At 39.9% G+C, this 109,611-nt stretch overlaps 1 protein-coding gene across 4 annotated transcripts; it reads left to right on the top strand.

Moving 5' to 3' along the window:
• Positions 1-17,311: 17,311 nt before the first annotated feature.
• On the top strand, positions 17,312-104,575 carry ASXL2 (ASXL transcriptional regulator 2). 4 transcript variants are annotated; one of them, XM_059660366.1, is made up of 12 exons: positions 17,313-17,694; positions 36,927-37,009; positions 53,085-53,193; positions 56,155-56,302; positions 73,819-73,931; positions 76,211-76,337; positions 78,128-78,271; positions 85,214-85,377; positions 87,105-87,201; positions 88,584-88,689; positions 90,577-91,291; positions 93,970-104,575. In XM_059660366.1, exons 1-12 carry the CDS (start codon positions 17,374-17,376, stop codon positions 96,433-96,435), a joined length of 4,593 nt encoding a protein of 1,530 aa, XP_059516349.1. In that variant the 5' UTR covers positions 17,313-17,373; the 3' UTR covers positions 96,436-104,575. The 4 variants fall into 4 exon arrangements, with proteins under 4 accessions (XP_059516351.1, XP_059516349.1, XP_059516350.1 ...); XM_059660367.1 differs by having other exon boundaries at positions 78,131-78,271; XM_059660368.1 differs by lacking the exon at positions 78,128-78,271 and having other exon boundaries at positions 17,312-17,694.
• The last annotated feature ends 5,036 nt before the right edge of the window (positions 104,576-109,611 follow it).

Consider the following 109,611-nt stretch of genomic DNA (forward strand, 5'->3'; position numbering starts at 1 on the left):
ATTCTGTTTGAAACAGGAACCCTCCCCGATTTGATATTCCTCTCTGTGTGCTGAAGCATACTTAGAAAAGCACAAGAGGAGGAAGAAAGGATGTGAACTGCCCCTACTCCAGGGGCTTACCAATCATATAGTCAGGGAGAACTTCCTTCTGAATGCTGCACGTGAAAACCCAGCCTGCTTGTCTCCTACTGCTCACTGTGCACACGCCTGGCTTTCAGACACGTGCGTCCTCACATAGCCAGGCATTTGGTCTCCACAGAAGAGAAGATAGACAGTTTCCAGAGTCCCACATCCCACATATTCACGCAAAGAGACATTTTCTTTTCTTTCTTTTTTTTATTGATGGATTTTAGAGAGAGAGGAAGGGAGAGGGAGAGAGAGAGAGAAAGGGAGAGAGAAACATGGATTTGTTGTTCCACTTATCCCTGCATTCATCGGTTGAATCTTTTTTAAGTTTTTTAGTCTTGTATGTACTCTGACTGAAGATCGAACCTGCCACCTTAGTATCAGGACAACACTCTAACCAGCTGAGCTACCCAGCCAGGGCTCAGACAGTCACTTTTCAAAAACTGTATCAAATGGTCATATTTGAGGTCTAGTCTGTGACCTCCCCTTTCCTGAGCTTGTGCCAACGCTGGAATATAGCTGATTAAAGAACATCTTTATTTAAAAATAGGTATAAAGTCTGATGAAGCAATTAAGCTGTTCTCCCAGGGGAAACTCAAGTGCATGTTCCCTTCCTTCCTTCCTTCCTTCTTTGCTCCCTACTGTTAGGGTCGCCAAAGGAGCAATGCACTAGGCCAAAAGGGGTAAAGAATTATGAATTCTGGCCAGCACCTAGGGAGGGGGAGTTAGAGATTTTAAAGACTCTAGGTGGGGTTTTTTTCTGGGTGGAGAATTCTCTGGGCAGGTCCTGAAGGGAAATATAATGGTCTTAGCAAGTGCTAAGCAAAAGGGAATGTCTGTTGTGAAGTGATCTAAAGGTCAGTTACCAGGGGAGGGGGTGTCAATTCAATAATTTGATATCTCTGTCTCTGTCTCTGTCTCTCTCTCTCTCTCTCTTTCTTCCAGGGGCCAGAGGCCCACATGATGGGAAATTGTGATAAACACACACACACACACACACACACACACACACACACACACACACACACACACTCTTTTATTTTTGAGTAGTATGTTAATATATTTTACTTCTCTGCATTTTACATTAAGAACATAAGACTGAAGAACATAAAATAATACTTAAACATACAAATGACCGACTTCAGTTCTGCAGTTGGGCTGGCTTTGTATTTGGTTGGTTAAAATACATATGAGAGAGAGAGAGGAAATGGGTTTGCAGAAAAGTGATAAGGAGGTGAGAGAGCTATCGGGGATGTCATCTGGAAAACACAGTCACACTCAGAAAGGACAATACGCAAACAGCACCGCGTGGTGGGGGCTGGAAGGAGCTCAGCAGGAAGCGCTTTGTGCTCCAGCGGGGCTCCGGCCCTCCTGGGTCCTGGGAGCTACAGGAAGTGAAAGCTGACCTTGGAATCCTCTCGACTGGTGCAAGAATTCCACTGTCACCTCTGCAAAGAAAACGGGTTTTCTGCTTTTATGGCTGTGTGTGCAACTTTTGAAACCTAATGTTAAAACTATGGAGAACCAGAGAATTCTAGAGGCTTGGCGAGCATTTGAGGAGGGACGTGTGTTCCAGACATTCTCTTCCATTAGTTAACAAGCGGGTCAGTGGCCCAGTATGGCAGCTCCCTTTGATCTGCAAAAGTGGCTTGACTCATCTTTGTTCTTGCAGAGATCAGGGCTGCCGTATGTCACAGGACTGACAACGCAGTGTTTGTGGCCCTTTCCCCTTGTCAAATTAAATCCATATTTTGATTGCCTTTTGTCCTACTAGGATAGGATGCAATGCAAAGGATAATGAAACAGTTTGGTGAAAATGACAGAAAGGAACACATTGATTTTTTGCCCTCAGTGCAGTAGGGAAAAATCATTCCTCCCTCCCAGCCTCTCCCAGCAACCAGAGCCCCTGAGACCAACCTACTCCTTACCTCCCAGGGAAATAGCTCACCCCCACTCAATTTGCTTTGGAAGTGGAAAAGAATTCTATCTGAAAAAGGGGGAGGATGGCAAATAAAATATTTTAAAAAGAGAGCTAGAATTTGAAAAATCAGACAGAGGGCGAAAGCCAGGACTACAGGCTTTAGTAGAGGAGAAGGACCTGCCGGGCTGTCTCGCAAGGGGAGGACAGCAGCTCATGCAGGATGGGCGCGCCTTTTGGGGGGCGGAATGGGAAGGAATGGGGGCTTAGTGTACTCGGCGCACGCTGATTGGTGGCTTAATGTATGGTCCATATAGGACAAGGGCTTAGGGTATTTGGCAGGTGTGGATTGGTGGTTCAATGTATAGTCCATATAAGGTGCCTGGTTAGGTACTCAGGTATTTCCAGGCTGCAGGTTACGTCATACTCCACCCACCAGTTGGGGGAAGGGAGGATCTATCAGAATTCAGCTGGCAAAAACCCCTGTTACCAACTACAAAATGAAACTCGGCTTGGGAATGATCACTGGCAGTATTCTTCATCGCATCAGTGGAGTGAGGGTTATAATCCTGGCACTTCAGAAAGGAAGGGAGCTTTATTCATTCATTTATTTAATGCCTATTTGCTGAAGACCTACAAGGAGCAAGGCGTTATGCTAATATTACCCCACCAACAAGTCCTCACTTCTGCATAGCTTACTATTATCACCATTTTCACGGCTGCATCCCCTCCCCCACCAAATCTGGCCCAGGCAGCTGCAAGAACCTAACTGGCCTCTCAAAGTCTACCTTTTCTTTCACCTCCCCTCCTGCACCTCATGGTACATTCTCCACACCATAGCCAAAGAGATATTTCATAGCAAAGAAGTTATATTTAAAATGTGTTAAAATAAGATCACATGAGTCCCCTGCTTAAAACCCTCCCATGGCTTTACAGTGGCCTTTAGAAGCTGGACTTTTTTTTTAATGGCCTACAGGGTCCTACATAATCTGATTCCTATCTGTTTCTATGACAATTGTGTGTCACTCTTTCCCCTTCACGGTACTCCAGCTACACGGCACTTTTTATTTTGTTCCTTAATATGCTGTGCTTCTTCCCTGCTCGGGCCCTTTGCACTTGCTAAGTCCTTTTTTTTGGAATGCCCTTCCGCCAGGCTTGTAGATGACTGGCTCCTTTTTATCACGCAGGTCTCAAATCAAATGTCACCTTCCCAGATAGGCTTCCCCAGGCTCACCAGGTAACTTCTACTCCATCACCCTTTTTCTATTTTCTAAACGCATAGCACTTGCCATTATCTGAAGGTATTTGATTTGTTTGATTGTTGCTATGAGAAGCTCTCAGTGTGATGCTGAAATGGGACAACCAATGGGTCCAGGCTGCTTGTCACTGCCTGAGCCAATTAAACAAGACTGGGTTGAATCATGTATGAGCCTTTCTTCCAATACTGCCGGCAGGATGGGAGAGCAGCAGGTCATCCACAAAAATCTGCTCAGCACCCTCCTTCCTACCCGCCCCCCCACACACACACACACACTCAGGGCGCTTGCCTTAGGCAACCAATCGATGTGTCTCTCTCACATACGTGTTTCTCTGTGCCTCTCCCCCGCTCTTCCACTCTCTATAAAAAAAAATCAATGGAAAAATATCCTCGAGTGAGGATTAACAACAACAACAAAGGAGCTGACATTTCTTATGGTTGTGCACAGGTTTATTTCCAGGGCATTGTGCTGAAAGCCAACCTGAACGATGAGAATACTTGCTAAGGGCTCTGCTGAAGCGCCAGCTCCTGGCCTCACAGAGGAGCAGAAGGCCAGCCTCCTCAGGGCCTGCCTTTATTCTTTACAAGAAGGAAGCTTGGGCCTCAGGCGGGCAGGCAGGACCCTGGGGAATCTGTACACGCTGCAGCTAGGACACAGTTCCCAAGCGAGGGAAGGCTCCTCAGGGAACTTCAGTGAAGCCTCACAGGAGCTCCCTACCCCTGACTCTTGGGCCTATGATGTACCATAACCACGGCTTCTCTCCAAAAGAAGTCTCCATGGAAAATGGAAATACTAGTACTCAAGCAAGGGCTGAACTATTTTTTTAAAAAAATGTTTTTATAGATTTTAGAGAGATATGAAAAGAGCGGGAGAGAGAGAAACATGGATCAACTGCCTTCTGCAAACCCCCTACTCGTTAGTGATCAAGCCCGCCATCCAGGCATGTTTGCTGACCGGGAATTGAACCAGGACCCTTTGATGTGCGGGACTACACTCCAGCCAACTGAGCCACACCAGCCAGGACAACAAAACATTTTGATTTGCCTTATCTCATCCAATTCTCATGAGGGACCACTATGCTAGCAGGTAATATTCTTTTCATTTCCCCCCAGATCTCATAGCTACAGGTGCTTGAATTCAAACTTTTTAACTCCCAGAAGAAAGCTCTTCCCTGAAAGTTTCAGGGAATAAGAAAGGAAACACCAAAAAGAGGAAGCCTGGCAGAGGAGTTAGTGAGCACAGGGCTCAGTCCCACCGGCGCGTTTCCGAGCTGTCCCCAGAGAAGCAAAGAGGCTGGGTATGTATACACTAACGGCTTTCAGGCCCTGCTTGCGAGCTGCATGCATTAACACTCTGGCAGTCACAGTTGGCCCCAAGTGTGGGCCAAATAGGCACCTCGGGCCAGAGAAAGCCAGCAGGCACAGGGTTGCAGGTATTGGCAGGAAAAAGCCATCAGAGTGAGGGGAGAGAGGTCTATGCCAAGGGGATAGGCGCAGGGTGCCAATGCACTTGGTTGCACTCCGATCTACTTGTATCCCGCATGAAGTCCATTTTGGTGCTGACTCGTCAAGGTGGTAGCCTGTGGCAATAACGAACAAGTTAATAGTAGAACCAGCCTCAATCCTGTTACTGACTAATCTTCCCCTACTTAGCATCTCCCTCTTCTACCACTCATTCTGGATCCTCCTCATCCTCGGCCAACCTTTTTTCTGGTCTCGGTTGCTCACCTCCATCTTTGAGGAATATCACACCTGCACCCTCGAGGTTACTGAGCCCTCAGGTGAGAACCAAGTGGTCCAATCCAGTGGATCCTCCAGTAGGGAGCCATGCTGGAGTTTTGAGTCACTTGGTATCACTGTCAACTCAGAGATCTAAAAAAAATATGGGTAGTCCCTTTCCCCCAGTGTTCAGTTATTCCAGGAAATGCCATAAATCCTTTTGTGGCAGGATCAAGAGAGTCACTACTGTATTTACTTATTGCAGCATTTTAGGGTCATTCCTCATTAGTCAGCATCTGCATCAACTGATGGGCTCTGGATGTGAGAACTGGCTCGGGTCTGGAAACAGGGTGAGGGACTGTGATTTTCCATCACAGTGGCCGACCTCAGCTTCCTACTCACTTGTATTAGTTGTATATTGCTGCATAACAAATTGCCACAAACTGAGGAGCTTAAAACAAAATGTGTTTTATTATCTTACATTTTTCATGGGTCCGAAGTTCAGGCATATCTTAGCTGGATCTTCCACTTGAGGTTTCACAAGGTTGTGATCAAGGTGTCAGGTGGACTATGTTTCTTTCTGGAGCGCCTTTCTGGAGTTTGGAGTACTCTTCCAAGTTGACATGGTTACTGATCAAATTCAGTTCCTTGCAGTTGTAGGACAAAGGGACACGATCTTCTCTCTTATGGGCAGTTTACTTTTAGCACTTTGCTTCTTCAAGGCCAGCAGGGGGATCTTTCAGTTCAATTGACTAAGATGGAGGGGTTTTATTTGTTTTGTTGTTTTTTAAATATGTTTTTTATTGATTTTTTTATTTTTAGTGAAAACAGTTGTATTACAGAAAAGCTTCCTGCTGCAGGGAGGGGATCCAAGCCCTGTTTTTATTGATTTTTATTTATTTATTTTAAAATATGTTTTTATTGATTTCAGAGAAGAAGGGAGGGAGAGAGGGGGAGAGAGAGAGAGAGAGAGAGAGAGAGAGAGAGAGAGAGAGAGAGAAACATAAATGATGAGAAGGAATTATTGATCAGCTGCCTCCTGTGCACCTCTCACTGGGGATGGAGCCCACAACCCAGGCATGTGCCCTTGACTGGAATTGAACCTGGGACCCTTCAGTCTGTAGGCCAACATTCTATCCACTGAGTGAAACCGGCTAGGGCTGTTTTTACTGATTTTTAGAGAGACAGAAAGGGAGAAGGATAGAGAGATAAAAACATTGATGAAAGAGAAACACATCGATCGGCTGTCTCCTGCATACTTCCCACTTTGGATCAACCAGGGCATGTGCCCTGGCCAGGAATCAAACAGGCAACCTCTTGGTTCCTGGGTTGGCACTCAACCGCTGAGCCACACTGGCTAGGCAAGATGGAGTTTTTTTTTAAATGACATAACCTAATTAAGGAAGTGACTATCCCGTCACCTTTGCCATAATCTACAGGCAAGAATCAAGGCGTGGGTTTTCAAGGAGAATCATATATGAGTGTGACTCAAGGAGGAAGGGGGCTCACTCTAGAGTGTGTCTGTGTCTACCAAGAGTGTGTCTTTGTGTCTGTCACATTCATGCTTGATCTTGTTTTGAGTATATAATTTAAGCAAATTACACTGTCTACCTGTCTATCTTGTTCATAAGAGCACCATGGTCTATAGCCATTGCCCCTTGAATTGGGATGACCTCGTGACTTGCTTTGACCAATGAGAATGGAAAAAGTGATATTGTGCCAGCCTCAAAGTCTAGGCCTTGAGACTCCTTGCAGCTTCTGCCTTTGGCCTCTTGATGTGCTGATATCTCCACTGGGAAGGAAGCTGGTCTAGTCCAGTAAATGAAAGAAGGCCAATGTGGAAGAATACCAGTGTCCCAAGCCAGCAGTCAAGGTCAACTGCAAGACACGTAAGTCATGCCAACTTGAAGCGTTCAGTCCAGCTAACTCTGCAGTGAATACAGCTATGTGAGTGAGCACAGAAGAGGAACCACCCAGTCTACCCACAGAATCATGAGAAATAGCACGTCACTGTTGTCTTAAGCCACTGGTTTGGGGGTAGTTTGTTACACAGCAATAAGTAACTGAAATATGTATTTCTACACCAACTCCAGTCAATCATTGTTTGACGGTCGTTCCTGCGGGCAGTAAGACCCTGGTTTTTTTTGGTCTGCCCTGCGCATGAGTCAAGCCGGCTCCAGTGATCAGGGAAAACTCTCTGGCAGAGAGTCCCAGATGCCTGCAGGAAGGAGCTGTCAGCATATACAGGAACACTGAGTGCTGAGCGGATGTGTCGGAAACCAGCCACATTTGCTACAACCTCAGAACCTCTTTTTCTCCAACTTGTAAACATACCATATGTGGAATGGGGGTGGGAGGTGGATAAGAGGAGGTTTCTTTGCGGAACCAAGGACATTGGAGTGGACGGTGCCTCTGGGAGGCACCACCACCTGGGAAAAATTTGCAGAACATAGAGCTGGACTCTCAAAGACTGAGATTGGGGGCCTACTTCATCATTTTCATCTTCTCTGACTGTATAGAAGCTGGAGTCCTCACAGCCTGCTGCCAGACTGCATTCATAGAATCTTACATTGTTTTCTGCCTCCTGGCAGGTGAGCTCACTTACTCTTCCTGCTGGATTTCTCTTTAGTCTCCTATCAAATCTATTGTCATTCTCACCTCTCAGCATCTACCTGTCTCCCAGCCACTGCCCCTGAGGTCCTCACCAACTCCAGATCCTGTCCTGTTCAAATTTAGTTCATTTAGCGTTTCTGCTATATCCCATATCAGTTATCAGTGTTTTTCCCATATCAGGCCTTTTCAACCTTAAGAAGTCTGAAAAAAAGGATTTGTGAAAAAAGATCTCATCGGATCTTGGCAGGGTAGCTCAGTTGAATAGAGTGTTGTCCCCATACGCCAAGGTTGTGTGTTTGATCCCAGGTCAGGGCACATACAAGAATCAACCAATGAATGCACAAATAAGTGGAACAACAAATCAATATTTCTCTCAAGTCAATAAGTAAAAATAAAATAAAAGGGATGGAACCATAAAAAAGAATCTCATTGGTCAGATGAAATTGCAGGAAATCTCAGGTGTGATTATCTCCATTCCAGCATTGTAGGGAGATTATATTTAAAGTTGCAATAGATGTGATATCCTAGGCTGCAGAGTTGCTCCCAGGTAACAAATGTTGGTAATTAACATTTCAAAATAGGGAAATCTTTCTTTTGTCTGAACACTCAAATAGATAAAGTGAAGCAAACTTTGTGTGTACACCAAGATGAGCTGTGTTCCTGTATTTGGAATATAAGGAAGTGGTTCTACAAGGGACTGACCAAAGAAATTTACTTCCAGTTTATTAAGACCACAAGAGCGCCCTAGCAGGGTTGGCTCAGTGGATAAAGCATTGGCCTGCGGACTGAAGGAAGGAGCTGTCAGCATATACAGGAACACTGAAGGGTCCCGGGTTCGATTCTGGTCAAGGGTACATGCCCAGGTTGTGGGCTTGATTCCCAGTAGGAGGCGTGCAGTAGGCAGCCAATCAATGATTCTCTCTCATCATTGATGTTTCTCTCTCTCTCTCCCTCTTCCTTCCTCTCTGAGATTAAAAAAAAAAAAAAATTTTTTTTCTTTTAAAAAAGACCACAAGAGTAAATATCACAGCATTTTGTATTACGCATGCAAAAACATCCAGGTTTAAAATATCCAGATGCAAATGAAAAACTAAGTTTAGAAGAAAACCTTAGTCCTAAACCAAAGATCAAAATATATGGTGTATTATTTACTTCTTCTATGAATGACAAGTGGTGGCAACAATAAATGAGTTTTTTTTCTACTTCTGACGACAGTTATTTAACTTTGTCTGCCATGTATCAAAAACTGCCATTCATTTGATCTAATCCTCAGAACAACATCCACTAAGCCAACTACTTCTAGTTTAAATTCATGACCACGCATTTCAAAAGGAGTCTCTCAACGCTGCCAAGCAACCTACTGCACTTCCTTAGTATGTCCTCTCCCCATTTTCCACAACAATTATTTCACACATCCTCTGCTCTCCTCAAATCTCCCACATCCTCCCCAACTTCCTCAGCCCTACCCACCTCTTCCTGGATCCCTCTCCACCCCACTCCATTCTAGATCTTCTTTATATGTCACGAACATACCAAACTCTTTCCTCAACTTCAGGGCCTCTGAAATTCCCCTTCCCTCTAATTGGAATGCTCCACACCCTGATCTTCTCCAGGCTAGTTCCTTCTTGCTTTCCTTCTGTTTTCTGTTTCAGCTCAAATTCTCAGAGAGGCTTTCCTTGTAATCTAAAGATGCTCCCAACTCAGTCATTCTCTTGCACAACTACTTGTTTTATTGTCTTTCGAGCATTTATCAATATCTCATGTTGTCTATTTATTTCTCTCCTATATCCACTTGAATAAAGCTCCATGACAGCATGACCTTACCTACTTTACCTATCGGGTTTACTTCTGTATTCTCAGCACCCAAATCTGAGCCTTGGGTGTTGAGAATAGGTTTACAAGGCGGTATGAGGGCAAAATGGCTGTTAAGGATTGTATCGCCCTCTAGTCCTAACAAGCCTGTCCCAAGATAGGCTCAAAATGAATTTTCATTGAGTACATAGTCCCAATTTTTGGCAGACGGGGAAACTAAAGATTAGACCATCTAAATAAATTGTTTCCGTTTATCCAAGTAGTAAGTAACAAAGTTGGGAGTTGAACCTAAATCCTTTTATATCCCGGCTGTGCCCCCATCTATGTAAAATATCTCTTGCCAGGATGAACATTTGACAATGTGTTTGGCTTCTGAGGACTATTGTGAATGCGGACAGCATTGAAGACAACTTCAGAATGAATAGTCAAATTCCTCAGGCAGAAAACCAAGGAGATGCTGAGGACATCTGGCTGGACAAAGCCAGTGGTAACTAAGGCGCAGCATAGCCTCGCTATTCCCAGCTTGCTCCTGGCTGGCCTCCAATCCCTCCGCCTTCCTTCCTGCTTCCTACATCTCTGAGTCTCTGACCACCTGCAGTCCAGGCCAGTTTAAGTCGGCTCCGGTTTTCCCTACGTGACCATGAAGTGAGCTACTTCATGCCTGTCAATAGCATCCAGATTCATGCTTTAGAGAACCCGGAATAGGATAGTTTCCAAGGGGTCTATCAATTCTAAATCCGTGTTTATTCATCAGCCTTAATTCTCAGGAAGTTGCCTTTTTATTTCTCTGCAGAAAATGAGAACCTTGGTTGACATTTCATTGATTCTCATAAGGAAAAGGAGAGAAAAGGGGGGTCTCTTTGGCTGTTGCCTTAAATAGATTTAGGAAAATCTTCACAAATAGGCAAGAGCCTCAAGAGATGCTGAATTTAAGAGATCATTTGTTGGATTTTCTTCAGAAACCAAGATCTAAACAGGTTATAATATTATCATTTATTGAATGTTTGCTGTATACCTGTCATTATTCTAAGCTCTTTATTTGTATTTATTTTATCTTTATAAGAAAGTGATGAAATAGATACTATCAATATCACACCCATTTTCCACATGAGAAAACTGAGGCCAAGAAAGATTTTTAAAAAATTTGTCTGAAGTCACATGCTTATGTGGTGAAACCAGGATTTCATCTTCACCACCTGTTTTGTGTTTGCTTGTTGGTTTGTTTTTGCTATGAATTCCTTTGACAGTTTGTTGAAGCCTATTGACCCCTTTTCAGAATCTCTTTCAATGTGTAAATAAAATACATAAGATTACAAAGACATTTATATTGACATACAGTGATCAGCTTATTAGAAAAACAAATCTGTGATATGGCAATATATGTGCTTCATTTAAAAAATATGTTTTTATTGATTTTTAGAGAGAGAGGAATGGAGAGAAAGATGGAAGCATCTCTGAGAGAGAAACATCAACTGGCTGTCTCCTGCTCACCCCCTACTGGGGATCAAGACTATAATTGGGCATGTGCCCTGACTGGGAGTCAAACCAGCGACCTCTTGGTTCATAGATTGATGCTCAACCACTGAGCCACACTGGCTGGGTATGCTTCATTTTCAATGCATTACATGACAAAATCTAGTGGCAGGTCTAAAATATTGAAATTGTGATAACTGTAATACAATATAAAGATATCTGTGATTTCTGTTAGTGACAAAGTCATAGGTGACAAATCAGTTTAAAAGTAGTGAAAATAAAAACATAATTGTGTCTAAGCTAACGTCCAAGTACATTCCCCTGCACTCCAGGTTGGGAACCCTGATATAGAACTTGAGGACATAATACTCCCTGCAGTGCTGCAAAGCCCTCCTAACTGGTCTCCCTCCTTCTAATGTCACTTATGCTCCCTGCCCCACCACTCTCTTCACTGGCTGTCATCATAAACCGTAATCTAGAAGCTCCTCCTTGTAGCCTTGCTGGACACTCTCTCCAGCCCTAATCTCCATAGGGTTTATTACCTTTCCTCTATGTCACTTTAGGATCTTGCATACATATTTATGGTTACATAGTATTTAATTTGTTTATAGGTCTTTCTTACTTTAATATGAGCTATTGGGGCCCTGGCCAGGTAGCTCAGTTGGTTCGAGTGTCATCTGGATACACTAAGGTTGTGGGTTCCATACCTGGTCAGGGCACATACAAGAAGCAACCAATGAATGCATGAATAAGTAGAACAACAAATCGATGTCTCTCTCCTTTCTAAAAAAATAAGTAAATAAGGAGCTAATTTGGAGTAGGGACTGTGTCTTGCTTATTCATTCATTCATCTATCTATTTATTCATTCAACAAAAATGTACCAAGCACTTTCTCTTACAAGGTGTTATCCTGGGCACTGCACGTATAATAATGAACATGACAGATATAGTCCCTGTCCTCATTGCTTTGTAGTCTTGCATTCCTTTCTGGTCCTCAGTATTTGGTTCATGTCTGAAAGCTAAAAACTAATTTATTTAATTAAACTAATTTATTTAATTTAATTAAGTTAATGGCAATGAATTCTTATTACCACATGCATTATTTACCTAGTCTAGGCCCAGACTAAAACATAACACAGAAATATAAAGAGTACTTGAATATCTTTTTAACATATGGACAGAAGTGCCTTAAAAAAATTTTTTTCTTTCTCCAATCAAAAGATATAGAGTAGCTGAATAGATTAAAAAAAAAACACATATGCTATCGATAAGAGACTCACTTCAGCTTTAAGGGCACACATAGACTGAAAGTGAAGGGATGGAAAAAGATATGCCATGCAAATAGAAGCCAAAAGAAAGCAGGTATCGCTATACTTATATCACACAAAATAGACTTTAAGCCAAAGACTGCAACAAGAGACAAAGAAAGTCATTCTATTATGATAAAGGGACCGATTCATTGAGAATATAACATTTGTAAATATGTATGCACTCAACATAGGAGCACCTAAATATAAGAAGCAAATATAGTAGCTGTAAAGGGAGAAATAGACGGCAACACACAGTAGGGGGCTTCAATATCCTACTTTCAGCAATGGGTAGGTCACCCAGGCAGAAACTCAATAAAGAAACATTGGGCTTAAATGACATGTGAGACCAGATGGACTTAACAGACATTCACAGAACATTGCATCCAACAGCATCAGAACACACATCCTTCTCAGGCACACATGGAGCATTCTCCAGGACATATCGTATGTTAGGCCACAAAACAAGTTTTAATAAATTTAAGAATTTTGCAATACTGTCAAGCATCTTTTTTTAAAGTTAAATCTTTATTTGTTGAAAGTATTACATATGTTCCCCTTTCCCCCCATTGACCCCTTATCTATCAAGCATCTTTTTTAGTGACAATGATATGAAAGTAGAAATTGATTATAAGAAGAAAACTGGATAATTTACAAATATGCAGAGATTAAACAACATGCTCTGAACAACCAATGGGTCAAAGAAATCCATGAGAAAGCAAAATATATCTTGAGACAAATGAGAATGGAAATACAACATACCAAGACTTGTGGGATAAAGCAAGCAGTTCTAAGAGAGAAGCTTATAGAGATAAAATCCTACCTTAAGAAAAAAAAACAAAAAACTCTCTCAAATAGACAACCCAACTTTATACCACAAGGAACTAGAAAAGGAAGCACAAACTGAGTTCACAGTTGGTAGAAGGAAGAAAATAACAAAGATCAGAGTGGATGCTTTTTTTTTTTTAATTTTGTTTTATTGCTTAAAGTATTATATAGAGTTTTACATATGTCTCCTTTTAATTTTCCCCTTTGACATTCCCCTGGCCTCCCCTACCCCTCAGTGTCTTGTGTCCACCGGTTATGCTTATATGCATGCATGCAAGTCCTTCCGTTGATCTCTTACCCCCCCTCCCGCCCCCAACCCTCTCCAGCCTTCCCGCTGTAGTTTGACAGTCTGTTCAATGCTGCTCTGCCTCTGTATCTATTTTTGTTCATCAGTTTATAATGGTCTTTATTATCCATAAATGAGCAGAGTGGATGCTTTAAAAGTATACGTTTTTCATTGATTTTTAGAGAGAGGAAAGGAGAGGGAGAGACAGAGAGAGAAACTGAGAGTGAAACATACATAGAAATTGAACTGGCAACCCTTCGGTGCATGGGACAATGCCCAACCAACTGAACCACACTGGCCAGTTGCTATTTTTAAGAGTACAATTCAGTGGCATTAAGTACATTCATACTGGAACTTTTTTATTATCCCAAACTGAAACCCTGTACCCATCCTATATAATAAAAGGCTAATACGCAAATCGACCAAACAGGGGAACAACTGGTCACTATGTTGCGCACTGACCACCAGGGGGCATATGCTCAACGCAGGAGCTGCCTCCTGATGGTCAGTGCACTTCCACAGGGGGAGCGCTGCTCAGCCAGAAGCCCTGAGCTGGGCTCACAGCTGGTGAGCAGAGCGGCGGTGGCGGGAGTCTCTCCTGCCTCCGCATCAGTCAGACATACCCCAAGGGCTCCTGGACTGTGCGAGGGTGCAGGCCAGGCTGAAGGACCCCCTCTGAGTGCACAAATTTTGTGCACTGGGTCTCTAGTTAAATAATAACTCCCCATCCTCCCCTACCCCAGCCTCTGATAGAACTTGTTAATTTTCATACAAGTATGTTTAATCAGGATTCTTAAATAAGTTCTTTTATTAGTTAATTATATTTTAACTTAGATTTCACTGATACTCATGAAGTAGATATTGTTTTTCAGTGTTTATTACCTAATGAATTTCCTCTTTTGTAAACTGTCCATATTTGTCCATCTTACTTCTGGGGTATAGTGTGATGTTTTAGCAGGGGTACTATAGTGTGTTTTTCCCCATGGGTTAAAAACACTTTAATCAAATTAATTTTAGATAGCTTCCATGCAGCAGCACAGAAAACCTAGGAAGAAAAGGAGGATTATACTCTTCCCTTCTTTTAAAAAAAAAAGTATTAGTTAACTATCACTAATAATCATAATAGTTCTTATTAAAAAAGAAACAAAATCTTCTTTACATAATCTCCAACCACCAGTCCCACTACTCTCAGATAATTACTTTTAGTAAGTTCTTGTGTATCCTTCCAGAAATATAAAAGTATGGTATAATAAAAATAAAATAAAAACCAAAAAAGTATCTACATATATAAAAGCCTAAGTGACCGTTATGACCAAACAACTGGAATGACAGGTTAACCAGATGCTATGATGTGCAATGACTACCAGGGGTCAGATGCTCAACACAGGAGCTGCCCCCTGGTGGTCAGTGCACTCCCACAGCCAACCTCCCACGGCCAGCCAACCTCCCCCAGTCCCTCCCCGTGGCTGGCAAACCTCCCGTGGTCCTTGCCCCCATCCGGCAGGCTTGTCCAGCAGGCCCCATCTGGCAGGCCCTGATTGGGACTGGGTGAGACGTCCAGCCTGGCCCCGATTGGGACTGATGAGATGGCCCCAATAGGCCCTGATCACCAGCCAGGCCTAGGGACCCTCCCACCCATGCATGAATTTCGTGCACCGGGCCTCTAGTAGTATAATAAATACATAAACCAGTAACAGTCATTTAATATCAAGTATTACCTACTGTACATAATTGTATGTGGTACACTTTTAAAAAATACATTTTTATTGATTTCAGAGAGGAAGGGAGAGGGAGAGAGAAAGAGAAACATCAATGATGAGAGAGAATCATTGATTGGCTGCCTCCTGCATGCTTCCCACTGGGGATTGAGCTCGCAACCTGGGCACGTGCCCTGACCAGGAATCAAACCTCGACCTCCTGGTTCATAGATCAATGGTCAACCACTGAGCCATACTTGCCAGGCTGTGTTATCCTGTACAATAAAAGGTTAATATGCAAATCAACTGAGTGAGGGATGACTGGTTGCTATGACATGCACTGACCACTAGGGGGCAGACGCTTAACACAGGAGCTGCCCCTGATGGTCAGTGCGCTCCCATAGGGGGAGCACCGCTCAGCCAGAAGCCAGGCTCATGGCTGGCGAGTGCAGCAGCAGTGGCAGGAGCCTCTCCTGCCTCTGGCAGTGCTAAGGATGTCCAACTCGGACATCCCCCAAGGGCTCCCAGATTGCGAGAGGGTGCAGGCCAGGCTGAGGGGAACCCTGCCCCCCCAAAGTGCACAAATTTCGTGCACCGGGCTTCTAGTATGTTCATAAGACTGGCAGTTCAGTAGGTTTGCTTACACCAGCATCACCACAAACACTGAGTAATGCATTGTGCTACATTACAAAAGCTACTATGTCACTAGGTAATAATCTTTCAGCTCTGCTATAATCTTAGGGGACCACTATCATATATATAGTCAGGCATTGACTGAAATATCCGTGTATGGTGTATGCCTGTAAAGACAGTGGGAGTAACTGGCCTACCAGGATCTGAAAACAAGATGAGGGAGGCTGCCTAGTGAACAGGGCTGCATGACAAGCCCCAGTCAACAGCTGGGGATGGACAGGTGTTTCTTGAACTGACTATAGACCTAGGCTTTACAGAAAGAGGGTACATACCTTCGTGTTATGGATAGTGCTATGAGTTACTAAAGGAGTTTGTGAAAATATATCCTTATCAAAGGCTGTTGATCAAATGACTTAAAGAGAAATATGAGTATCTAGACCAGCCGTGGGCAAACTACGCCCGTTTGAAATGAATAAAACTAAAAAAAAAAAAAAAAAAAGACCGTACCCTTTAATATAATGATGTTTACTTTGAATTTATATTAGTTCACACAAACACTCCATCCTTGCTTTTGTTCCGGCCCTCCAGTTTAAGAACCCATTGTGGCCCTCGAGTCAAAAAGTTTGCCCACCCCTGCTCTAGATGCCCTCTCAAACTCCCTATGGAGACTTTTCTTTAGTGTAATAGACCCCTTTTGGAAATTGGAAGAAAAGTTTTGAATCCTCTTCTCAAAAAATGAACAATTAGCACATACGAGATATTGTCCATCATTTTAGGGAGTCCATGAACTTCTGAAACCTGCCATGGACTCCAAGTCTTGCTCTCACCTGTCTTACCTCCCAAGAAGCAGCCCAGTACTCAGGTCTATTTTAGAACACGGTAACTTTAGTAAACTGGAAGCTGCTTCTGGAAGCAGGTGGATTTAGGAGATCAGTAGGCGTCATTACACATTCCTTTTACTTTGCAAAGAATTAAGATGTGGATAATGCGACCGAAGATGTCGCATTCCTGATCTTTTAGGAGGCTGGTATGGACAACTGCAAATAATGGTTTCTGACCTCAGACACAGCTGAATCATTCAGCAAATATTTACTGGGCGCCTGATATACACAGGCATTGTGCCGGAGCCGAGCTCCCCAAGTTTGACAGGCATTCAGGGGAGATGGAAAGGGCTCTGGGTTGGCAATCTGATTTTTGTTTTCTCTACATCCTAGACTTGTGAGCTTGGTAAATCACTCAATTTCAAATTGCTTCGTGCATTAAAGTGGAGGAGAACTGTCCCAAGTCTTCAAAAAGGTAACTTTTGTAAAGATACACATGGACTTATGAAAAAAAACTTAAGTACGAGGTTTACTGAACATGAGAGTTGGGAGGGTCGCCTCTTGAGGAAGGAACTGCCTACTCCAGGTCTCCACACTCCAGCCAAGGCGGCGCCCAGCACAGGGTCGCAGTCCGTTTCAATGAGCCTTCCGGGGCGGATCAACTTCCGCTTCCGCAGGGATGGGCGTGGGAGCCTGACGCCACGCGCAGGCTGGCGATGGACTGTCCTCACGCGCATGCTCCGGGGCAGAGGGGGCGTGGCGAGGCGCGGCCACCGCCGGCTCGCTCTCCCGGCTGCCGCCCGCGGTGGGTGGGGGCGCGCGCGCGCGCTCGCTCGCGCTGCCGGCTGCGTACAGTAGTGACGGCCGCGCGGGAGCGGTCACATGACCGTAGCGGCTGCCTGTACAGTAAGGACCCAATATGGCAGCGGCGGTAGCAGTGGCAACGGCAGCAAGACCGGCCGCCCCTTAGAGCCCCCCCTCCGCGCACCACCCCCGCCGCTTCCTCTGCTCGGGTGCTCCTCCGGCCTGACTTCCCCTTTCTCCAACCTTTCCCGACACCGCGGGAAAAGCAGCGCAGGGCAGAGCAGGCAGGGAGGGCGGCCGGAGCCCGGACACGGGAGCCTCCCAGTCAGTTCAAGACCCGACATGAGGGAAAAGGGCCGTAGGAAGAAGGGCAGGACCTGGGCGGAGGCCGCCAAGACGGTAAGGGGGAGGGAGCGAAGGGGAAGGTCGGGAGGATTTGGTCCCCTCGCCGACCTCCGGAGGCAGGGGAAGGGAGGTCATTGGCCCAGCGACCCGGCGGAGGGGGGCACAAAACCGCGCCGGGAGGCGGCGGCGGTTCGTGTCGGGCTGTGATCCCCGTGGGCATGGAGGCGCCCCGCGGAAGAGGGTCGCCGCGGCGCGGTGCTGCGCCCCGCGACTGCGACGAGTCCTCGGCGTGTTGGGAAGCTTGCCCCTCGGGGTCGCGTCGCTCTCTGCCCCGACCTGCGGTCGCCCCCGCCCCGGCGCGGGGGAGTCTGTTGTGCTTGCACAGCAGCGGGTTCCCCTCCCCGGTGCGGCTGAGGATCCCCCATTGGATGCGGACGGGAGGAGGCTCGTGCGTGCACCCAGCCCCGGGGAGAAGCGGGGAGCACCGGCGCTGGGTCGAGTTCCCCCGCAGGAGCGGACAGGGCGCCGCACCTCGGGCTCCCTGCTCCTCGGGGCGCCCAGACCCAACGCGGGGTCACGGGGCGCCCGGTTTTGTTTGCTGTGGGAGCTGAAAGTGCAGGAGGTGTTTAGACACCAAGTAACAGGTGGGACTTGTAGAATTTTTTTTTTTTTTTTCTGTTTCCGTAGAGACCTACTCTGAACAAGGCAGCAATGCATGGCGGGACGTGTAGTTTGCCCGGCCTTGACTTTTCCGTAGTTAAAGTGATGGTGGTGGCCTCACGAAGTTGTACTTAGGGGGTAAAACCATCCCCCCCCCCCTTTCTAAATTTGCTATAACGAGATTTAGAGGTAGGTTTTTGTTGTTGTTGTTGTTTTAAATAGGACTGTTTAGGATTAGTGAGAACTTTTACGTTTTATGAAAAAAATTTAAAGTGTGTGTATACGTGTGGAAGTGAGGATGTAGCAGGAAAGTAACAGGACCTGAAACAGCCTGTTAGCGCTGGGAAGTGAGAAGGTGTGGGGGCATTATCTCTAATGGTGGATCCTGTCGGTAATACGGTAATACTGGAACTACCTGGGGAACCCTTCTCAGTGAGCCTTTATTATGTGATTGGTTTCTTTTTGAATGAGATGTTTCGGGATAGAAAAGTAATAAATGTTCACTCTGGGAAATTTGTTAAGATTATAGAAACCTACAAAGAAGGAAATTTTAAAAAATCACCTATTTCACCCCTCGGCTATATCTGTTAACATTTTGGTATATATTAGGGGGTTGATGAGTCTTACACTGTTTCAGCTGGACATGTGAAAAAGTAAATAAAAGCCCATTTTATTTATTGAGTGTTTTTACATACAGTTTGCCTTCATAATTGTGACTGCTGGTAGTTAACCTCTAAAAGATTTAAAACATTCTATAGAAATGATTTTCTTGGTGGTCTGGAAATTGCCCCTTCGCAGAAGACTGTTATACTTTTTTCTACTTGATGAATACTTCAAGACTGCTTCCTTTTATTAAAAGGAGGACAGTAAATTTTAATGGTAAACTTTAACTATTAGATAAGCAGGCCCTCACCCTAGTTATGTTAATTAATTTTGTCTCTAGAATCTTAGTATTTATGAAGTATTATTTCTTTGGATGAAATAGTCTAATCATTGGGAGATTTGTGACAAATAGGGAAAATTTGTTTACATCTGTTTATATTTACCTGTAATGAATTAGTATGTTTATTTATAACTAGAGGCCTGGTGCACGAAATTCGTGCACTTGGAGGAGGGGTTCCTCAGTCCGGGAGCCTTTGGGGGGATGTCCGACTGCCGGCTTAGGCCCACTCCCTGTGGTGAGCGGGCCTAAGTTGGCAGTTGGACAGCCTTAGCGCTGCTATGGAGGTGGGAGAGGCTCCTGTCACCGCCGCTGTGCTCACCAGCTGTGAGCCGAGCCCAGGGCTTCTGGCTGAGTGGTGCTCCCTCTGTGGGAGCACACTGACCACCAGGGGGCAGCTCCTGTGTTGAGCGTCTGCCCCCTGGTGGTCAGTGTGCATCATAGCAATCAGTCGTTCCACTGTTCGGTCAGTTTGCATATTAGCTTTTTATTATATAGGATAAACATTTCATGCTCTAGCTAGCTGTGTGAAAAATAGTATTTTAAAGATGAAAAGACTAGTTTTTGTTTCTTAAAATGTTTTTATTGATTTTGGAGAGAGAGGAAAGGAGAGGGAGGGAGAGAGAGAGAGAGAGAAACATCAATGAGAGATCATCTGCTTCGAGTACACCTCCCACTGGGGATCCAGCCCACAACTGGGTCATATGCTCTGACCGGAATCCAACCACAGGACAACTCCTAGTCCACTGAGCCACAAGGGCTGGGCAAGACTAGTAATTAATAGAGTTCTAAGTGAGTTCTTGAAGGGATCAGTGTATTAGTGGTTTGGTGTCTTTATTTTATTCTGGTAAATGTATAAGGCTTCAGTCTAAGTAAAAATTAATTTTAGAAAGAGAATAGCACTAATACTTTCCTTCTAGTAGCCAAAATCTAGAAAATAACATACCCTTTTTGGTTTATTTTATCATCTATAAAGTGAGGAATTAAAGTAAACCTCAGTGCTCAAAAGGTTTCTGCTTGTATGAAGTTTAGAAGTAAATGTAAGAGGAATAAACAAAAGTAGATCTTTAATATTTTAGACTGTAGAATAAGATCAGAGAATTGGTGATTTAACAAATGGGAGTAACTTTGACCTAAATTAAGAAATAGTGCCCTGGCAGAGTAGCTCAGTTGGTTAGAGCATCCTCCTGATATGCCAAGGTTTTGGGTTCATTCTTGTTAGGGAACATACAAGAAGCAACCAATGAATGGATAAATAAGTGGAACAATAAATTGATGTTTCTCTCTCCCTCCTCCCTCCCTCCTTTTCTCTCTAAGATCACTAAAAAAAAAAAAAAAAAAAAAAAGGGTGCATCTATAATAATACAAACATAATATGCTAATTAGGCTGGACGTCCTACCAGATGACCTTCCAGATGAAGCCGGGGCTGTGAGGGAAGCCTGGGTCCTGAGTGCCAAAGGGAAGCCAGTGCCAGCAGCCAGGAGAAGGAAGGCCTACTCTTGCACGAATTTCGTGCATCGGGCCTCTAGTATTTTATAAGATCAAGAAAACTAGGAAAAGTAAATTTTTTTTAAAATCCTCATTTGAAGACATGCTTAGAGAAAGAGAAGCATCCATGTAAGAGAGAAACATCAATGATTGCCTTCTGTACATTCCCTGACCAGGGATGGACCAGCCCCCGTCCCCTTCCCCCTCAAAACCCGTATGTGCCCTGACCAGGAATCAAACCAGGCAACCTTTCGGTGCAAAGGATGATGCTTAACCAACTGAGTTACTCTGGCCAGGCAGGAGAAGTCAGTTTTAAACTTATTTTATATCATTATGGTCAAATATTCTAGGAACAGAGTTTCAGCAAGAATGTAATAAAATTATTTATGAATACAGGCAGTGTCTGCTTCTTATCTTATTGTGTTCTTGGTACCTATATTGTAGAGCTGTCCTGTTTTAGGGAGCACTATTAAAATAGGGTTGTATTCCTAACCAATAATGAAGCAACAGATAAAATTATTCAATCATTTATGTACGTACATGATATGGGTGTGTATGTGGATATATGAGAGCTACATGGGTTGATGTAAGGTTGCTATGAACAATCTAAAGAAAATAGCCCGGCTGGTGTAACTCAGTGGTTGAGCATCGACCTATGAACCACACCTGGAGGTTACGGTTTGATTTCCGTTCAGGGCACATGCCTAGGTTGTGGGCTCCATTCCCAGTGTGGGGCATGCAGGAGGCATCCAATCGATGATTCTGCCTCATCATTGATGTGTCTGTCTCTCTCCTCCCTTCCTCTTTGAAATCAATAAAAAAATAATAATAATAGGTTTCATAACTATTATATAGTAGTAAAATCATGCCATTTTGCCAAAAGGCTAAGTGTATAGACAGGTTCCAGTAACTAAGGACACTAGATAGAGGGAGTCTTCCTGCTGATCTTATTTCTATTTGTATTATAAAAATACACTATTATAAAATGCATTATTCAGGTGAGAGATCTGTAGAATAGTGTTTGCTGCAATTTAAATAGAAAAATTTATAGTAAGACAGATATTGAGAACCATTGCACTTGACTCTAATGTTCATTTATGCTTATTTAAAAAAAGACACGGTATCATCTAAATATTTGATGACATCCCTGAGGAATTTAGCTGTTTTTGCAAAGCAGAGCTTTCAAAATAGTATATTGTTAAACTTGTTTCTTTTCTTTTCTTTTTTTACTTTTTTCTTGTCACCCACCACAACTAGGAAAGCATTAAAAGAGAAAACCACCTAAGAGGACAGATTTGTTGTGATTATAGGTGGAAGGGACAGAGGCACAGACCTTAGACATGTACACTAGAGGTATCTTTTGGGAGTAAAGTAGTCCAAGTATGATAAGTGAAGTATGGGTGTTAGAGTTGAGGAGCACAGCAGTCTGTAGTGTAGATTTGTAGCACATGGTTTGTAGACTGAAGAAAAAGTGGTGTGGTTTTTTTTTGGATGGCATTTATATAGACTTCATTTACATGTTAATATTATTTTGAATGTACATAGATTTTTTTTCTTTATTTTTTTTTAATTGCTTTCAGAGAGAAAGGGAGAGGGAGAGAGAGATAGAAACATCAGTGATGAGAGAGGATCATTGGTCGGCTGCCTCCTGCACACCACCTACTGGGGATCAAGCCCAAAACCCCAGCATGTGCCTTTGACCAGAATTGAACCTGGGACTCTTCAGTCCACAGGCCAACGCTCTATCCACTGAGCCAAACCTGTTAGGGCCATAGATTTTTATTTTTGTCATTTACCTAAAGTTATTTAATGTTGAGGAATAAGATGGAAGATAAAAAATTTCTGTTGAAGGAGTAAGACTTTTATGTAGGAAGTATAGAAAATGGAAAATAAAATTGATTTTAGAGAGAGGAAGGGGGAGAGAGAGAGAAACATCCATCTGTTGCCTTCCAAATGGGGATTACAATCTGGGTATGTGCCCTTGACCGGAATTGAACCTGGGACCTTTCAGTCTGCAGGCTGACTCTATCCACTGAGTCAAACCAGCTAAGTCTAAAAAAATGTTTTTTAAAAAATTAAAAAAGATTGAGAAACTGCTCTTATCCATGATTTTTATTTTTTATTAAAAATATATATATTTATTAATTTCAGAGAAGAAGAGAGAGGGAGAGAACAATAGAAACATAAATGATGAGAGAGAATCATTGATCTGCTGCCTTCTGCACGCCCCCTACTGGGGATTGAGTCATAACCTGGGCATGTGTCCTAACCGGGGATAGAACTGTGACCTCCTGGTTCCTAGGTCGACGCTCAACCACTGAGCAACACTGGCCGGGCTGATCCATGATTTTTAAAACAATAACTGCATGTTTTATTTCAACTCTATTGAGGTATAACTGACATAAAATTATAAGATATTTCAACATTTATGAACTTGCTACCTGCAAGTCTGTCTGTGCTAGATGATTTGATGTAACACTTTCTTTAGTGATCTTACATCTTGCCATAAAAATGAAGTAAAGTTTCCTTGTGTTTTGCTTCTTGAATTTTATATTATTTTTAGTTCATCCCTCCTTCTGTCCTGTTTTTGTGTTCAACAATGCTCCTAACTCATTGAAGAAAAAAATCAAAATCTTATTTTGAACACAAGTTAAACCTCTTTGTGAAAGATGCTGCTGCTCCATCTCCTAGAATTCTGACAGAAGCTGAGAAAATAAGGTCAGATTTGCAGAAGTCCTTGCTGTTTCATCATCCACAGAATCTATCCACCCTTAAAAGTCTGTGCAATTTTGCTGTCGGTGAAAGGGCATTATGTTTTCATTACAAACACTGTCTGGAAAGTGGCCAGTATGTGGAAGATACAATTATAGGGAATTGACCAGTAGGGTTTTCTAAAACCTGCTATTTGTGTCCTTTTTACAGAATAAACTCTGAAACCCCTTTGGTTCTGTATTTTTTCTTTTCATGTCTCATAGAGGCCATCCTCATAGTTTTTAGTATTGTGAAATTCAGTATTTTTAGTGCAGTTTGATTTATCGTGTTTTTAGTGTGTGTGTGTTTTTAATCCTCACCTGAGAATATAGGATATTTTTTTATTGATTTGTAGAGAGAGAGAGGGAGAGAGAGAGATATCAATCTATTTACCATGAGTAACTTTTTGACCAAGAATCAAACCTGCAACCTTTTGGTGTATGGAATGATGCTCCAACCAACTGAGCTACCTGGCCAGGGCTGTTTTTAGTGTTTTAATTTTTTTTTTTTACATTATTATTATTTTGTTACTCTTTACCCAAGGATATTTTTCCATTGATATTTAGGGAGAGTGGAAGAGAGAGGGAAAAACAGAGAGAAACATCGATGTGAGAGAAACACATTGATTTACTTGCCTCCTGCACGAGCCTCGACCGAGGTCTGGGCTGGGGAGGAACCTGCAACCACCAAGGTACGTGCCCTTGACTGGAATCGAACCCGGGACCCTTTGGTCCGCAGACCAATGCTCTATCTACTGAGCCAGACTGGTTAGGGCTATTTTTAGTGTTTTAAAAGGTAATTGAATGTACTAAGTTTTTGAACTTTTTATTTTTGTAAAGGAAAAAATTATTTAGAAAGTTTAGAATTAAAAATACAAAGATGAACATAGGTGCAGTTTTGAACTCTTCAAATATGACTTAAATACAATAGTATTACTTGCTTTAACATTGAGTTTCTATTAAAGTTATATAAACTCATTATTATTATTTTTAAAAAATATATTTTTATTGACTTCAGAGAGAAAGGGAGAAGGAGAAAGAGATAGAAACATCAATGATGAGAATCATTGATTAGCTGTTTCCTGAGCACCCCGTACTGGGAATTGAGCCTGCAACCTGGGTATGTGCCCTGGCCAGGAATTGAACTGGTGGCCTTTCGGAGCAGAGGGCACACTCAACCAATTTAGCTACACTGGCCAGGGCTTAATCTTTTTTAATTGGAGGTAAAAGAAGACATTGTTCTTACTTTCAAGAGAATATAATTTGAGTAAAGTTAGTCAACTATATTAAGTGTTGTTTGCCAGGAAAACAGGTTGAGTATCTCTGTCTTGTTTATGAAATAAAATTATTTCAAGTCCCACCTGGGTATTTGCCTCCGAAGACCCTTTATTTTACTTTTGATCTTGCTTGACAAAACTAGAACTGGTTAAATGGTGAATGCACATGTTCGGTCCTGGGCTTCAGGGGACACTGTAAACCTTATTAATTATAGTGTCTTCTGAGTAATTCGATCCATCTTTTAGTAAAAATTATGTTGTAAAAGACTTTTCATTGGAAAATTCTTTGGTTTACTGACATTTAGTAGTTGATACTACGTTTAGAATGGACTTTCATTGGAGTTCACAGCTTGGGATGGCCTAAATCATTCTGAATCTTTAACCCACTGATATCTGAATTATTTAATAGCTGGTTTAGCATATTCAGTTTCAAAGTGCTTAATGTTGTTAGTGACTTATTTCTAAATAATAATGTAAAATTTAAATATATTGCTGTTGATTTATAGTGGTTAGTTTTCTATATGATTTGAGTGGTTCTGACAAATTTTGTAAGCTTATGCAGATGGTACCATGAAATATATTAATATGTAGGAAATATTTTCTTTTATTTTGTGTGTGGTGTGTGTGTGTGTGTGTGCGCGCACATGCATCTAGATGTAAAATAAATGGAATACAAGAAAAAATATAATGGAAAGAAGTTTTATAAATATTAATTACCCATGAAAGACATAATGGGGAATAAAAAAACAATTTTTCATAGCGACTTGGGAATAACCTTAACAATCTGGATTTGAAGTTGGTTTTGACATTATTATGCCATCTTGGAAGATTCTTTAAACCAGTGCACAAACATTAATGTGTATTAGAATCATCTGGAGAGCTTGCTATAATGTAGATTTTTATTCAATAGGTCTGCAGTGTAGCCAGAAAGTATGCATTTCTTTTTTTTTTAGTGTTTTTTTAAAATTGAGTTTTAGAGAAGAAGGGAGAGGGATAGAGAGATAGAAACGATGAGAAACATTAATCAGCTACCTCTAGCACGCCCCCTACTGGGGATCCAGCCTGCAACCTGGGCATGTACCCTGATAGGGAATTGAACCAGTGACCTCTTGGTTCATGGGTTGACGCCCAACCATTGAGCCACACCGGCCGGGCCAGAAATTCTGCATTTCTAACATGTTCCCAGGTAATGCTGGTGCTTTGGTCTAAGGATCATTTTTGGAGTTGTAGAGATTTATACTGAGTTTTCTGTTTCCCCAACTTTAAAATAGAGATATTAGTAGAACTTAGCATTTGGAATGTTAGATGAGAATGTATGAAAAGTTCTTTTTATAATGACTAGTATGTTGTGAACACGGTTAATATTGTTGAAAAATTAATAAATATGGATTATTTTATATTTCTGAATGATAAAACTATATACTGTAAAGATGTTATTTCTTAGCAAAGAGTCACAGAGGTTTGAGACTACTAATGAAAAGCCTTGTAACTTCAGGGATACCATTTGCTACTTGTTTCTGAAGGTCAATGTGTAACCACACGGGCTTAAACTAGCTGTAAGCAAGTTTGGGAACCCATCTATTTCCTGCTTTAGGAGATTCTGCACCAAACCCCACTCTCTTGACTTACACTTTGGGAACTGCCTCTGAGAACACCTTGTGGCAAGGAATGGCAGGCAGCCTCTAAGAGCTGAGTGACTCCTGGCCAAGAGCCAGCAAAACAGAAAGGAACTGAAACCTGCCAACAAATAAGCTTGGTAGTGAGCGTGGAAAAGAACCCCAAACCTCAGATGATTTCACAGTCTGAGCTGACAGTTTAATTTCAGCCTCGTGAGACCCTAAACAGAAAACCCAGGTAACTACCCCATGTCCAGAATCCTTCCACACAGAAACTGAGATAAATTTGAGTTGTTTTCACCTAAGTTTTGTAATAAAACATAATCATAAAGTAAATTTGTGTTGGGGCTGTATAATAGCAAAATAGTAATAATCCTGAAATTGGGTGGAGGAGCGGGGGGCTCTTTCAGGGTTGGTCTTGGAGGTTTGACCTGGGTAGTCAAGGATGATGGATAAAACATTTAGAGGTGAGTATGGCTAAAGGCATTCCAGGCAGAGGGAAGACTGAAAAATGTTTGATGCATAGCTAATTTACCGTGGAGCATTGTGAAGCGTAGTGAAAAACAAGACCAGGAAAGGCAGGTTTGGGCCAAAATGTGGAGAGTCATAGAAGTCGGGCTGACAAGTATTTTTATTCTAGGAGTCAGAGAGAGTTTTTATGCAGGTGATAACATCTGTGTTTCAATCTAATTGGGCCATTCGTGGGATTTATTGTAGAGGACTGAAGAGTAGTTGTAGAGAGCTTTTGAGGGTTAGAGTAGGACTCTTTGAATTAAAAAGATGGGCCCTGGCTGGTTCTAGGTTAGGATTGGTGTGTTATTTTTTGCTCTACTGATGTTGAATTTAAAATAAATTTAGTTATAGTAATTTGTAACATAGGTTTCCTATTTCACAAAAAATCCATGAATTATTTAAATTATAGAAATTAAATTAATTTGGAAAAGTAGAGAAAAAACTCACTATCATCTGACATAATATAGCTTAACATTTTGGGACTTACAGTCTTTGATACAGTTTTCTATGTAGTTGTAATCACTCTCTTTCTGTTTCTAATCTGCTTTTTTATGTATTAAGAAGTATCTTATGTGTCATTTTCTGAATCATTGATGCAATCGTTTGCTTTTAATTTTTAGACTACTAATATGGTAGATAACATTAGTTTCCAAATTTTGAATTGGACTTATGTTCCTGGGGATGGGGGAGTGGCATCTCACGTGGTTGTGGTATAATATGCTTTTTATATATTGCTGTATTTGCTAATATTTTGTTGAGGACATTCACAGTTATGTTCATGAGGGATATTAATCGTAGTTTTCTTGGACTATGTCTGGGTTTCGGTATCAGGATAATGCTGCCTCATTTAAAAAGCTGGGAATTCTTCCTCCCAATTTTATTTCCTGAAAGAGATTAGAGTTGATCCTCATTATTTGTGGGTTCAGTATTTGTGAATTCACCTACTTGCTAAAATTGATTCTTAACCCCAAATCAATGCGCATGACACTTTTTGTGGTCATTCATGGACATGTGCAGAGTGGCAAAAAATTTGAGTCACCTGATGCCAACATTTCCAGCTGAGGTCCCTGCTAAAGTCAAGCAAGGTGATGCTCTGCCTTCTTGTTTTAGTTCTCATAGTGAAAACATGTTTTGTGTGTGTGTGTGTGTTTTAAATGTTTTTATTGATTTTTTAGAGAAAGAGGAAGGGAGAGAAATACCCTGTATATTATGTTAGTGGCAAGTGCTATGGGGAAAAATAAAGCAGGATAGCTAGGAAATGCTGTGCTGGGTGTTTGCAATTTTTAAAATATATATATATTGACTTCAGAGAGGAAGAGAGAGGGAGAAAGAGAGAGATAGAAACTTCAATGATGAGAGAGAGAGTCACTGATTGGCTGCCTCCTGCAGGCCCCACACTGGGTTTGAGCCTGCAACTGGGCATATGCTCTGACCGGGAATTGAACCATGACCTCCTGGTTCATAGGTCAACGCTCAGTCACTAAGCCACACCGGCTGGGCTACCATCTTAATCATTTTATTACACTTAATACTACTGAACTGTACACTAAATCTCTAGAACTTTTTCCATCTTGTAGAACTGAAATACTGTAGACATTAATTATTCATTTCCCCTCTCCCCTCATAGTCCCAGGCAACCACCATTCTACTTTCCATTTCTATGAGTTTGAACTACTCTAGATATCTCATGTAAGTGAAATCATACAATATTTGTCATTTCATGATTCACTTATTTTACTTAGCATAATGTCATCAGGGTTCCACCATGTCATAGCATGTGTCAGAATTTCCTTTTTTTTTTTAAATCCTCACCTGAGTATATTTTCCTTTGATTTCTTTTAGAGAGCGTGGAAGGGAGGGGGCGAGACAAAGAGAGAGAAACATCGATGTGAGAGAGACACTTTATTGGTTGCCTCTCGCATGCACCTCAGGAAGCAGCCAGAGATCGAGCCTGCAATCCAGTTTATGTGCCCTTCACTGGAATCAAGCCTGGGACCCTTCAGTCCTTGGGCTGTTGCTCCAACCACTGAGCAATACTGGCCAGGGCAGAATTTCTTTTGTAAGTGTGTATATGTTGTGTGTGTGTGTATATCACATTTTGTTTATTTATTCATTGGTCAGTGGACACTTAGTTGGAATTCAGGCCATTTTCAGTTACAAAAATAGCTTCAGTAAATATTGTTGTGCATATATATTTGTGCCTTTGTGAGAATATCCTATATAATAAAAGGCTAATATGCAAATAGACCAAACGGCTGAATGACCAGTTGCTATGACACGCAGTGACCACCAGGGGGCAGATGCTCAACGCAGCCTCTTCTGTCTCTGCGGCAGCACTAAGGATGTCTGGCTGATGGCGGGCCTAAGCCACCAGTCGGACATCCCCCGAGAGCTCCTGGACTGTGAGAGGGCGCAGGCCAGGCTGAGGGACCCCCCCCCCCCAAGTGCACGAATTTCATGCACTGGGCCTGTAGAAGTCATATAATTTTTATATTGGAACTAGAGGCCCAGTGCATGAAATTCGTGCATGGGTAGGGTTCCTAGGCTTGGCCAGTGATCAGGGCCGATGTGTGAGGCGACTGGCGGGGTGATCAGGGGGTCCCACTGGCACCCACCTTGGCTGGCCTGGGACCTGCAGGCTGGGATCAGCTCCTGCGTTGAGCGTCTGCCCCCTGGTGGTCAGTTTGCATCATAGTGACCGGTTGTTCTGCCGGTCGTTCTGCCCTTTGGTCAATTTGCGTATTAGGCTTTTATTAAATAGGATTGTTAAGTCAAAGATATATCCATCTAAGCCAAATTGTGCTTCAAAAAGGGTTGTATCATTTTACAGCAGTGAATAACAGTATTTGCTCCCCACATCCTAGACTTTTAGTCATTTTCACCTTTGTCAATTCAGTGGGTTAAAAAAAAGCTGGTTTGATTTTGATTCTATATTTGTGATTATATGACTATTGTTGAATATCATTTTAGATGTTTACTGACCACTTGTATTTCTGTTTCTCTTTATATCCTTCATTAGTTCTTAATTTTGAATTGTTGGTGTTTTTCTCATTGATTTATAACAACTTACTCTGTGTGTGATGTTTTCCATTTTTTTCCTAGTTTTTCTTTAGCTTTTGTTCATGGGTGTGCATGTGCATATATGTAGTACCAAGTTTTACATTTGGAAAAATATATTTTACTAGTGGCCTGGTGCATGAAATTTGTGCACATTAAAAGGGAATTAATTAGAGGAAATATTTTAATATTGCTATTTGCCCTTTCTCTATAATAGAAATGTCAGAGATGAAAGAAAATTAGTAAAACGTATATGAAAATCTCCCTCCTTTCAGAGTCTGGGGCGCACCGCGGGATCCAGAGTCAAGTCCCTGACCACCCATGTGAGGCTCAAAATTGCATGAGACCCAGCCCTGCAGGGCACCGGGATAGGGGGTGCGGCCTTAAAGCCCCCAGCCCAGCCTCAGGTCCCCTGGCCCTGGCGCAGGGGTTGGGGGCGTGGCTTCAGGACCCCATCCCATCAACCATTGCTGGGCGGGGATGCAGCCTCAGGTCCCCTGTCAAGCCCCGCTGTGGTGGGGGCACGGCCTCAGGTCCCCCGGCCCCCACGTGAGAGCACGAGGGCGTGATGACCATTTGCATATTAGCTGTTACATAGGATTCATTTCAGAGAGGAAGAGAGAGGGAAAGAGAGAGAGAAACAATGATGAGAGAGAATTGTTGATCCGCTGCATCCTGCACATCCCACCATGCCAGCCTGCAACCCGGGCATGTTCCCTGTCTGGGAACCAAACCGTGACCTCCTGGTTCATAGGTCGATGCTTAACCAATGAGCCATGCCAGGCGGGCTGATTAAAGATATCTTTAATGACAACATAATGTATCACTGTTTTCAATTTAGAAATAATTTATTGAGTTCCTCCTGTCTTTCAGGCATTGTCTAATTGGATTACCATAAAGATAAAGAGACCTGTGGTTTCTGCTTTGCTATTGAATTAGAGATCTCTTTGGGAGGGAGAGTTAAATTGATTTATTATCTTAATATTGGGAATTTTGATTGTTTATTTTTTAATTTTTATTTTTTTAAAATACATTTTATTGATTTTTTACAGAGAGGAAGGGAGAGAGAGAGTTAGAACATCGATGAGAGAGAAACATCGATCAGCTGCCTCCTGCACACTCCCTACTGGGTATGTGCCCGCAACCAAGGTACATGCCCTTGACCGGAATCGAACCTGGGACCTTTCAGTCCGCAGGCCGATGCTCTATCCACCGAGCCAAACTGGCTAGGGCTGATTGTTTATTTTTATAACTGTTACAAATAATAACTTCAGTGAACACCTTTGTGCCTAGATCTTGTATGTATTTCTGTTATTTTGCTTTTATAGATTGCTGGGAGAAAAGTTATTGGGTAAGAGGATGTCAATCTTTGAAAGGCCCTTAAAGTTACATGTTACCAAATTGTTTTCTGAAAGGTGTATCACTTCACTGTCCCAGCTGTGCAATGTGTGTGGGCCTGTTTTACTGAACCCTTGAAGGATTGAATATTTCCACTTTTGAAAATTTTTGCTATTTTGTTAGGTGACAGATAGACTTTCAGGTATGAAGTGGAAAAGTTAAGTCAGATACAGAGAATGGCATGAGCAAAGGTAGGATGTTGGCAGTGTGTGTTGCAGGATATTGACACTCCCTTACAGTTTATTACTTACACAGCTAGGGTTCCATATTAAGCCCACTCTTGTTACCATGCCTGGCTACGTGTCATACAGTTCTCAGCTTAAATGTTGGGTAGTCATTGAGGCCTGACTGCTTAGAATTATCTCTTTTCTCATTTACTATAAACCTTATCACCCTGTTTTATTTTGTTTATTGCACTTAAACCACTATTTAAAAAATATTTTTTTGCTTACATATTGTGTGTTTCTACCATTAGAATTACTAACTTTCTATCTTTTCAGAAAGTTCTTCCATTTCCTTTGTGGATTTTTTCTTTTAGAAGTTTTTATTTTATTTATTTGTTGTTTGACTAAACATCTGGTTCCCCACCAGCTTAGGAGAATTAAATCTATCTTATTCACTGTTGTATTTCAGCATATGGCACAGTGCTGACCGTAATATTTGCTCAATAAATATTTGTTGCAAGTTGACAAAAAGCACTATGTGTGTATCACTCCTGTTCTTTACCTTTGTTTCTGTATTCTTTATGCCTTTTGTAGTATTTCTTCTCATATTATAGTTGTCTATCTCTCCCTTTCCCATCTTCTCTCTACCCTAGTTGTGAACAACAGGACTTATTTCTTATTTATCTTAGTATCCCCAATTTTTGACATGTAAGGAGTACTTAGTAAATGTCCATTAAAATAAGAGTTAATTTTAGGAGTAGTGTGGATGTATAACTGATGAAGAGGGAGTATATGTAGCATAAGGCTTAGGAGCAAAGAATTTCGTTCTCCATCACGTATTAGCTGATGTGACCTTGGTCAAGTGACTTATTTTCTCTGTGCCTCAGTTTTCGTATCTAAAAATATGTCATAATAGTACCTACCTCATAGGTTTGTTGTAAAGATTAAATGAGCTAATATATGTAAAGCACTTAGGATAGTACCTGACACTTAAATGCTAGAAAAACATTAAGTGTTATTATTAATTCTTCAGAATTTTGAGAAAATCAGGTTTTGAGAACTTCTTTGTTGCTTAAACTAGGGAGTGCACATAACATCTGGACTTCTTGGATAATTAGATAAAAACAATCTAAGCTGGGAATGAACTATATCAGAATGACTTGATTAGAGCTGTTCAGAATTGAGGTAAGACTACCCCTGGACTTACGAAGCCAGCCTATGTAATCTCTGGTTTTCCTAAGCTGCCTCTCTGTAAAGATTTGTATTTAAATATTCTCAGCCACTTCTTATATTCAAGTTTCTACCCCTGAATCTACAAACTTACTTGCAATTGCACTTACCTTTCATCTTTCTTGTTTAAAAAATATGTAGAGAGAAGCAATTTTACTATTGTCTAAAGCCTGTGTTCCTACTTCCTCAGTCAACCATCACAGGTTTTAGACCTCCCATAGATAGGCACTGGGGATCCTGAAGAATAAGACAGGTGGTCCCAGCCCTCCTGAGCTTGTGTACCAGTGGGCAGGACAGATGATTTAAAGTGCAATTATAATAAATACAGTGTGGTAAGTACTACGGGGGGGGGGGGGGGGGTTATAGAGTGCTGCTGCAGGAGCATAAATACTTTTGAAACATGGGAGGATGAAGTGCCCAAGGGCAGTAGAAATTGAGACAAGAGAATCCTGAGGAAAATCAACATTAAAAGATTGTGGAGAATGAAAAGTTGCTGGTGAAGGAGGTAGAAGGGAAACAAGGAGAGTCTGGTGTCACAGAAGCTGAACAGAGAAGTGCATCTCAGGACATAGGTAGTGATCAAGAGATACTGCTAAGCAGCCAGGTAAGGTCCTTTTCCTTCTTTCCTTTTCTAATATTTGGCTCTATAAATTATTTCTTCTGTCTAAATTCCATGTATTCCTTGTTATTTTTGGTTCAGTTCCTGAACTCACACCATGAGTGTTTGTATAGTGAGTTTGGTAGGTGTGGGATACTGCATCCTCTGAATTAATTTTGTTTCTGAGTGTCAAATTAGCACAAGTTCGGGTAATTAAGGGATTTGTCTCATTTGTGTCTGCATCTATTTGCCTCTCGTGTTGGGATGGGGAAAGTTGAGGTAGCTAAGGATACTTCAGTCTCCTTTTATTCTTGTCCAGTGAAACTTGTTCAAATCCATTTAACAAAATTCATCGAATTCAGATTTCCTTCACTTCTCTAGGAGTTGTTTTAACTCCCTGTTGTCAACTTTGGACTTCCCATGCAGTGCTAAACCCCCTCAAATTTGATTTCTTCCCTCCTGATGAAATGGAATCTAAACTTGTAAAGCTAGTTAAAAGGCTTCTTATTGGTACGTAAGTCCAGTGAATTTTTAAGTTGTTATCTCAACTTCTAGGCAGTTTTTGACATTGTTGACCACTTCATCCTTCTTAGAATGTGTTGTCTTTTGTGAGGCACCACATTCTTTGGTTTTCTTCCAGTTTCTCTGGCCATTCCTTAGTTTATTTCCTAGTTTTCCTTCTCTGACTCGTAAACATTGGTATATTGGCTCTGTAGCCTAGGCTCTAATCCAGGGGTAGGCAAACTTTTTGACTCGAGGGCCACAATGGGTTCTTAAACTGGACCGGAGGGCCGGAACAAAAGCAAGGATGGAGTGTTTGTGTGAACTAATATAAATTCAAAGTAAACATCATTACATAAAAGGGTACGGTCTTTTTTTTTTTAGTTTTATTCATTTCAAGCGGGCAGTAGTTTGCCCACGGCTGCTCTAATCAGTCATTCTGCGTATTTCCTGGGTGACTTCATTCATTACTGTGGCATTGATTAACGTAATTCAAGGTTTTGGACAGCAAGTAAGCCATAAAACACTGAAGTAAATCTATAAAGATTCATTTTTTTTTATCTGTACATTTTATTTTTTAATATATTTTTATTGATTTCAGAGAGGAAGAGAGAGATAAAAACATCAGTCATGATAGAGAATCACTGATTGGCTGCTTCCTGCACACCCCACACTGGGGGCTGAGCACATAATCTGGACATGTGCCCTGACCTGAATCGAACCGTGACCTCCTGGTTCATAGGTCGAGGCTCAATCACTGAGCCATGCCAGCTGGGCCGTGCAGTTATTCAGATTATCAAAGTAGTTTCTAAAAATTGTGTTACGTGGTTCCATAAACAGTTCCAATGGAATATTTTGTTTGATAAACACTGCCCTCCTGTGGTTAAATTAAGCTAAATGTTTTTATAAAACTAGTATTTTCATTTATATTAAACCTGTGGTAAAAAAAAAAAGTAATATTATTGCAATACACTGATAATATTGTAATAGTAATGTAATGGAATACTGTATTTTTGCTCAGAAATATATGTAGCCATGTTGTTTTCTCTTCAATTTTTCCTCTTTGGTTTCTCTAGTGTGTGTCTACATTTTTCTCATTCTCTGTCTTTGCACATTTTCCTATTAAAAATAAGTAAATTAAAAGAGTCAAGTGAAAATGAAAAATATTAAGCTATTGAAGGGAGGAAAGTATACTTAAATGTAGATATGTTAAAACCAAAAGAGCCCTGGCTGGTGTGGCTCAGTTGGTTGCGTGTTGTCCTGTGCACCAGGAGGTTGCCTGTTTGATTCCTAGTCACGGGCACATGCCTGGGTTGCTGGGTCCATCCCTGGTAGAGGGTGTGCAGGACGTAGCCGCCCGATGTTGTGCTCTCATGTAGATATTTCTCTCTCTTTGTAAAAATCACTATTATTATTTTTTAATTAAAAAATATGTTTTTATTGATTTCAGAGAAGAAGGGAGAGGAAGAGCGAGATAGAAACATCAGTGATGAGAATCATTGATCAGCTGCCTCCTTCATGCCCCACACCAGTGATTGAGCCCGCAACCCGGGCAAGTACTCTGACCAGGAATTGAACTGTGACCTCTTGGTGCATGCATCGATGCTTAACCACTGAGTCATGCCAGCTGGGAAATAAATTATTCTTTAAAGAAAAAAGACCAATCAGTTATAATACATGAAATTAATAGAAATCTCCGTAGAAAAACAACAGAAATGAAAATATGGAAAATAGACTGTAAAAGTATTTGCAGTAAATGTGACAGTATAAGTTTTAACAAATTTAGTATGAAAATGGAACTCGTATTGACAAAGGAGGCAAAAGCATACAATAAAGTTGAACAGTCTCTTCAGTAAATGGTGTTGGAAAAATTGGACAGATACATACTGTTTGGGTCTGTTCTGCATATGCGCCTCCTAGTGGCTAATTTGAGAACCAGATAAGTAGTATGTTGAGCGTCGGAGCCCCATATGCACAGTTTGGGGTGACCTCAGGAGTTTTTATAGAACTTTATGCTATCTCTTTCTTCAGCTCCTTTTTTTTTTTTTTTTTTTCCATTTTCTGGCTTCTAGAGACCCTTCTCCCTTGTCCTGTCACTGGATAACTGGAGTTGTCATTTCTGTTTTGCTACACACTTCCACAATCACATCTGCCTTCCATGCCAAGCAGCAAGATGGTAAAGAACGAATATAAGCCATGAGGATTCCCTTCACACTCATGGGACCTTTCTTGGAGGTTTAGGTCCCTCTCTATCCATTGCTGTTATCATCACTGCCACAACTGCTGCCTTTAGATTGCCTGGGGACAGGGGCCAAGAGAAAGGGAAAACAAAACAAAATCCCAGAGGGTCCTCCCTCTGCTCTTCAGACCAAAAAGGAAAAGTCCTCTCTTGAAATCATTTCTGCCGGCACTGAGAGTGCAGTTTTGAGTTTGGACTGCCATTGAGTCCAGGCTAAGTCCCATGGTACTTCTAGTTGTGGCTTCCTCCCTCATGCCAACTGCTGCCATTTCAGAGTCCTCAGATAGCTGCTCCATGTATTCTGTTTAGGTTTTTAGTTGTATATATTCAGTGGGAGAGACAGGATAAACTGTGCTTATTCTGTTTTTATCAGAATCAGAACACAGATACCATTTTAATTTCATTATAACTGTTATTAATTTGTTTTGGTTATGCAATTTTGAGCATCCATGCTGTATTATTAGGCTTTGCTGGAAATGTGAAGATGGATAATCTTTAAGGTGCTTATAGTAAATACACAGGCCTGTGATGTAGGGGTAGAGACAGAAAGTAAACATTATTTCATATTATGCACTAATAATAATTGAGTTATTAATCAGACCCTTTTTATCTATTTCTGCTTCAGGTTTGACTTGTTTGTGACTAAAGGAGAGAAGATCCTATTTATATTTCATTAACTTTCCAATTTTCTTATCATCCCAAATATAAGGGATGAAAAATCTCTGGATATGTATGTGCTAGATGAAATTAATACATACTTTTAATAAGAATAAGGAATATACTTAAATATATAATTAAAAGAATAAGAACTTACAATAAGAAAAATAATTTATTATTATATACTTGTTTCTCAGGTCTTAGAAAAATACCCCAATACACCCATGAGTCATAAAGAAATTCTTCAAGTTATCCAGAGAGAAGGACTAAAAGAAATCAGGTGAGTTATTTAAATATTATTAGTATAGTCCAAATTAATATTATAATTATAGTCCATGATTAGTATTTTATAGTATATATCAGTGTATTTCAATCCTGAAGATTATTTAGTGATAACTGCATTGTTAATTTTTTATTCAGTTGTCAAATCTTTGGCATTTTCAATCATAGCATAGTTATAAAACCAAAAGTAAGTTTTAATAAATTCTTAGAAGGTAACTATCTATACACCCATGCACTTTAATTCTTATGCGGCTTAGAGCCATCTTCAAGCCTTCATCTATCAATTCAGGCTTTTGATTTAATAAGTTTGGTCATTAGCAGATAAAAAGTACTGTAGTGCCAGGAGAGTGCTAGAGGTGGGCAGTCTAGGAAGAAATAACTTTGGCCACAAAGAATACAATGGAAAAGATACATAAGGAGTATATATTTCAGATATTAGTCTTATTATATTCAAATAAAGCAGCCTGGGGTAAATTAACACATTTCATACCGCTCAGGAGTTTTCTCGTGTTTCGCGCGCCATCTGTTAAGGACCGCTCATGAGTGTTCTCGTTTTTCACGCCCATGGAAAAAGGAACGAATCTAGATACTTATGTAAATTTTGTTTGGTCCCTCTTCATAGAGGAAAATGTTTTACGCAGTACCATACGTTAAAAAAGTACTAGGAACTTTAATTGTTTAATTGTTTTTGTAAATAAAAATGTTATAATTATTGAAAAACAACACCTAAAGTGCATTATGATGATTTAAATAACGTGCAGTTTGCCCAAAAACGTGCGGTCCCTGGCGTATGTCTTAGAGATTTCTATGCAGTACACAATGTGTTAATATAGGATTGAAGGTAAACATACTTTAATGTCTAAGAGCCTTAATTATATTACAACTAGAGGCCTGTGCACAAAATTTGTGCACGGGTAGAGTCCCTCTGTCTGTCCGGCAATTGGGGCCGATCAGGGCCATCTTGCCCAGTCCCAATTGGGGCCAATCAGGGCCAGTGGCTGGGGAGGGACCGTGGGAGGGTTCCAGGGTATGTCCAGCCCCATCTCACCCAGACCCGATCAGCCGGACCCCAGCAGCAAGCTAACCTACCGGTTGGAGCATCTGCCCCCTGGTGGTCAGTGCACATCATAGCAACCGGTTGGTCCACTGCTTGGTCAGACACTTAGCATATTAGGCTTTCATATATATAGATTGTAACTCACAATGCGGAATGCTCAGCACGCACTTTCCCTCCAGCCCCTGGTCTTGGAGACCTCATGTCCTTCCTAGGCTCTGCTCACCCTCTTCAGTTGCCACACAAAGTAAATTGCATTGCATCGTGTGCGTGGAAACCCTTTGCAGGCTCCATGGGTGTGTCTTTACTTCGCTGCAGTTCTGATTACCCCAACATAAGGAGAGACACCCTCATTATCAGGTAACACCATCGTGGTAAGACCCCTGCTCAGCCTACTGCAGCAGTTTTAAATAGGCCATCGATCACCCTAGATGGTTTGGTTCAGTGGATAGAGCCCCGGCCTGCTGACTGAAGGGTCCTGGTTTTGATTCTGGTCACGGGCACATTCCTGGGTTGTGGGCTCAATCCCCAGTAGGCGACATGTAGGAGGCAGCAGATCGATTCTCATCATTGATGTTTCTGTCTCCCGCTCTCTCTGCTTTCCTCTCTGGAATCAATAAAAATATATTAACAAAAATAAAAATAAATAGGCCATGAATTAAACGTCGCTGCTCTCCATCCATCCAGTCCCCTCACACCCTCTTCTGTCTTCGCCACCCCCCCTCCCCCCCCACACACACTGCTGGGTCTGTAAAATGGGGTCAGGATTTCTCCTTCAACCAAGGGCGATGTTTCTGCACGGCCCTCCTTCCCTGCCCATCTCTGTCCCCAGGCCTGTGGGGTCTCTCCCTCCCTCCCCTCCATCTAACTTGGTGGGCCCTGCTCTGCCCCCCCTTCCTATGACCTTTTATCTGCAGCCTCCCCCTTTCTCCTCCGGGGGCGGAGCTCCCCAAAGGCTCTGTGGGGTGGGGTGGGGGTGAGGCTGTGCAGGGCAGGGCTGTATGGGACAGGGTGGGGTTGTGCAGGGCAGGGCTGTGTGGGGCGGGGTGGGGTTGTGCAGGGCAGGGCTGTGTGGGGCGGGGTGGGGTTGTGCAGGGCAGGGCTGTGTGGGGCGGGCTGGGGTTATGCAGGGCAGGGCTGTGTGGGGTGGGGTGGGGTTGTGCAGGGCAGGGCTGTGTGGGGTGGGCTGGGGTTGTGTAGGGCAGGGCTGTGTGGGGCGGGGTGGGGTTGTGCAGGGCAGGGCTGTGTGGGGCGGGCTGGGGTTATGCAGGGCGAGCCCAGGTGGGGCCTTGGAGGAGAGCTGAGGTGACGGGTCATGGGGGGTTAAGGGGGGAGAGGGAGGGACGTGGAGCCTGTCCCCTGGGAGAGGCATCGGGCTCCTCGGCTGCCCCCACCCAGCAGCTTTTCTAGGCACCTGCGCAGCTGTCACCCTCTGCCCCTTACTGCTTCCTGCTTCCTTTCAAATTTTTGACTTGGTTTCTCCGACTCAGCCCTGCCACCCACACTGCTGCGTCCCTGGGATTCCGAGGCCAAGGCGCGTCTGGCCCGTCCCCCGGTAATGGTGCTATCCACTCTCCTGGAGTAGCTAGTGAAACTTAACAAATAAAAAGAAGCATCTCAGAAGATTATAAGTTGTTCACTGAGAACACCACAGGCTGCTAATGACCATGCCAGCCTCCCGCGCCACTGGGACCCTCCTGGCTCCTGCCCCCGCCCTTCTCGCCCGAGGCTTGGGCCAAACCCTGGGAGCTTCCTGACAGCTCTCACCTCACACCTCACTTTCCAGTCCAGCGCATTAGCACCTGCAGCAAGCTAACCTGTCAGTTGGAACACCTGCCCCCTGGTGGTCAGTGTGCGTCATAGCGACTGGTCGAGCGGTTGAACTTCCAGCGGAACTCTGGTCAAGGGGACAATTTGCATATTAGACTTTTATTATATACTAGAAGCCCAGTGCGCGAAATTGCGCGGCTCTGCCCACTCGCACGCATCACCATGCTGGCAGCCCCGCGCACCCTCGTGCACCCCACCCATGCCCTCGCAGCCCCGCCCACCCGCACACGCCTTGCCGCCAGCCTTGCTGCGATCGCCGGAGCCTGTGGGCTGTGCTGTGTGAACCATGAGCCCCACCCCACCACCGCAAGCAACTCACGGGCGAGGGAGGAAGGGACCAAGAGGTGCTCCATGCACATCCTGGTGACCAGTCATTGGGCGTTATGGCGTTATGGCCATGGGCTTTTTTCTAATATAGATAGGATAGCATATAATAGTCACTGTCCATAATTAAGACCCCTTGTCATAAAAAAATGTTAATATTATGTTCAACATAATTTGTAGGTTAAGGCAGAAATCTGGGAGTCTGCATTAGAGATATTTTCATTGAGATAGAAAAGCTCGTGCTTTAAAACTGCTACTAGTTGTTCTCGATGGGAGGCCGTATTATTTAACACCCTTAGGGAACGTGTTCAGAATTTTGGGGAGCTCTTTTTTTGGGGGGAGGGGAGCTGTTTTTGATTGCCACAATGACTAGAAAGTAACAGGGATGCTAAATGTCTTCCATTGAAAAATTGTTCACCTCAAATGCCAGTAGTATTCCTATTGAGAAATAGTGAGTTATGCTGATACACTTGTAAATAAACAACAAAATATTGTAGATTTTCATTCTCATTTTCTTTTTTTTACCATGAAATTCAATTTGAGATTTTTTTTATTACCTTTCTTTGCTAATGAAGTTAAAAACTTTTGACTTGTGGCCAGATGTCAGTAGGTTGGGAGTAAAATAAGTTTTCTTTATTAATATAAAACAATGAAGTATAAATTAGTATAACTTGCTTTATATTATGTATGCCCCTGAAAAATTGTGTGAACATTTGTAAATTAAAACATTAAAATGTATTTGAAATATGTTAGCTCTTAAACGTATTTTTTGTAAATTATTTTAAAATGTATCAATGATATAATGATATAATTTTAAGTTGTTATTTGAATTAGGCATATTAGATTAAAGTTAAAGCACCATACCCATTTAATCACACATCAATTTGTATAAGGCTATAGGAGAAGAGGATAAGTGATTATTGTGACTAAGGAATGAATTAAGTTAAGGTATTCTAATATCCGTTTTTAACACTATTGGGTCTTATAGAATGGGATGAGCTAGTGATTTCATTTCTTTTCATAAAATTAGACTTGATGATGCACACTGGGGAAATCGGTCAGGAAATCTGGTATGTAAAGATCAGACTTCACCAGCCCTTTAGGTCAAAATGCCAATTGCAGGTTCATCCAGCTCTAACATAGTAAGGCTCTGTGACTTTAAACTTGTCATTATCATTTCCAGGGAGTAGGCAAGAACAGTAAATAAGTAAAGAAAGTAAATAAAAAAAAGAACAGAAGGAAGAACTTATATGGTGGTGCAGTTACGTGACCACAACACAGTTCTTTTTAAGTCATCAGTGACTTATATTTTGCCAACTCCTTGGGACTTTTAGTTCTCACCTCTCTTGTCGGCATTATTTATCACAGCTGACTACTGCTTCCTTCTTGAAACTGTTTTGTTGCCTGAAGTGACCACAAACATTCCTGCTTTCCTTCCTCTCTAAGTTTTTCTTCTCTCTTTTTCTCATTACCTTCTCTCCAACTTAACGTGTACTTTTGTCCATTCTCATAGCTTTAAATGCCGGTTTTGGCTTGTCAGTTCCCAAATATGTAGGCAATTTGCTGCCCACTGCAGCCTTGATACCTGCTGATGCTTTAGCGAGGAATGTGCTTTCCCTCACTTAACTTTAACTTATTTATTTTTCAGGTGTCAGTTTGAATGTCTTTTTCAGAAAACTTTGACTTTCTGGTCTAGATTACATTTTCCTTTTTTAGTTTATTATAGTGTTCTGTGTTATTTCTTCATGGCACTTAAGGTTTAAAATTACATATTTTTGTGATATTATGTAGCTTCTGTATAGTTTAAGCTAGCTCCATTAGGGCAGTGACACTGTTTGCTTTTCCTGCCCCGCCCTGCCTCTCCCCTCCCCCATAGTCCTTGGCATATAACTGATATTGAAAACCTACTTATTAACATACGAAATATAAGTTGGAAGATCACATTCAAATGTAGTTATAACTTATTCTCTTGTTGCTGTGATATGTCAAATGGTAATCTTATAATCTTCAAAGTTTTTAGACAGGTTATAGAATGAAATGGATACTGTGCTTATTGAAGATGTGCTATTTTTTTACAGTTTTATTTTTATTTCCCAGTCCTTAATACATGGATTTCAACTCTTTTTCCCTTTGTAGTTTTATTTTTTTAATATATTGTATTGATTTTTTACAGAGAGGAAGGGAGAGGGATAGAGTTAGAAACATCGATGGGAGAGAAACATCAATCAGCTGCCTTCTGCACACCTCCTACTGGGGATGTGACCGCAACCAAGGTACATGCCCTTGACCGGAATTGAACCTGGGACTTTTCAGTCCGCAGGCCGACGATCCATCCACTGAGCCAGACCAGTCAGGGCTCCCTTTGTAGTTTTTGTCTGCTTTCGCATTTTGAAGAATCTTGCTTAATTTGTTTTGGATGTTGATGAGTAAATAGTTCCTAGTGTGTTACAGAATTTAAATATCCTTTTTCTTTTGTGATAAGATACTTTGACTTATGTTACAGCCTAAGTTTATAAGTCAGGTACGGAAAACAGTTTTTTAAATATAAATGTTTACTTTTGGAAAATTCCAGACTAAAAAGTGTGCATTGTCCAGTATAAATTATAAATAGTTCTTCCAACATTCCAGTATGTATCTAATAGTTAAGAACTCAAGAAACTATTTGTGTGCAATTTGGATATTTTGGATTATTATCAGAAAAGAGCAACTAAATATAGACATTAAGCATACATAATATTGATTAAACATATACATAGAATAGTACATAGATCAAAGTGCCTATTTATACTTTGGGACTGTTCCTGCTCACCATTTACTGGTCTCAACAGCTCATTACTACTTCTCCTCTTAGACTGTTGTACAGCAGGTTTCTTCCCTCCATCAGCTGTGGCTGCCATTAATGTTTATACATGTGTTTTTACAGCATTAAGTGTGTACACTTGCAGGCCTTCCTTCTAAAGTAGCCATTGCTTTTAATGCTTCTCCCACTGGAGTCTTAACTTGCTTTGCTCGTCCTATTAGCTATATAATCTTGATCCTTATTATTAACAGCTAACAGAGAGTTTTGAGGAAAGAAGCGAAAGAAGAGTATTCATTTCCCGAGATCCTATTCTCTTATTAAAGTGTTTCTTATCTTTCATGAGTAGAAGAGGAAAATGCAATTAGGAAGATTCTAGTGTTCATGAATTCATCATCTGCAGATTGAGTATTTTCTGAATTAGACCATTCATGAGTGGTCCCCGGGTTCATGACACATAATAATTAGTAATTTTGGTGAGTCATGAATTTGAATATTTTACACCATAAGATTGGTGAGGAACAATAAGTTAGAATGTAGTTAATGAGTGTAGCCAACTGCCTAGCTTTTACTTAATTTTAATTTTTTTGTTAATCCTCACCCAAAGAAAATTTTTTTCTCATTGATCTTTAGAGAGAGTGGGAGGGAAAGAGGAAAGAAGGGGCAGAGAAAGAGAGGGAGTGAGAGAAAAACATCAATTGGCTGCCTTCTGCATGCGCCCCTACAAGGACTGGGGATCAACCTGCAACCCAGGTACATGCCCTTGACTGGGAATCGAACTGTGGTGCTCTAACCACTGGAACACTGGCCAGGGCTAACGGCTTAGCTTTTAAATTAGGTGATCATCACTTGTTACCTCTGAAAGAAGTTGAGAACTATTTAAAAGCATTGGTTCTTTATGGAAAAAGACCTGGAAAGGAAGAAATAAGTGCTATTTATATAGTAGTACTGACAGATTTGGGAATAAGCAGATGACTTGGCCATGCATTCCTTGTAAATGAAGTTTAGTTACAGTACAGTATGATGCCCCTGATTAACACTATTCCCCAAGTGGGTAATCTCTGTTACATTCCTCTTCCTTTCCTCCTTCTGCAACCCCTTTTTCAAACCACATAATTTAGTCATGAAATTTTATAGCTGGAAAAGATAATTGGGATATTATGGTTATGTCTCATTTTATTATTGAAGAATTAAGGCCCATAGAGATTGAGACCTGGCTAGGGTTGTACAGCTAGGTCAGTGAAACTAGACACGGAGGCTTACTGCTTCTGGTTTTGCTCTTTTCAGTATATCATACCACCTCTATATCCATAGTTCCCTCTACCATTGTGATTAGCATATGTGCTCTATTATTTTTCAAATCAATTCTATATTATGTGCTGACATATAACAGTATTAGGTTAGTTGCTTTCTAATTGTAAATTACTTTCTGGAATAATTTGAAATTTAAACTACAGCCATTTTACTAACAACTTAGCTTCTGAAACAGGCAGTACATTTAAGAACTTACCCTAACAGCTTTTATTTTTATTATTTTTTAAAATACATTTTTATTGATATCAGGGAAGAAGGGAGAGGGAGAGAGAGACAGAAACATCAGTGATGAGAGAGAATCACTGATCGGCTGCCTCCTGCACGCTCCATACTGGGGATCAAGCCCACAACTTGGGCATGTGCCCTGACCAGGAATCGAACTGTGACCTTCTGTTTCATAGGTCTTCACTCAACCACTGAGCCATGTGGCTGGACTCCTTAACAGCTTTTAAATAAATCTTTATATTGTTGTCATGCAGAGCTCAAAATTGTTACCTAACAAGGAATTCTTCTTATGTGTTTCAGTCTTGTATCCCAAACAAGTTGGAATTGTAAAGAACTCTGGGAACCATCTAGCAAAGATCATACTCAATAAACATTTGCCAGATTGAAATTTACTTTTTTGGAGGAGTCCCCATTGCACATTGTATTACTATTAATACATTTACTTGTGAACAAAATAATCTCTCTCACATGGTATTTAAGTATGTATTAGCCCAACTTACACCAATAACTAATCCCATCACCTAACTTTCCCCCACCTCTTCTTATGTAAAATTATACAGCAAGGACAATAAAGTCAACATTCTCAAATGATCTGCTTTGGGGGAAATTATTATTCCCCCAAAGCAGATAATTTGACTATTTGCCAAGCTAAATTGCCTTGAGGTGATTTCATTAGAAAGAGCTCAGTTTAAGAATGAAGAACATTATGAAATTGGTACCATATTTATGTAAGGTTGGCTTAGATACCTTTGAGTTTAGCTTGCATTTTCTTTACCTGCTAGTTGCAATCTGCTTTCAAGCCCACAGACCTTGTAAGGGTGTCGAAAGGATTAATAAGCAACATCAAAAAAACCAAAATGCTGGGGTATTGGCAGAAAATATTCCTATTCATTGTTTTTGAGCTTCACAGTGAGTTCCATTATGCATCAAAGGGAAGGTACTAAACCTTAGGGTCCATAGCTGATGGCTTTATGATGGCTCCTTGGAAATTGAAATGCATGGGAAGAATATTAAAGAATGGGGAATATTCATTATACCCACATTTAAGTGTAAATTATTGTAATAGTTTTATTCTGCCACATAAATAAAGTACTGCAACTGTTATCTGAAGTGGTGTAGGCTATATAGCTGAATTTAATTGTATATTGTTAGACACAGTGATATTTTGGTCTAAGGTAAATTCTGAAAAAGAAATTAATGTTTTATGTAGCGGAGCTGGGGGAGGATGCTAATTTGAAAAATTGTGGACAATGCTGGGAGGGGAAGGGAGAGTTTATATTTTGGCTTTATTGTTGCTTTATAAAGAGAAATTAAAAGCTCTTTTTTTCCCTCCTTTCATTTTCTTGGGGTGCATTCCAACTCCAGAAGGTAAGAAGTATTATTTTATTCTAAAGAATTATTATATAACTATAAAGCACTCTTTTACAAGTTTAATTGAACTTACCTTTGGATGCATGATTTTTACTTTATAAATTGATATAATTAGTCTAGAAATTTAGAGTGATATTACAATGTAAATGTTTTATTATATGTACTTTTTTGTTCTTGCAGTTTATAGGCATTATTTGTCATAATTTTAGCAACTCAATTTATATTTAATTTTATTAAAATTATCATTTGACTTACTAGCATTGGAATATCTAGTATCCTGCAGATTAATGAAAATACTTATGATATTGGAAATGTGTGAGATAACATTTGCTTTTGTTCAGCACTTATAAATGTTACGCCACTTCCTTATGGTCTCTGTGGTTTCAGATGAGAAATTTGCCGTCATTTGAATTAGTGTTTCCCTGTAGGCAATGTGTTTTTTTCTTTCTACTTTTAAGATTTAAAAAAATTTTTATTTAGTGTTTAGAAGTGTAATTATGATGTGTCTTGGTGTGTGGACTTTATTGAGTTTATCCTATTTAGATTCCCTGAGTTTCTTGAATATGTAGGTTTCTTTTTCACTAAATAAAAGAAGTTTTCAGCCATTAATTCTTTAAATCTTTTTTCTCCTTTCCTTCTCGGACTCTGATGATATAAACTTTGAATCATCTATTATTATCCAACAACTCCCTGAGTTTCTGTTCATTTTTTTCAGTGTTACTTTCTCTCAGTTGTTCACACTGGTAAATTTTATGGATCTGTCCTCAAGGTCATTGATTCTATTTTGTTATCTCCATTCTACTATTGAGCCCATCTCGCCAGTTTTGTGTGTGTTTTTTTCATCTAGCAAGTTTTTACATTTCTTATACTTTTCAGTTCCATAATTCTGTTTGTTTATAGCTTCTATTTCTTTGCTTATATTTGCTGTTTCAAGAGAATGTATAAGTGTTTATGGAAACATTTTTATGACAGCTGTTTTAAAATTCTTATCTTATAATCTCAACATCTGTCTCACTGTTGGCATCAGTTGATTATCTTTTCTCATTTAGGCTGTGATTTTTCCTGGTTCTTAGTATGATGGGTGACCATTATTTTTATTGAATCTTGGATATTTTAGCTATTGTGTTATGAGATGTTGGGTCCTATTAAGTATAAATCTTTTATTTAAGCAGGAGTTCACACTGCTCAGGTTTACCCTGTCAGTCCTGGACTCTTAAGGTAGACTGTGGTCTTGTTTTATTTGGTGACACAGAGGCTCCCAATGATCTTTGCAGTTGCTTTCTGAGGGGGGCGGAGTTGGCTGCCTTATGCCTCTAGATGTGGGGAAAAGGGAGTCTCCAGCCTATGGGGACAGAGAGGCTTCCTGAGTCAGGTGCTTGTGACAGGACCCCTGCTGTGCACGGGGTTGCTTAGCATTTTGGGGGCTGGTAGTCCCAGGTCCACAAGGACAGAGGAGGCTTCCTGGGCTGGGCTGCTTCTTGTGATCAGATCCCACTTGCTGGTGTTACCTTGCTTCTCCTATTTTTGTCTTTATTTTTACTGCTTGAGGTAAGATAATTCCCTCAATCAAAGCCATTTAATTATATAAGCTTTACTGTAACTCTTAAGTTACTTCTATGAGTTGGAAAATGCCAGAAATTGGTAAAATTAAAGGATCAATTGACTCCTTAAAAGCTCTGAATATTGACGTAAGTGGCTATGTCAAGACTGACAGCTATTATTCAGACATAGAACATAATTGGAATAAATAGCTTTGCTGTTAGATGTATAAACTATTGCTAAATGAACAAGAAATACCAAATAGGGCAACGATATAAGATCTCAACAAAGTCTTAATTTTTGATGTATTTAAATCTGTTAAATTCTATTCTCTCTCCAGCTCTTTATTTCAGAACTATGTACATAGCTTATATTGACACATTTTATTTTTGTTTTCCACACCAATACTTCTTTCAGCCCAAATAGTGTGTCCTCATATACAACCGTCTACACCTCTTTAGTTCAGAGACATGTGGTTTTTAGGAACTTGACCCATCCAGTTAAGAAATGTTAGCATCTTGATCAGTTGGAATACAGGCAGTTAATATTTCTTTATATGCAGTAGTTACAAGGTGACCTTTTAGGAGCATTATATTTCTCTTAAAGTCTATTTTTTCTTTTTATGTCTTATTCGTATAAGTTTCTTATAAAGATTGTAATGCAAGATGCTTTTAGTGAACTAATCATGGAAATGGTTATGGACTGGGGCAGGATTCAGGTACTTTATGCATATGATCTATTTAACTTAAAGAAACCATCTGAAGTCTTTATTTCATAGATAAAGACATTGAAGCAGTGAGGAATTGCATAACCAATAGAGATAAAACTTGAACCCTCATCTGTCTGACTCAGAAACATAAGTGCTGCTTCTCTTGCCTCACTTTTGAGTAGGATCAGGACATTGGGTAAGGTTCTTTTTTTTTTTTTTTTTAATATATTTTATTGATTTTTTACAGAGAGGAAAGGAGAGAGAGATAGAGAGTTAGAAACATCGATGGGAGAGAAACATCGATCAGCCGCCTCCTGCACATCTCCCACTGGGGATGTGCCCGCAACCCAGGTACATGCCCTTGACCGGAATCGAACCTGGGACCCTTTAGTCCGCAGGCCGACGCTCTATCCGCTGAGCCAAACCGGTTTCGGCAGGTTCTTGAACTGCTTTGTATTTCACTTTAGGTGAAAAGTTATGGTGTTCTCTAAACTCTCTAAAACTAGAGTTTGTGATTATCTAAAAATTGAACCTTATTGTTCCATATATTTCCTTTAAAATAAAACATAATCACTGGACTCTTTATTTCTTCCAAACAGTTTTTCTCACATCTTACTGGTAGTAGGCAAACTATGCTTTTTAAAAAATAACAGTGGAAAAAAAGACAATAATGGGAGAATGAGTGAAGATTTACAGTGAAGTATTAAGAGGACAGAGAGAGTATACAAGCAATTTTCCAAAGAACGTTTTTTCGGTTTCTTTTTATGACTTCCCTCTCCAGGCTATTTCTAGATTGCTCTCTTATTTGTTGTGTTTCACTGGTCTATTAGTACAGACCTCTCATTGTGGGGTCCCAATTGGGCTTTTCCAAAAATGCCTGTTGAAAATTTCCCTTCATACCCTTTTCTCTCTCTCCAATGGTTTCACTATCATTTGTTTCATGGTATGTTTATGGACGAAAACAGTTTGAAGAAACTAATTCTTTAAAGTGTGGGTGAGTCAGATGCTACTTTTTGAATTTAAAATCTATATTAATGTTACTTTTTTATTTTTTTTAAAATATATTTTAGTGATTTTTTACAGAGAGGAAGGGAGAGGGATAGAGAGTTAGAAACAGCGGTGAGAGAGAAACATCGATCAGCTGCCTCCTGCACACTTCCCACTGGGGATGTGCCCGCAACCAAGGTACATGCCCTTGACCGGAATCAAACCCGGGACGCTTGAGTCCACAGGCCGATGCTCTATCCACTGAGCCAAACCGGTTAGGGCAGTTTGTTAGTTTTTTTAAAAAGTAGATTAGTTGTTAACCAAGTGGACTTCTTAGAAGAATTGCAGGTGGTAAGTTCAATGAAAAGCTAGGAAAAGGTTTTAATGAAAGAGTTTATAATAATACAAAGATTTCTAGTGAATCAAAAACCTATTAAGTCTATTTATTAATTTAGTGATCCTTAAACTCACTATTTTCCAACATAAAGGTGTATTGAGTTCAGTTTTGTTCTGTGTGCTGTCAGGTAAGCATGCCATAAAAATCAGTTCTAGCTTTTAAAGCTATCTGTGTTGAATTTTTAGTTTGTATGTGGATAATGATAATGGGTGTGTGTGTATAGGTATATGTGTAAGTGTATCATGTGAGTGAAAGAGACTTATAAGTTTATTATCTTTTTACATTTAAAGTTGACCTGAAAGAATGCATTCAAGCATCTGTAAGGGGAACTAGATGACTCCACTTTTCTTTTAATCTTGAAAGTCTGAGTCTTTAACCCTATTGAAATTCAAGGTGTTGAGCTTTGAAGGATATAGAGTGCATAGCAGTTCAGTCAGAGATAGGGAAGCTAATGAAGGCCTAGTTTTGACAAAGCTATTATATTGGAGGGAGTACAGAAAAAAAAGAACAAGAGATTGGGATTAAAGTAGAGATTAGGCAAGGTAATCTATTGCAGGAGAAAATATCTCTAGGATTAAATAAGTTAGACCAATGAAGTTCTTTATCAAAGGCTTGAAATGGGGGTTATAAATATTAGAAGACACTGGTGAATTATGAGGGTGGACTATAAAAGTTCATTATATTAATTTCTTTAGATTGGTTGCAGGAAGGAATGCCAGTGATGAGAAACCCAAATTTTGAAAAGTAGTAGACTTCAGGGTTTTATGAAGAGTCTTAAAGTGTTTGAAGGGGGCTGTCAGATGGATCTTCTATTTCTTTTTTAATGTCCGATCCTGTAGTTTTCTAAGAACAGGTCTTTTACCTCCTTGGTTAAGTTTATTCCTAGGTATCTTTTTGTTGTTGTAATGGTAAATGGGATTTTTGTTTCTTTGTTTGTTTTTAGTTTCTATTTCTGAGAGTTCATTATTAGTGTATAAAAATGCCATCAATTTCTGGATGTTAATTTTGCACCCTGCTACTTTTCTGAGTTCATTTATTAAATCTAGAAGTTTTTTGGTGGAGTCTTTCGGATTTTCTATGTATAGTACCATGTTATCTGCAAATAATGACAGTTTTATTTCCTCCTTTCCAATTTGGATGTCTTTTAGTTTTTTTCTTCTTATACTGCACACAAGAATAAACTCAAAATGGATTAAAGACTTAAATGTTAGGCTCAAAATCATAAAAATCCTAAAAGAAAACATAGTAAAATCTGGGACATTTCTCGTAGCAATATTTTTTCTGATATATTTCTTGAGGCAAGGGAAACAAAAGAAAAAATAAACACATGGACTTTAGCCGGTTTGGTTCAGTGGACAGAGCATCAGCCTGTGGACCTAAGGGCCTCGGGTTCGATTTTTGTCAAGGGGTACGTGGCCTGGTTGCAGGCTCCTTCCCAGCCCTGGTCAGGGCTCATGCAGGAGGCAACCAATTGATGTGTTTCTCTCACATCAATATTTCTCTGTCTTTCCCTCTCTCTCCCACTCTCTCTAAAAAAGCAATGGAAAAATATCTTGGGGTGAGGATTAAAAAACGAAAAAATAAACAGATGGGACTATATCAAACTAAAGAGTTTTTAGCACAGCAAAGGAAACCATCAACAAAATGAAAAGACAACCCACTGAATGGGAGAACATATTCACCAATGATACATCTGAGAAGGGGTTAATATCCAAAATTTATAAAGGACTTATAAAACTCAACACCAAAAACAACAATAAGCAACTCAATTAAAAAATGGGCAAAAGACCTGACTAGACAGTTCTCCAAAGAGGACATACTGATGGCCAATAGACATATGAAAAGATGCTCAACGTCAGTAATCATCAGAGAAACGCAAATTAAAACCACAATCAGCTATCACCTCACACCTGTCAGAATGGATATCATTAATAAGTCAACATACAACAAGTGTTGGTGAGGATGTGGAGAAAAGGGAATCCTCGTGCACTGTTGGTGGGAATGCAGATTGGTGCAGCCACTGTGGAGAACAGTATGGAGTTACCTTAAAAAATTAAAAATGGGCCCGGCCAGGTGTGGCTCAGTGGTTGAGCGGCAACCTATGAACCACAGGAGGTTACAGTTCAATTCCTGGTGAGGACACATGCCCAGATTGCCAGCTCCAACCTCATCGTGTGTGTGTGTGTGTGTGGAGGGGGGAGAGGAGGTGCAGGAGGTAGCCAATCAATTATTCTCACTCATCATTGATATTTCTGTCTCTCCCTCTTCCTTCTCTGAAGTCAATAAAAATATATTTAAAGGAATGAATGAATGAATGAATGAATGAATGAATGAATGGAACTGCCTTAAGACCCAGCGATGCCACTTGAGGGAATTTATCCAAAGAAACCCCAAACACTTAATTCGAAAGAATATATGTACCCCTATTTTCATTGAAGTGTTATTTACAATAGCCAAGATTTGGAAACAGTCCAAGTATCCATTAATAGATAAGTGGATGACAAAGCTGGGTACATTTACACAATGGAATACTACTCTGTTGAAAAAAGAAAAAAAATTTACCCTTTGACAGCATGGATGGACCCGGAGAACATTATGCTAAGTGAAATAAGCCAGTCAGAGAAAGACAAGTATCATATGATTTCACTCATATATAGAATTTAATTAACAAACTGAACTACCAAGCAAAATAGAAACCGACTCATAGAGAGCAAGCAGACAACTCTGGTGGTGGTGGAGGGACAGCAAAATAGAAAAAGAGATCTCATGGTAAAGGGCGGGGGTATAGGTGGAAATGGAAGGGAGCATAGAGAGGATAAATGGTGATAGAAAAATAAAATAAATAAAAATAAATTTCAAAAAGAAAAAAGAAATAAACATTTCTCAAACATACCTATAAAAAAAAAAAAAGAAGAGAAATATTCCAAAGCCTACTTTTAAGTGATCTCATAATAGGTCCAAATACAAGAGATCAGCACAATATATACATATATGGAATCATGTACAGCTGAAACTATGTGTCAATTATATTGGGAAAAAATACAGGAGACCATGGAAATGTGTTTGTTTCACAACTCAGATTTAGTCTGGTGCAGCAGTTGGCAAGGAGATTAATATTTTTCATTTGAATCTGTGTGTGTTCTTTTCCCCTCTATTTTACTTTTGGACAGTTATGGTGAAGTTTGTGCTAAATGAAATAGTGTCTTTTAGAAAGAATTCAGCTTTAGTGAGTTATAATTGACTCTTTACACATTATTTGTGATACTTTCATGAGATAAGTTTTTCTTGGCTTATATGTTAGATACTGATGAGGATTAAGAAACTTAAGGAATTATTTTTTGTTTAGATAATATGAGAATGAGCCTCACATCCATTTTCTCTGTTCTAGCCTCTCAGAGATTGATGGACTTTTTATAGTTTTATAAAATGTGTTAATGTTAAATTTGTGTTGACCAGGTAATTTTATCTTAATTCTGTGTTACATTGGATATTCAGAGATAGACTAATCATTGTGTGTTTTCTGCAGTGGGACTTCCCCTCTTGCATGCCTGAACGCAATGCTGCACACAAACTCCCGAGGTGAAGAGGGCATCTTCTATAAGGTTCCAGGCAGAATGGGAGTATATACTTTGAAGGTAAATATTTTTGGAGTCATTTAAAAAGTAAATCATGAAGTGACTACATATAAAATTTGCGTCATAGAGACAGAATTCTGTTTTTGAAGAGGTAATATTTTTGGCCCTGTATTCAAAATATTTTCTTTAACCATCTAGGTAGATCAGAGAAGAGAAATCAGTTTATTTTTTATTGTTTATGATAATATTATCTTGGAAGGATGAAATGAAAATGTCTTTCAGAAACTTTTTCAAGGGCATCACATTTGCATAATGAGTGATTCAGCCTTGATGCTTTGTAGTACTTTCTCATTTAATTCTCCATTACAATTTAGAGTTATGGTTATTATTATAATGGAGAAAGCCAAAGTTCAAAAGATGGGATTTTCTTGTTGGCCAAATACCATCAGAATCAGAACCCAGATCTGACTGAGTTTCCAAGCCCATGTTCTTTTTACTATAGCGGGCTTAGTAATTTTTAATTCTTACACTTGAGAAGGGACCTTGACCTATCAGTGTCCTTTTCTGAATGAGTTTGAGTAAAACAGAATTTATTAGTTTAGATAACTGAAAATTCTAGGGAAACTCAACCTTGATTCAGGAGCTCAAATGATATCAGGGATTGGTAACAAAGATAACAGGGATGTTAACAGGTCTTTCCACTTTATTTTGGCTTCGCTCTCTGGCAGGCACTTTGCTCTTTGTACATGACTCCACTCTGCAGGCTGTAAGTCTGCAGAGGAAGGAGTCTCAGGAACTAAAGCAGGAGACTTCAGTTAGTTTTGATTTGGCTTATTTAATTAGTTTGGCTTGGCTCATGTGTGTATACCTCTTACCTCTTAAACTTTATGCTATAATCATAGTATGTTCAGTGGTTGTACATCGCCCATTAACATTAAAAAGATCTAATTGATCTATAATACCTCCTTTTTATGCACTTTGTTAACTTCCTGGGATTACAGGGCTATAGTACCATATGGAGTTGTTTGCATTTCTTTTAGGTTTTAGCGTTCTAGACTTTCCGTATTGTTAATAACGTACTCCATGCTGGACATTGTAGAGACAATAAAGAAGGATAAATGGTGATCCCTGAGCTCTTGATGTTCACATAGTTATTGAAATAATTGTACATTGAAAAAATTTAACTGTGACATAAAGTATACTATACTATAAAGTATTGTGATGATATAGAGAAAGATTAATTTTGAATAAAGGAATCTAGAAAGTTTTTGTGTGTTGGTTTGTTTAGTTTTTTAAACTTATAAGATTTGAGTTGAACTTTGGCAGATAAGTAATGTAAAGAGGGCCTTCCAGGACAAGGGAATAGCTTAAGCAAAGGCACAGCTAGAAGGATTCAGAATGGATTTGAAAGTAGAGTAAATTGGAGTGGTTAGGCCATAATCTGTGTGTGGACTAGTGATAGGAGTCAGGGGTGGGGTAAATGTGAGGTAATGATCAGACTTTGGAGGCTCTTGAAAACCTGAGAGGGATGGGGAAGAGGTGAGTATGTGTGTTAAGAAGATGGCAGAGTTTTTTTCAGGACAATAGCATGATCAAATCCATATTTAGGAAGATAATTAGGTAGGGTATGTTTAAGGGTAAAGCAGGAAAATGTGTAAAAAATATGTTATTGTTGTTTGAAAGAAACAATTGGCCTGAAATACAAGCGTAGTGAAAGAGATGGAGGCAAAGAAGTTAGTTATATTTGTATTCAAAATACTTGCTGAACCTGTAGGTCAAAAAGTTTGACTGACAATTGTAAAATTTGTCCTGCATTTTGAAGGAAAGAATAGAAAAATACGGGGTGTGTATTCTAACGAAGTGTAAAACCTGAGAAATGGCACTAGGATATAAACATAAGTGGAAAAGAGCAGTTCTTTACTAGATCAGAGTTTTCGAGTGTCAATTGTAGGTAGGTGGGTTACATGTCAGAATTATTTTTATCTGATTAGAAAAATAAATTATATGGGAAAATAAAAAATATATTGAGAGGAAAAAGAACCATCTGTATGTAATTTTATAACTTAGAAATAACATTAGTTATTTATATGTCTATATTTCTATGTACCACATAAATTCATAAAAGCTGATATTTACTGAGCTCTTATCATATGCCAGGTACAATTTTTCATTTATTAACTCATTTAATTTCAGAGTGATCTTTTAAGGAAGGTACTGTTATTCCTATCTTATAGACAGGGAAACTGAAGCATGAGAGGTTAAGATTTTGATGAAGGGATACACAGTTCGGAGAAGATAAAGCCAGAATTCAAACCCAGAAAGTCTTAAGTTCCTAGTTGTTGATCTTACAACTGTCCCATTTTATCTCTCACATACTGTGCTGACACAGGTATCCTTTCTGACTAACATTCCACAATCCAGTGTAGAAACCAAAGATTCATGTGATTTAAAAATAAAGATTTCTTTTGTATTTGAGTCTTGACGGTTACTAACCAATATTTGGGAAACAATTAGGTTCAAATAATGGACTATCTTTTGCTACCCAGACTCTTGATTGAATTCACAATACATAATGATACTAATATATACACAAATATATATATATACATACATACATGTATTATATATTACATGGATAATGCATGCACACATGCTTTATAAAATTTTTATTATATAGGTTTTTTTTTAATCCTCAACTTATATTTATCTGGTATACACACACACACACACACACACACACATACACGAAATTCTTGTTGAATTTAAGTCTCTGTGTTGTGCCTACATATGATTGGCATGTAAAATTTTTACCTTTGGATATAGATTGAAACATTTAGCTACTTTGATCCAAAAAGAGATGACCGGGATTCAGAAAATATTATTGGTTCTGCTGTTGAATCCTTTAATACAAAAAAATTAATCCACCCAGTTGAGTTGCAACAGTGGGTATCAAAGACTTAATTTAATTTCTTCTTGCTGAATTGGTAATGATTAATCCTAATTGGATGCTTACATTTTCAGAAAGATGTGCCCGATGGGGTGAAAGAGCTCTCAGAAGGTTCAGAAGAAAGCAGTGATGGCCAGTCAGATTCCCAGAGTTCTGAGAACAGCAGCAGCAGCAGTGATGGCAGCAACAAGGAGGGGAAAAAGAACAGGTGGAAAAGGAAAGGTAAATGCACCTGATGCATTAATAAAGTACTGTCGGATAAATGCCTTGTTAGTAGTTCCTATTTTTTTCTTTTTTCTTTTTAATTAAATCTTTATTGTTCAGATTATTACATTAGTTACTCTTTTTTCCCACCATAACTCCCTTCCACCCAGTTCCCACCCCACCCTCCGCCCTCACTCCCCACCCACTGTCCTCATCCATAGGTGCATGATTATTGTCCAATCTCTTCCCTAACCCCCACACCCCTTCCCCCCCCCCCCCCCCCAAGAATAGTCAGTCCATTCCCTTTCTATGTCCCTGATTCTATTACAATCACCAGTTCATACTGTTCATCAGATTATTTATTCACTTGATTTTTAGATTCACTTGTTGATGTGTATTTGTTGTTCATAATTTGTATCTTTACCTTTTTCTTCTTCCTCCTCTTCTTAAAGGATACCTTTCAGCATATCTGTGAAGCTCTTTATCTGGCCTTCACTTCTGAATGATAGCTTTGCTGGATAAAGTAGTCTTGGTTTTAGGTTCTTGGTATTCATCACTTTGAATATTTCTTGCCACTCCCTTCTGGCCTGCAAAGTTTTCTGTTGAGAAATCAGCTGACAGTCATATGGGTACTCCCTTGTAGGTAACTAATTTTCTTTCTCTTGCTGCTTTTAGCATTCTCTCTTTGTCTTTTGCTCTTGGCATTTTAATTATGATGTGTCTTGGTGTGGTCCTCTTTGGATTCCTTTTGTTTGGAGTTCTCTGTGCTTCCTGGACTTGGAAGTCTATTTTTTTCACCAGGTAGGGGAAGTTTTCTGTCATTATTTCTCCTAATAGGTTTTCAATATCTTGCTCTCTCTCTTCTCCTGGCACCCCTATAATTCAGTTGTTGGTACGCTTGAAGCTGTCCCAGAGGCTCCTTACACTATCTTCGTATTTTTGGATTCTTTTTTCGTTTTGCTTTTCTGGTTGGGTGTTTTTTGCTTCTTCGTATTTCAAATCATTGACTTGATTCTTGCGACCCTCTGGTCTGCTGTTGAGAGTCTGTATAATATTCTTTATTTCAGTCAGTGTATGCTTAATTTCTAGTTGGTTCTTTATCACAACATCGAGGGTTTCGCCAGTCTTCTTGAGGATCTCACTACATTTATCGGCGGTCTCACCAGTCTTCTTGAAGATCTCACTACATTTATTGGCAGTCTTTTCGAGGGCCTTATTAAATTTATCGGCAGCTTCTAGACCAGGGGTGGGCAAACTTTTTGACTCGAGGGCCACAATGGGTTCTTAAACTGGACCAGAGGGCTGGAACAAAAGCATGGATGGAGTGTTTGTGTGAACTAATATAAATTCAAAGTAAACATCATTACATAAAAGGGTACGGTCTTTTGTTTGTTTGTGTGTTTTATTCATTTCAAACTGGCCGGATCCGGCCCGTGGGCCGTAGTTTGCCCACAGCTGTTCTAGACAGTTCTTTAAAGACCTTAAAAGTGTGGTTTTGAACTCTATATCCAGCAGTTTGCTTTCCTCCCATTCTGTCGTTTGTGTCCTGTTTCTTTGTCTCAGCATTTTTTATGCTTCGCTGTGTCGATAGAGTGCCTTTCTGTGCTAAGTGTCCCAATTACCTGAGGTAGACACTCTTGGTGCACCCCCTTGTGGGCTTTGTGCACAGTCTTGTTGTAATTAAGCCTTGATTGTTGTAGTTATCACTGTGAGGAATTGACCTCCAGGCCATTTGGCTGTGTGAATCAGCTGTGTCTGCAGTGGGAGAACTTCTGTGCTGGAGACACCCCTCTGGGGCTAGACTTGCTTCGATGGGGCTTTGGTGCTCACTGAGTCTGCCCCCTGAGTGTGTCTTTTATGGTTCCACGGAGCTGCAAACTGGATGATCCCACTCTGACCTCTGGGCTTCCTGGCTCCTGGATCTCTAAGGAGGTGCTGATGGAGCCTTTTCCTGAGGCTATCCAGCAAAAGTCTCCCTGCAGGGCTTGGGCGGGGCAGGTCCCACAGGATCAACAGAGCGGGGTTAGCAATTATGGCTGCTCTCCATCTTGCCTTCAGAGGCTCTGCTTCTCAGTGTCCCAGTAATCGCTGCAAGCCCCACGGAGAGAAAGCTGCCCCAGGGTTCTGAGCGATGCCGGACAGTCCCGCTTCTCCCGTATGAGTCTGGGTCCCTAGAGACTCGCCCGGAACTGGAGCTCAGAGCCTGAGACTCCCTCCCGATTGAAAACGACAACCACGCCCTCAGCCACCAGCCCGCTCCGCACCTTAGTACTTTACTTCAGCACTGCGCCTCCTCTGAGTCTCGGTATGCTTTTCTCTTTCCTCCTAGTTGTAGAACTTCCACTCAGCCAGCCTTCCTGTGGTTCTGGATGATGTCCATTCCGTCTTTTAGTTGTATTTTTGAAGTGGTTGTGCGAGGCAGCAAACTCCGGTGTTTACCTATGCTGCCATCTTGGTTTTCCGTTCCTCTTTTTTTCAGACCCTCAATCTGTTAGTCTCCTTCCCTTACCCTTTAGATCAGTACTGTCCAATAGAATTTCCTTCTGTAATGGAAGTGTTCTGTATCTATGCTGTCCAACACAACAAAATAGCCACTAGCTACATTTGTCTATTGAGCACTTGAAATATGGCAAGTGTGACCAAGGAACTGAATTTTCAATTTTATTTTAACTTAAATTTCAATAGCCACTTATGGCTAGTGGCTACCACATTGGACACTACGGCTCTAGCTTTTACCTGGGTTTATTTTCAGCTCTTGGCCATCTATAGCCTGTTTTCGGATACTCTGATTTTATTTACCCCATTAATCTTCTCTTCTAAAATTTGAACACTTATTACTCTAACAACTCTCTCCTTACTAGGAAAAGAATGCTTTTCATTTCTGTTAGCAAAGACTAAATTTAGTGTGCTAGCCTATGCTCTCATCCCCTGCTTTCTGTCTGCTTCATAGTTTACCCAAAAATTTTCTTTAAGGAAGTGTCTTGTGCTACAGCTTCCCTGACATGAATTTTCCATTTAAGGATACATATTATTACCTATTCTTGCTAATTATTTGTAACTTCTTGTCAGAGTCTTGAAGAGGGTAAATTGTTTTTGTACCAAAATATTAATAAATTTAGCTATACATGGTAAGGCAGATTTTAAACAAACCATGGTGATTCCTTTTTAAGGACTGATACAGGGCTTTTTTTACTCTGGATTGATTTTACATAGCAAAATAGACATCTAATAATTTTCCTCTTAGGTTTAAGTTTTAGGTGAGCTGTTTTTGGATCTAGAAACTAAAAGTTTGTTTTTTGGAATACTTGACTCATTAATTTTAAGTTCCTTTAGAAGTATTGATGTAGAACTGTATCAGAAAAAGTCTTATTTATCCTCATCTCTGTTAATGTGTATGCTACTCCTGGAGAGAATTGAGATAATTGGTGGAATCATGTGAGTTCTCTGGTATGGTTACGACACATGCAATTGGGGAAAATTTGGGATTGTGAGGATTTTAGCTTTTAAGATCACAACCACTTGAACAACAACCCAGACCTCAAATTGTGGGAATGAGTGGAATAAAGGCGAGACAAAGCCAGGACCTGCTACTAATATTGTGATACATATTTTTAAAGCAATCCCTGTCAATAGTGAAAGGAGGTATAGTCCAGGCCTATATTCCTTATGCACTAAGGACCTTTTTTGGAAGGGTAGAGCTGAATGTATTAAAAGTTCTGTCCCTCCTCTGTGCCTCCCCAGTTTCAACTTTTTAAGTTTAGAAATTGTTGATATAAGATTAGGAAACAAGCAAAGTCATCAGACTAGAGCAGTGGTCGGCAAACTCATTAGTCAACAGAGCCAAATATCAACAGTACAACGATTGAAATTTCTTTTGAGAGCCAAATTTTTTAAACTTAAACTATATAGGTAGGTACATTCAACTTTTAAATTCATGGTTTTGGTCTTCCATTTTTCTTTGCTTCTTCTTTGTAGCCATCTCAAACAGGGCACCTAAAAAAATGTTTCATTTTATTATAATAAAGCCACCAACACAAAAGAATTACAATTCTTAAATTGATGACAAAAATACCTGTAGGATTTGCAGCTGGTTGGAAAAATACAGGTAACTTTATGCTTCAAGTAGGTACTTTTGTCACCCTCGTGCGATTTGCGTACCCGACTAGCACTAACCACTGCACAATGAGACTGCTGACTGACTGGCTCACTCAACTCTGCATGAATCGCACATGCCTCCCCAGCTGCATATCCCGCAGCCCGCCTGCGCTGCGTCTTCTGTTGCCCGACCGACCGATACCCCCCACTTCTTCTAACGCCATTTCTTCAAAATAGACTCGCCCAGGCCGAAAACCGACTTCTGCGCATGGGCCACGAAGTTTCAATCTCACTGTACGTGCACTCACATGGTATTTTTGTGGAAGAGCCACACTAAGGGGCCAAAGAGCCGCATGTGGCTCGCGAGCTGCGGTTTGCCAATCACTGGGCTAGAGAAACAGTTAGCAAGATTCATAATGTCTAGATGTGGCTGGAAACAGGAAAAGCAGTATTAAAGAAGGCCAGACTGCCCTGACTGGTTTGGCTCAGTGGATAGAGCATCGGCCTGCAGACTGAAGGGTCCCAGGTTCGATTCCGGTCAAGGGCATGTACCTTGGTTGCAGGCACATCCCCAGTGGGAGGTGTGCAGGAGGCAGCTAATCGATGTTTCTCTCTCATCGATGTTTCTAACTCTCTATCCCTCTCCCTTCCTCTGTAAAAAATCAATAAAATATATTAAAGAAAAAAAAGGTCAGACTAATAAACTGGAAACAATATCATGGTCTTGGAAGTCTTGACTTTTCATTAGCCACATATGCTACAGGCGCTGTTTTAAGTAGTGGCTGTACAATGTTGTTAAAAGTTGTCTCTGGGAATTTAAGGTAAATGTATTATGATATAGGAAGATCTAAGAAATAACAATAGAACCCCATTGTCAGTAGCTTATGATGTAGATTAAAATAGCATAACCTTGCCCAGTACTCAGCATCTATAATAATAAAAGTGTAACATGTTAATTAGACTGGACGTCCTTCTGGACGACCTTCCGGACGAAGGCTGGGCTGTGAGGGAAGCCCGGGTCCCAGGTGCCAGAGGGAAGCTGATGCCGGTAGCCAGAGGAAGGAAGGCCTACTCTTGCACGAATTTCGTGCGTTGGGCCTCTAGTAATAATAGAAGATACTAACAGCAAGGTAATAGCAAAATAAAAATTGTGGTTCAGATAAATTGTTTTGAACTGCCTTTGATTCATTCCTTTTCTAGAACTTACCACAATATTGAATATTTGTCCTTGGTTTACACTACAATGAAATGTTCCATCAAGATCTTTTCTGATTGTAGGTAGTGTGTTAAAATGAGAGTAGAATGGGCTGTATGTGGTGTTTGGAAGGTGGAGATGAGAGGTACATATGATGTCATATAGAATTCATGTTTACTCTAGCAGCTCTGATATTCTTAAGAAATGGATAAATACTGGACTACCAATAGTGAAGAATGATTTAATCTTTCATTAATGGGTCATGCATGGTATAGATATGGACATTTTAGGTATATGTTATATATTTATGAATGTTCTTGTAGTCCAGTGAAATTAAAGTGGAAAATCTGTAGTTAGCAGTGATAGGAGCAGCATGCAGCAGAGCAGCTCCAAATCAGTTGCAGTTATTAATAAAGGTAAAGCAAACTAATTGTGCCTATTCCTTTTTCTTATTTAGGGCTTTTCCTCTCAATCTGACATCACTTTATTTCAAATGCATTGTAAGACAGGAAGAACATTGAGATAGTATCAAAACCCACTTCCTTTTATGTACAAAAATAAAGAGCTCTGACAGCAAAACTGATACTTCTAGTTGAAAATTGATAGAAACTCTCTTGATATAGTTGTACTTTTCAGCCAAATAGGAATAGAGAACAGAACTTTGAAATTCAGCCCAATATTAAAACTAGTTTATTAATTTCCATGTAAAAGTGGAAGAACTTAGAAGCTTGTAGTATTTAGTTCTTAGTTTTCAGACAGGAAACAATGTTCAGAGAAGAGCTTTATGAAATTCCAAGCTAAGGTAAGGTCGAATGACTCCAGAAAAATGATTAAAATCAACTTTTTCTGTTGCTTTTTTGGTAGGATCATAGCTAAGTAAGTCTATGCCTTTTCCCCAAAATAAAATATAAATACTGCAGCATGAAGCAACTGCAGAAATATTTTTTATCTTCTAAAAGAAACAAGTTTTTCAGATTTTAGTCTGCTTTTAAAGTATCTTACGAAAAACATTAAATGTGAAATGTATCTTTTCACCTACAAGAAATTACTAGTTCTTTCCAGGAGCATGACCTAATGTTAATTTTACTGCTTGTCCAGAACTATTTTAAATCAGGAATTTGCTATATATTGTGTTTTCAGTTGAAATACCATAGTCCTTCCTGTCCTCTAACATTTATATATATATGTTAAGTTGCTGAATGGGGATGATATGTATAGAAATATCTCCTTTAAAAAAGGATACTAGGGAGAAAAACTCCTTTGGGCAAAGTTAACTTATGTGGGGAGAGACCTTTGGGAGAGATGTTCTCTTTCTCTTCTGGAGTGGTTGGTGGCTGAGTTGGGAGGTTTTAGCTCTGTCATGTATTAAAGATGGCTACACTATTAGGACTCGGATAATTAGGGTACCCAGAAGCAAGGGAAGGTATTCAGGTATGGCCTCTCCATGTTTGATTATGGGACTGTTTGAATATCACGAGGAGCTAGTCTGCCCAGTTTGGAGTAGACTACACTTGCTGTGGGAAGAAGGGCCTTAGAATGGTAACAGTCTTCTCCTGGAAATGAAATTCCCCTAAAAAAGACTGTCCTGTAAATAAGAACTTTCCCTCTAGAGAAGGATTAGTGTTTTTGAAGATTAAAACAATTTTGGAAACTTCACTTGCTATAATTGTTTTAACCATTAATCCTTCATCTATATAAAGCTAAGTTTTAATTTTTATATTACTGCTTCATTATTTCTGATACCATCTAATATTTCAGAGGGGCCCATTGAATGTTTTTAGGAGAAAATAAAATGTCAGTGATTATTTACTAAAGCTTTAAATTCAAATGTATCTAGAATGAATAGTTCATATCCTGTTGATGTTACTCAATATAATAACCATCCATTGAAATGGGAAATTCTCAGTGCTATAATATATCTGAAAAGCAGTGTCTTCTGCACATATATTCAGTGAGTGGTACATAAATATTCAACAACCTGAAACTACTTTAGTAAATTATGCAAAACTGGCTTCAATGAGCATCAAGTTTTAAATGTTTTTCTGAAACCACTTTAGTTTTCTCCACAAGGTTGCTCTTTGATTTTTTGGGTAACATTTTTTGTTTTGTTTTTAAATCAAATAAGTAATGGCTGATCTTTTGACTAGAATTTGTTTATCTGTTGTTGTGTCTATATGTTTATATGAAACATTGTTGTTTCTAACCAGATTCTAAATGTTTTTAAATGAGTGGTTTTAATATGTTGAGCAGTTCACATTGCAGAACCAGTAGATTGGAATATAATCTTGAGAAGTATTGTTTAGGCCATTCCTTATTTACAAAGCTAAAGAAACGTCTCTATTTAAACTATTTGCTACATTTAATCTTTTTCCATTATGTACTATTTGCCAGGTATTTGGGAATTTGGGAGAACAATTCGAATAAGGTGTGGGTTCCACCCATATCTAGAGGTATAGAAATAAGCAGATAATTAGCAAATACTTAATAAGTAGCAAGTGTTTATGTTTATCATATTGGGACAGAATTAGAAAAGAGAGTAGCTTTACCATGGTTAGTATTATATGAGACATAGAAAGATTTAATATATTCTTCCCTTGAGAGTATAACTTCTCTTGAAGACTAGACATATGGAAAGAAAGTATATGTAAAGGCAAGAAGGTGGAAGTGTGTATACAGTGTTTTCAAGAAACCATAGGAATAAAAGTTTGGCTGGAAGAGGGGATTTGTGGGGAAAAAGAAGAGGAAGGAAGTTGGGATCAGACTGTTAATCTTTATTGCTAGTCTCCATTATTTATAGTTTGTAGGTGTACATAAAGTAATTTCTTAGGAAAATTAAGATATGTAGTATGGATCCGAGAATGGCAACACTGCTGACTCAAATTTTCATAGCCACATACCAAGAGGAACACGATTTTTGTTTATAATGCCTGCCCAGCATGGCTCAGTGGTTGAGCGTCGACCTATGCATCAGGAGGTCATGGTTCTATTGCTGGTCATGGCACATGCCTGGGTTGCGGGCTTGATTCCTAGTTTGCGGCATGCAGGAGGCAGCTGATCAATGATTCTCTCTCATCATTGATATTTCTATCTTTCTCTCCCTCTCTCTTTCTCTCTGAAATCAATAAAAGTGTATTTTTTTAAAAAAGATATTTGTTTATAGGCCTTTTTCTGTTGGTTTTATCCTCTTGTCTTTTCTGTTGGCTTTATTCACTTGTCCAGTTACTATCTGAGTTAATATACTAGCTTTGATTTATTTTTCTACCTAATAGAGTTTATATTAGTTCAGTTTATTTCTAACCATTGGTATATAGGGCAAAAGAATTCTTTTCCATTCTATTCTCTCATACCTCATTTTATTGCGCTTCACTTTATTGCGCTTCACAGATGCTGCGTTTTTTTACAAAGTGAACGTTTGTGACAACCCTGAGTTGAGCATGTCTGTTAATGCCATTTTTCCAACAGCATTTGCTTCCTGTGTCACATTTTGGTAATTCTCACAATATTTCAGACTTTTTCATTATTACTATATTTGTTATGGTAATCTGTAATGTTACTATTGTAATTGTTTTGGGGCACCACGAACTGTGTCCATGTAAGATGGTGAACTTCACCAATAAATGAATGGCTCCACCAACTGGCCATTTCTCATTTCTATTTCTCTCCTTTGGCCTCCCTATTCCCTGAGATACAATAATATTGTAATTAGGCCACTTAATAACCCTATAGTGGTCTTTAAGTGTTCAAGTGAAGGGTCTCACACCTCTTACTTTAAGTAAAAAACTAAAAATGTTAAACTTAGTAAGGAAGCTACGTCCAAAGCTGAGATAGGCAAAAGCTTGGCCTCTTGCATCAAACACTTAGGCAGATTTTGAATGAAAAGTGCTACTGTAGGCCTGGCTAGTGGGCTCAATAGTTAGGGCATCATTTAGTGCAGTGCAGGGTCATGGGTTTGATTCCTGGTCAAGGGCACGTAACTGAGTTGCAGGTTCGATCCGTGGCTCCAGTTGGGGTTCATGTGTGAGGCAACCAATTGATGTGTCTCTCTCACATTGATGTATACTTGAGTTGGCTTCACTGGTGGGTCCTGGAATCTTTATGCTTTAGTTCAGTTGGCTTTGAGATATGTTTGTGGTTTTGTTTGTTAGAAAGGGCTTTGAGGCAGGTGAGGAAATGAATAGTCTCAGATATATACAAATCATTAAAAACAGCCGAAACCGGTTTGGCTCAGTGGATAGAGCGTCGGCCTGCGGACTGAAAGGTCCCAGGTTCGATTCCGGTCAAGGGCATGTACCTGGGTTGCGGGCACATCCCCAGTGGGGGATGTGCAGGAGGCAGCTGATCGATGTTTCTCTCTCATCGATATTTCTAACTCTCTATCTCTCTCCCTTCCTCTCTGTAAAAAATCAATAAAATATAAAAAAAAAATCATTAAAAACAAAATAAATGTAGTTAAATATTAATACTTTTAAACTTTATTTTCATTATGTCCCTTTAAAAAAATTGGTCAAATCAAAAAGACAGTAACAAGTGTTGGCAAGGATATGGAGAAATTAAAAGAAATTCTACATTTCTGGCAGAACTGTTAAAATGGTGTGTCCATTTTGGTGAACAATTTGGCAGTTTCTCAAAAAGTTAAAAATAAAGCTACAATTTATATATGAACCCAGAAGAATTCAAAACATATGTCCAACACAAAATCCCAGTAATGAATGTTCTTTTTTTTTTTAATCCTCACCTGAGGATATTTTTCCATTGATTTTTAGAGAGAGTAGAAGAGAGGGGGAGAGACAGAAAAAGAGAAACATCCATGTGAGAAAAACACATTGATTTGGTTGCCTCCCCCACACACCCTGACCAGGGCGGGGGACGTCTAAGCATGCAACTGAGGCACATACCCTTGACCGGAATCGAACCCGGACCCTTCGGTCCATAGGCCGACGCTCTATCCACTGAGCAACTGGCTAGGGCGCAAATATTCTGTATATAATTGTTCAGAATGCCCCCAAAGTGGAAATAACCCAAATGACCATCAGCTAATGAATAAAAAAATGGGGCATATGCGTAAATTGGAATAGTGTCAAGAGATAAAAAGGAATGAAGTATTGATTGATACATGCTCTGACCTGGATGAACCTTCAAAACATGCTAGTGAAAAAAGCCAGTCACTAAAAAGCACATACTGTATGATTTCATTTATTTGAAATGTCCAGAATAGACAAATACATAGAGACAGAAAGTAGATTAGTTATTGCTTAATAATAGAGACATTGATTAGGGAAAAAGGAGTGACAGCTAACTCATACAGGATTTTTTAGTGGGTAATGAAAATTGATTGTGGTGATGGTTGCACAGCTTTGAAGATATATGAATTGTATGGTATATAAGTTACATCTCCGTAAAGATGTTGTATAAATGCACTGAGGTTATGGTTTTTTTCTTGTTGCTCAGTCATCTCAAGAATTATCCAACTTTATTTTTGTGTGATATATTACAATGATTTTTTTTAAATGTCACACTTACTGTATGCAGTTTTTTTCCAATATATAAACTGTATCAGCAGTCGTCTACCAGTGGTCTGCAGACCACTGGTGGTCCGTGAGAAAATTTTGGTGGTCTGTAGAAAAGTTTGGACATTATTTGCATTTTTATGTTTTATTAATCCTAATAAATAATAATAAACAAAATATTCTAAGAAATTCTTATATTGTGACTGAATGACAGTTTTCGCCTTTACAGTGCACTAAATTCACGTAATGTACTAGAGCAGGGGTGGGCAGACTTTTTGACTCGAGGGCCACAATGGGTTCTTAAACTGGACTGGAGGGCCGGAACAAAAGCATGGATGGAGTGTTTGTGTGAACTAATATAAATTCAAAGTAAACATCATTACATGAAAGGGTACAGTCTTTTTTTTTTTTTAAGTTTTATTCATTTCAAACAGGCCGGATCCAGCCCGCGGGCCGTAGTTTGCCCACGGCTGTGGAGTCTAGTACAGTGATGGCGAACCTATGACATGCGTGTCATAATTTTTTTGGTTGATTTTTCTTTGTTAAATGGCATTTAAATATATAAAATAAATATCAAAAATATAAATCTTTGTTTTACTATGGTTGCAAATATCAAAAAATTTCTATATGTGACACAGCACCAGAGTTAAGTTAGGGTTTTTCAAAATGCTGACACGCTGAGCTCAAAAGGTTCGCCATCACTGCTCTAGTACATTTAGTGAATTCCCCTTTCTAGTAACTAGAGAGGGGGAAATGAGAGGTGCAAGCGGCTTCAGTATTGTTTCAACCATTACAGCAGTCACCCACTCCGCGATTAACCGATTCTCATCCAGTTGTTTTATTTTATTTATGTATTGTATGTAACTGTGTATTTTCTTTAACTGTTACATTTAATGGCATCAAATAGTTTGCTTTTAATAACTATCATTTCCTGTTTGGTTTTAGATTCGAATGAAATAATCCCATAATGAGGGGAAAAAAGCAAAGCATTTCTTTAGTAAAACAAAAGATAATGTATCCAATGATAATAGTAACAATAGTAATATGTGTACTTCACTTAACTGTGAGCTGATCAATGAATCAGTCTCCACAGTCCTCGTCAGGCACCATTAGGAAGAACATTCGAACTGGTGACGGAGAGAAGAAAAAACTCCAAGTATCAAGAAAATATGATTCGAACTACTTGAAATTTGGATTTGTTTAAGAACCTGGTAGTGAGTTGGATGCATGGCCACTTTGTGTTGTGTGTTCTGAGAGTTTATCCAATGATGCCATGAAACCTTCAAAACTCGAAAGACATTTGCAATCAAAACACCCGGATTTAGCTATAAAACCACTTGAATATTTTTCAAAGAATGCGTGAAAATATGCAAAAGCAAGTAATTGCTCTAACAAAAATGACTATTGGAGATAAATCCTTATTAAAGGCTTCTTTTTTTAAAAAATATATTTTATTGATTTTTTACAGAGAGGAAGGGAGAGGGATAGAGAGTTAGAAACATTGATGAGAGAGAAACATCGATCAGCTGCCTCCTGCACACCCCCTACTGGGGATATGCCCGCAACCCAGGTACATGCCCTTGGCCAGAATCGAACCCGGGACCCTTCAGTCCGCAGGCCGAAGCTCTATCCACTGAGCCAAACCGGTTGGGCAAGGCTTCTTATCTGATAGCATTTTAGATCACAAAAAATAAAAAGCCGTTTATGATTGGAGAACAATTAATTAAGCCTTGCATGTTACAAGCCTGTGAAGAGGTTTTGGGAAAGCAGGCTGTCCAGAAATTGAAAGCAATTATTATGTCCGCTAACACTGTCAAACGCAGAATTGAAGACATGGCTGAAGGCATTGAAAATCAAGTTATAAAAATGGTGAAAAAATCACCATTTTATTCAATTCAATTTGACAAATCAACAGACGTAAGTAATAAGGCACTTCTCCTTTGTTTTGTGAGGGTTGAGTGTGAAGGAGAGTTACAGGAAGAACTACTTTGTTTGCTCAACTTGCTGGGTGCAGCAACTACCTCTGAGATTTTTGAAGCACTTAATAGTTATTTCCTCGAACACGGAATTGAATGGGAAAAATGTATTGGAATACGTACAGACGGTGCCGTAAACATGACTGGGCATCTTTCAGGAATTTTTGCAAAGGTGCAAAATGTTGGTCACCCAGACATTTTGTCTACACACTTTACTATACATTGTAAGCAACTTGCGGTGAAAAAAATGTCCCCAGAACTACATGAGGTATTATCAGATGTTATTAAAATTATAAATGAAATTCGACACAAAGCGCTCAATTCTCGAATATTTGAGGCACTTTGCGAAGAAATGGGTTCCCAGTATACTCACCTTCACGCTGAGGTGAGATGGCTGTCAAGGGGCAAGATACTAACCCAACTGTTAGCCCTACACGAAGAAGTCAAAATATTTTTTCCAGCGGCAAAATAATCTGAAATTACAAGAACTCTTCTCTGATGATAAGTGGGTAGCCAAGCTTGCATACCTGGCAGATATTTTTTCACTATTAAATGAACTAAATGAACTTGCAAGGACAACTTAAGGATGTGTTCACACTGCGAGGTAAAATGAATGCTTTTTTTTTTTTTAATTAAATCTTTATTGTTCAGATTATTACATTTGTTCCTTTTTTTTTCCCCCCCATAACTCCCCTCCTCCCAGTTCCCGCCCCACCCTCCGCCCTCACTCCCCACCCACTGTCCTCATCCATAGGTGCACGATTTTTGTCCAGTCTCTTCCCACATCTCCCACACCCCTTTCCCCCCCAAGAATAGTCAGTCCATTCCCTTTCTATGTCCCTGATTCTATTATAATCAACAGTTTATTCTGTTCATCAGATTATTTATTCACTTGATTCTTAGATTCACTTGTTGATAGATGCATATTTGTTGTTCATAATTTGTATCTTTACCTTTTTCTTCCTCTTCCTCTTCTTAAAGGATACCTTTCAGCATTTCATATAATACTGGTTTGGTGGTGATGAACTCCTTTAGCTTTTCCTTATCTGTGAAGCTCTTTATCTGACCTTCAATTCTGAATGATAGCTTTGCTGGATAAAGTAATCTTGGTTGTAGGTCTTGGTATTCATCACTTTGAATATTTCTTGCCACTCCCTTCTGGCCTGCAAAGTTTCTGTTGAGAAATCAGCTGACAGTCGTATGGGTATTCCCTTGTAGGTAACTGAGTTTCTTTCTCTTGCTGTTTTTAAGATTCTCTCTTTATCTTTTGCTCTTGGCATTTTAATGATGATGTGTCTTGGTGTGGTCCTCTTTGGATTCCTTTTGTTTGGGGTTCTCCGCACTTCTTGGACCTGTAAGTCCATTTCTTTCACCAGGTGGGGGAAGTTTTCTGTCATTATTTCTTCAAATAGGTTTTCAATATCTTGCTCTCTCTCATCTTCTGGCACCCCTATAATTCTGATGTTGGTACGCTTGAAGCTGTCCCAGAGGCTCCTTACACTATCCTCGCATTTTTGGATTCTTTTTTCATTTTGCTTTTCCGGTTGGATGTTTTTTGCTTCCTCGCATTTCAAATCATTGACTTGATTCTTGCGCTCCTCTGGTCTGCTGTCGGGCGTCTGTATAATATTCGTTATTTCAGTCTGTGTGTGCTTAATTTCTAGTTGGTTCCCCAATATAAGATCGAGGGTCTTATTAGTTTTCGTGTAGATCTCATTAAGTTTATCGGCAGCTTCTAAACAGTTCTTGAGAGACCTTAAAAGTGTGGTTCTGAACTCTATTTCTTCCATTGACAATTTTGTCCTGTTTCTTTGTCTCCGCATTTTGTTATGCTTCCTTGGTGCACCCCCTAGTGGTCTTTGTTCGCAGTCTTATAGATAAATCTTGATTGTTGTAGCTAATTCCAGGGAGGGTTTGACCTCCAGGCCAAGTGGCTATGAGAATCAGCTGTGTCAGCAGTGAGAGAACTTCTGTCCTCTAGGGAGGTGCTAATCTAGCCTTTGCCTGAGGCTATCCGGCAAATGCCTCTGTGCAGGGCTTGGGCGGGGCGGGTCGCACAGGATCAACAGGGTGGGCCGGAGAGAGCAGTTATGGCGGCTCTCAGTCCTGTCCCCAGGGGCTCTGCCTCTCTGAGTCCCAGCACCCGCTGCAAAGCTCGGAGAGAAAGCTGCACTCGCTCTGACCGAAGCCAGACAGTCCCGCTTCTCCCGTTTGAGTCTGGGTCCCTAAAGACTCGCCTGTATCTGGAGCTCAGAGTCTGCGACTCCCTCCCGATTGAAAACGCCAACCGCGCCCTCCGCCGCCAGCCCGCTCTGCGCACTCCGCACCTCAGAATTTGACTTCAGCACTGCGCCTCCTCTGAGTGTCCGTGTGCGTTTCTCTTTCCTCCTAGTTGTAGGACTTCCACTCAGCCAGCGTTCCTGTGGTTCTGGGTGATGTCCCTTCCGTTTTTTGGTTTCACTTTTGAAGTAGTTGTTCAAAGCAGCAAACTCCGGCGTTAACCTATGCCGCCATCTTGGTTCCTCCTCTGGGTTTCTTGATTCAAAATGAATGCTTTTCAAAAGAAAATATTACTGTGGCAATCATGATTGGCTGAAAAAGATCTGCAAATGTTTTCAAACTTTGATGACTATATGAGAGAGGAGGATATCAACCGGCAGGTGGTAACCATTGTTCAACAGCACTTACAGTCATGCACAGAATCTTTGGTCATTATTACCCAAAGAAAGAAGATCCCAGACATGGCAATATGTGGATAATAGATCCATCTGCAGCAAACATTGAAGACAGCAATTTAAGTATGAATGAAAAAAAAAGCCTCATCGGTCTATCATCTGACTATAGTTCAAAGCTAAATTCCAGTCATCCTTATCAAGACCCCATTTTTTATCTCCATTAAAAGTGAATACCCCTTGGGGAGTGAAAAGTAATGAAAATTTTGATTCAGTTTTCAACAACATATTTGTGCGAAAAAACATTTTCATCTGTCACAGCAATTAAAACTCGGTACCGGTCTTGGCTTGAAATAAATACGGCTCTCCATCTTGCAGTAATGGCATTGGAGCCAAAAATCTATAAACTTATTTCAAGCAAACAGGAGTAAATATCACACTCTAAAATTGTGTAATCCTGTATAATGAAGCCTAATATGCAAATCGACCGAATGGTGGAACAACCCATCACTATGACGCGCACTGACCAACAGGGGGCAGACGCTCAACGCAGGCGCTGCCCCCCAGTCCACAGGCCCCAAGGCAGGTGCCAGCGGGGGATCCCCCGATTACCCATTTGTCACCCCACAGATCGGCCCTGATCACTGGCCAGGCCTAGGGACCCTACTCATGCATGAATTTCGTGCATTGGGCCTCTAGTACTTAAATAAGCTTCAATTATTTCGTAAAAATTAAACTTACTTTAATAAATTTGTTACAATTAAACAACCTTTGAAGATTTTGTTATGATTAAATAAGTATTTAAAATGTTATATTAAATAGGTGCATTTCATATTAATAAAATGGAAGTGCTCTGATCATTATTTTACAAATGTATTTATCTTTTTAAAAAAACGTTAGTGGTCCCTGGGATTTAAAATTATGAATTTAGTGGGCCGTGAGCTCCGAAAGGTTGACGACCGCTGAACTGTGTCATAAAGGTTGAGATATAAAGCTAAAGCTACGTAGGTAACTCAATTTAATATTGTTTGCTCTTGTCCTCTTTAAAGTGTTATTTACTGTGTATTCTTTTCTTAAGATATCTAAGAGACAATTGAAATGCTCTATTTCAAAACTTTTGTATTCCAGTGAACAATGCTTCTGCATTTTCATGTTAGGTAGCTACCTACCAACATACTTGATGTGGTACCTTAAAGCTCTTTAGCCCACACTATGGGATTCCATTTTGCTATTAAGCCTTTTCATTCCAACTACTATGAAAGGAGAAGGTATTAGTAAACAGGTACTCTTCAAAGTCATCACTGACAGTAGTGATTGTTTTATTTTTATTGTTAAGGGGTCTGAATCAACAATTTATCTCACATAGATAATGCACTGTTAAACTCTATAAAACATAAAGATCAAATGTGCTTCATTATAAGAGGTATAGGCTCTTGGAGGGGAAGACCAAGGTTGGGCTAAGAGCTCTGGGGTATAAAACAGCTAGTAATGAAGAAGAGAGTGGTTTGTTTTGTTAACCTACATTGCTTCCATTAGAGAAATCCTCAAGTGCCCTCTCACCCTAGTAGCCCTAAAACTGCTGTTTTAAGAGATGTGGAAATATCAGTATTAAAGCTGTAGTAGAGTTTTTGAGGTGGAATGGCCTTATTGCCTTTATTTTAAAGATAGGGAAAACTGGGACCTATTCTATCAATCCAGGTTTCTTTCACTATATCATGTTGTTAGATTTACCTTAAGAACATACATACTGTCCAACAGGCTCTAGAATCTTTTCTAAGTTTATCTAATTTGGTGACTAATGGTTTATATTCTGCTTCCTGTTTCTTCAATCAGTTCTTTTGAAAAATTAAAGAATGAAAAGGTATGAATACTAACGCCCACCCCTCCCCATCCTATCATCCTTCACTAGAGCTTTCTGAGGAAATAAACTGAAAAGGGAGGCTGTTTGCCGTAGAACTCCAAAAAGAAGATCCTTCCCAAAAGTGTTTGGTCACAGTTCTTAATACAGGTAGCAGAATATGATTGGGGAAGGCATGGTGCTTGATATCAACTCTGATAACAAATTTATCATTGTCATTTTCCTCCTTAGTATCAAGACTATCACAGCCATCCTCTCCGCAGTCAGGTTGCCCATCACCCACAGTTCCAGCAGGTAAAGTCCTATCTCCATCACAGAAGCACAGCAAGAAGGCGCTAAAGCAGGTAATTATGCTAGTCTCTGTTTATCAGAAGCATAATCTCCTACATTAACAATGCACGACTCTGGCAACCATTAAAAATTTCTTGAAAGGATATTAGGTTCTTTTAAGGAGAAGTTTCATGCAGTTTCCCAATTAGGATTTAATAATGTATGTATCTCTGTGTCATTGGTTTGTGGTATATACTCTTTTTATCACATTTTATGTGTTCCTAATTTGCTAACAGGTTTTTCTTTGTGTATGTGTTCATTTTGAAAATTACGAATAGTTGTTGAATTTTTCAGGTTTTCTTCAGCATTTATCGAGATAATCAGGTAGCCTTTTTCTTTAAATCTAGTATCATACAAAATTCCACGACTAGACTTATTTTTTATTGATTTCAGAGAGGAAGGGAGGAGAGAGAGATAGAAACATCAATGATGAGAATCATTGATCAGCTGTCTCCTGCACACCCCCTACTGGGGGTCAAGCCTGCAACCCTGTCACGTGCCCTTATGGGAATCCAACTGTGACCTCCTGGTTCATAGGTCGATGTTCAACAACTGAGCAACACCAGCCAAGCTAGGTTTTTTAATGCTAATCCATACTTAGCTCTCTAAAATAAACTGTATGTTTGTTACATATTTTTAAATATGTTATGGAATTTTCTTTTTTAAGATAATAGCTTGGGGAAAAAAGATTTTAGCTTGGATTTTGTTGGGAGTTTTTTTTTCTTTGTGCTATCCAGAAACAATTTTGGAATCAAGATTCTTCTAACATCCTAAACTAAATTGTGTAGTCCCCCCAAAATGTATACACACTTCAACAGCTGATAGCTCCATTGATGTTTCTTTCTTTTCAGATTTAACTTATTGGAATTAATAATTATTCAAAGTGTGTATACATTTTTTGGAACACCCTGTATTTTTCTAGGTTTCTGGGGAAATTTTGAGTAATTTATCTTTTTATTGAAAATTCTGTAAATCTCACTTTTTAAAATTGTTTTCCTAGCATTTCAGTTTTAATTTATTTTCTTTTACTAGTCTCTTGGTTTTCTGCTTGTGGAGCTAAATTTGGAAATTTATTTTTCTTAGAAAGTGATCCATTTCACCTGATTTTTTTCAAATATTGGTATAAAGTTGTACATAGTATTCTTATATGTCTCTTTTTTGTTCTTCAGTGTTGTTCATTTATAATGTACTAGAGACCTGGGGCATGACATTCGTGCACTGGGGGGAGGGGGGCGGGCAAGAATTGTCCCTCAACCTGGCCTGCGCTGTCTCACAGTCCAGAACCTCTTGGGGGATGTCTGCCAAGGCGTCCTTAGTGCTGCTGCGGAGGCAGGAGAGGCTCCCAAAACCACTGCTGCACTCGCCAGCCGTGAGCCTGGCTTCTGGCTGAGCGATGCTCCCCCTGTGGGAACACACTGACCACTAGGGGAAGCTTCTGCATTGAGCATCTGCCCCCGGTGGTCAGTGCATGTCTTAGTGACTGGTCATACCACTGTTCGGTCGATTTGCATTTTAGGGTTTTTTTATATAGGATTTTTTTCGCCCCCTGAATGCTGCTAGCCAATGGTTTGTCTATTTTATTGGGCTTTTCTAAGAACTAGCTTTTGATTTTTTGAAATGCAAATGGTCAGTAAATAGAAACTCACTAGTAGTTAAGAAAACATAAAAATAGTGGACTACATTAATTCTCAGATCAGTATAAAAATCTTAATTATATCAAGCATTGGCAAGTGTGTGGGAAAATGGCTACTGTAGTTTGTCAGTAGAATATAAATTATTGTAGTTACTTAGGAGACAGATTTTGTAACATTTATTAAAACTTAATTTTTTATTTATTTTATTTTTTAAATATGTTTTTATTGATTTTAGAGAGTAAGGGAGAGGAAGAGAAAGAGAAAGAGAGAGATTCATGGATGAGACAGAGAAACATTGATCAGCTACCTCCTGCATACCCCTACCAGGGATCATGCCCGCAACCTGGGAATATGCCCTGATCTGGATTTGAACTGGCAATCCCTCAGTGCATAGGAAGATGCTCAACCAACTGAGCCACACCAGCCAGGGTGTATTGATTAAAATTTTAAGTGTATACCCCATAACTAAACAGTTGAACATTTTAGAACTAATATTAAGAAAAATACGTACACACACACATATATATATATATACACATAAACACACAGAATAATGTTTGCATTAAAGTTGCATGCTCTTTTCCACTTAATAAGTCATTTACTTTTTCTTATTACTGAAACGATTGTCTTGTTTCTCACAGTCAGTGTTCTCTTTCTAGGCTCTGAAGCAGCAGCAGCAGCGGAAGCAGCAGCAGCAATGCCGGCCAAGTATGGCCCTCTCCTCCAGTCAGCATCTCTCTCTGAAGGCTGTCAAAGCTGCCAGTGACTCTGTGACTGCCAAATCTGGTAGGTAGATGGGAGTGTCTTTGCAATGGAAGTTTCTTTATTTTTATTATTTTATTTTATTTCTTAATTGAATTTATTGGGTTGACATTGGTTAATAAAATTATATGGGTTTCAGGGGAACAGTTCTATAATACATCATCTGTATATTGTATTGTGTGTTCACAACCACAAGTAAAGTCTCCTCCCACACCATTTATCCTCCCCATTACCCTCTGTTGCCTCTCCCTACCCCCTTCCCCTCTGATAATCACCGTACTATTGTCTGTCTCTGAGGTGGGTTTTGTTTGTCTATTTTGTTGTTTTTGCTTAATCTTTTCATCAATGGATGTTTCTTTTTCTGATAGTTTCATGTTGGTTTTCCAATTTGTACACCGTAGAATTTATTTTTAAATTATTGTGTTTATTTACATAATTCTTGTACTGCCAAATCATTTACTTACTAGTAATCTTTCCAAGGTAAACAGAAAATTTATGCAAATATTCATGCAGTTATTAAAAAATACATAAGTGGGATTTGTATGTTAGAGTGAGATAGTGAGATCTATGAGTAATGTAACTTCCAAGATGTCTTAGTAATATTTGGAAGCTGCTAATCAGTAACCTTAGAAAGCTGATGTTTCCAAAAGATGCTCAAACTGAACTCTTCACAAATTACATCCTTTAAAAAGAAAAGGTTTTGCCCAGCTGGTGTGGCTCAGTAGTTTAGCGTCAACCTATGAACCAGAAGGTCACGGGTTCAATTCCCAGTCAAGGCACATGACTGGGTTGCGGGCTCGATCCCCAGTGTGGAACTTGCAGGAGGCAGCCGATCAGTGATTCTCTCGTCATTGATGTTTCTATCTCTCTCTACCTTCCTCTCTGAAATCAATAAAAATATATTTAATAAAAACAAATCAAAAGAAACTAAAAATATATGCAGCCTTTGAATTTCCATTGGACAGACCTGAAGGCCTTTAGATTTGTTGTTGTTGTCGCTTACTTTGTTTTTAATCTAAACTGGTCTGGATATAGATTTTGTGTTTTATTATGCAATTCATTTTGATGCCAGTTAATTATATGTGCCTGCCAGATTTAAACTGTGCCTTGCAAAACTTTGCATTTATGTTAGGAAGGAAATTTACCACCAAAAGCCAATAATGTGCTGAGAGGAAATAAGGGATTTTACCTTTTTAAAAAATATATTTTTTTGCCCTGACCTGTTTGGCTCAGTGGGTAGAGCGTCGGCCTGTGGACTGAAGGGTCCTGGGTTCGATTCTGGTCAAGGGCATGTACCTTGGTTGCGGGCACATCCCCGGTGAAGGGTGTGCAGGAGGCAGCTGATCGATGTTCCTCTCTCATCGATATTTCTAACTCTCTATCCTTCTCCCTTCCTCTCTGTAAAAAATCAATAAAATATATTTAAAAATATATGTATATATATATATTTTTATTGATTTTTTAAAGAGAGGGAGAGGGATAGAGAGATAGAAACATCAATGAGAGAACATCATCGATCGGCTGCCTCCTGCATGTTCCCCACTGGGGATCGAGCCTGCAACCCTTGCATGTGCCCTGACCGGGAATCGAACCAGCAACCTCTTGGTTCCTGGGTTGACACTTAACTGCTAAACCACACCAACAGGACAGGATTTTACTGTTTTTCTAGGCTTAATTCTCAGACTCAGAACATATTTGCAAGGTCAACTTACCTCATATATAACTACTTTTAGTTAGTATTGAATGGTTTGTTTGATTAATTGATTTCTATCTATAACCTTAATGTCACCAGTCTTTGGTATATTTTTCCCTAGCAGTATGGGAAGGAAAGCAATCAGATGGACAGTCAAGCAGCTCCCAGAACTCAAACTCTAGCTTTTCTTCTTCAGTTAAAGTGGAAAACCCTTTGTTAGGCTTGGGGAAGAAGTCATTCCAAAGGTCTGACAGACTCCACACAAGTAAGTTAATTTACAAAGACTTCTTGTTTTTATCAACTTGTTTTATCAACCCAGTGTCTGAAATTCATCAGCTACCTGGCTTAAATTTACTTCCTGTTTACTTAAGAGGTCTTGACCATTTTCATGTCCCTCCTGTCCTTACCAAACTTTATTCAGAATAAGATCTGTTATCAGGCCATTTTTGTGGTTTATTTCTTTTTCTGATCATAAGTTGCTTTGTCTGGCATTATTTACATTTTATTTCTAACCGTACAGAAAGGGCTTATAATTAAACATGGCAAACTGAACCTTTTTTTCCTGCTCCCTCTGAATCCCACAAAAATGAGAATATGGAAATACAAAAGGGTGAAGAAAACAAGGAGATAGCAGATGGGTAAGCAGTGTCAACAACTTTGAAAGATGAAAACTGGATGGGTATTTCATAGAGCTGAGTAGCAGATGCCAGTAATAAGCAAGCCAGCTAAGGCTGTAGAATACCAGAAAGGTTCCAGAATTGGAGATATAAAGGATCAGGATAGAGAGGGTGAGGCATAGATTTGAAAAGAAGAACCTTCTTTAAGACCCTGGCCGGGTAGCTTAGTTGGTTAAGAGCATCATCCCAGTACGCCAAGGTTGTGGGTTTGATCTCCGGTCATATAAAGCAACCAATAAATGCATAAATAAGTGAAATAACAAGTCAGTGTTTTTTTCTCTCTTTCTTCCTCTCTTTCTAAAAATCAATTAAAAATAAAAAGTTAGTAAGAAGCAGTTTGATGCCTCACCCCCTAGAAGGAGATAGATTTATTTTGAAGTGAAATTAAGCCATATAGATTTCCAATTCAGAGATACTACACATAGCAGAGGGCAGACAATGAGGCAATGTACTGGAGTTCGGGAAATTAAATAAAATACGAATACTGAATAGTGATCCTCTTGTTTGGCTTCCAGAATGCTAGTAGTGAGGCATATTTCTACTACCACTAGTTCCTTACTAACTATGCTCCAGCAGGAGGTTGGTGGATTGGTAACTAAAGAAATGGAATAACCTCAGAAAAAAATCTGCAGGCACATTTATAGACTCGCTACTAAACAGAAATCATCTTGGTGTTCTCCCGTCTACACAACCCACCCAAAATTTTCAGTCAGCCTTTTTAAGTGCCTGTCTTTTAATTATGCCCACTAAGGATCACCTTTGAAGAAAATCCCGTTGTGAGGACAGAATATGAAATATAGACTCAGAAGAAACAGGCGATTGAAGAAGAAAAAATTTAAAACAATAACCTTTTAAAAATTATTTTTTTACTCATTTCTGAGAGAAAGGGAGAGCAAGAGAGAGATAGAAACATCAATGATGAGAGAGAATCATTGATTGGCCACCTTCTGCACAACCCACATAGAGGATCGAGCCCCCAGCCGGTGCATTTGCCCTAACTGGGAATCCAACTGTGACCTCCTGGTTTATAGGTTGATGTTCAACCACTGAGCCATGCTGGCTGGGCCAAATAACTTTTATTTAAAAAAATTTTTAATTGGATTTATTGGGGTGACACATTGGTTAATAAAATTATATAGGTTTCAGGTATACAATTCTATATTTTAAAACTGCAGTATCTATAGAAAGAACTAAAAGATGATATTGTACCCGTGAAAGAATAAAATACTATCCTATCTAATAATAGAGAAACATGGTAATTAACCGTAACTTTGCTACCCTTCCCATTGGCTAATCAGGGCGATATGCAAATTAACTGCCAGCCAAGATGGCGGCCGGCAGCCAGGCAGCTGAAGCGAACAGGAGGCTTGCTTGCTCCAGTGATAGAGGAAGCCAAGGTTCCCCGCCTGCTGCTGCTAGGCTCTGAGCTGTAGTCTAAAGAAACAATGTTGTAATTATAGAAGGTAAATAAACCCCAGAAACCTGCTTTCAGCTGTCAGAGCTGGAGCTAGCAGGACTGCAACAGTGTTACAATTATAGAACCCAAACAAAGCCCAGATAACTGCTTTCAGCAGCCGAGGTCTCAGAGCTGGAACCGAGCCTCAGAGCTAAAGCCGGCTCTCAGCTCCAGTGACAGCCACAGAAGGTAAATAAATCCCAGAATTAAAAAAAACAAAAAAAAAAAAAAAAAGGAGAGGTTGGGAGTTTCAGTCACCCACCAGCCTGAAAACGGCCCTCAGCCCCTCACCCAGACTGGCCAGGCACCCCAGTGGGGACCCCCACCCTGAAGGGGGTGTGACCAGCTGCAAACAGCCATCATCCCCTCATCCAGGCTGGCCAGGCACCCAAGCGGGACCCCCACCCTGATCCGGGACACCCTTCAGGGCAAACCAGCCAGCTCCCACCAGTGCACCAGGCCTCTATCCTATATAGTAAAAGGGTAATATGCAAACTGACCCTAACAGCAGAAGGACTGGGAATCACTGGCACTATGACACACACTGACCACCAGGGGGCAGACGCTCAATGCAGGAGCTGTCCTCTGGTGGTCAGGGCGCTCTCACATGGGAGGAGCTCTGCTCAGCCACAAGCCAGGCTGATGGCTGCCAGTACAGGGTGGTGGTGGGAGCCTCTCCTGCCTCCTCAGCAGCGCTAAGGATGGCCAACTGCAGTTTAGGCCTGCTCCCCGCTGGCAAGTGGCTGCCGGGCTGCCAGAGGGATGTCTGATTGCCATCTTAGGCCCAGTCCCCCGGGGAGCGGGCCTAAGCCAGCAGGTGGTCATCCCCTGAGGGGTCCCAGACTGTGAGAGGGCACAGGCCGGGCTGAGGGACCCCCCGCTTTACCCCCGAGTGCACAAATTTTTGTGCATCGGGCCTCTAGTATTAAATATCAGAAAATAGAGTTCTAGGATATTAAATAATGTGGTAGCAGAAATAAAAAACTATGATAGAAATACAAAACGTTAAAGGTGAAGAAATTTCTCAGAGCATAGGTAGGTCTAAGGCGAGTTTCATATGAGGAGGCAAGAAAATTAGAATGCTAAACTGTGCTGTCCAGTGTCTTAAATAATAGGACTATCAGAAATAAAAAATAAATTGAAAGAAAGGTAAATAATCCTATATAATAAAACCCTAATATGCAAACCGATTGAACAGTAGAATGACTAGTCGCTATGAACTGACCAGCAGGGGGCAGACGCTCAATGCAGGAGCTTCCCCCTTGTGGTCAGTGCACTCCCACAGTGGAGCGCCACTCAGCCAGAAGCCGGGCTCACGGCTGGCAAGTGCAACTGGCAAGTGCAGTAGCAGCGGTGGCAGAAGCCTCTGTGGCAGCACTAAGGAGCAATGACCCGAGCGGTAGGGAGCATCAAGTAGGCGGGCGGTAAGGAGCGAGGGGTTCTGGACTGCGAGAGGGATGCCCGCCTGCCGGCTTAGGCCCACTTCCCACAGGGCGGGCCTAAGCCGGCAGGCAGACATCCCCTGAGGGATCCCAGACTGCAAGAGGGCACAGGCTGGGCTGAGAAATCCCCCAACCCCGAGTGCAAAAATTTCATGTACCAGGCCTCTAGTAAGAGATGAAATACAAGAAAATTCGATAGACTTGAAAGCCACAGATTTCAGACTGGAAGTACATAATTGGTGTCAAGAAATATGAATAACGCCGAACCAGTTTGGCTCAGTGGATAGAGCGTCGGCCTGCGGACTAAAGGGTCCCAGGTTCGATTCCAGTCAAGGGCATGCACCTTGGTTGCGGGCACATCCCTACTGGGGGGCGTGCAGGAGGCAGCTGATCGATGTTTCTAACTCTCTATCCCTCTCTCTTCTTCTCTGTAAAAAATCAATAAAATATATTAAAAAATATATATGAATAAAAGGAAACCTATTCCAAGTCACATTCTTTTGAAATTTTAAAACATCCAGGACATGAGATGATTTGCAAAAAACCTCCAGAGAGAAAAAAATAATTCATTTATAAAAATTCAAGAATTGGCCCTGACCTGTTTGGCTCAGTGGATAGGGCGTCAGCCTGTGGACTGAAGGGTCCCGGGTTCGATTCCAGTCAAGGGCATGTACCTGGGTTGCAGGCACATCCCCAGTAGGGGGCGTGCAGGAGGCAGCTGATCTATGTTTCTCTCTCATCGATGTTTCTAGCTCTCTATCCCTCTCCCTTCCTCCCTGTAGAAAGAATCAATAAAATATATTTAAAAAAAACCTTAAGAATTGGAATGGCAGACATCTCTGAAGCAACATAAAAGCTAAAAGATTGTGTAGACATGCTGACAAAATTATAAAGAAAAGCTATTGCACACTCATTTATATATCAGACCTTTCCAAACTATTACGTTTGAGAATAGAATTTCAGACAACTTTTTTTTCCCCAGACAACTTATTTATAAAAATATGATTAGATTCCAGGTATGGTAATGAATTGTTGTATTTTCCTTAGAGATAGTATCTGCCATAAACTGAATATGCCCTTTGATCATTAATTCCACTGCCAGAGATTAAAAATACTTATTTATTACACAAATACTTGCAGAAGGTATACTAATAAGCCAAGCACAGGTTAAGGGCCCTAGAGACGTGACAATGAATAGAACAAAGTTTCTTCCTTTGGAGGCCTGTCTTCAATTAAAGGCACAATTGTAGTGCCTGGTGCGTAGGAGGCCCTATATAAGTGTTTACTGTTGCTGTTATTTATCATTATTTTTGTTATTACTAGTAATATTTTAAATATCCTGAGATGTGCCCTGGCCATTGTGGCTCAGTTGGTTGGAGCATTGACTCATATACTGAAAGGTTGTGGATTCCCTTCTGAGTCAGGGCATATACCTAGGTTTTGGGTTCATATATGGAAGGCAGCCAATCGATACTCTGTCTCATATTCGTATTTCTCTCTTTTTCTCCTCCCATCCCCCTCTAAAATTAATAAGCATATCCTTGGGTGAGGATTAAAGAAAAATTATTCAGACCGTTTTTGGAATAAATACTATAAGTATAGAATTCTGTGTTTATTGGATCAAGCCTGTCAATCTGAAAAATAGCTCAGCTTCCCTCCTCCCCCCATCCTGTCTTTTTGGGGCTCCTTTTAGTATGCTTGATTTATTAATAATTGAGAGAGATGTGTTGAAATCTTATTGGTGGCTTTGTCCAGTTCTCCCTGTTGTTCTATCATTTTTTATGTCACATATTTTAAAATATATTAGATATTTTCATGTTTAAAATCCCCCTGATGGATTGAACCCTTTATCATTATCACTATTTACTTTATCAGTCACTGATTAGGTTTTTTACTTAACGTATCATAAAAGGTACACCAGCTTTCCTTTGATTAGTTTTTTCCCCCTGATATATCTTTACTTTGTTCATTTCTGTGTGTCTTTGTGTTTTAGGTATGTCTCTCTGGAGAGCATATAGCTAGCTGAATTTTTAAAATTTGTAAATCAGTATGACAATCTCATTTATTCAGTGAGATTTATCCATTTACACTTACTGTAATTGCTAATCTATTTGGACTAGTTTCTGAAGTCTTGTTTATTTGATTTTTGTCTTCTGTTTTTCTTTTTCAAAAAATACATTTATTGATTTCAGAGAGGAAGGGAGAGGGGGAGAGATAGAAATATCATTGATGAGTATGATTGATCGGCTGCCTCCTGCACGTCCCCTACTGGGGATTGAGCCTGCAATCCAGGCACGTACCCTTGACCAGAATCAAACCTGGGACCCTTTAGTCCTCAGGCTGATGCTCTATCCACTGAGCCAAACCAGTTTGGGCTTGTAATGAGAACATTAAGATCTACTCTTAAAAGTAATCATCTTGATTTTTCTCCAAAACAGAAGTGCTTTATAACAATTTAGCACTGATATTTTATATCGGGACTTAAATAATATTGTCTGACATTTCTCTTCTTAATCTCACAAATCAGACAGTAGACTACTATTTTTTTATACAACAATGTTGATGTACATTTATCTAAATGTTTACCTGTTTTCATTGTATTCCAGCCCATCTCTCTGTAATAATCATCCTTCCTATAATGTCTTCAGTTTTGATAAATGTACTGTCAGTTCTTTAAATATTGCTTTTTTCTCTTAATTTTCTCCTTGTCTTCAATCAAGCATTTATTAGATCTCATTCGATCATTCATTCATTCTATCATGTTTCTGCTAAAGCTCTCAAAATATTTAATCTTATCTTTCTTATATTCTGGGTAAATTGTTTGGCTATATATAGGTTATACCCCTCCCCCCCCTTAAACAGTGTCTAAACTGCTCTTTAATATAGTCATAGTATTTGATTTCAACTGTTTTTATTCTAATTTATGGAAGTCCTGTTTATTTTTTCAAATCTTTGCGTTCACTACTAAGTATCCTCATCTTTACAATGGTATCTTTTAGATTTTAAATGGTTTTATACATAGCTATCCTGTATTCTATACACGGAGTGGCCAGATTATTATGACCACCTGACGTTTGTAGGCAAATTAGCTATAATTTCACGCTGAAGTTGCTAGAGGGCCAGACCATTATAAATATGGAAGCAGGTTGTTTACCACGACAGTAGAAGTGATTTTTTTTGAAGATATGGGTAAACAACTCGATTTAACAGCCTTTGAACGTGGAATATACACTATATAGATTTGAATTTTTCTATTTTTTAAATCAAATTTTGTATACGTGTTATTTATTATAAACTCCCTCAGTTCTATTTGGGAAATAACCAATTCTCAAATATACATAAAATGTACTTTTAGTATAGCAAAAGGTTCAATTTTATAGACCTTGTTCTATTTTTGCAGACAAGATAAATTGTATTTTTTTATCCTTTATGAATGAACAAAACTTGCTTTGTTAGTCTTAGAAGCACTATTTCTAAAAGCCTAAGTGTTACCTTCTTCATAGTGTGACATTTAAAATACTTACAATTATAGATGTGTTTGTTTGTTCGTTTTATTTACAGAACACGCTGTAGTTTAGATAGAAACAGGAATTTGAAGGAGGCCCAAATGCTTCTTTTTCATATTTTTGTAGGGCAAATGAAAAGGACCAAATGTGCTGAAATTGATGTTGAGACACCAGACTCCATTCTGGTTAATACAAATCTTCGAGCACTGATCAACAAACACACTTTTTCAGTCCTTCCTGGAGATTGCCAACAGCGACTGCTTTTGCTTCTTCCAGAGGTGGATCGACAGGTGCGTGATTTCAAGCAGAAGCAGTTTTATAACCATTCTAAAGCTTCCTTCACTCATCCCCTTTTGAAATCCTTAAATCTTTTAAAATAGCTTTTTATTTATACCTATAAAGAAATGTTATCAAAGGTACTAAACAAAAAAATAAGAATATTTTTATGTAATTTATAATCTTGACATTTTGACAAGAGTTTGTTTGTTTTTTTCTTTACAAGCTCACTCCCCAGGATGTCCGAGTAGTTACTTAAATTTTCTTCAAGAAATTGTTTTTTACTTCAAACTAACATTTAGGCTTTTAATTCATCTAGAATTATTTTTGTATTGCCCCAAAATTGGGATTCAACTTCATTTCCTACTGAATAGATAACCAGTTGTTCCAAAACTACACACTTGTATAACCATCTTTTTCTTACAGTTTGAAATACCATTTGTGTTATATGTTCTATATATTTACATGTGGTATGTATTTTACAGGTGCAATTGAAAAGGCCATTTCCCCCCTTTTCAATTTTGTTATTTTTTTTTCCATATGAATATTAAGGTCATTTTATTAATAAGAAAATCTTTATTGGGATTCTAATAGGAATGTAGATAGTAACTTTGAGAAGAATGGCAGTTTTATTAAGTTTTTCCATCCAGGTTTTTTCTGATACTGTGTTTTATGCCTTTAAATGAGATTTTTGTGCTTTTAAACCAGGACAGGAAATAAGAAATCTGTAATATAAAGAAGAATCTTAAAACCTTTAGCAAGACATCATGACATCACAAATCAAGTCAATAGATTGGGTGAAACATTTTTGACATGACAGTTTTATTATGAATAGTAAAGGATTCTCACAAGTTGATAATAAAAATAAGCAGCCGCATAGAAAAATGAGCAAATTATAGGAATTGGCATATTATGAGATGGCAAATAAAAATATTCAGTGAAAGTACAAAAAGATGCACAACACTCTAGTAGACAGGATATAGGGAATTTTTACCATTTCAAACCCATTAGGTTGACAAAAATGAAATAGCATCTTCACATCTATTATTTACAGGTTAAAAGGTATGCTCATATATCTTTAGTAGAAATATGAATTGTTTTAGCCGTTTTAGAAAATAATATCTAGTAACACATAAATACTTCTTTGCTCTCAGAACCTCTCCCACAGAAATAAAAGTATATTCATCTTTACCAGAATGCATATTGCAGCTTTGTTGATTATGGGAAAACATGGGAAACAAAGTATATGTATATGCATAGGAAATTGGTAAATGAATTGAGGTACATTATAAATGAAATAATATGCAGGTATTACAAAGTTTCTAAAACTGTATCAATGGACTTGTAAAGACTTCCACAATGTATTCTTGAACCAAGTGAGATTCAGAGCAGTGTATATAACTTTGTCACAGTTTTATAAAAAAAATAATAAACCTCTCAGAAGAAAAACTCTTATGTTTTTATTTTTTTGCAGATGTTTTCTTTTTAGTATAATTAATCAATGGGGAATGGAATGAAAGGAGAGGAAGAAGGGAAAAGAGGTAAAAAGGAAAGAAGTTTTTTTAGAAAACAAGATTACTTTATAACACGGTTGTGTCCATAATAAGCAGCATAGTATGATATAGTCATGTTTCTATAAAAGTGAATGTACATACATTCTTTTCTAAAAAGAAAAAGCCACATTCCACCTGAAACATTTGGCTTTCTTTGTAAACTTTCCTTGGCTTACTCTTTGACCCAGGTTGGTCCAGATGGCCTGATGAAGCTAAATGGTTCAGCCCTTAACAATGAGTTCTTCACTTCAGCAGCCCAAGGCTGGAAGGAAAGACTCTCAGAAGGTAAGTGCTCCACCTTGTCTCCTAGCATGTATATGCACTTCGAGCCACTATGAGGGCATATTGGCACCTCTGCACCTCAGTGGGTATTTGAGCAATTTTGGAAGGCAAAGGACAGGGTATTTCCATAGGGTTAAACTAGCTATCTTGTGTGAAATACACTGCTAGACTTGTATCAAGAACCTACGTATCCATGTTTGGCTCCAGATGGAGTTCAACAATATGTTTCTTGTAAGGGTTTAAAGTCACTTGGGAAACTAAAGAGTACATATGTTTAGTCCCTACTCCCAAACATTCTGATTCAGTCATTCTAGGTGAATTCCTAGGAATTAAAATTCTAATAAGCTCCCTAAAAGTAGAGTATAGAATTAGAGTTATTTTATGATGGTATGAATTATGGTTTGGTAAGCAGTGAGATAACTTCTTTATTACTGCCCAAACTCAGTAACACTAACAGTGAAAAGAATCAATAAGAACTTCTTAAAAAACAGCTTTATTGAAAAATGTTTACATACTGTAAAACTTACCATTAGAAGTGTACAGTTTAGTTTCAGTTAGAGCGTTTTAATAAATACAGGTTATGACTTAGAGTTGCTGACTGTGGTCACTGGTTTACCCTGTATGCCTTGCTTTTAATTCTGATCTAACAAAGTTACTGAGAGTAAATTATAAAGTATAAAAGAGCGATTGATTTATTACATTTGGACAGCACACAGTATCAGTCATATTAGCACTTCTTAACCTTGGCTGTTTATTATTTCTCTCTCTCTCAAATCACTAAAAGCATTTTAAAAAAATTGGTTGGTTGGAAAGTTAATTAAACTTTCAACTTGCTCAAATAGAATTACAAAAAGGCAACATTGTGTTTTTCACAGAGATACAGTCCACTGGAATCAACAACACTGGACAGCTGTTAGAATAAGAAACCCCGGCATCCTTTAGGACAGTCCTCTGTTGTCCTTTCTTCCCGATCAGATCAGTGGATGTGTGGAATGACACCACAAATACATGATCAAATGCTCAGTGGCATTATTTACTGAAAGCTCATGAGTATTTTTCTAGTGGGAAGCAATTACAAATTCAAGGTTCGTGATAAAAGAAATCTGTAGGGAAATATATGTTTGGAACAAGAGGAAGGCACTACAAGGAAAGTCCAGAGAAGAGGCCCAGTTGCCCTCAGCTGCATACTGAAAAATACATGGAGTGGTGCACACGTATTTTTATTGCTCTTAATGGCACTCTAACAGTGAGGAATTTGGGCAAATTTTTGTTCTTTTCACGGGACTGTATTCTGACTCCTTCATGAGTCTTTCATGATTTACAAATAGTTAAAAGTGGCAAACAGTATATCTATTGAATATCTTCTTCTTTTTTTACATTTATAGGTGAGTTTACACCTGAGATGCAGGTGAGAATTCGACAAGAAATTGAGAAGGAGAAAAAAGTAGAGCCATGGAAGGAGCAATTCTTTGAAAGCTACTATGGTCAGAGGTAATATCAAAATAGATTCTGTCATGTGGTGCTTCATCTTATTACCTTCCCAGAAAATCTGGTCCTTAATTTCCTTCTATATCTTTACAATTCTCAAGGACACAGAGTTGGTTATGGATGGGATGGTTTCTTTAAAAAAATATATATATATTTTAATGATCTTGAATTAAAGTCTCTTTCTTTAAGTAGATTGGCTTTTCTTCCAGTATCTTTATAAAATATAAAAATACTGAAGTCCTATATATTTCATACAGTAATTTTAATTCCACAATATGAATCACTAAGGAATTCTAGGGATCCTGTAACAAGGTCTGTTATACCCAATGTTTAATTAAACGGCCTCTCCTCTGTAGAAGGCACTCTGAAACAAGATATAAATCCTGTTCTCAAGAAGCCATAGTCTAAATCAGTTTTTTTCTAACAAAATATCCAAATGAAGTCTTAATGGAGGACATTGAAATAGGAGACAATGGAGCTGTGTTGTTTGAAATAGGATTGAACACCCAGTCTTATGTGTTAGTCTCCCTTTCTTTTGCATAACTAATGGGAACCCTTAAGGAGACTCCATAACCACAGCTTGAGAACTATTGGCTCTCTTCCCTTTCTCTAAGTGATGTTCATTGACATCTTCATGGTCATTTAGGAAATGATTCCTATTGGGATTAAGAGTCTCATATACTGATTTTTCTATATTCTTGGTATGAGTTTTGAGTTCTATAGAAATGATGGTATGTATACATTTAGACCATTATTATAGATACCAGGTATTCCAAAATATTGTTCATTCTCTCCTCAGGGAGATAGAGCATTACAGCAGTTCTTGGATCTTTCGGTATTTAGCTCTTTTTGCCAACTTTTATGGAAGGGCTGTTTTTTATTACTGTCCAATTTTGTAATTAGCCATTTCATCTCAGAAGTGCAGTACTGATTATTTGAAGTCACCAAAGAGGTTGCCTTGTTTTTGTCTGTTAAGGATTATTCTAGAATATATAGGCCAGAAACTGAACCAATAGGCTGGGAATGGAATCCAGGCCTCCCAAATGGGAGGCAAGAATTCTACCACTGAACCACCAATGCTTCCCATTAAACAATATTCTCAAACATTAGAAGGAGTCCCTATGACCCCTACAGAGTAGCCTAGTTCTTAGCCAGGCCACACTACGGTAGTCCCAATTGTCCTTCACTCCCAGGATAACTCAGAGGCACTGGATTACAGAGCTATATCAAGTAAATTAAATAGGATTTCCAAAAACTCAGAGTTGTAATTCTCATCCTCTGGAGAACATTGACAGCCAACTCTCCTATTATCTCCTCAGGGTCTCTTAGGTTTTAGGGACTAGTCTTTCTACAGATGCTGCAGAGCACAGTTGATCCAGTTTAAACCCACAATCTCAGGGTGTGTCGATCTTGGCCTTCTTTCACTTCCCTCGAGGATGGTCTGTGATGCATGTCTCTAGACAGTGTGGCCCCTTTATAACAGGAAGTAATAATAATAATGAACATTATTGCACTTCTATTATGGGCTAGGTACTAATCTTAAGTATTTTACATGCATTTACTTAGTTAATGATTATAGCAATGCTATCAAATGATCAACCTCAGTGCACAGTTGAAGAAACTGAGATACAGAAGTCTAGTCACTTACTTAATATAACATGGCTAGTCAGTATCAGAGCTAAGATTTGAATCCAGGCACTCTGGCTCCAGAACCTTCAATAATAATAATAATAATAATAATACTGATGATGATGATGATGAAGATATTATAAGAAGGATACATATTATGCATCAGGTTTTTCTAGGCATTGCCATATACCATTATCTCATAATGTTTTCAATAACACGGGCCATTTCTCAACTAGAATATTTCTTTCTTCCACCTTTTAGTTCTGGCCTGAGCCTAGAGGATTCAAAGAAATTGACAGCTTCACCCAGCGACCCCAAAGTAAAGAGACCCTCAGCTGAGCAACCAAAATCCATGCTTCCTTCAGAGGCCTCTCCTGTCAGTATAATCCCTGTAATTCCCCAGGTAGAATCTAAAGAAGAAGTAGTGCATATGCCATCACCAGTCAGAAAAGAAGAGCATGAAAGCCAAGATAAGGTGCAGCCAAACCCTGAGTCCACAGAGCCCCCTCTTTCCTCTCCCAGCGATACAAATGAGCTTAGCAGCATTCTTCCCATCAAGTGCCCAAAGGATAAAGATGCCTCGGGGCAGAAGCCAGTTGCCTCTGCTGAACAGGAATCTGAGAAAGAGAATCATCTCACTACAGCATCTAATTGTAACAAAAATGAAAGCCAAGAAGCTTTAGTTAAGTCTCCAAGCAAACCCAAGAGTCCTGGAGTAGAGAAACCAATAATGAAGCCCATAATAGAAATAGGTCCACAGGAGGCCACTATGAAAGAGCCTTCATCAACTCTGGTCGATCACAGCCCAGAAAGCCTCAAGAGGAAATCTCTCACCGAAGAAGAGGCCCCTACAAGCTGGGAGAAAAGGCCACGTGTCACTGAGAATCGCCAGCACCAGCAGCCATTTCAAGTCTCTCCACAGCCCTTTCTTAATAGAGGGGACAGGATCCAAGTGCGAAAGGTACCACCTCTCAAGGTAAGAGAATTTACCAAACTGAAAGAGAGAGGTGGCCTGAACACTAAGTTTTTGGTCATGCCTACCAAATTTGAAGTAATTAGTGGTATTTTTTAATGCTGAAGCAATTATATATATTCATATAAGACAACTGTGGTCTTATATATATAAAATTGTCAATTAACAGCTATTTAGACTACATTCCTACAGATCTTTATTATTTGACTAAGTAAGGTACCTGGATATCTGATGGCTACTTTTGTATTTTAAGACAGTTATGGAAATTATTGTCTCATGTAGCAAAACCTATATAATAAAAGCCTAATATGCTAAGTGTCTGGTCGACTGGTCTGCCATTCAACCAATCAAAGCATGATATGCTAAGCCTGCTCAACCGCTCGTTATGACGTGAACTGACCAGCAGGGGCAGACCAGTCGCTATGATGTGCACTGACCACCAGGGGACAGATGCTCTGACCGGTAGGTTAGCTTGCTGCTGGGGTCTAGCCAATCGGGACTGAGCAAGACTGGCCGGACATGTCCTGTAGCCCGCCCACGGTCCCTCCCTGGCTGGCCAACCTCCTGTGTCTCCCTGGCCCTGATCGTGCACTGGTGGGGTCCCTTGGCCTGGCCTGTGCCCTCTCGTAATCCGGGACCCTTCAGGGGACATCAGAGAGCCGGTTTCGGCCTGATCCCACAGGCCAGGCCAAGGGACCCCACTGGTGCACGAATTTGTGCACCGGGCCTCTAGTAAGAAGTATAATGATAAACATGAGGCCATTGTTGTGATCCAAAGATCATTTATTTGTTCCAAAAACCATGATATTTAAGTGTACCCTGGCCTTTTTCCTACTACTATAACTGATGTGATGTGTAGTTCTAGAGCTACCTTTAGTCCATCCTTTTTTTAAAAAAATATTTTTATTGATTTCAGAGAGGAAGGGAGAGAGAGATGGAAACATCAATGATGAGAGAATATCATTGATCGGCCGCCTCCTGCACATCCTCCCCTACTGGGAATTGAGCCCACAACCTAGGCATGTGCTGATTGGGAATTGAACTGTGGCCTCCTGGTTCATATGTTGACTCTCAACCACTGAACCACTCTGGCTGGGCTAGTCCATCCTTTTAAAGGAAATGTGTGGCTACCATGAGTCACCACTGGTCACTTGAAGGACATTGGTAAGATGGCATAGTCTTGCTAAGCTCTACTGTTAGGATATGTCATTAACTTCTATCTTAACCTTATATTTCTATTTGTCAAATCTTTCAAATTCCTATGGCAGTGTCTCTCTCAGTATATAAAGACTGCATCTAATCAACAGTGTACTTTTGAAAACCCAAATACATTTTTACTTTTGATTTAAAGGTTTATTACTTCTCGGGTTTGTGCTTTAATATCAGTTTGCAGTCCTTTCATTTATTTAATTAATACATAATATTTATTAATATGTTTTTATTAATAGTATTTATTAAAACCATTGTGTCTACTGTGAGCCCAGGCACTGGGTATTCATTCACTGTAGTATATAAGTAGAAAAATAAGCCATATAGAAATACTGCTTCCCTCTCTCTCCTTTTATTTAACTTAGGTGAATCAGTTAGTTCTGTCAGGAAATATCCTATGGAAACATTCATTTACTAGTACTTGACCCATTTCACGTACCACATGACTTCTGTTTCTCATTTTGCCTCTTATTACTAAAAGTATGATGTTCCTCATTACTTTTTATTTTTACCATTTATGGTTTCATTACTTAGGAATCTTTCCTTACTTTTGACAATTTTCTACCACTAACATTCTGTCATGCTTTGCCAGATATTCTGATTTATACGATAATTATTTTTACTATTCTTATAAAGATAGTAGAAACTTTAAAAATATATATATATCTTTATTGATTTCAGAGAAGAAGGGAGAGGGAAAGAGAGATAGAAATATCAGTGATGAGAGAGAATCATTGATTGGCTGCCTGCTGCATGCCCCCTACTGGGGATTGAGCCCGCAACCCCGGCATGTGCCCTTGACCAGAATCAAACCTGGGACCCTTCACTCCGCAGGCTGACGCTCTATCCACTGAGCCAAACTAGCTAGGGCTAGAAACCTTTTTTTAATGAATGTTAATCAGAACTAATCTTCAGACCTGAGAGCTGAGTTATGTTTAGATTTTACTTTATGTCAATGGCACATGGTGAGATCTATCCTTTCTATTTCCTAATCTGTAAAGAGGCTGAATTACATCATAGTTTACTAACCCAAAGAGGCTCAATGCTGAAAACTTAAATCCATTGTCACCAAGCTATTACTATTCAACTTTTTTCCTTCTACTTTCTTCTCCTTCTTCATCCCCCTAAAAAGAATTTGTACCAGAAGTTGCTTTAGTAACTATAATTTTACCTTAGACTCTATTTCCAATCCCGCTTTCTTAGACAAAGCTTAAAGTCATTTATAACAAAATACCTTTTAAACAAAATTTAAATAGAAAAACAAAATTTGAATTTTATTGCAAATGTTATAAATGTATATAAAAATTGTGTTGCTGTCTGCATGATTTGGTCTCTCATCAGAAACTTCCCATCTTCGTCACAGGTGTTGTAGTGTTCATCCTATTCTAAAAATATGTTATTAACGTTTTGTTATTCTTATAAATGAAAACTAAGCTCTGTTGTCCCGTTTCCCCCTCCCCTCCTTCTTTCAGATCCCGGTCTCCAGAATCTCCCCCATGCTGTTTCCTACATCGCAGGTCTCTCCCAGGGCTCGTTTTCCAGTCTCCATCACTAGTCCTAACAGAACAGGAGCCAGAACTCTTGCCGACATCAAAGCAAAAGCCCAGCTGGTCAAAGCACAGAGGGCAGCAGCTGCCGCTGCCGCCGCAGCTGCTGCAGCCGCCTCAGTTGGAGGGACCATTCCAGGACCTGGCCCAGGGGGTGGACAAGGCCCAGGAGAGGGTGGTGAGAGGAAAACCGCTAGAGGAGGGAATCCAGACTCAGACAGAGTCAGAGAACCTGGAAAGGGCCCCACACTGGAACTGGCAGGAACTGGAAGCAGGGGAGGTCCGAGAGAGCTTTTACCCTGTGGTTCAGGGACTCAGCCCCAATCTGAGACCAAGACCCCAGGCCAGCCACAGCCTCTTAGTGTCTCTGGAGCACAACTACAGCAAACCTCCTCAGTGCCTCCAACGTCTGCCATCAGTGGAGCATGCGCACGTGTCCCATCACTAGCTCACACTGACCCACCCACACCGACGTTAGGGAAACTGAATATTGAGAAACTGAATGCCGCCAGGGCAGCAGCCGCAGGGGCCTCTCTGAGCCACCCACCCGGGCCCAGTCACTGCAGGCAGGAGAAGTTACCTTCTGCTCCAGCGGGTCCTGCTCTAATCTCGGACGCCACACCTGTTCATTTTGCAGCTGATGGCACAGTTGAGCCCAAAGCAGGTTGTAGTAAGAATACACCCAACACTTCAGCCTCAGCAGAGACAACTGCCAGGGCTTCAGTGGATATGACTTCCTCCCCTTTAACATCTTTATTAATAGCAGCCACTTTAGAAAAGCTTTCCATACCCCAGGTTAGTGGAACTGTAGCACCTTCCGGACCAGTTCCATCCTCAAGCACTTTGCCAGCAATTTCTAGCCTTAAAACTCCAGGAACTTCTTCAAATATGAATGGACCCATTTCACGGCCAAGCTCAAATATCCCTGCTAATAATCCTCTGGTCACTCAGCTGCTCCAGGGCAAAGATGTTCCCATGGAGCAAATTCTGCCTAAACCACTCACCAAAGTTGAAATGAAAACTGTTCCTCTGACTGCAAAAGAGGAAATAGGGATGGGAGCACCCACAGGCGCCAACAAAACAGAACATAGCACCAGAGAGGAAGTTCATGAGAGGCCTTCTCATCCAGCTACACAGCAACTGGGTCAAACCTTGCAAAGTAAGCATCTCTCCCAGGTTCCCAGGCCCCTTCAGCTCTTTTCAGGTAAGGATCTGAGGGACTCCAGCATTGACACACACCAAGAAGGACTAAGTAAAGCAACCCAAGATCAGATCCTTCAGACTCTCATCCAGAGGGTTCATATCCAGAGGCATAATGTTCTCTCATTTGTGCAGCCCTCCCAGTTCAACCTCACTCACTCAGGTTTCCAGGTAGAAGACATCTCCACAAGCCAGCGGTTCATGCTGGGCTTTGCTGGCAGAAGGACTTCGAAGCCTGCAATGGCAGGTCACTACTTACTTAACATTTCCACCTATGGCCGGGGTTCAGAGAGCTTTAGGAGGACCCATTCTGTAAACCCTGAAGATCGTTTTTGTCTAAGTAGTCCCACTGAAGCCTTGAAAATGGGATATACAGACTGTAAAAATGAAACGGGAGACAATAGCAGTGACAAAGAAGATACTGACGAGGAAAGTACTGCTGATGAAGAAGAATCGGCCCTGGTGAAGGAGGAGCCCCAGGCTTCCCAGAGTTCTGGCAAGTGTGAAGCAAGTTCAGGACCCCACAGTAGAGAAGCCCTATCCACTGATTGTTTAGCTAAAAAGAATGTGAAGGTAGAGACACCAGTGCAAACCGCTTTAAATAAGGAGAATTATCTGTTCACTAGAGGCCAAACATTTGATGAAAAGACCCTAGCCAGAGATCTTATTCAGGCAGCGCAGCAGCAGATGGCTCATGCAGTGAGAGGGAAGGCAATGCATAGCAGCCCTGAGGTTTTCAGTGCCACTGCTCTTCCTCCACCTGCAGACAGTCCCACTCATCAGCCTCTCCTCCTTCCCCCACTGCAAACCCCAAAGCTGTATGGGAGCCCCACACAGATTGGGCCCAGCTACAGAGGCATGATCAATGTCTCCACCTCGTCTGATATGGACCATAACTCTGCTGTACCAGGGATGCCTGACTGTGGCCAGGTATCTGGCAATGTAGGTGATGTCATGTCCTTTTCAGTGACTGTCACTACCATCCCTGCTAGCCAAGCCATGAATCCCAGCAGCCATGGCCAGACCATTCCTGTTCAGGCATTTCCTGAAGACAACAGCATAGAGGACACGCCTTCGAAATGTTACTGCCGATTGAAAGCCATGATCATGTGCAAGGGGTGTGGAGCCTTCTGCCATGATGACTGCATTGGCCCCTCCAAACTGTGTGTCTCCTGCCTTGTTGTTCGGTAACAAGACTAGAAAGAACACACTGTAAAGGAGGCAGAAGGGAAGGGTTGGCAGGCTGTTTTTTGTGTGTCCTTTTGGAATCACAGAAATAAACAAGTAGATTTCAGTTGTCAAGAGACAGTGTTACTTAATCAGGCATACAGAGCACAGATCTTACATTTTAGAGGGAGAGCGCCTTTATCGTCTAAGTCAACAAGACTTTGTGGATTGGTGACAAGTTTGCACTTACAAAATCATGTAAATATGTCACATTTTGTTTTAACATTACTTTTCCAAGTGTTTAGGTAATAATGTATTACTTTTAATTCAAATTTATGGTCTGCTTCATGTGACTCTAAGTTTAATGCCATGCATGGTGAAAGGAAGCTTGTCTGCCTTCTGTCCTTTCCTAAGAGGCTGGGAAGAGGAAGGAGTGAACAAAATGGTCTGGAGAAATGATGTTTCATGCTGATTATGTCTTAACCATCTGCCTATAGGTTTTATGTGGATTATTCAGCCTTTCCAGAATATGGATTCAGGGTTTACTAAGTCCCTTTACTTTAGATGGAATCTTAAGTTCAAATTTTTGATAAGGTATTCATTTCACAGCTAGTGCTTCAGACTCTGAAAGCTCTTGACTTGGTTCTTGGCTTCTATAAGCCAATACTATTGCCAAGCACACTGTGTGCAATTTGTGGGTCCCTGCTGTTCCCTAGTCCCATTCACCTGCCCTGAGATAGTGAAGGTGGTCCAGGAAGAGTGCGCCTCTCTGGCCCCCAGTGTTACCATAGCCTGGGCAGGGCAACAGTTCCAGCAGTAACCCAAGTACTTAGTCATGGGAGCTTGCAACAGGTTTGAAATACTAGTATAAAATGAACAGGAAAGTGTTAGTGCTGGGCTAATTTGAATTATGTGTTTTGTTGGGCAAGGGGAGTAGAGGTGTAGAAACAACGAAGATATTTGGGAAAGATTTTTAACATTAGAAACAAGGTAGCCTCTTTCTTTTCTTCCAACACATTACGTAATGTTCCGTCGCCAGCTGTTGCTGCGGGTAGAACAGCTCATGAGCGCCACAGTTGCCCATTCTGGTAAACCTATTTTGACCTCGCAGGCATCTGAGGAGTATGGAGTGATATGTTACTTTGAAGACATGTATGCACTCACACATACAATAAAAGTCAGACACTTTTCCTGTTTTAGAAAATATGTCCCCTGTTTTGGATTTCTGCTGTCTATGCACTAGAAGTTTTTAATGTGAAGGGGCTTCAGTAAATGGCTAGGGGAACATCTAGAAAGGAGAGAAATTACCTCTAAAGCTTTGTTGTTTGTTTTTATTCTTTTTTGTGTGTCCTTGTTGTGTTTTTAAGCCTGTATTTAGCAACTAAAGAATTTTCAAGTACATATATCTAGGTCATGGTTAAAGAACATTAAAATAAGCTGACCATTTACCAGAATTTGATATTTTGAAATGGGGTATTGTCGACGTGCATCATTTGCATATTGATTTCAAGTTTTCTAATTCCAAGTGTGTAAGGTAAAAATACTATAACTAGTACAGTTGTAGTTGTACTTAATATTCAGGATGTGGTATTTATAACATGCAGAACAGTGTATACTTGTTAATCAAGTCACATTCCAGATTAGGAGAAAGTAGCAGTAATAATCTTTGCTTTGCTTCCATTCTGCTACCCGTTCTTCCCCTCCCTCCATGTTATACACTCTTAATATTTTCAAACTCCCTAAGAGACTCATTACTTCACTTTTTTGCTTCTGTTTTTTGTGTGGTCCAAGGCAAATAGAGGACTAATATCTATGTTCTTGTTGCAGCCAAGACAGTATGTCATTCTAACTTCCCTTTTTCTTCCAGCACACATATAGCTAAGAGAAATGAAAGCTGCAAGTATCCAGGGATAAGGTTTAAGTTCTCCAGCTAAGAACCAGCAACAAACAGAAACCGTGGTTCTGTTCCCAAACTCTCAGTACCCTGGGAAATTCAGGGGGAACTTGAAAAGACCTAAAGCTGGTTAGAACTTCCATTGCCCAGCTTCTGCACTCGCCACTTGAGTGGCAGACGGAAGGTTGGTCTGCATGCTGGAAGTTGCTGAGAGTTTAGAACTGACCAATTAGTTACCAATTGGGGTTGATTAATGTGGCTTTTCTTCTTTGAAACTTTCCTGAAATAGAAAATATCTGCTCTGTGGTTCCTTTAAGCTGAGGATGGATAGACTAACCAGGAAAGGAGGAAAGGATCAGGGATTTTCAAGTTCATTTAGAGAGCAAACCATATCGTGCCTCTTAATCTTGACCCACGCTCTTGCAGATGGTCCTAAAATTTACTGTTCACAAGATTTTCTTCAGAAGTAATACAATACCCAACTAATAAAATACCTGCACTTACTACTGCCCCTAAAACAGAAATTGTCAACTAGGTACACTGCCTCAATATTGACCAAAAGAGAGAATAGTTAGGTTTTCTTAGATTGGTAGTAAACTGAATACAACCCATATATCAGTTTGTTTGAAAACAGTGGTTTCAAGTTGAAAGCCATGAACTGAATAGAGGAGAAAAGTATGATCTTGAAAATAAGGCAGAAGGAACAAGAAAATCATTAAATTATTGAAGTGTGGCATGGCACTCCAGTACCTTAAAAGCAACTTTTATTTTAGGTTTTCAGAATTACTTTACCATTCAAGTCAACCTAGTAAGTGCTAAGCTTATTTTTCTGATATTAAGTTGCACTGTTTCGAGTGACTAGTCAGGCATTATGCCTGATGCTTATTATGCCTCCAGGGTGTGCTTCCGATACCTCCCACCGCAGGTCACCTTGGGGAGCAAGCACTAACAGTATGTCATCTCAGTCTCGCTTATGAATATTGAGTCATCTAGTAAAGAGGCTCCCGGAGTCTTAAAGAATTTTGACTAAAATTCTCTATCCTATTAAATAGAGAATAAAGCCAAATAACCTGGCGCTGTTTGCTCTGCTTTTATTCCTTAACTCCTGTGCTCAAGATACTAAAGCTATCTGTGGTATCCCATGTAACATTTTAAAGAATCAGACCTGACAAATGTGTATTTTTACTTGGGGTAGGAGAAGCATACTTGCATGGGCTGGGAAGACACACAGATGGAGTTGTTTTAGGAAGTTATCTCATTTAAATAAGCCAAAGGAAGACCTCATTGCCTTCCAGGTGAAGGAGTAAATCATACATATTAATGACCTGATAGTCATCATCCTAATTGCTTATTATTGCCATTCTCTGCCTTAGAGTCCTTTAAAAAACTCTTGGGTGAAATGATTTGTTGTAATTAGGGGGTCTTCTCTGGTCATTACACTGCTATTTATTTCTAGAACTCACTGTCAGTGAGCAGTGCGAGGATTGTTCTCTGTAACCTAGAGGTTCGATTTCACGACAAGGAGGGAGTCTCCCCATTGCATTACAGCAATGTGCTGAGTAAAAACTTGGCCAAGAGTAGTTTTCAGCTCAATTTATAGACAAGTCCAAAGAGACTGAGAAACATGATGGGCAGAGATCTTCCCTACCATGTTTCAATACCTACATACCTATTGAAAGAAAACAATAGGTAAAAACATTTCCTAAAGTTGAAGAGCTGCATAGATTATTGGTTACTTTATTTTTATTAATGCTTTACATTTGATACAACTATTAAAGATCAATTTTAAAAATAGCTTTCCAATAATATATTTTAAGTAATATATATTTTAATATCTATGTAAAAAATAACAGTGGAAGACTGAAGTTCTCATATATGGGATGTGTAATGTAGGACCTCACTGTTACGGCACAATTTCAGAGGAAGTTATTCTAAAGACATTCAGATAATTTCCAAAAAAATGCAATAAGGGGGTTGGAATTTATTTTTTATTTGAAAGGAAAATTGACTTATTTACCACAAGCTATTTTTTTTTTTCCTTTTGGCTATAAGGTTTGTATAGACTGGTTTGGTAAAAGCTAAACTTTTGTGTCTTTTTGCCTTTTTAAAGGAATTGTTAACATTGGAATTGAGGGTATGTACAGAAAAGTTGGTGTCAACACCATTTAAAAAGTCATATTTTTTCACAAATATAGAAAAATCATTTTACATAAGAACTTTAAGTATTTGCAATAAATAAATGTATATAGATTGTATGTATTCGTATATTCTTATTTTTCATTTTATTAACTAAAAGATAATTAAAGGGAAAATAAAGACTGGAGTCTTTGGTGAATCTCGAGTTCTGACATGTATCTGAGTGATGTGGGCAAAGGCCTTCAGTTACCTTATATTACTATTGGGAGAGTTCAGAACTATAGTAAAAACGTTAAATTCTCTCAATCTGTCTGTCTATTTTCACCCTTAAACTGTTCTGTCTCCTGACCACCTCATGCCAGTAGGAAAGTAAAACAAAAACAATAAAACCCTAGGTGCATTCTTTTTTAAAAAAAAAACACACAAATATGCTCATTGTTTGCTTCTAAAACAAATGTTAAGAAAATATCTCCGGGGAAAATAGGTTTTCCTTTCTCCACACTGGTTAATAATACATTAACAAACATGCACTGCCAGCACCTTCCGGGCCTAGGGGTGTGTGAAGAAATAATCTCATGAAGACAAAAGAACACACTGTTTCCCATTTTTTTCTCTGAGAAATGAGTTTCATAGCCAGTTTTATATACCTGTTGATCTGGAGAGGTAGAAGAGCTAGGTGAACGTGGATTTTGATCTCCCTAGTGTCAGGAAGGGCATTTGTGAAAATGAGCCCACATGTTAGAAGACATTAATTGTCCGTAGTCCCATACTTCAAGATAATCTGGAATCCTGATGTGCAAGAGTTGTGGTTATAAATACTTAGTTTTAGGATATGATTGAGGAAACCAAGTGATAACTAGATAGTCTTTGGAAGTAAAGCTATGTGGTATGTAGCCCATTCTTTTTAAATGAATAATATGTAGATTTACTCGATAACATGAAAGAAAAGGTCAGAATTTCAAGAATGTATCTTAATGACCCATGAAATTGACTTTATTGTGTAGTTCACGAGTTCACCCCAAATTTGCTCAACTGTGGTTATTTTCACTGATAATAGCATATTTTGGAAATTAATAAGGATACATAGAATGCTTTTTAAAAGACAGCCTTTCTATTTTTTCAGAAGTTGAAATTTCATATATTGGGGTTGACTGATGATAGTTTAACTGTCCAAAAAAACAGAACTCTAAATCTTTACTGAAAATACACCATTTCTAAAGAAAATTTCTTAAGTCTCAGGGAACATCTGCATCTCCATAATTCCCACATATGATAGGAAAGAAGATGAGATATTTAAATGTGTGTGAACCAGTCCATGATGACCATTTACAAAGACATCTCCCCCACCTCATTAATAGTACATATTTATCATTATTTAAAAGGGCCTCCTACCTCACTGGAAGTAAAACTCGCATTCAGGTAATGACATAGGAGCCTAAAGGTGTATTTGGTCTGGGGTTGAGTGAGAAAGAGCAATATACCAGGACACAGCTTCAACTTGAATCCTCAACTTTATTGACATCACAGTCTTAGAAACCTGTGTTCATTGCTTTTGACACTACTTGACTACAAATGGCCAGAAATCAGATTTTGCATACTGTTTCCGGCTATTTGTGTACAAATGTTAGTTGCTAATTCAGATATTTATTGAACCCCTGCATGTACTAAGCACTGCGGAAGTTCTGGTTATGCACAGGTAAACAAAAGCAGCAAACAAAATTGTGAAAGATCTTGCTAATGCAATAACCATACAGCATATGTCTAGTGCAGGGCTCAAGGAGTAATACATGCTATGTATTTCCCAAGACATGGAAGTTTAATTGTAAATGAATTACGAAATAGAAGCATTTGAGACACTGGGCAAAACAGTGGCAAACCATGAAGAAAAGAGGCATCGACCTAGATGAGACAACAATGTGGAAGTCAGGAGCCATGTTAATTTACCTTTTTTTGTTTTTGTTTTTGAGAACTTCCATTGGAAGATTTAGAGCTGATAGAAATTTTAAGAAATCTCTTAGTAATATCTAAATTGATGAAATAATCAGGCCAAAAGCAGTTCCTTTCAATTAATTTCTGTCAGTATATCAGTAAAGATGCTTTAGCTTGTGTTTAATGAAACCTTCCGAATAACAAGTGGGTAAATAACCCAAAAGAAGCTAAAAGGAATAAAAAAAACCATACCTTGATCTTCATCTGGTAGCCTGGTGAGAAGGCAGTGTATCTCTGAAGACATGTTGCACCCCTTTTTTTCCCCTCAATAGATACAGTGTTCTTTTTTATTCTAATATTGTAGAATTGGCTTTCCCCCCTTCTATAAGTTACAAAACTTGAATTAAAAGAGGCTTCAGCAGAACCCTAGCCCTTTTAGTGGCCAAAATCCTAATTCTTTAAGGTTTTCTGGTAGAAGGCTTCAAAAGGATGCCATTGTATCTTATCAGTGCTTGTTGGATTTTCCTTACCTTTTGTCTTTAACCTGTGTTACTGGATGGGCAGCTTGAATCCTGTATGCCAAGACATCCGTATTTACCTTTAGTCAAAGGTATTCGGTGTATTCCACGATGTATGTAGTCTCATCTCTGTCCAGGAAGTAGGAGGGTGGATATCCTGTATTTTCCTAGTACTTGGTGACCTTAAACTGAAGATTGGGCTTCTTTCATAGAGACTATAAAACTAAGGAATCTCTATACCTCCATGTAGCTTCCAGTTTCAACCTAAAAAGGGAGTCTCCTAGAAAGATTTCCTTTTAACAGGAAGGACAGACACTGAAGAGAGCCAGAGAGGATCAGCTTTGGAGAGGGGCTGTGAGTAGATAGTGGGCTCTCCCGTAGAGTAACTTTAAACTCAAGTTTTTTGGTTCTTCAAACTCAAAAGGAGTTTTAGGATATTTAAAAACATCTGATTTTCATCTTGACTGCAAGCCTTGAGGATACCTAGGGAAGAAGAAAGGTAAACCCAAGATTGGATTTAAGTAAACTTTAAATTATTGTTGTTGTTTTAAAGTTTTGGGTTCTGATAAGATAATGAATTGCCATGAGTGGAACATGGAATTTGGAGGCATTTTGTGGATTTTCAGTTGAATTGTGGTGGCAGCTTTAAGCCTCTGATCACGATTTAGGGTTGTGCACCTGTGTCTGTTAACTGATCCAGACGTTGACTCATAAGTAGTATTAAACCAACTTCTGTCAACACTTAATTTTATTAATTTTAATCATGGGCCTTCTATTTAAATATTTAAAACTCAGATTCGCCAAATGAGAAAACAATGCATTAAATGTTACCAACATATATGAAGATACTTTAGAACTATTACTTCACACCCAGCCTATGCTCTTCCTAGGGAGATTGTGGTTCATAAAATTTTATGTTTCTTGGATCAGTTTTCTTCTTCTTTTTTCAAAAACCAGAGTCTAATGTTTTCAGAGACCTAGAGCTTAGGAATGATGAAGTTGGACTTTGACCCCAAGTCATCAATTTTTTTTCCACTTTAGGTTTTTAGGCAGTGGCAATTTGAAGACTTTAGTAGTGACCTTAGCTAAACCTTCATGTAATCACTATACCTGCTTTAAAATAATGGAATTCTTCCTGAGTCTCAAATTTGGTTTCCCTTTTGTTGCGTAAGGAGATGGATTCTGAGCTGGGAAGAACCTGGTCATTTGATCTCTGGTAATAAACTACTGTTGGAAGGGCAACTTTGTTCTTAGAGATTTCATGAAATGGAGCCCATGAAAGATCTAGAGTACATGACAAATGACTCTAGAACTTAACACCTTTTTTCTTAGCCATAAGTGCTATGATCTATTCTTTAAAAACCAATCTTAATTCTGTTATTCACTATATCACACCTGAAGACTTTCACCAGCACCAAGAGAAGTTAGAATGGAAGAAATGACCTTAAGTTAGTCTTGTTCACTTTAAAATCTTGGTGCACAGAGGCCTTAGCACTTTGACACATAAAACTGCCTTTTAGCTCCTCACTGTCATCTTTATTCCTCTAATTTTTAGACTTCCTTTCATTGGTTGTATAAAACTACCTTCTTCAGAATTGAATGTATAATAATATTTCTGTACATGGATGAACTGTATTTTATCTTAATGACTCATTTATGTTGAATAAAGGCATACAGTTTTACTCTAGATTGTGCCTTTTCTTTTCCAAAGAAACCAGACATCATGCTGAATGACTTACCTGCTTGTTGCACCTTCCCTGTGCCCGGTGGCACAATTGTCCCTGTGTTCTGGCTAAATTTGGATGCCACAGAAAGTGCTGGTCTCTTCAGGAAACACTTGAGGATTAAAAGAACACAAGCCAGGAAAAGTGTGCGTGTATTTAAAAAATAAAAAGCAAGTCTCTACTGCAAAGCCAGGTAATAGCATAAATACAGATACACAGACCAATGGAATAGAATAGAGAGCCCAGAAATAAACCCTCACATATATGGTCAAATGATTTTTGACAAGGGTGCCAAGACTGGTCAATGAAGACAGCACCGTCTTTTCAATAAATGTTGATATTCACATGCAAGAGAATGAAATTGGACTCTTTACGCTACACCATATACAAAAATTAACATTAAAAACTCAGAACAAAATGGGAAGGGCTTCATAATTCAATTTGATAATGATTTCTTGGAAATGATGCCAAAAGCATAGGCAGCAGAAGAAAAAATAAATTGGATTTCATTAAAAATTGAAAACTTGTGTATTGAAGGACATTATCAACAGTGAAAAGGCAATCCACACCTACAAAATGGGAGAAAATGTTGCAAATCATATTTTTTAATGTAAATTCTTGTGTTTTTTTATATTTCATTGATTTTTTTACAGAGTGGAAGGGAGAGGGATAGAGAGAAATATCGATTAGAGAGAAACATCGATCAGCTGCCTCCTGCACACTCCCCACTGGGGATGTGCCTGCAACCAAGGTACATGCCCTTGACCGGAATCGAACCTGGTACCCTTGAGTCCGCAGGCTGACGCTCTATCCACTGAGCCAAATCAGTTAGGGCATGCAAATCATATTTCTAATAATATTTAGAATGTATAAGGAATTCCCATGATTCCATAGCAAAAGAAAAACCAACTAAAAATGAATAAAGAACTTAAATAGACATTTCTCACAAGAAGCTACATAGATGGCCAATAAGCATAGGGAAAGATGCTCAACATACCTGATCACTAGAAAAATGCAAATCAAAACCACAATGAGAGACAACTTCACACCCAGTAGGATAGATGTTATCAAAAAACAAGTAAATGGAAGTGTTGGCGAAGATGTAGAGAAATCGGAACACCTGTGCATTGCTGATGGAAATGTACGTATTTGTATACCTTTGTACCAATACCACTTTATCTTCATTACTGTGGCTTTATAAAAGTTGTAGTCCTCCAATTTTGTTCTTTATTTTCAAGGTTGGGTAGGCTATTTTAGATCCTTTGACTTCCACATGAATTATAGAATCAATGGTCAGCCTCTTTAAAAAACAGGACTTTGGGATTATTTAGGTTATAGATCAATTTGGAGAAACGAGATCTTATATGTGCCATTGATGCATCTTTTTCAGTTATTTACATATTCTTTAATTTCTCTCAACATTGTCCTGTAGGTTTCAGTGAACAGATTTTTCACAGCTTTTGTCACATTTAACTTTTTAAAAAATCATACTGTGACCATTTAAATTTTTTTTTAATTCAACTTCTGAATGTTAACTGATGGACAGAAACATCCAATTTATATATTTTTTAATTTTTATTGATTTTAGAGCGAGAGAAATATCCACTTATTTATGCATTCTTTGGTTGGTTTTTGAATGCGCCCTGACTGGGGATCAAGCCCACAACCTTGATGTGTGAGATGATGCTTAACCAGCTGAACTACCTGGCCAGGCCTCAATTTATATGTTTATACTGGTGCTGCTAAACGCACTAGTTTTAGTGCCTGTGAGGTAGAGATTATCGTGCTTGTTTAGCATAAAAAGCTGAGGCTCAGAGGGGATCAAGGGTCCTCGGTCCCCTAGCTAGTTAATGGTAGTTGGGGGGTGGAACCCCATTTCCTGAATCCTGGACACAAGCTGCACCACTGCCTCCCTTCTGAGAAGTGGGGAGCATGCTCTGGCCCGGCTGTGGCTGGCCTGCTTGATTCTGTTCCCTTCTGGCACTTCCCATCTACCAGGGAGGAATCCCAGCCTTCTGCAGGGGCAAGAAAGCTCTGCAATTAGACTAAGTATAGTCTGGGAGAGGCGGCATCTCACTTGGACTAATTATCCTGTCACCCGATCAGAAGAACAAAGAGCGAGGAATTTCCAGGCCCCATCATTTCCTTTCCTCTCACTGGCCTGGGCTTCCACGCAGTCGGCCTGACCTGCGGGCCTGGCGGCAAATGCTCAGAGAGCAGACGTGCCGCTGACCGCTGACCGAGGAATGTCTGGGCTGCCAGAAGCCCCCGTGAAGAGGAAGCTGCTCCAGCCTCCAGCACAATGGCCCTATTTAGAGCTGGAGGGAGACTGGCCTGTGAGAGACCCCTCGGTCCTGGAAATGCCCAGATGAGACAGAGAAGGAAAGGTCCTCAGTGGACACTGCAGCCAACAGCTGCGTAATGTATGGATAACCCGTTCTCGCAAAGCCCTCCTGTTCTCACATCTAACAAATACGAACTGAGCACATGCCCTGTGCCAGGCATGTGGGAGTTTATTCAACATCCCACTATAAGGCAACCAGCAGAAACTCTCACTGAATTTCTAAGGAGTTCAAAACCAAAGTTAGAGGGAGGGTGGGGGCTGGATGGAGGACCGAGGCGGGTGCAGGAGGGGCATCTGTAATATTGTCAGCAATAAAAAACACACCAAATTTGGAGAAATTCAAGAGAAGGAAAGGTACTTTGGGGGTAAAGGGAGGGAGGGGAAGAAAAAGAGAGGGAGAAGGAAAGGAAGAAGAGGGAGAGAGGAGAGATGGAGAGGGAGAGAGAGAGAGAGAGAGAAAGAGAAAGAGAAAAGAGGAAAGAGAAAGAGAAAGAGAAAGAGAAAGAGAAAGAGAAAGAGAAAGAGAAAGAGAAAGAGAAAAGAGGAAAGAGAAAGAGAAAGAGAAAGAGAAAAGAGAGGAGAGAGGGATTGGATTGGACCAGGAATCAAACCCATGACCCTTCAGATGCTCTACCACTGAGCCACACTGGCCAGGTTTTATTATTGAAGGCTATTATGTCGGGGGCAAGTTTAAACAACGAGATATCGTCTCAGGAAGCTTTTATGAAAATCTTGTTTACATTCGGGAAGTAATGTAACTATAAAACACTTGGCGTCTGCCAGTAACAGATCTTTTTAAAGCATGAAGAGCGATGCTTAAGCGAACACAAAATTCTGTTAACCACAAGTATCACAAGTGATTCTGATTAATTTGTTACTTTCTGTTGAGGATGACTTTTATGAGCGAGGCATAACATCTGCAGGTGGGCTCAGACAAAGCATCTGTAACAGCACTTTTAACACCTGCAGCAAGTTCCAAGTAAAACACTGCATCGGCAAAGAGTGGTTTGCACATTTCAGATCAGACGTTTGCACATTTTAAAACCAAGTCTCATTTCTAAGAAAAGGTATGTAGCTTGTTCAGCCAATGGGATGTGAAATACGGAGTTCAAAGGATTCACATCGTAGCCCGAGTCATCATCCAACCCATATGAGTGGGAACATGACTCATACATCCTGGGCCTGGTACCGATGGATAGTCTACGTACTGATCATTCACTATGACAAGGTGAATGGGAATGGAAAGTAGTCTTGAATTTCACCCACACACACGTCCTAGCTTTGCCCCATAGGGGTATGCTGTTTCCACACAGGATTCTGCTCCAGGGCCCAGCGATGAGACAGGAGCTGCCCAGGAGCTGGAGGAGAGAGAAGTAAGCCAGTGTGCAGTGCTCTGGGAAGGGGTATGGGAGGCAAAGAGGTAAGCTGAGGCTGGAAACCTGGACTCTTGAAGTGGAGAAAGTTAAAACTGGCCATTTATGCTTTCTGTGCTTACTAGTCCGTCCGCCCCCCCCCCCCGCCCCCCTTTCCTCTCTCCCTTCCTTCCTCCATTTCCTTCTCACTTCCTTTCATTTTGCCTCACCCTCCCTCATCCTCGGGTTTCTCCAGAATGTTATTGCTTTGCTGCACATAGAGGAGAAAACCATCAGATCAAAGCCAGCCACTGTGAACAAAGACCAATTGGACTAATTATGCCCAGACAACTTTTAAAACATTTTAAACAGGAAGAAGGACCACCAAATGAACCGAAAGCTTGGTAGGGCTTCCAAAGGGTAAAAAAAGACAAGGTCCTTTGCAGGAGCTTCTGTTTGAAAACTTATTTCTGTAAGAGAACCAGTCAAATGTAACACTCACCAAGTGCAGTTACAGCGCTCAGTTCCCTGACTACAGACGCCCAGGTCCATTCTCTGCCCGACGGCCTCCCCAGCGCCCCTGTGACACAGGCGAGTGGCATGGAGCATAGAGCTCAGGAGGGGCCGCTCTTCTAAGACTCATAAGGGTGGAGTGTGTTTCTCTCCCTTTGCTGCCAGAAATAAGTGATTGTGAACTAAACAGGTCCCCTCTAGACTATAGTTTCTGGCCTTGGCGCATTCAAGTTTTGGGCCAGGTGAGTCTGTGTCGTGGCGCTGTCTGTGCGTTGTAGGCTGTTTAGCAGCATCCCTGTCCTTCACCCGCTAGGTCCCAGTAGCACGCTCCCAGCCCCCAGGTTATGAAAACAGAAAAAGTCTCCAGACATTGCCAAATGTCCCCTGGGCAGCAAAACTGACCCCTTTTGAGGACCATTTCTTTAGAAAAGAGGATAAAATATTCTGTTTCAAAGTGTACATATAAGATCTTAAATGTTTTAAAGTGTTTAGGGAAACATGATATTTTAGAAAAGAATATAATGATAGATTCCAAGGCGCTGCTCCAAGCTGTTATTCCTACTAACCTCTAAGCTTCATAAGGGCAGAAACAGCATGCATCTAATTTACTGTCATAGTCCTAGGACCCAGTACAATGCTCGGGACAGAGTCGGTACTTAATGAACATTTGTGGAGTGAATACCTCATTTAATGAGCAAATACTACATGACAAGCACTATAACATCTGTACTAATAAAAAGGTAATATGCTAATTAGACTGGATAGACCAGATGTCTTCCTGACAAAGCAG

This window comes from Myotis daubentonii, chromosome 12 (genome assembly GCF_963259705.1).
Source record: "Myotis daubentonii chromosome 12, mMyoDau2.1, whole genome shotgun sequence".
Lineage (NCBI taxonomy): Eukaryota > Metazoa > Chordata > Mammalia > Chiroptera > Vespertilionidae > Myotis > Myotis daubentonii.

Bases quoted from the DNA above. Each gene is read 5' to 3' on its own strand.
- ASXL2 (XM_059660366.1), top strand. From the start codon at position 17,374: ATGACCGTAGCGGCTGCCTGTACAGTAAGGACCCAATATGGCAGCGGC. The intron at 87,202-88,583 runs GTAAGTGCTCCA...TTACATTTATAG, and splicing joins GAAGGAAAGACTCTCAGAAG to GTGAGTTTACACCTGAGATG. The intron at 88,690-90,576 runs GTAATATCAAAA...TCCACCTTTTAG, and splicing joins GAAAGCTACTATGGTCAGAG to TTCTGGCCTGAGCCTAGAGG.